The sequence below is a fragment of the Dendronephthya gigantea genome, unplaced genomic scaffold, assembly GCF_004324835.1.
Source record: "Dendronephthya gigantea isolate DGI-Jeju-01 unplaced genomic scaffold, DenGig_1.0 000064F, whole genome shotgun sequence".
Lineage (NCBI taxonomy): Eukaryota > Metazoa > Cnidaria > Anthozoa > Malacalcyonacea > Nephtheidae > Dendronephthya > Dendronephthya gigantea.
This window is the reverse complement of record NW_021163074.1, coordinates 567,445-697,600: the sequence shown is the minus strand read 5'-3', so window position 1 is coordinate 697,600 and position 130,156 is coordinate 567,445. Positions and strand designations below refer to the sequence as shown.

The window sequence follows — 130,156 nt, the reverse complement described above, 5'->3', positions numbered from 1 at the left end:
TCCTGCTCATGATTAAATCTGATGAAGCTAGTGATGTAAGGCATGTTGCGTACGCGGATGATCTTAGTGGTGCAGGTAAGCTAATGCAACTGCGTGCCTGGTGGGAGAAGATTGCCGTGCATGGTCCGAGTCTTGGTTACTACCCACGAGCTGATAAATCCTGGTTGATTGTGAAGCCACACCTGGAGCAGACTGCCATTGAAATCTTTGCTGGAACTAATGTACGAAATTACGAATTTCAAGTGAAGTGCATAGGTACCTTTGAGGATATCTTAGATCGGATGACGGAAAAGATAAGTATATTAGTTTTTTAGTTAGTAAATGGTGCCAGCAACTTCACGTTTTGAGTGAAATTGCCAAAGTCCAAACCCAAGCAGCATACACAGCGTCTGTCTCGTTTCGGCACAGATTTACTTATCACATTCGTACCGTTCCAGGTATCAAGACGGCGATGCAGCTTATTGACACCATCAACCTGAAGCTCCTTCCTGCGCTCCTCGATAACCGTAGTTTGTCCACCCATGAGCGACAATTGGTTTCGCTTCCAGCCCGTATGGGAGGTCTTGGTATTCCGATCTTCAACGACATCTGTTATGAAGAGCATTTGAACTCCACAACCATCTGTCATGTTCTCTCAAGTAGAATCATCCACCAGAATGGTACACCATCAGCAGAACATGAAGATTCCATCCACGATCTTTGCCGTGAGATCGCAAAACTTGAGATGGAGCATGAGTGAGAAGCAGATTCAAGCAAATGACCTCGCCGAGTTGAAAGGATCCTCAGCTTGGCTAACAGCTCTGCCACTTGCTGATGAGGGCTGTTACATCTTGACCAAGCGTGAGTTCTTTGATGCAACCTACATGCGTTATCGATGGCCTTTGAAACGCCTTCCATCTTTCTGCGCCTGTGGAAAATCGTTCACGGTGGATCATGCCCTGTCGTGCCTCAAAGGAGGCTTCATCCATCGAAGATATAATGAGATCCGTAATCTACTTGCTGCTGCTATCAATGACGTTGCTTACGATGTTTCAATTGAACCTACCCTTGCTCCTTTGACTGGCGAGGTTTTTCCATCCAGTGCTAATTCAGCCGATGACGCCAGAGTGGACATTGCTGCGAGAAGGTTTTGGCAGAGATGTGAAAAGGCATTTTTTGATTTAAGGGTGTGTAACCCATACGCCTCAACACATCGACGCCAGACATTGAGCAGCTCGTTTAAAGCTAACGAACGGGAAAAGAAACGACATTGCAACCAACGGATTGTTGAAATCGAGCATGGCTCCTTCACACCGGTCGTCTTCAGCGCCTTTGGCGGATGCGGAAGAGAGACCGAACATTCTCTCTCCTTCCTGGGTGCGCAGCTTGCTGACATGAAGAATCATTCTCCATCTATGGTGGTTAGCTTGTTACGAAGAAAGATCTCCTTTGCTTTGCTTAGAGCTCGTGTGGTGTGTGTTCCTGGCAGTCGAAGTTGGAGGACTGCGTCCATCACATCAACTAATGACATTACGTTGTCTGACATTAGCGAGTAGTCTAGTTAAGTAGTTTTTGTAAATAGTCTGAAGAACTGTTATACTTAGTTTTAATGCATGATCGATTATTGTAAATTTCCCTAGTTCTAATAAACGTATTTCCATATAAAAAAATTGCCTTGTGGCGTACACGTGCAGGATCAGGCAGCGTCCCGTCGGGCTCAGCGGTAAACAAATTAGATGGGAAGACTTTGCACCAGTCCGCATTTATTTTATCCGAAAGCTTATTTTTAAATAAATGAACTTGCTTTTAAATTATTATTTGAATCGGTGAAATATATTTCAAAGCTCTAAAATGGAAAACACTTAACAAATGCATTTTTGGTTATTGGAAAATCAAAATACCGTATCGCACTCGTAGCCATTTATTAACCCTTACGTAATTACGAAACATTACAATTTTCTGTTCTTTACAGAAAAAATGACAAAAATCATTTCAGCTGTGGGACGACCATTTGGCTTAGGGATGCTTTACGATCGTCGCTCTGAAAAGTTGATTCTTGGTATAACATTATGGTCTCCGGATAATTTGAAAGCCGCTATCAACACTAGACCCCAACCATTCACTAATTCTGAAGTTTTCACAGAAAACAAGGTTGAAGATAAGACGAGTGCTCTTGACATAGAAGCAAGCCTAAAGTTAAGTTTTCTGTTCGGGCTAGTGAACGTGGAAGGCGCCGCAAAGTATTTAAATGATACCAAAACATCAAAGAATCAATGTCGGGTTGTCTTGAAATATGAAACAACTACAGAACTCAAACATCTCACCATGGAACATTTAGGAACGGGGAAAATTCAATATCCCGAGGTGTTTGATACTGATGAGGCAACGGATGTTGTGGTTGGTATACTGTACGGAGCAAAGGCATTCATGGTATTTGACAAGGAAGTCTCTAAGGACGAAACGTTAAAAGAAGTACATGGAAACATGGAAGTTTTGGTGCAATCTTTGCCAGGATTATCTGTTGGTGGACACGGGACCGTTAGTATTACTGAGGAACAAAAGAAAAACGCTGAAAACATGCGTTGCCAGATGTATGGAGATTTCCGTACCAGCGAAAGTCCAACAAATTACGAAGATGCAGTAAAAATTTACAAACAGTTACCTTCATTGATTGGTGAGAACGGAGAAAAAGCAGTTCCAATTAAAGTATATTTGTGCCCATTGAGTTCAATCGACAGCAAATGCCAAAGATTAGTAAGAGAGATCAGCTCAAGTCTAATTAGAAAATCAGCTGAAATCCAAGAGCACCTCCAGTCTGTGATAGCAGAATGCAATGATCTGATGAGAGAAGATATATGCGTTCATTTTCCAAGAATAGGAAGACAACTTAAACATTATTTGAAAACGATTGAGTTGTACAAACTCTTTCTACAGAAGAAAATACTGGTAGTTCTTCCTCAAATTCGAGGTGGCGGAGTAGACGAAATTGAGCTTGCTCAAATCATTGAAAAAAAGGAAGTATCGCCGTTTTCTTGCGAAGCCCTCACACATTGGCTTGGATGCAAGAAACAAGAAATGAAGAGATTACATGGTTTAATTCGTCCACTTAAAGAAACTCAAGTCGTCATTCCAGAAGCTGTACAGGATGAAGTGTATAATCATGAAATTCAGTTTATAGTTTGTTGTACGTTCAAAATTGCCTGCGAAGAAGACGAACAGATATTGAAAATGGATGCCTATCTGATTGATGGCGACGGGTCAAGTGAAAGCGTTGCAAAAAATGCCCTCAAAGCTGACGAAAAATTGACATACAAGAAAATACGTAAAGCATTGGGGCATTTCACGACGCTAAAATCGGTCAATAAAGAAAACTGTTGTGTGGAATTTCTCGTGACTGATGAGCCGCTCCCCCATGACTACGAGGGTAAAACAGGGGCTTTTATTTACTTCTATGAAGACGGAGATATTGAGAACGAAGATCTGACCTCACAGCCCCCGCCTAACAACCTGAAATTAGAAAAAGCAGAGGAAAGTACGTTGCAAATTTCCTGGGATGGTCAATCTGAGAACACTGTAACGAATTACAAGGTTCAATACCAGGATGAAGCTGGCGGAGATACGTGGTCAAGTGTTGATGTTAAATCCAGCGGCGAAGTTCGGAATTTTGTCACTCTTACAGAACTTAAACTAGCAACGAAATACTTCATCCGAATCTGCGCGGTACGAAAAATCATTGTAAGTAAGTACAGTGAGGTATTTTCTGCCAGTACGAAGCCAGCCAGTCCTCCTGGTAAACCAGAACTACAAGAGGCTACATCTGAATCACTAACAATTGTTTTCAAAGAACCACAACGTCTCGGAAAGGATGTTCAGATCGTCAACTATAAAGTCGAGTGGAGCCAAGATGACTGGAAAACTCGAAAGATGGAACAGACCGACGATGCAACGCCAAGGTATACTCTAAAAAATCTTCATCCGTCAATGTCATTTGTCTTCAGAGTCACAGCTAACTGTGGGGACGCGGGAGAAAGCAACAACAGTCCTTCCAGCGACGTATTTTCGACCTTCGCGCGAAAGCCAACGTTTCAACCAGACAAAATCCTTGGTTTGTGTCAGCTTGTCCAGCCACCTCAGGACGGCGAACCTGCTGTCTACACTCTTCCTTTAACTTCAGTATTCGAAGATAGTGTTTTTCAATTACGTAAATACGAGATAAACCTCAACGACGGAGAAAACGATGCTCCGAGAACAAGTATACCAAATAAAGTTATAATGATGGTTGGATCAACTGGCTCAGGAAAAACTACCACAATAAATGCTATTGTCAATTATATTCTCGGAGTCGAGTGGAAAGATTCTTTCCGACTGAAAATGATTCATGAAGATTCTTCCAAGCAAGGATCAGAGAGTATGGGGGACCAGACACGCAACCGGACGCATTTTGTCACCTGTTACACCTTGCTGCATTCGAAAGGTTTCAAGGTAAGAGCGATTTTTCTTCTAACTTACAACAAGATTTAACTTTTGAGAAATGTAAATTTGCCAACAGCGAGACTTGTACTTCACGGACATATACACAGATTTCAAAAACTCTCCACTAACGCAGCTCCTTAGCTTTTGGCAAAATTTGCAAACATCACGAGTTTATCACCGTATAACCGTATAGTATGGTAGTACAGAATATGTACTCATCCGAATTGTACATTTTTTTGAAATGGAGAAAATTCTTGGAAAGTTTTAAAGGCTAAAATTGACGTGTCGTATTAACTTATAACAGCTATATAATCTTATTCGAATGGTATTAATGTCATTACTGTTGGCGTATATGCAGTCGGCCAAACTGCACTTTAAAATACAACATTGCAAAACTTGTACGCAGCACAGTTCACAGGACTATACATCGCAGTTATATATTGCTGTAAAACCTCCGTACATATGGAGTATACACCGCTATAAGATATTTTGTAAAAATCGACTTTTCGCATGCAGGTACCGTACAATCTTACTATTGTGGACACCCCTGGGTTTGGAGACACGAAAGGAATACAACAAGATAAAATGATAACGAATCAAATTCGCACGTTTTTCGAAACCAGTGGCGATGGAGGGATTGATCATATTGACGCCATCTGCTTTATAGCTCAAGCTGGGATACCAAGGCTCACACCCACCCAACGTTACGTATTTGACAGCATTCTGGCCATGTTTGGCAAGGATATTGAGAAGAACATAACAGTTCTATTCACCTTTTCCGATGGCGAGAAACCCCAAGCTTTAGCCTCTCTGCAAGAGGCCGGAGCCCTTGGTAAGGAGGATATGTACTTCACGTTGAATAACAGCGCACTCTTCGCTGACAACTCCCAAAGGCAAAGTAATTTTATATTTGGCTCAATGTTTTGGACGATGGGAATGAAAAATTTGGAAAAATTCTTTAAATGTCTTAATGAAATGGAAAGCAGAAGTCTTGTTCTGACAAAGGAAGTCTTGCAGGAAAGAGTGGAACTTGAAGTTCGAGTGTGTGGCTTGCAGAATAAAATAAACTGCGGACTAAACACACTTAGCCGCCTTCAGCAAGAAGAGAGAATATTCAAACAACATGCCACCGAGATTAACGACATCAAAAACTTTAAGTACACTGTAACTGAAGAAAGAAGAGTGAAAGTTCCACTGGACTCTGGTACGTACGTAACCAACTGTCCCACTTGCAATTATACCTGCCATTACCCTTGCAGTATCCCAAGGAGTGAAGATAAAGAACGCTGCGCAGCCATGAAAAAAGGACAATGCAGGGAATGCCCCAATCACTGTCACTGGTCAATTCATGTAAATGACACCTATCGAATGGAAACTGAAAACGTTGAAGTCGAAAAAAAATATGATGGCCAAGAAGGGAAAACCAAAGTCGAAGGAGAAATCGAACGTGTTCGGGCGGAATTCAACGACACTCAGGAAATTGTTCTTGCGTTTGTGGCAGAAATGCAACGTGGCTTAAAACGGCTTTCGGAAATCGCTCTGAAGAAAGATCCCCTTCAACAAGTCGATTATCTTGATCTTCTTATTCAATCAGAAGAAAAGCAAGGCAAACCTGGTTTCAAAGATCGTGTGAAGGCTCTTATAGAAACACAACGTATGGCTGAGCAGGTTAATAAAATGGCAAAACTTGGCTATGATCCATGGAAAAATTACCGGGAAAATGAAAACACACGAAAGTATCTTGAAAAAGAAAACGAAAATCAGAAGGACAATTTTGCGACTCGGGCTGTTAGGCTTGTTAGCGAAAAATTAATTTTACATTAATTAATTATTTATCACTCTATATAATAAAGTACAATATATACCATTTGACATGAATTATTTAAAATTTAGGCATTCGGATTGGCTTTGCCTAAAAAATGTAAACAAATATGTCGATTAGTTTAAAACGAAATTCCTCCTTGTTGATACCATAGAGATTATAAGTAACACTAGAGGAGGCATTGGCATCGGAAACAACAGTCGAAAATGGGAGCGCGTTGATGGGAGGCAAATTCAAGTCCCGGATGCTAAGCGAAGCGCCTATTGGCTACATCAATGTTTCTTCAGGAACCACGTTAGCAACAACTAAAATTTGTATAAAAAAAAATATTCTCGCTTCGTCACATCTCTGTTGATGACGCCATGAAAATTCTAGTGGAGCTTGGCCCTGGGGCCTTCATGGCCAAATGAGTGCGCGTACCGCAACATTTGCCATGCGTCCTGACGAGCGTTGGCATGCATTGGCGGGATAATTTCTTTGTTGACCTTGCTTTACCGTTTGGTCTTCGTTCCGCTCCCTTTATTTTCAACTCGGTCGCCGACTTGGTGAAATGGATCCTGAAGTTCAACTACTCCGTCCGATATCTCCTGTACTACCGTGACGATTATTTGATTTTGGCTCCTGCAAACTCGTCCGAATGTGCCCAAAGCGTTGCTGTTGCTAGAGCTTTATTCTCTCGGTTGGGTCTCCCGCTTCACCCCCTTCACCCGTCTACCACTTTAACCTTTCTGGGTATTGAGCTCGACTCCGTCTCTCGGATGGCTCGTTTACCTCACGATCAAGAAGTCGTGTTCGCCTAAGGAACTCGAACCCTTGGTTGGTTCTCTTCACCACGTAACTAAAGCCGTTCCCCCCGGTCGTTCGTTTCTTCGCCATATGATCGACATTCTATATGCGTTTCGGTCTCCGTCCCATCTAACCCGCCTAAATGTCGAGTTTCGTCGCGACCTGGTCTGGTGGTTGGAGTTCCTTCAGTCCTGGAATGGGGTAAGTTTTTTCCGGTTGCCATCCGTCTGTGCTTTCCCCGACCTGATCGTCGCAACGGATTCAGTCGGAGCCATTGGTTTGGGGTATTCACTGGCAGCGTCTTCAGGTGCAGTTCCTGTGTGACAAAGATGCTGTGGTTGTCGTTATCAATTCTGGGTCATCCAAGGATCGGTTAACGATGCATCTGCTACGGCGCCTTGTCTTAGTCGCCTGTCTGTTTCACTTCTCCATTTCGGCTCGTCACGTCCCTGGTCGTCAAAACTCTGCTGCTGATTCGTATTCTCGATCTCGTTTGCAGGAATTTCGTCATTTTCATCCAACGGCGGACTCGGACACTACTCCTATCTCCTCAGCGCTGGTGACGGATCTGCTCACGTTCTCGCTTGTTTCTCTCGGAGTTTCAACTGATAATGTTTGCATCGTGGTTGACTCAGTCCCTTGCTCCGCCACTATCGGCGTCTATTTGGCTGCGGTTCGGTCGTTCCACATCGATTGGGGTTTCGGCGATCCCACCGAAAATACGCCTCGCCTTCGCCGGGTCTTGCAAGGCATTCAGCACTCCCTCGGCTGTCGAAACCTCCTCGTCTTCCTGTTACCCGAGAAATCCTTGCTGCCATTCATCACACCATTTTCACCTGCGAGAGTGGTTTTGATTCTGCCATGTTTTGGACGGCGTGTTCGTTGACCTTTTTTGTTTTTTATGCGTTAGCGAGTTCACCTCCGCTGCTCTGTTTGACCCCTCCAGTCACTTGTCCCCGTTCGAGGTCGTATTTCCTCCTGGCGATCCTTCTCCAGAAGTTCTTGTCCACATCAAGCGATCAGAGACGGATCGCTACGATGTTGGTTGTTTTATCTACATCGGCGCATCTGGGAATTTCCTGTGTCCAGTCGCGGCTCTTCGTAATGATCTGTCTCTGCGGGGTGTTGCCGCTGGCCCCTTGTTCGTGTGGAGTGATGGTTTACCCCTCCTGGCCGCTCAAGTGAATACCTACCTTCGTGTGATATTGACTCGGTCTGGCTTCTCTGGTCAATTTTCTTCCCACAGTTTTGCGCATCAGTGTCTGCTGCTGCCGCGGGAGTTCCTGATCACCTGATTCAAACCTTAGGACGTTGGTCTAGTTCGGCTTATCGTAGATACATTCGTACTGCTCCGGACACGTTTGTAGCTGTTGCTTCGCTGCTGTACGGTTCGAGACAGTTTTTGGAGGGGTTACTAAACCGTTACCTTCTCTTAGGTTCCATATCTTGGTGGAGGTACGCATGATTGAAAATGACGGTAAAGAATATTTAATGGAGCTTAGCACGTTCGCATCGCCAACCTCGTTCGCTTCGCCAACCTCGTTCGCTTCGCCAACCTCGTTCGCTTCGCCGTGTTGCCGTCTCCATCCCTACCGATACGCAGCTGGCAAAACTAGCTAGGTTACTATAGTCACAGTATTTCACTGACCAGCTTTCACTGCTCAGCTTTGTTGGGCCAGTCTGAGAATATTAAATGTATTATAATTTATTGGTATAATAAAATAAGTTAATATCAAAGAGTTGGACCTCGCGTAGTTACTCAGGCGGGTATTTGGCACGGGGCATCTTCCCAGGGCGTCAGTATTTATATGACTTGCCTTGCTTTTTATCTGCGTATTATCGGTTCCTTCGCCCCGCTTTCCTCCCCTAGAATTGCATCGCGAAACCTGTGCCGTGAATATGTGCATGGTTTGTTGTCTGAACTACCAATGCCTTTATGATAATTTAATTAACACCAGCGAAGTTATTTCAAAGACAACAACGGTATGATAAAATAGTACACCATGCGACTAGCTTTCAACCATGTGACTATACATGACGCGTTATGATTGGGTTACATATTTATGAATACTTAAAGAGCATACGAGATGTTAAAATTTTGCCAAACACGATAGAGAGCACTGCACATAGCCTAACCTACGCAAGACAGAAACCCTTTCTGCAGAAAGAAGACTGAAAAAGTGTATTCATGTGTCAAATGGAGGAAAGATCTGGAGGGACACACCAACAGTTTCCTGTGGCTGTGAATGAACAAGATGAAAACTTTCCAGCACAATCATGAGAATGGAAGTGTACTAGCAGTGGCGCACGAGCTTGCGATGGCCGGCGATGAACTGACAAGAAGATTCTCTGTGAACGAAACAAAACAAGACACGATATGGGATAACGTGAAACGCTATACGCCATAATGTCAACGTTTCGTTTATTATTTGGCCTTGTATAAACTCAGAAACAACATACAGAACTCCAGATATACTTGTATATAATTTAACTTGTATAGAATGGATAGTCCATAGAATGTTTAACTTATAGAATGGTCGTCTGAGGGTTTTTGATGGACTCTCCCAGCCACCAGCGTTTTTCCAAAACTGGCTCTAACTTGTGACTTTGCTAAACGTAAACGACGGTCCTCTCGCGTATTTATTTTAGCCGAATGACGTAAGATGCATGCAGACGATACAGCAATATTTTGGGTTTTATTTCATGCATGCCTGTTAATATTGATAAAAAAACAAGACGAGGTTGTATAGGATAGTTTGATGAAGAACCCTTCACAAGAGTTACAAAACTGACTGACGATATTATACCTGGAGCCAAACACCCATCACCCATGCATGCACATATACCTCTTGTCCGACGTGTACAAATAGTTTTTCTTCTACAGATGACATTTTCTATTATATTCTATTCTAATATATTAAATAATATTTCAATCTTGCGATTTCTATCGACATCATTTAAAGTACAGCATCGGACTAAAAAACCATAAAAACCATAAAAACCATATATACTTCTATATTTACTTCTAAGCAGAATCTCATTATAACATGAAATAAACCATAATTCATTGCCCAGGCAAAGAGAGAAAGCTTGAATTCATCAGTTAGTGAAGTTTCACTCTTGTAAATATATCTCTTAGTCTTAGATGAATAAAAATTTCAAAACTCATCATATATGGCCATGATGTTGTACAATAGCTGGTGTCTAACTTCTGCTACTGTAGAAAGCATCACTTAATATATTTAATGCATTAACACATGAAAACTTGTAAATATCTCGAATGAAGTTTAGACGAAAAGTTTTGTCAGTTTATACTTCGAGAGATGTCCTCTGTTTAACATTTGATGCTATACTGACAAATAATGACCTATACAGGGTGTATCAAAAAAAATGTCTCAAATGTAAAATTTCCGTTTTTCAGGATATTTTGCAGAATTTGGCAAAATTTTGTGTTCCTAGAGATAGTTAAGACTTATCTGGTATACCTAGGCCAAGTTTGGTTTTTCATTAACAAAATTATGTTACCGGGGGGGTTGTTCCTTTCCACTGATATTGAGAGAGCTTGCGCGCGAAAATGTGAAGCTGAAATTGAGATATTATTTAGCTGTCAAAAAGTAGGAAAGCTTTTTAATAAACTGTCAAAGTTTCCGGAAAAATAATGCATACTGGGAGCAACGCGCGACCCTAAAAGTGACAAATATTTCATTGCGCGCAGTGGATCAGATGCATCGTTGATTTTAGCGTGACCGATCTCATACAAGGTGGGCAAATGAATAAATTAAAGCGAGAAACTGAACACAAATACAAAGCGATTTATTCGTGATGTTAATCCTCAGCATGTCCACCATTTCATTCTAAGCAAACTGCGGCTTGTCTGAGCATACTAAACACTGAACAGCGAACCATTTGTCTGTCCATTCGCCTAGATTTGCCGGTGGTAGCATAGGAGATTTGCAAGAAAGAATTTCGAACGAAATGGATAATTTGAGGCAGGACAGACAAATGTGGTTCGCCGTTCAGTGTTTACCATGCTCAGACGAGCCGCAGTTTGCTTAGAAAGAAATGGTGGGAATGTTCAGGATTAACATCAAGAATAAAAATCTTGTTATTAAATCGCTTCGTCTTCTTGTTTAGTTTCTCGCTTTAATTTATTCATTTGCCCAGCCTTGCATGAGATCGGTCACGCTAAAATCAACGATGCATTTAATCTACTGCGCGCAATGAAATATTTGTCACTTTTAGGGGTCGCGCGTTGCTCCCAGTTTGCATTATTTTTCCTGAAACTTTGACAGTTTATTAAAAAGCTTTCTTACTTTTAGACAGCTAAATAATATCTCAATTTCAGCTTCACATTTTCGCGCGCAAGCCCTCTCAATATCAGTGGAAAGGAACCACCCCCCCGGTAACATGATTTTGTTAATGAAAAACCAAACTTGGCCTAGGTATACCAGATAAGTCTTAACTATCTCTAGGAACACAAAAATTTACCAAATTCTGCAAAATATCCTGAAAAACGGAAATTTTACATTTGGGACATTTTTTTTGATACACCCTGTATAAACGTGCATGTATTGTTAGTCATCTTTTTAAAAGTTAACCATTACTCAACGTGATTAAAATTCGCAGAACCTTTGGGAGTAACAGAAGGTGCATGATTGTCATTCTATTTAGCAGAGTTGATATTTTGTAGTTTCCACAGCGTCATACCACTCTAAGTGCATGCAATTATGTCTTTATCCTTTGCCGAGTTGTGCCTCGATCGTAGCGCCAAAATTACGTTTCAGTGCATGTGGTAAATAGTTACAGTCGTATTGTAGAAATTCTAAAGAATCCTTATAAACGTAGCCTTTATTGTTCCATACCTGAGACAATTATATCAAAACTATTGTCATGCAGTAAAACACCATAAGCATATAAACATTATATATTTGTCTAACAACCGGCTATTTTAATTCAAGAAACTCTATCGAGGGTATTATTTTATAGGAATTATTTAATTCATCTTGAAGCGTGCATTTAAAAAGCCACAATCCCATTGCAATAACTTTGCCATATACTACCATACCATTTATATAAGACTCTCACAGACGTTCAAGTAATAAAAAATTTCATATTGCGACTTGTGTCTTCTATTTACAGGCTATTTTTAAATAGGAAATGACTGCACCGTCTTCTATATCCTATAAATGTGCAATTTCTGCATAGTCAAAAATAAGATCTCTATAGATATAGTAAATTCAAAGCTATATAATTATCCTTAATAAGAGTATCTTGTAACTAAAATAGCCTAATCTTTAAGAGAACAGTGTTCAGTGCATGTAATTGCGCATCTCTGAAAGCGAGGGCAAAGATATCAAGGAAGAGTCTAGAGCATGCATGTATGCACACTCTGTATCAAGAAGAAGAACGGTGTATAAATTTTAGCCTGTCTGCATGAAACCAAAGTGTGATAAGCCTTTTTGGGCAAGATTCTTCATTGTTTAACAGAGGTTTCAATACAATCACCAGTAAATATAGCAGTTAAAGCATTCAATGCTTCAAAAATAGTTCAAAGAAGAAATGAAACACGAAAGATTAGGCAGATTCTCAAAAAGGAAGCATAAAGACAAGCATTGTTTATGTTCATATAGAATATAAGTATATACAAGTTTCATTTCAGGTAAAACAGGCATCATGATATACAATCCGATGATCGTACCATAAAATTATGCTTTTGTTCAAGCCTGAAAATAAAAGCGAATTGTGCAAGCGTATAAACCATGCAAATCAAGCGTTATAGACCTTTACCGGCGAAGTAAGAAACGTGCATGTCATAACGAAATCTGTCTTGGGTGCATAATTGGATGTGTGCTTTTAGGAAGAGTGCCAAATATACACAGGTTTACAATAATATAGTCTGCAAGAAACGACTTACATTCAGAAGTTTATACTTACACTCTCACTTTACAGAAATCACGTGCACTAAATCGCGATCACAAAATTTTCCCACAATATATATTTGCAGAATTATGCTCTACTATAAAGTCTATATCTAAATCATTTTCTTGATCCAGCTTATATATGGGATATATATCTTCTTAGTTTATAATAATGTCCATAGATTGCTATGTAGTAAATACCGTCTCATTCAGTGTTTATACAAAAGTTTTTTATGTTCCTGTGCAAGTAGTTTATTTGCCTGCATGTCTAAGTCGTAAAAAGTTCCATATAGTAGATGACACAAGCACTTGTCTAATGCAAAACTGCCGTCTCATATATATTATTCAAGTATATATAATTTATAAAAACTGCAGGCATGTTACTACTATGTTACAGTTATTACACTATATATATTGTACTTTGAATCAACATTTAACAGTTCATGCATGCATGCCAACATTTTAAATATAGGACGAAATGGGCATATTCTTCCAAAATTATATAAATTTAAAGTTTTGGCTATATGTACAAGATGTGTGAATTAACATGCATAGCAGGCTAGCAGCAACATATAGTCACTGTTGTCATGCATTGGAAAATCAAGGAAAGATTAAATCAGGTAATATATACCAAGAGAAGATGTTATATACTTTGAAAGAAAGTAATGTATTGCATTGTAATATAACCTATATCGGTATCCGTAAAGTTTGAGTCCAATCCTGTATACCAAAATTAAGTGCCCTTTGACCTTTCTCTTCCAAAACTCTCTCTACGTAAAGTTTTAGAGCCGGAAACATAGCACTCTTCAGCAGAACATATTATACAACAAAACCAATATTGTATTAGTTCAATACATATCGTGCAGTTAGAGTGAATACTCATTGTTCTCTTATAACCAAAACTATAGATGAAATCTATATGACGCATCTAACACCCCCGCGAAAACAAAGAATTGTTCCATATTATTAAAACCAATACGGGAAAAATAAACCAAATGGAAAAAAATAAACCAAATGGGAGATATTGCATTGGAAAGACAATCATGTATTAAAATGCAACAACACATGAAGACACGTTGTTACCTAATGGCTTTAAATTCCGATGTTTAATAACCATTGTTTTTAGTTTTAGAAGGAGAATAAGTCTACAATAGCTACCTTCGCCCTTATAAACTTATCCTTGGCCTCATTATGCAATAAAAACAATATTTCAGCAGGTGCTACCCAGCGACGAATATAGGTTAAGATTATATGCAAAAAACGGTCATTTGCATTTCTCCCAGAGACACAACAGATTATACACTGAAATAGGACCTGGCTCATATAAATTATACGAATCTACATTTAGCAAAGTCAGAACGTCAAGAAGTAACTGGGCCGGGTAAAAAGCTTCTTGACCGCAGAACAATAGTGTGGTGAACTGCAAACAAACTATAATCAGTCTAAGTCAAGGCCATGCAAGGGCAAATTAAAGTTGAGTCGCAGAATAAATCTTCTATCCAAAGTCTTTAAACTTTAGAGTACAACCATGCATTTGCTAATGCGAATATAATTAATGTATGTCAGTTAAGTTTCAGGATTTCGGGAAACCGGCAAGCGGTGGAACTCCAGCTGTTGATGAACACGCATGCATGCATGCATTTTGCCCGAGGGTCTGCTTTATACTCTCGTGACTTGATTTCTGAAGGCATATATAAAAAGTTATCAGATTCTATTTCAAAGAAGAGGTTCTAAACATGAAACTTGCAATCAACCGTTCCCAAACGGAAGCCTAGAATCTGTGAGTATGACTATATATAGGCTACAACTACAAGATAGCTGTTGCCACGGCTGTTTTCGAAGTATTTTATGCAATATAAACATAAAAATGGCGCCTAAGATTCTATCTATATGTATCCATATGATGTTGGTAGATTATCCATAGCTTGTCCCTTCCCATAATAATTAACTTAAACCTAAATTAAACTACGGATGTCCAACTATGGATGTCAACGGATATACCATGCAGAACATTAAATGCCCTGATAGTGTTAAACCTGAACATATTATCAGCAAATATTCTTAGCTATCCTACCTTCACCTGAAGTTTTGTAGATTCCGCATCAAGTACAAACAATAACTTCCTACCAGAAACCCATCGAAGAAAACGCATTCCGCTTTGCCATGCACTTAAAGAATTGTCCGTGTGGACTCTGCCGGCGTGCTGACAAAGTGTTTGATCTTACTTTAGTAGCCAACTTATTTTTTGTTTCTCGTTCGCACAATAGTTGAAGCGAATAGATCAGATATGCCCGTATATACTAGGAGCAATCGCTCACCTATTTCTTCAACCGGACAGAAACGTTTTGCTCAAACAAAACGCCCACGGATGGGCCAGCAATCAAATGGACGGAAACTTATTATGAATGCAAAAAACATCAATGTTCTTGCTCTATTTCTTTAGATAATTTTATGCATAACCGGTGGAGCAGTGTAGTCTGACGATTTGGGGACTGTTTACAACTATAAAATGATGCGCTTGAAAGCATGAAAAAATTTATGATACCATTTTGTCTTCACGGTGACGGCCGAGATTCTTCAATATTTCTGTGAAATTAGCAAAACGGATAGAGAATTAATAAATAAAACAAGTTAAACTGATCTACAAACTTTACATTACTGATAAAAAATTACTACCCCCCGGAAAGTTTACACTATGACTGACTGACTTACTGACTAGTTTGAATTCACACACTTATCGCCCCTGCTCGCCACTTATCGCAATACTACAATGCACTGAAAAGTAAGTGGTCAATTTAAAATGGTTTGTGAAATCGACAGTATATAAAATTAGCCGAACTATACGTTGGCTTTCGTGGATTTTTTTTTCGCAGCGGTCGGTCGTATATAATTTTCTTACTACAAAGGAAGATTGCATTATAAAAATACGTCAATATTTGTAATACATATAGTTTTGCTTACCATTTTCTGTTCTTAAAGATGCGTCGTTTTTCGTCTGTTGAAAAAGCATAATTGAGAAACATTACGGTTTAGTTGAAGTTTGTTCGTATTTTGGACATCGGCTCGCATCTAACTCACGAGTAACTCAAAGTGAGTCAAACTTAGTCAAATAAAACTCCTCAGACTTTATTCAAAACAGTATAGATTTAACAAACAGCGTCAAAATAAAGGCCAAAGATCGATCTCGACATGGTATCGTATCCCGATGCCGCGTAATTCGCTATCCTGGTATGAAAGTTATTGTTAAATTTTGATGCACTAACACGGCTTTCTTGTCGCTTGGTAGGCGGTAGTAAAGTTGTAGTACTATAATCTCAAATCTATTTTTTACAGTGACCAAGTAATAGTTTCGTGGGAGCTAGAGCCTAGAATGTGTATACCAATTTTCATCATGACATTAATAAAGTAAAAGAAGTAAGCATGGTAAAATTTTGAGGAATAGATATTTATACCCCTATTTATTAAAGGTCAATCTATCAATGCACAATTGTGTTTGTGAGTAGGACTTGCTATTCTTGGGTTTCATGTGACGTCATAATTCCAGTGGGGTCATCTCGAAATCGAAACACAGAGTGAGTTAATTGTTCACTGTATGTGTTGCCTTTGTGTTTCGTAGCAACTATACGCAATTTAGTATATCATTTCCTCACCCCTGTTCAGCATAAGGGTCGAAGCAATGAAGGTTGACCCCCACGCAAATCACTATGAAAACAATACGTGAAAACCCACCAATATCGCTATACCAATAATACGGTGTGAGCGAGAATTCGCCAAAGGCGCCACAATGCTACGGATTTTTACGGTAAATTATGCATAATAAATGTTAATTGGTGAACGCATTACAAATCACAGTTAAAAAACACATTTTAGAATGAGAAAATTGTAATTTTGCTATCACAATTTATCGTGAATGTAGAAAGACTGATAAATTGCATTTCATTTTACATATAGGCAGTCAGTGAATTAGTTTTTTAAGCCCATCATAGGATAGGGTACAGTGTGGATGTATTGATAATGGTCATGCCATGAGGGTGTTCATGAGGATGCTTTTACTCATTTGAGATTTTACTGATTTTTACTGACCGAGTCACGAGATTATCATGCAGCGACTGAAACTGACCCGCGCTTGACACTGTTCCTTATGCCACATTTTAATATCCTCATTGAACAAATTTCTATCGAAAGACATTTCATTTACGCAACGTTAAGCAGAGAGCATGATTCACACAAATATTAATCGAAAGCTTTGCTGCAGGTGATTATGACTTAGCCTTAGATGGTAACCATTTGGAAAATAAATTCTAAGGAATTACTTCAATTCCCAGATTCTGCAATTCCTGGGTTTTCCATTTCTTGGATGTCATTTAGGTAACAACCATAAAAGGACATATTCATTTCATATTTCATATTCATTTTCACATTCGCTCTATAATTAGGTTGCTCGCACTAAAATGTAGAATTAGTCAGTTTCTTTTCATGTAAAAAGCTCCTCCATAAAAGAAATTCTTCTTGAATATATGGCGCAAAATCGAAAAATGTATTTTGGAGTTATTTCACCAAAACACTGAGTCCAGAAAATTCACTGGATAGTTTTGTGACTGTCATCAGTAATACTGTGCTTCAATTGCACTGTGATGTTAGCTAGGAAGACACTGTTCACACAAATATTCAGACAAATATTAATCGAAAACTTTTCTGCTGGTGATTATGATTTAGGATGCATATACTTGAAGTGGTAACTTTTTGGAAAATAAATTCCAAGGAATTATATTACTTCAATTCCCAGTTTCCGCAATTCCTGGGTTTTCCATTTTTTGGATCTCATTTAGGTAACAGCCATAAAAGGACATGAGCTGCACATCCGGCGTATATTTTTCAAGTATGTCTGCATGGACTGAACTGGAGTGTTATAGTTCATAAAAAATTTACTACGCTTCTCCAGAAGGGCATGATAAACTTTCTGAAAGTTATCTTGAATTTTTCCATTTCGGGATGTAAAAAAACCCAAACAAGAGGTGCAGTTACGGTAGCACTGAGCAGTGAACCTTTCTTTTACAGTATTTGACAACATGCTAAGTTGCCTAAAGAAGGCGAATTGAAATGTGACTATTGTTTACGTTCGACCGAGTCCCGAGATTATCATGCAGCGACTGAAACTGACCCGCGCTTGACACTGTTCCTTATGCCACATTTTAATATCATCATTGAACAAATTTCTATCGAAAGACATTTCATTTACGCAACGTTAAGCAGAGAGCATGATTCACACAAATATTAATCGAAAGCTTTGCTGCAGGTGATTATGACTTAGCCTTAGATGGTAACCATTTGGAAAATAAATTCCAAGGAATTACTTCAATTCCCAGATTCCGCAATTCCTGGGTTTTCCATTTCTTGGATGTCATTTAGGTAACAACCAAAAAAGGACATATTCATTTCATATTTCATATTCATTTTCACATTCGCTCTGTAATTAGGTTGCTCGCACTAAAATGTAGAATTACTCAGTTTCTTTTCATGTAAAAAGCTCCCCCATAAAAGTCATACTCTTGAATATATGGCGCAAAATCGAAAAATGTATTTTGGAGTTATATTACCGAAACACTGAGTCCAGAAAATTCACTGGATAGTTCTGTGACTGTCATCAGTAAGATTGTGCTTCAATTGCACTGTGATGTTAGCTAGGAAAACACTGTTCACACAAATATTCAGACTAATATTAATCGAAAACTTTTCTGCTGGTGATTATGACTTAGGATGCATATACTTGAAGTGGTAACTTTTTGGAAAATAAATTCCGAGGAATTATATTACTTCAATTCCCAGTTTCCGCAATTCCTGGGTTTTCCATTTCTTGGATTTCATATAGGTAACAACCATAAAAGGACATGAACTGCACATCCGGCGTATATTAAAAAAGGGCACCCAGCATCATAGTTAACGCAGTCGACGCATTAGCTCTTCGGCTGTTCATACGTTCGTCTTGCGCTGAAATTAATTAAAGTGATCAACGCGTGGTCGCCACTGAAATTGAAAGTACATTTAGAAAGGTAAGTCAAAGTTATCTTAATTCTCAAACCCTGGGACTTTATATCTTTGAAACCAGCTTTGTGTCTTTGAGGTTTCATAATCCTCGAAGTATATTGATCGACTATATAATTATATGCTTCTCAGCCGAGCACCGCCATGCACTGGCAAAACGCATGCGTTTGGATTCGTACTGGCCGCTAAAGTTTATAGAACTGAGTTATCCATTTCATGTACAGCTATTAGAGCCAGAATTCTTTCGATTAACGCGCTGAAATTAAACTTATCCTTCCTCGATCACCTCTGGTAGTCAGACACTGAAGTTTTTGAAAGTACTTCGGAAAGGTATATGGATGGCCTTATTAAAAACTTGGATTAAATAAAACATATTGTTTCATGCATATATACGCATATAAATGCCAGAACGCGTGCAGAAGCTCTCAAACCTTTGGACTAATTTTTCAAGGGACACGCAAGGGTCTTGTTGGCTAAAATGTAAATTTATGCAGCGTTGTACTGCGGTTTGGGATCAGCGAAATTCTTTTCGTTATTCGCTCTTAAAATACGAACTATATATCTTCTATACTGAATGTCATCCTTTATAATTACGGATATAATTTATTGTATTAATGAACTTTTGATTCGAAAGCGCTTGCAAATCACAGCCAATGAGAAACGGTTTTTCGCCTTTTGTCATTTCACTCGAACAACAACATCACACTTGCGAAACTAAATTAAGCCTCGCATGCACTGGCCACTCGTGCGCTAAGAGGACCTCTTATCCAAACTGTCTTTTCTCGACAGTTATCATAAATTGTTGTGATATATTTTATATATTCAAACAACTTTCGTTTTAGCTAGAAACTCGTTAAACACAACTAGCGCTTTTGTATGTGACAATTCGAAGTGCATGGGGATTGAAAATCACTAACAGTGCGATTTGTCCGAGTATGCATGAGCACAATTTGTTTCTGAATTTTTTCAAAGAGGCAACTTTTTTCGGAAATAAATTCCAAGGAATTACTTCAATTCCCAGATTCCGCAATTCCTGGGTTTTCCATTTCTTGGATCTAATTTAGGTAACAGCCATAAAAGGACACGAACTGCACATCCGCCGTATATTAAACAAGGGCACCCAGCATCATAGTTAACGCAGTCGACGCCTTAGCTCTTCGGCTGTTCGTCTTGTGCTGAAATTTAATTAAAGTGATCAACGACAACGCCGTGGTCGCCACTGAAATTGAAAGTACATTTATAGAAAGGTAAGTCAAAGTTATCTTAATTCTCAAATTCTGGTACTTAACATCTTTGAAACCAGTTTTGTGTCTTTGAGGTTTCATAATCCTCGAAGTATAATGATCGACTGTATGCTTCTCAGCCGAGCACCGCCATGCACTGGCAAAACGCACGTTTGCATTCGTACTGCATGGCCGCTGAAGTTTATAGAACCGAGTTATCCATTTCATGCACAGCTATTAGAGCTATATAGCCAGTATTCTTTCGATTAACGCGCTGAAATTAAACTGATCCTTCCAGTCGATCACCTCTGGCAATCAGACACTAAAGTTTTTGAAAGTATCTTTGCCTTTGGAAAGGTATATGCATGGCCTTCTTAAAAACTTGGATTAGATGAAAAAAAAAAAAAGAATATATATGTATATATATTATATATATATACATATTAAAATATATATATATATATATATATATATATATATATATATATATATATATATATATATATATATATATATATATATATATATACACCCGTTTGCAAAAACGTTGGCCGCAGATAGATATATAGATAGATACTCGAAATCTAATTAGAATTGCATATGTGGTGTAATATGATTGAAATCCCATGCAAATGTAATCATATGCAATTATAATAAGACCTCGAGTATCTATCTATCTATCTGTGGCCAACGTTTTTGCAAATGGGTGTATATATATATATATATATATATATATATATATATATAATATATATATAATATATATATATATATATATATTATATATATATGTATATAAATATATATATATATATATATATATATATAAATATATAACTGTGACGTAGTTAAATACGGTCACATACACTTTTCAAATACTAGTATATTTCGCGCCAAAACACACTTGCGACGACAAAAATTATAAAAAACAAAGCAAAACCGAAGCGAATTTTCAACTCCGTCGCTCACGCCGGAGTAATGAATCCATCAATAACGACAAAACGTGCTAAAAACATCCCATTGATGCTGTAAATCGACAAGCAATTACTTTTCTGGACATCCCCTAAGTTATGTCTCGTATACAAGTTTAGTTAACTCTCGTAGCTTAGTTAACCCTCGCGTTTAGGTGTGCTTATTAGTTACCGTTGAAACGTTTTTTTATTTAGAATATAAAAAAGTTTTATTTGAAAGAAGCAAGAAATGATGCGAAAGGTATTGTTTAGGAATGTGATATTTAACAAACGTCGTGAAATTGTAATACTTAGGATAATCATGCATTTCAGTAAAATGTTATTTGACCATCCGAAAACCTCTTCTATATTTGTACTGCTGCATGTATGTATATACCGTATAAAATCTCTCTGTCTCTCGAATTAGCTCGATTGTCAGTGATCATTAAAAATTTTCACTATTTCAGTTCTTCAAAAAAAAGTCAAAATTGGCGCCAGAACGTGCTGAAGGTACAGTCAATCAAACAATCAAAAACTTTATTTAACCACGGTAAATCTAGACTATAGTATTACTCTAAATATTCATCAAACATTTAAGTGACAAATCACATGCAATGATTACAAATTACTCAATTATTTGGATGTCAAATATACACGGGACAAGTGCATTAGACTACAAGATTTAAAATACTGCATGAGATTCATGCATATTCTGATTTCCAAGATTGAACATGATTACAGCCTTTTGCTTTTTCCGGCGTGTCGAAAGAATATCCAAAACTATTTTACTGAAAATGCATGTCGCTGGAACTTGCATCATATCGAGATTTGGTAATTATCCTCGCTGCTCTATCAGTTTGTAGTTTTTGCAATCTATCTTTTAAATGTAACGTGATATTCAAACCAACCCTGACTGAGCTACAATAATCAAAATACGGTTGAATTAAAGCTCCAATGAATTTTGAGGGCAGTGCTTGTTAGCTTGTATCTATGAACTAGCGTAACAAGCGTATCCTTTTAAGAGCTCCAACCGGTGGCTCCAACGGGCAACGATCGGCGCAATCCTTTTGGATGGAAATGCTTCCGCATATCGCGCCCTAGCCTCCTCCACAGGCCTCTCTAGCTTCCCCAAGGGCTTCTCTTGCTCGTTCCCGTCAGTTTCAATATTTATTTGTTTATTATTGTGTATCACGTAAACATAACAATGAAAGCTAAAGTATTGTATCTATTTTTTATTATTAATGATAATGGTAATATTCGATCTAAATTAAATGAAACAAGGCGCCTGTTCTGGCGTCAACTCCGGCGTGCCGCGCACGTGCCAGTCTTCAATATAAAGCTTCCTTGAGAACCTAAATTTTTTCGACATTCAGAAGCACACGTTCACCGATCGGACTACCCATGTTTGTGCGACGTTAGATCTGTTGATTTTAGAACCGCGATAAACGAGAATCAGCTTGAGCGAAAATACGGTAGCCCAGACGCGACAGCCTTAAAACACTTAGTGAATATATATATTCTATATGACGGCTTTATTTTTTAACTAAATAACACAATACCTGAATGACTTGCCATGACGTTCATAACAACGTTTTATAATAACATCATTTGGTTTCAATTTAACCAACCGTCTCTTAATTGTGTCTAGAATATCTAGGTTCGGAAATCCAATATCTTGAAATCCAATAAATTGCTTATCTATGAACACAGTTAAAGCAGAAACGAAATTACCTTGATCCATAAGCTCAGACGCCATATTGTCACCATAGTTTACATCTTATTTTATTTTCAAACTTTTATTTTCAAACTTTTATTTTCAAACTTTTGTTTTCAAACTTATCATTATTAAGCATTCATTTAATAAAAACAGATTTTTAAGGCGCTGTTCATTTGATCTCGGTTCGTTATAACGCACGCTCCGGTACAAAGTTTGATCTCGGTTCGTTATAACGCACGCTCCGGTACAAAGTTGGATCTCGGTTCGTTATAACGCACGCTCCGGTACAAAGTTTGATCTCGGTTCGTTATAACGCACGCTCCGGTACAAAGTTGGATCTCGGTTTGTTATAACGCACGCTCCGGTACAAAGTTTGATCTCGGTTCGTTATAACACACGCTCCGGTACAAAGTTTGATCTCGGTTAGTTATAACGCACGCTCGGCCGGAAAAGTTAACCCTGGAGACCGAGGAAAAGTTAACCCTGGAGACAAAGTTAGTGTTTACATGGATAAAAGTTGTTCCTACCACTAGAGTTACCCTCTTTCGTAAACAGAGTTTCCCTGTCCCAAATATTGGTGACCCTAACAGCGGAGGCGTGTTTAAAACTTCCAATGAAACTTGCGTTTCAGCTGCTACGATGATAAACATGAATTTACCCGTGAGATCATGTATAAGTAGTCCATCTTCCGAGTTGGCCCGGCAAAGCAGGCCGAGAAATGGTTTGACATTTGAATTTGTGTGGTTTGTTCTGTTAACGTTAATTTAATCCATGAACGCTCAAGTTCGGATAGACACAATGTTATAATCATTAAAGGACGAATCGAGACGCCAAACACGCCAACACCCAGCTTTTCCCGTTGGGCCATCCCGCAACACAGTATTGTCCTCCGCGAGGTTTTTTTGCATAATCCTGCGAGCTCGCCATATTTAACTTGGAGTGTATCGTTTTGCTCAGACTACCTAACAGACTAACTCCACGGTTCTTCTTATATGATTGCCGAGCAAGCAAGTTACAGTTTTCTCTGATTATACTTGCGTGGGAAATAACGACAGAATGCGTCAAGATCGATGCTGCGCTATTTCCCGAAAATTATTAATATTCAAGACCTTTATAAATCATTCCGATCTTCAAAGACATCTGTGATGAAGAGCATTTGACTCCACAACCATCTGTCATGTTCTCTCAAGTAGAATCATCCACCAGAATGGTACACTATCAGCCGAACATGGAGATTCCATCCACGATCTTCGCCGTGAGATCGCAAAACAACGTCAAGGTAGGAATTCGTTGCTGCTACAAAACTTGAGATCCAGCATGAGTGAGCAGCAGATTCAAGCAAATGACCTCGCCCAGTTGAAAGGATCCTCAGCTTGGCTAACAGCTCTGCCACTTGCTGATGAGGGCTACATCCTGACCAAGCGCGACTGCACGAGTTCTTTGATGCAATCTACATGCGTTATCGATGGTCTTTGAAACGCCTTCCATCTTTCTGCGCCTGTGGAAAATCGTTCACGGTGGATCATGCCTTGTCATGCCTGAAAAGAGGCTTCATCCATCGAAGACATGATGAGATCCGTGATCCACTTGCTCCCGCTATCAATGACGTTGCTTACGATGTTTCAATTGAACCTGCCCTTGCTCCTTTGACTGGCGAGGTTCTTCCATCCAGTGCTAATTCAGCCGATGACGCCAGAGTGGACCTTGCTGCGAGAAGTTTTTGGCAGAGATGTGAAAAAGCATTTTTTAATGTAAGGGTGTTTAAACCATACGCCTCAATACATCGACGCCAGACTTTGAGCAGCTTGTTTAAAGCCAAGGAACGGGAAGAAAAGAAACGACATTACAACCAACGGATTGTTAAAATCAAGCATGGCTCTTTCACTCCGGTCGTCTTCAGCGCCTTAGGCGGATGCGGAAGATAGACCCAACATTTTTTCTCCTTTCTGGGTGCGCAGCTAGCTGACAAATAGAATCATTCTCCATCAATGGTGATTAGCTGGTTACGACGAAACATCGCTTTTGCTTTGCTTAGAGCTCGTGTGGTGTGTGTTCGTGGCAGTCGAAGTTGGAGGACCGCGTCCATCACATCAACTAATGACATTACTTTGTCTCACATTAGGGAGTAGTCTAGTTAAGTAGTTTTTGTAAATAGTCTGCAGAACCTTTATACTTATTTTTAATGCTTGATCGATTATTGTAAATTTCCCTAGTACTAATAAACGTATTTCCATATAAAAAATTGCCTTGTGGCTTACACCTGCACGATCACGCAGCGTCCCGTCGGGCTCTGCGGTAAACAAATTAGACGGGAAGACTTGGCACCCGTCCGCAATTTTTTTATCCGAAAGCTTGTTTTTGAATAAATAAACTTGATTTTAAATTATTATTTGAATCAGGGAAACATATTTGAAAGCTCTAAAATGGAAAACACTGAACAAATGCATTTTTGGTTATTGGAAAATTAAAATGGAGCAAAGTTTGCAAAGAGTAAAATACGAGAGTAGTTTAAATTGCTTTAAGACCGCGCACACGGTAAAATCGCCACGCGCGTAGCAAAAATGATCAAACTAGATATTTGTCTTTCCTACAACGAATGACAAAAGTCGCCGGGAAGGTTGCGCGCACGCGAGAGCAACTAGCTTACCAATGACATGCACGCGTACGAATGACATTTTGCTACGCGCATAGCTCTCGTGTGCGCCGGCCTTTAAGTTGTCCTAGTAACCTCCACTGCATGCCAATTTTAAACCCCGTATCGCACTCGTAGCAATTTATTCACCCTTACGTAATTACGAAGCATTACAATTTTACTGTTCTTTGCAGAAAAAATGGCAAAAACCATTTCAGCTGTGGGACGACCATTTGCCTTAGGGATGCTTTACGATCGTCGCTCTGAAAAGTTGATTCTTGCTAAAACATTGTGGTCTCCGGATCATTTGAAAGCCGCTCTCGACACTCGACCCCAACCATTCACTAATTCTGAAGTTTTCACAGAAAACACGGTGGAAGATAAGACAAGTGCTCTTGACATAGAAGCAAGTCTGAAGTTAAGTTTTCTGTCTGGGCTAGTGAATGTAGAAGGCGCTGCAAAGTATCTAAATGATACCAAAACATCAAAGAATCAATGTCGGGTTGTCCTGAAATATGAAACCACTACAGAACTCAAACAACTCACCATGGAACATTTAGGAACGGGGAAAATTCAATATCGTGAGGTGTTTGATACTGATGAGGCAACCGATGTTGTGGTTGGTATACTGTACGGAGCAAAGGCATTTATGGTATTTGACAAGGAAGTCTCTAAGGACGAAACGGTAAAAGAAGTACATGGAAACATGGATGTTTTGGTTAAATCATTGCCAGGCATTACGGTTGATGGGCATGGATCTGTTAATATCAATGAAACACAAAAGAAGAACACCGAAAACATGCGATGCAAGATGTATGGAGATTTCCGTACCAGCGAAAGTCCAACAAATTACGAAGATGCGGTGAAAATTTACAAACAGTTACCTTCCCTGATTGGCGAGAACGGAGAAAAAGCAGTTCCAATTAAAGTATATTTGTGTCCATTGAGTTCAATCGACAGCAGATGCCAAAAGATGGTGAGGGAAATTAGTTTAAATATAGTTGGCAGGATTGCTGAAGTTCAAGAACATCTCCAGTCTGTGATGTCAGAATGTAATGACATGGTTAAAGAAGAAATTTGTTCCCGTTTCCCAAGATTAAGAAAACAACTTAGTAGTTTTTATAAAACTATCGAGCATTACAAGGTTTCTCTCGAAAAGAAAATACTAGTAGTTCTTCCCCAAATTCGAGGTGGTGGAGTAGAAGAAATTGAGCTGGCTCAAATCATTGAAGAAAACGAAGCATCGCCGTTTTCTTTCACGTGTATTGAAGGTTGGCTTAACGGTAAGAAACAAGAAATCGAGAGATTGCAGGGAATGATCCAATCGCTGGGAGAAACTCCTATCGTCAATCCAGAAAAGGTAAAAAATCATCTGTCAAATCCGGCAATCGAGTTTATAGTTTGTTGTACGTTCCGAATTGCTTGCGAAGAAGACGAACGAATTTTGAAAATGAAGGGTTATCTCAACGACGGCGCTGTATCAAATGAAAGTGTTGAAAGAAAATTTGAAGAAAATCCGACTTCCGGAACGGTGCGTGAAGCATTGAGGAATTTCATGATTTTAAAATCGGTGAATGAAGAAATAAGCTCGATTGAATTTCTCGCAACAGATGAGCCGCTGTCCCCTGACTACGATGGTAAAATGGGGGCTTTTCTTTGTTTCTACGCAGCAGGAAAAGTTGAGGACGAGAATCTGACCTCACAGCCACCGCCTAACAACCTGAAATTAGAAGAAGCAGAGGAAAGTGCGTTGCAAATTTCCTGGGATGGTCAATCTGGGAATACTGTTACGAGTTACAAGGTTCAATACAAGGACGAAGCTGGCGGAGACACGTGGTTAAGTGTTGATGTTAAATCCAGCGGCGAAGTTCGGAATTCAGTCACTCTTACAGAGCTTAAACTAGCAACGAAATACTTCATCCGAATCTGCGCAGTACGAAAAATCATTGTTAGTGAGTACAGTGAGATATTTTCTGCCAGTACGAAGCCGGCCAGTCCTCCTGGTAAACCAGAGCTAAAAGAAGCTACATCTGAATCACTAACAATTGTTTTCAAAGAACCACAACGTCTCGGAAAGGATGTTCAGATCGTCAACTATAAAGTCGAGTGGAGCCAAGATGACTGGAAAACTCGCAAGATGGAACAGACCCACGATGCAAGATATACTGTAAAAAATCTTCATCCGTCAATGTCATTTGTCTTCAGAGTCACAGCAGACTGTGGTGATGCTGGAGAAAGCAACAACAGTCCTTCAAGCGACGTATTTTCGACCTTCGCCCGAAAGCCAACGTTTCAACCTTACAAAATCCTTGGTTTGTGCCAGATTGTCCAGCCACTTCAGGACGGCGAACCTACTGTCTACACTCTTCCTTTAACTTCAGTATTCGAAGATAGTGGTCTTCAATTACGTAAATACGAGATAAACCTCAACGACGGAGGAAACGATGCTCTGAGAGCAAGTAAACTAAATAAAGTTATAATGATGGTTGGATCAACTGGATCAGGAAAAACTACCACAGTAAATGCTATGGTTAATTATATTCTCGGGGTCGAGTGGAAAGATTCTTTTCGACTGAAAATGATTCATGAAGATTCTTCCAACCAAGGATCAGAGAGTATCGGGGACCAGACACGCAGCCAGACGCATTTTGTCACCTGTTACAACTTGCTGCATTCGAAAGGTTTCAAGGTAAGATGATTATTCTGAACTTTGTCAGTTTGTCTATCTTACTTAAGGCCGTGTTACACGATGCGATTTTTCTTCTAACTTACAATCAGATTTAACTCTTGAGAAATGCAAATTTGCCAACAGCGAGACTTGTACTTCACGGACGTATACATATATAGGTTTCAAAAATTCTCCACTAATTTACATCGATGGTATTCGGCGGCTCCTTGGCTTTTAGCAAAATTTGCAAACATCACGAGTATACTATTACCGTATAACCGTATAACCGTAGTATTGTAGTACAGAATAATTATGTACTCACCCGAATTGTACTCGCCATTTTTTTTGAAACAGAGAAAAATTTTGGAAAGGTTGATAGGCTAAAATTGACGTGTAGTATTAACTTATAACAGCTATATAATCTTATTCGAGTGGTATTAATGTCATTACTGTTGGCGTATATGCAGTCGGCAAAACTGCACTACGACATTGCAAAACTTGTAAGCAGCACAGTTCACAGGACTATACATCGCAGTTATATATTGCTGTAAAACCTCCGTACATAATTATATTGAGTATAAACCGCTATAAGATATTTTGTAAAAATCGACTTTTCCTATGCAGGTACCGTACAATCTTACTATTGTGGACACCCCTGGGTTTGGAGACACGAAAGGAATACAACAAGATAAAGTGATAACGGATCAAATTCGCAAGTTTTTCGAAACCAGTGGAGATGGAGGGATTGATCATATTGACGCCATCTGTTTTATAGCTCAAGCTGGGATACCAAGGCTCACACCCACCCAACGTTACGTATTTGACAGCATTCTGGCCATGTTTGGCAAGGATATTGAGAAGAACATAACAGTTCTATTCACCTTTGCCGATGGCGATAAACCCCAAGCATTAGCCTCTCTTCAAAAGGCCGGAGTTCTTAGTAAGGAGGATATGTACTTCACGTTGAATAACAGCGCACTTTTCGCTGACAACTCCGAAAGTAATAATTTTGGCTCAATGTTTTGGACAATGGGAATGAAAAGTTTTGAAAACTTCTTTAATTGTCTTAATGGAATGGAAAGCAGAAGTCTTGTTCTGACAAAGGAAGTCTTGCAGGAAAGAGTGGAACTTGAACTTCGAGTGAGTGGCTTGCAGGATAAAATAAATTGCGGACTAAACACACTTAGCCGCCTTCAGCAGGAAGAGAGAATATTCAAACAACATGCCACCGAGATTAATGACAACAAAAACTTTAAGTACACTGTAACTGAAGAAACAAGAGTGAAAGTTAAACTGGACTCTGGTATGTACGTAACAAACTGTCCCACTTGCAATAATACCTGCCATTACCCTTGTGGTATCCCAAAGAGTGAAGATAAAGAAGGCTGCGCAGCCATGATCAATGGACAATGCGGGAAATGCCCCAAACAATGTCACTGGTCGATTCACGTAAATGACAACTATCGAATGGAAACTGAATTGGTAGAAGTTGAAAAGGAGTACGACGGCCAGAAGACGAAGTACCACGAAGCAGTGGAAGGGAAAACCAAAGTCGAAGCAGAAATCGAAAGTCTTGAAGCGGAATTCAAGGACACTCAAAACATTGTTCTTACGTTTGTGACAGAAATGCAACGTGGTTTACAACGGCTGACGAAAATCGCCCTGAAGAAAAATCCCCTCCAACAACTCGATTACCTTGATCTTCTTATCCAATCAGAAGAATTGCAAGGCAAACCTGGCTTCAAGGATCGTATAAAGGCTCTTAAAGATACTCGTAAACGAGCTGAGCAGATTAATAACATGGCCAATCCTGGCTTTGATCCATGGAAAGATTACCGCGAAAACGACGAAACACGAAGGTTCCTACAAAAAGAAAACGAAAACCAGAAGACAGGTACCTGGAAGCGTGTTGTTGGCGGAGTTATGAACGCAATTATTAAGGCTGTAAGTTAATTCAGTGATTATGGTTAATTTAACAATATTTCATAATTTCCGAATAATCATATATATTATTATTATTAATGGTTTAAAATACACACCTTGACAATTAATTGAATTACGGTGCGTTTACAAAAATTATGGAAGTAGCTATTATTTACAGTATATTTACACATAAAAAAGTCAAATCTAAGTTTAAAAACTTATTGCACTACTACAACGATACTCATATTAAAATATTACACCTGAAATTATTTACTGTTATTCAATAAAACAACTGTACTAGGAAAGAAACTACGGCGGTATCTTTCTGTTCGACATTTTATTGTTGTTAATGTGTTCGAGTTTCTAAGTTCATAATCATTTGTACAAGCCCTGGTCAATGGAACATATTTTGCCAAAGGTCCTCCTTTTTCTATACTTTTCATTGTATCAAGGCAAAGTTGCTAGGAAGCGGGTGCAGCGCGCCTCCCCCCAATAATAGAGAGCTTTAGATTTGACTACGGCTCCCGCTACGGCTACGAGACTGTGGCACGAAACAAACGGCTGTATGCGGTTGTATGCTGTATCCTGTCAAATATTTCGGAAATTTCACGCCTACTATTTCGAAAAATACACATTATCAAAGGACCACGGTCATGAAAAACAGTTCTCTCAAATTATTTTCTAGAAAAAAACGAGAAAATGTCAACTTTTATTGCTTTTTAAATCACGTAGTTAGGACAACGAAGTTTTCTTAAAATACCGCAGTCATGCAGATGAGCGACGGCTACGAGTCTCTGGCGTCAATACGAAGTATCACGTAGCCGTAGCGGGAGCCGTGGTCAAATCTAAAGCTCTCTAATTTATATGGGAGGTGGGCGATACCATTGAGCGATACCATACAAGGACCATTGGCTGAGGATGTGTCTGAAGATCAAGTACGAGCAGACACAACCAAAGACGCATTTGCCGAACTGATTCAAGTACTAGATGATCGAAGTCTCGCTTATTATCCGAGACGCAGTAATGTATGTGTGTATATAATTATTTTGTAGATAGTACTCGGGAAGGGAAGGATTTTTTCCCGAGTACCATCTACAAAATAATTAATCCACCTATTGAGCTGATAAGCTCTTGATATCGAAGAAATTAGTATTGTTTCGAAATATCAAAAACCCGTGTTGGCCATGTAGCTCAGTTAGCAGAGCATCGGACTAGTATACCGAAGGCCGTGGGTTCAAATCCTGCCGTGGTCAAGTAGAATTTTCTGCTTGCCATTGGCTGCCACTCGGTGTCATATCCTACTAAAATCCATGTATGTATGTATACGTCTTTATTAAAAATGTTGCAATGATGGAGTTGGAACAAACGTGCAACTTTGCATTGCATATAAATTACAAAACTAGATTATTTACATAATTTAAACATCATTATTATATATATATATATATTATTATATATATATATATATATATATATATATATATCAGTCTGTTGTGTTAAACTTTAATATCGCTAACCATTAACAAAACAGGAAGGGGTCAAGAACTGTCCCTACTCCTCTACTGATGCTAACGAAGTTGGCAACAATTCCATCTACGGCAACTCTCTGTCTCCTACACGATACGAAATTGATAAGCCAATTGATGATATATGGGTTAAGGTTTGTCGATTTAAGTTTCTGTGTTAAAATATCATGGGGAATGCTATCAAACGCTTTGCTGAAGTCGAAGGATATTACACGAACGAAATTAGCCTTGCCCTTATCGTCTAACCATTTTAGCCAATGATGCTTATGAGAGCTACAGTGGTGTTCGAATTTTCCTTATAAGCGTACTGGTGCCCATCAATAATTAGCTTTGAAGGATGACGAATCTCTTCTTCAAATATAAACCTTTTAAAAAAGTCGCATAATAATAGTAGTTAGCGATATCGGTCTTAATTGATTGCATACAATTAACGGAGATTCCTTTGGCAATGGAGCGTAAAATAGCCAATTTCCACAAGCTAGGTACACGTTGCTGTTTCAAAGAAGAATTCAATACATTAGTAATAACTGGTGCGAGATAGAAAGCAAAATCCCTCCAAAACCAGTATGGAATTCCATCCGTACAAGGTGATATTTGTTTTGGTCTCCTCATGAAATTTTCAACAGTTTTAATGTCGACAATTGGAACTCGAACTCCTCAGGAATTCTCAATGGGATCAGGTCTCACGTATTCATTATCAGTGTTTATATCTTGAAAATAAGAATTCATTTCTTCTGGATCGATGATATTACTAATATTTTCCGACCTCGATCCTCTTCCAGTAATTTGGTTGCCGGTTTTCCACCGTCTTCGAGAGCCTTGCCTGTAATTAGTTTATCATTTTGGATGGCTTTCACCTGATTTTCTCGGATGAGCTTATTTATCTTCTGTTGAAGGTCAGTATTAACGCCTCTCTTAAGTTCTCTGTTCCGTATATTACACAAATGCTTTACTAGAGGGGACATAAACGGTGGATCACGAGTTGACTTTTTGAGCAAGGGAAAGCACTCATTGAACATATTACAAAGAGTTTCAATTAGCAGCTCGACGCCTTCATAAACATCATCAATGTTTGCATCATAAATCCGGCTCCGGTCATGTACTACCAATTTATTCATGTACTACCAATTTACGATGGTACCTCACATCACGAAAATAGACAAAATTTCTCTCAGGCTTAGCAGGTTGCTGCGGGGTCACGACAACCGCAGAATGATCGGACCGTACCAAACATCGACAGACGATAGGAATTTTCCATATAATGTGGATTATTAGTCAAAAATATGTCCAATATCTGGGTACCTCCAGTAGGTTTCTTCACAATTTGATCTAGGTTGTGCTGAATGCAGAAGTCATGTATATGTATGCGTAATTGATTTACATCACCAGCGATAGCTTTTTTGCATTAGGTTGCAATAACAAACTTTTCTCGCAGTAATCAGATAGAAAATCAAGCAAGTCGGATTCATTGTAAGTTGGATCAGGTGGACGATACACTACAGCAAAGGAATACGAACTATTCATGGTCTGAATTTCACACTAGATATATTCAAAATGTTGTCAAGGTCGACGTTCATAATTTTCCAATCGTTTCTACATAAGATGGCGACCCCACCACCAGGCCGAAAATCGCGATCCTTGCGAACTATGGTGTAACCTCTTGGACAAATTAGCGAGGAAGGGATGTATTTATGAAGTCATGTTTCTGTAACCGAAGCAAACATCTATATTGTTATGAAGAAGTTCAGCAGTCAGTGCTGGTAAAGCGTCAGGTTTGACCAACGAACGGGTATTAATGACAATACATTTTGGAATTATCTTTGTTTGAGGGGAGTAGGCAACCCCCCCCCCATATAGCGGCAAATCACGTGATGCGTGGATCCCACGCGGGACGTCGGGAACTGTCGGTTTTTACCGAACGTATGCGCGGCCTCCACGCGAGATGTGTGCACAAGTGTGTTATTGAAACATAGCTTACACGTGGAATGACTTGCGTGGAAAGGCTGTACGCTCACGCTATACATAATTACAAACTAAGGATTTGCGAGAAAAATATTTTATTACTCAAATTACACATGTTACAACATCGAGAATATTTTTTTGAATACCATTGTTCATCTTAAAAGTTGATTTTTCAAATATTCTTTGTATTCTTTGTGATGACTGTTCTCGTGACTTGTAAACTGTTCTCTTGTCGTTTTAACCGTGTACTTAAGGGTGGACGGCGTGGTAAACAAGACAATAAAACCTGACTCGAGTGGGTCATTTTGGTATGAGTTTTCTTTCCAACGAGTTAGCGGGTTCAAGATACTTAGAACATATCATCATCGTCGTCGTCATCATCATCACTGCCTTTATTTTCCTTCACATCTTCAATCTTGTGGTCGTTTAAAAGCCTCTTGATAAGAAACTTTCTGTTATCAACGGCAGCTTCTATTGCTTCTTCTTGGTCAAAATCATCATTTGTAATAAACGCATCTTTTATGCGCATTATTTTCTTATGTACGGATCTTTCTTTAGTTGTCTCATCCACAAAAGGCGCTCTAAATGGATATTTTCTAATTCTTTTTGGAGTCTAGGCATAACATTGAAGTAAGCTTTCTCTTTAGCAGAGTGCCCATCGAAACCACTGTTTAAAAGCTTTCTTTCATTTCCTCGAAAGCTGTGTTACTTCTTTGTTTTGCTTCTTCTATTAACGGTATCCAGGGATCCATTTCTTCTTCACATTCTCATTCACGAGTCAGGTGTCGTCGAACTTCCAGATTGCTGAGTGGAAGTGGTCGAAACATCATCTTGGAAGTCCCTCTCTTGACTGTCCGAGTCTGTTTGAGACATGTTTCTTTCTTGTTCTCGTAGTGAACAATTCTCCCGTTCGTGTCTGCGCTGATTGTAACTGCGGTTAAAGTACCTTCCGCAAAATTGGCAGCTCATTCCCTTAGGGGACGTGTCGCTGTGCTCGGAGGCTTTCGTCTAATTGGATAATGCTTTTCTATGCTTTCTAAAGAAGAAAGCTACGCTACTGGTTGAAACAGAAATTTATTGTAAAGTTCAGCCAATGAAAATCATTCTTGCGAGGAACTGCGACCCTACCCTCCCTTAGGCCTTAGCACTAGAAGTGTGGAAACGCCTTGTAATCGAGCAGCAATGCAATTTTATGGGCAGATGAGCATCTGCTGATGAGCAGTTATGAGCATGTGCTCATCGGCTCATGGCACAAAAATTGTAACGACATCTTTTTAATCTTATCAATATTTATTATATGAGCAGTTTGGAACTGAAATATCTCATTGAGATGACGAGCGTCTGCTCATGAGCAATTATGAGGGCGATGTATCTTCGACCGCATTTATTGTTCTGTGAGTTTATACAGTTTATTTCATTATATTGTCAATGGTTCCAACTCGACAGTCGACACAACAAAAATATCATGCCGACCGTCTAAAGAAACATCAGCATGTTCCGTATCAGAATGCTGAGGCTCCAGCAAATTCTTTTCAGGTTAGTACTTTTAGTCAAACGGTTCCTGACGTTTATACAAAAATAAGGTAACTGTACAATAATACTGCGGAAGAACTAAACTGACTAGAGGATTGAAGCAATTGCGTATAGAATATGCCCATCCACTAAGATTACAAAGCTATACATCGAATAGAGTATCGTGAAATAACGTATCGCGTTAATGCATGTGCATTAGAAATTTCTGTAATGTGAACAACTAGAACTTAGTGCATATTCGGTTTGTGCTGTTCTTAAATTACTGCTGGTGGAGTAAATTCTTTGCAGCCCCGCCAACAGTCCAAAACACGACATTTTCCTTCTGATTTTCATTTTCTTTTTCAAGATACTTTCGTGCAAATTTTGCCAAAAGCTATAAGGAGCCGCCGAATACCATCGATGTAAATTAGTGGAGAGTTTTTGAAACCTGTGTATACTACGTCCATGAAGTACAAGTCTCGCAGATGGAAAAATTTTCATTTCTTAAAAGTTAAATCTGTTTGTAAGTTAGAAGAAAAATACCATGATGTAACACGGCCTTAAGTAAGATAGACAAACTGACAAAGTTCAGAATAAGCATCTTACCTTAAAACCTTTCAAATGCAGCAAGGTGTAAAAGGTGACAAACTGCGTCTGGCTGCGTGCCTGGTCCCTGATACGTAACCAACTGTCCCACTTGTAATAATACCTGACATTACTTTTGTGGTATCCCATAGTGAAGATAAAGAACGCTGCGTAGCCAAGAACGAAGGACAATGCGGAGAATGCCCCAATCACTGTTACTGGTCGATTCATGTAAATGACACCTATCGAATGGAAACTGAAGCGTTGAAGTCGAAAAAAAATATGATGGCCAAGAAGGGAAAACCAAAGTCGAAGCAGAAATCGAACGTCTTCAGGCGGAATTCAACGACACTCGGGAAATTGTCCTTGCGTTTGTGGCAGAAATGCAACGTGGCTTAAAACGGCTTTAGGAAATCGCTCTGAGGAAAGATCCTCTTCAAAAAGTCGATCATCGTGATCTTCTTATTCAATCAGAAGAAATGCAAGGCAAACCTGGTTTCAAAGATCATGATCATCATGTGAAGGCTCTTAAAGAAACACGACGTATATGGCTGAGCAGATTAATAAAAAGGCAAAACCTGCATGGCTATGAATGCTAAAAATTACCGGGTAAATAAAGAAACACGAAAGTATCTTGAAAAAGAAAATGAAAATCAGAAGGAAAATGTCGTGTTTTGGACTGTTGGCGGGGCTGCAAAGAATTTACTCCACCAGCAGTAATTTAAGAACAGCACAAACCGAATATGCACTAAGTTCTAGTTGTTCACATTATACATCACTCTATATAATAAGTATATAAATTATAATGATTTGCTGCGGCAAAGCGGCGTTTGAAATGCTACCGCGGCCGTGATGGTCCTAAACAACAAAGCGTATTTCGCCTGCGGGGTGCTGTTTTGTACCGATCAAGTTAAAATCTTTTTTTTAAAAAATTATAAAGTATGTACAACAATCTTCCTCCCCTGAAATGCAGACTAACTTGGTCCATTTAACATTGCCTTTAGTTTCTCATATAAAGTGATTTGTTTGTACATATCCCAGAAAAAAATATAGAATTACACTCAATTTTTTGCATGGAGAAGCAATTTACTGATAACTAAAAACATCTATATATCTAGTTCATCTGCATCCTAACTCACACTCACTGAGTTTGAAACATATAGGAATTTATATAATTATACTGACCAATGAAAGAGAACTTTTAAAAATACGCTGACAAAACCAGTCTGAGAATATCAAATGTATTTATTGATATAATAAGAAAGTTAATATCAAAGAGTTGGACCTCGCTTGGTTACTCAGCCGGGTATTTGGCACGGGGCATCTTCCCAGGGCGTCAGTATTTATATGACTTGCCTTGCTTTTTTATCTGCTTATTATCGGTTCGTTCGCCCCGCCGCCTTCGAATTCCTCCCCTAGAATTGCATCGCAACACCTTTGCCGTGAATATGTGCATGGTTTGTTGTCTGAACTACCAATGCCTTATGCGAAGTTATTCCAAAGACAACAACGGTATGATAAAATAGTTTATAAAATAGCATGTATATAACGCGTGTTCTGATTGGTTGAAGCCCGTGTTTGGATCAGGCCATCCAAACACGGAATTTTCACGGGAATTAAAAAAAAAATTTATTATGGTTTGTTATTTTATAAAACAATTACTTAATGGTTTCCGTGTTTGGATGATCTGATCCAAACACTTGGGAATGTTGCTCGAGTTAAGAAAAGCTCGCAAAACACTCGCCTTCGGCTCGTGTTTCGCGCGCTTTTCTTAACTCTCGAAACATTCCCGCGTGTTTGGATCAGGCCATCCAAACACGGAAACCATTAAGTAATTGTATAATACCATGCGACTAGCTTTCAACCATGTGACTATACATGACGCGTTATGATTGGGTTACATATTTATGAATACTTAAAGAGCATACGAGATGTTAAAATTTTGCCAAACACGATAGAGAGCACTCCACATACCCTATCCTACGCAAGACAGAAACCCTTTCTGCAGAAAGTGAAGTGTATTCATGTGTCGAATGGAGGAAAGATCTGGAGGGATACACCAACAGTTTCCTGTGGCTGTGAATGAACAAGATGGACACTTTCCAGCACATGAGAATGGAAGTGTACTAGCAGTGGCGCACCAGCTTGCGATGGCCGGCGATGAGCTGACAAGAAGATTTTCTGTGAACGAAACAAAACAAGACACGATATGGGATAACGTAAAACGCTATGCCATAATTGCAACGTTTCGTTTATTATTTGGCCTTGTATAAACCCAAGAACAACATACAGAACTCCAGATATTTGTATATAATTTAACTTGTATAGAATGGATAGTCTATAGAATATTTAACTTATAGAATGGTCGTCTGAGGTTTTGATGTACTCTCCCAGCCATCAGCGTTCCCAAAACTGGCTCTCACTTGTGACTTTGCTGAACGTAAACGACGGTCGTCTCGCGTATTTATTTTAGCCGAATGACGTAAGATGCATGCAGACGATACAGCAATATTTTGGGTTTTATTTCATGCATGCCTGTTAATGTTGATAAAAAAACAAGACGAGGTTGTATAGGATAGTTTGATGAAGAACCTCACAAAAGTTACAAAACTGACTCACGATATCATACCTGGAGCCAAACACCCATCACCCATGCATGCATATACAGTAGGAGGCAAAAGTTTGAGTCCAGTGACTGTATTTCATTGTTTTAGCAGCATATATTAATATCCTACAGAAAACCTTACCGATAAGTGAACTAGAAAAAAGTAAATAAGTAAACAGAAAAATACATGCTGTACAACAACTATGAGATGTTATGATATTCATTTTTACGTATTTTAATGTGCAAACATGCATTTACATGTCATTGCTTAGTTCCCTCTTTTTGCTCTTGAAATGACCTTTATTCTTGCTCGCATAGATTCCATAGGTTTTTTAATGTCACACGTTCAATACCTTGCCAGCATTCGTTGACCACTTGCCTCAAGTCAGCCTGGCTGGCGGGTCTGTGCCTCGCCCTCTTCCGGTTAAAACGGTTCTACAAGTGCTCCATAGGTTTTAGATCTGGAATATGAGGTGGAAAGCCATGACAACGAGATCACCAGAATGAGTTTGCTTCTAAAAGATTTCTGGCACATAGAAGATGTGCATGTGCTTAGGGTGATTATCATGTAGTTAGACGTGCGATCATCTTTGTACCAGATGAAATTCCATGTCCTTGAAGAATTGGATGATACTTTTCTTTAATTAGGATCCTATTATATCTTTCAATATTGCCAAACCGAGCATGACCAAAGCAGCTAAAAGTTTGCTTGAGTAGGATTTAGTTTCTTCGAACCGTCCAAGGTTAGTTGCATACAACCTTTTTAAATTCTCACTTTTTCTGCGACCTTACGAGGAAAGAATCCTTCAATACTTAATGCAACTATTTGTCCTTGTGCACCATCACTTTGCCCTTTTTCCCACCCATCTTGGGCAGTGTAAAGGAATGAGAACTTTATTTTGTTATAATTTAGATCATTAGGACCAAAACAGTGTGCAATTAATATAGTTTACAGTACTGAAACACTAGCACGCATGTCTTAACTCGAATACGCTGCCAGGATTTAATACTGGAATTCTACAACGACTGGACTCAAACTTTTGCCTCCTACTGTATATACCTCTTGTCCGAAGTGTACAAATAGTTTTCCTTCTACGGATGACATTTTTTTTATATTCTATTCTAATATATTAAATAATATTTCAATCTTGCGATTTATATCGACATCATCTACAGTACACTCAGCATCGCACTAAAAAAACATAAAAACCATGTATATGCGACTATGTCGTATTGCATGCGAATGATGTTTCTTGTCAAACAGTCAAAGTATGTATACATGTTACTTCTAAGCAGAATCTCATTATAACATGGAATAAACTATAATTCATTGCCCAGGCAAAGCGAGAAAGCTTGAATTCATCAGTTAGTGAAGCTTCACTCTTGTTAATATATCTCTTGGATGAATAGAAATTTCAAAACTCATCATACATGTATGGCTATGATGTTAATTGTAAAATAGCTGGTGTCTAACTTCTGCTACTGTAGTCGTAGAAAGCATCACTGAATTACTGAATATATTCAATGCATTAACACATTCAAATTGTAAATATCTCGAATGAAGTTTAGACGTAAAGTTTTGTCAGTTTATACTTCGAGGGATGTCCTCTGTTAAACATTAATTCTAACAAATAAGGACGTATATAAATGTGCATGTTTCGTTAGTCATCTTTTTAAAAGTTGACCATTACTCAACGTGATTAAAATTCGCAAAACCTTTGGGAATAACAGAAGGTGCATGATTGTCATTCTATTGAGCAGAGTTAATATTTTGTAGTTTCCACTGCGTCTTGCCACTCTAAGTGCAACTACGTATTTATCCTTCGTCGAGTTGTGCCTCGATCGTAGCGCCAAAATTACGTTTACTGAGGTATATATAGTTACGGTCGTAGCCGTAGAAATTCTGAAGGATCCTTATAAACGCAGCCTTTATTGTTCCATACCTGGGACAATTATATCAAAACTATTGTCAGTAAAACACCATAAGCATATAGACAACAACCGGCTATTTTAATTCAAGAACTCTCTATCGAGGGTATATTATTCTATAGGAATTATTTAATTCATCTCGAAGCGGCATTTAAAAAGCCACGATCCCATTGCAATAACTTTGCCATATACTACCATACCATTTATATAAGACTCTCACAGACGTTCAAGTAATAGAAAATTTCATGTTGCGACTTGTGTCTTCTATTTACAGGCTATTTTTAAATAGGAAATGACTTCACCGTCTTCTATCCTAAATGTGCAATTTCTGTCTAGTTAAAAATAAGATCTCTATCACTGAGCTATATAATAATTCCTGGAGGACCGGTTCGTCATTTTTCGGTAACTTCGCCGCCATCTTTTTGCACAAAAAAACATGGCGGATTTTGCCTTCTGCGCACTGCGCAGAAGTTTTGCTGACGCCATATGGTCCCCTTTGCCCAGGGTAATTACCACTGACCAGGCTCAAATCTGAGCCCGCTACGAGAGATGCTCCCCCCTGGTTTATCTAAACAACAGTATTTCCCCCCTGGTTTTTTATGAATATTTTTTTTGCCGTGAAACATGAATTGGAAACCTTGCTGTTTTGTATTTTTCGATTTATTTTTGTGCTACAAAGCGTTGCAATAAGGCGTTTATTTCAGTTCTATACAATCGTGGACGCTGTTTTGCGAATGCCAGAGAAAATATTAATATTAAAACGTAAAAAAAAATTGTGGACGAAGGATTTTTATATACGATTAGCTGACAGGTTATTTTATTTATTTATTTATTTTCATTATTCATACATTTCTGTATAAAATTTTTGAAAATACTTGAATATTTTTCGAGTCTTGTCAGAAATTTGGATTATCTTTCGGATATCAATCGCCGACTAAAGGTTACCGGCAGAAAATATGTTGTTATGTGATGTTTTCCTTAGAACATCATGCTTATGCATATCAGCCCATAACTCAAGGAAAAAAAGGCCAAACCTCATGCAAGATGCTGGGCAGCTGATTATCAGGGGCGCCGGAATATCGATAATAACGGGGGCAGATATTCATATATTCGTGTTCGCAGATCGTAAAAACAATTGATTTCAAAAGGAGTTAATAATGCAGAACACGAATATATGAATATCTGCCCCCGTTATTATCGATATTCCGGCGCCCCTGCTGATTATATAGTAATAGTACTTCAAGTCATTTGCATAGGATATTTTCATTCAGGTCATTATAGCTAGCCTAAGTTACCCCTATCTTACTGTATCCCAAGTAATGCATTTTCCAATCATAATCATATTCCAGATAATGCAAGGAAAGGCTATGGTAAATAACAAAAATTTTATTATAGTACCAACTACCAAGAAGAATATGGTACTAGTTGTGCTATTAAACAAATGTCTCATGAATTCATGAAAATGCAACTGAGCCTATTCATTCCTCCATTAGTCTATAATCTATTAACCTTCAATTCCTGATTAGCCCCATGATAAATTCTTTGAATGGTGGGGAGGTAAAACTGTCCAGAAGTTGCTGCAAATTGAAAAACAAACTGCTCATGCATGTATGTAAATTTATTTTCCATTTTTAACTATCTTAACTATGACTAACAAAGTCAACATGGTAACTTTTTTTTCCAGTAATTTGCAAAAAAGCCATCCCCAATTCAATAGCATCTTCATCCTAAAGAATCCAGAGTTTAACTGTACTCAATAAAGTACACCCAGAGACAGAGCCAGAGGGGAATAAAACCATTGCAAACTGATTAACAATCAAGCTTGTAGCTTGATCAACAAGGTGCAAGATGCCAAGAAGTCTATTAAGCCATGATTATTGACTTTGCATTGACAAGGCAAACAAGATACATACTAGACTTTTAACAACCACTGTTGAAATCTGACAGTAAAATATTTTGTATCAGCACTCACACAGTCATCATGTTTAATGTTTTAAATTCATCTAAAGGATCAATAGAGAGACATAGATTCACTGGGAGGATTGAATATTGATTCATCTTAATTGTTTGGCTGAAAATACTCATGAGTTGGCATTAAATATGAGTGAAAGCTCCAGTGCAAATGCCATAAGAGTTCTATTCAAAAGCCAAAACTGGCAAGACATAGCCAAAACTCAAAAGATCAGTTATTGATCCTTTTTCATAAAGTATAGTTTTTCATAGCGTAACTAAGTCATGTACCATTGATCAAAAAGGCTGCACTCTGCAGCATATTTGCCGTTTTTAACATTAATTTCAAAAGAAATAAACTGCAACAGACGCTTTGGTAGTTGTCTATACCAAAGGCGAAAAACGAAAATGTTGTGAAAACCGGCTTACCTGAGGTAAAAATTGATATCCCGATAGGTGAATTAGGCCATTCACAGCATCATATGTAGAGCGAAAAATCACTTCTCCATTTAACTTGTTGAACAGGGAAAAAGAGTCTTTTTAGATGAAACGCGGAGAAAATATATGCCGAAAACAATACCGAAAACCAAAAATATTTTCATAAAAATCGGGAGGGTGATGGACACGTTTTTGACTTTGTATCGCGGTATGTCAGTGGTAATTACCATGGGCAAAGGGGACCATGTGGCGTCAGCAAAGCTGAAAATCCGCCATCTTTTTCGTTACACTTTTTGGTGGCGAGCCGGTCCTCCAGGAATTATTATATAGCTCAGTGATCTCTATAGATATATAGTAAATTCAAACTAAGCTATATATCCTTAACAAGAGTATCTTGTAACTAAAATAGCCTAATCTTTAAGAGAACAGTGTTCAGTGCATGAAATTGCACATCTCTGAAAGCGAGGGCAAAGATATCAAGGAAGAGTCAGAGCATGCATGTATGCACACTGTGTATCAAGAAGAAGAAGTATATCAATTTTCGCCTGTCTTCATCAAACCAAAGACAAAGTGTGATAAGCCCTTTTGGGCAAGATTCTTCATTGTTTAACAGAGGTTTCAATACAATCACCAGTAAATGTAGTAGTTGAAAGCATTCAATGCTTTCAAAAATAGTTCAAAGAAGAAATGAAACACGAAAGATTAGGTAGCTTCTCAAAAAGAAAGCATGAAGACAAGCATTGTTTATGTTCATATATGGAATAAGTAATACGAGTTTCATTTCAGATAAAACAGGCATTATGATATGCAATCCGATGATCGTACCATAAAATTATGCTTTGGTTCAATATAGTCTGCATGCATGAAACGACTTATATTCAGTAGTTATACATACACTCTCACTTTACAGAAAGCACGTGCACAAAATCGCGATCACAAAATTTTCCCACAATATAAATATATTTGCAGAATTATGCTCTCCTATAAAGTCTATATCTAAATAATTTTCTTGATCCAGCTTATATATGGGATGTATATCTTCTTAGTTTATAATAATGTCCATATAGATTGTTATGTAGTAAATATACCGTCTCACTCAGAGTTTATAAGAAAGGTCTTTTATGTTCCATGTCTAAGTCGTAATAGTAAAGTAGTAGTAAAGTTCCATATAGTAGATGACACAAGCACTTGTCTAATGCAAAACTGCCGTCTCATATATATTAATCAAGTATATATAATTTATAAAAACTGCAGGCATGTTACTGCTATGTTACAGTTATTGCACTTTATATATTGTACTTTGAATCAACATTCAACAGTGCATGCATGCCAACATTTTAAATATAGGACGAAATGCATGGGCATGCATATTCTTGCAAAATTATATAAATTCAAAGTTTTGGCTACAAGATATGTGTGAATTAACATGTATAGCAGGCTAGCAGCAACATATAGTCACTGTTGTCATGCATTGGAAAATGAAGGAAAGATTAAATCAGGTAATATACCAAGAGAAGATGTTATGTACTTTGAAAGAAAGTAATGTATTGCATTGTAATATAACCTATATATATCGGTATCCGTAAAGTTGTGAGTCCAATCCTGTATACCAAAATCAAGTGTCCTTTGACCTTTCTCTTCCATGCAGATCTTTCTCTACGTATAGTTTAAGAGCCGGAAACATGGCACTCTTCAGCAAAACATATTATACAACAAAATCATGTGTTATATTAATTCAATACATATCGCGCAGTTAGAGTGAATCCTCATTGTTCTCTTATAACCAAAACCTATATATAGATGAAATCTATATGACGCATCTAACATCCCCGCAAAAACAAAGAATTGTTCCATATTATTAAAACCAATACGGGAAAAATAAACAAAATGGGAGATATTGCATTGGAAAGACATGTATTAAAATGCAACAACACATGAAGACACGTTGTTAGCTAATGGCTTTAAATTCCAATGTTTGATAACCATTATTTTTAATTTAGAAGTAGAATAAGTCTATCTTCGCCTTTATAAACTTATCCTTGGCCTCATTATGCAATAAAAACAATATTTTAGTAGGTGCTGCTACCCAGCGACGAATATAGGTTAAGATTATATGCAAAAGACGGTCATTTGCATTTCTCCCAGAGACACAACAGATTATACACTGAAATTGGACCTGGCTCATATAAATTATACGAATCTACATTTAGCAAAGTCAAAACGTCAAGAAGTAACTGGGCCGGGTAAAAAGCTTCTTGACCGCAGGAACAATTGTGTGGCGAACTGCAAACAAACTATAATCAGTCTAAGTCAAGGCCATGCAAGGGCAAATTAAAGTTGAGTCGCAGAATAAATCTTCTATCCAAAGTCTTTAAACTTTAGAGTACAACCATGCATTTGCTAATGCGAATATAATTAATGCATGTAATTAAGTTTCAGGACCTCGGGAAACAAGCGGTGGATGCACACACATGCATGCATGCATTTTGCCCGAGGGACTGCATGCTTTATACTCTCGAGACTTGATTTCTGAAGGCATATAAAAGTTATTGGATTCTATTTCAAAGAAGAGGTTTTAAACATGAAACTTGCTATCAACCGTTCCCAAACGGAAGCCTGTGAGTATGACTATATATATATAGGCTACAACTGCAAGATAGCTGTTCGGCCACGGCCGTTTTCGAAGTATTTTATGCAATATAAACATAAAAATGGCGCCTAAGATTCTATCTATATGCATCCATATGATGTTGGTAAATTACCATAGCTTGTCCCTTCCCATAATAACTTAAACCTAAATTAAACTACGGATGTCCAACTATGGATGTCAACGGATATACCATGCAGAACATTAAATGCCCTGATAGTGTTAAACCTGAACATATTATCAGCAAATATTCTTAGCTATCCTACCTTCACCTGAGGTTTTGTAGATTCCGCATCAAGTACAAACAATAACTTCCTACCAGAAATGCATCGAAGAAAACGCATTCCTCTTTCCCACTTAAAGAATTGTCCGTGTGGTTTCTGCCGGCGTGCTGACAAAGTGTTTGATCTTACTTTAGTTGCCAACTTATTTTTTGTTTCTCGTTCGCACAATAGTTGAAGCGAATAGATCAGATATGCCCGTATATACTAGGAGCAATCGTTCACCTATTTCTTCAACCGCGGACAGAAACGTTTTGCTCAAACAAAACGCCCACGGATGGGCCAGCAATCAAATGGACGGAAACTCATTATGAATGCAAAAAACATCAATTAATGTTCTTGCTCTACAGTATTTCTTTAGATAATTTTATGCATAACCAGTGGAGCAGTGTAGTCTGACGATTTGGGGACTGTTTACAACTATAAAATGATGCGCTTGAAAGCATGAAAAAAGTTTATGATACCATTTTGTCTTCACGGTGACGGCCGAGATTCTTCAATATATCTGTGAAATTAGCAAAACAGATAGAGAATTAATAAATAAAACAAGTTAAACTGATCTACAAACTTTACATTACTGATAAAAAATTACTACCCCCCGGAAAGTTTACACTATGACTGACTGACTTACTGACTAGTTTGAATTCACACACTTATCGCCCCTATTCGCCACTTATCGCAATACTACAATGCACTAAAAAGTAAGCGGTCAATTTAAAACGGTTTGTGAAATCGACAGTATATAAAATTAGCCGAACTATACGTGGCTTTCGTGGATTTTTTTTTCGCAGTGGTCGGTCGTATATAATTTTCTTACTACAAAGGAAGATTGCATTATAAAAATACGTCAATATTGTAATACATATAGTTTTGCTTACCATTTTCTGTTCTTAAAGATGCGTCGTTTTTTGTCTGTTGAAAAAGCATAGTTGAGAAACCGTTACGGTTTAGTTGAAGTTTGTTCGTATTTTGGACATCGGCTCGCATCTAACTCACGAGTAACTCAAAGTGAGTCAAACTTAGTCAAATAAAACTCCTCAGATTTTATTCAAAACAGTATAGATTTAACAAACGGCGATTTAACAAAATAAAGGCCAAAGATCGATCTCGACATGGTATCGCATCCCGATGCCGCGTAATTCGCTATCCTGGTATGGAAGTTATTGTTAAATTTTGATGCACTAACAGGGCATTCTTGTCGCTTGGTAGGCGGTAATAAAGTTGTAGTACTATAATCTCAAATCCATTTTCAACAGTGACCAAGTAATAGTTTCGTGCGAGCTAGAGCCTAGAATGTGTATACCAATTTTCATCATGACATTAATAAAGTAAAAGAAGTAAGCATGGTAAAATTTTGAGGAATAGATATTTATACCCCTATTTATTAAAGGTCAATCTATCAATGCACAATTGTGCTTGTGAGTAGGACTTGCTATTCTTGGGTTTCATGTGACGTCATAATTCCAGTGGGGTCATCTTTAAATCGAGACACAGTAAATTAGAGTGAGTTAATTGTTCACTATATGTGTTGCCTTTGTGTTTCGTAGCAACTATACGCAATTTAGTATATCATTTGCTCACCCCTGTTCAGCATAAGGGTCGAAGCAATGAAGGTTGACCCCCACGCAAATCACTATGAAAACAATAAGTGAAAACCCACCAACATCGCTATACCAATAATACGGTGTGAGCGAGAATTCGCCAAAGGCACAATGCTACGGATTTTTACGGTAAATTATGCATAATAAGTGTTAATTGGTGAACGCATTACAAATCACAGGTGAAAAACACATTTTAGAATGAGAAAATTGTAATTTTGCTATCACAATTTATCGTGAATGTAGAAAGACTGATAAATTGCATTTCATTTTACATATAAGCAGTCAGTGAATTAGTTTTTTAAGCCCATCACAGGATAGGGTACAGTGTGAATGTATTGATAATGGTCATGCCATGAGGGTGTTCATGAGAATGCTTTTACTGATTTGAGATTTTACTGATTTTTACTGACCGAGTCACGAGATTATCATGCAGCGACTGAAACTGACCCGCGCTTGACACTGTTCCTTATGCCACATTTTAATATCCTCATTGAACAAATTTCTATCGAAAGACATTTCATTTACGTTGCGTTAAGCAGAGAGCATGATTCACACAAATATTAATCGAAAGCTTTGCTGCAGGTGATTATGACTTACTAGCCTTAGATGGTAACCATTTGGAAAATAAATTCTAAGGAATTACTTCAATTCCCAGATTCCGCAATTCCTGGGTTTTCCATTTCTTGGATGTCATTTAGGTAACAACCATAAAAGGACATATTCATTTCATATTTCATATTCATTTTCACATTCGCTCTGTAATTAGGTTGCTCGCACTAAAATGTAGAATTAGTCAGTTTCTTTTCATGTAAAAAGCTCCCCATAAAAGACATTCTTCTTGAATATATGGCGCAAAATCGAAAAAATATATTTTGGAGTTATTTCACCAAAACACTGAGTCCAGAAAATTCACTGGATAGTTTTGTGACTGTCATCCGTAATATTGTGCTTCAATTGCACTGTGATGTTAGCTAGGAAGACACTGTTCACACAAATATTCAGACAAATATTAATCGAAAACTTTTCTGCTGGTGATTATGATTTAGGATGCATATACTTGAAGTGGTAACTTTTTGGAAAATAAATTCCAAAGAATTATATTACTTCAATTCCCAGTTTCCGCAAATCCTGGGTTTTCCATTTTTTGGATCTCATTTAGGTAACATGCAGCCATAAAAGGACATGAACTGCACATCCGGCGTATATTTTTCAAGTATGTCTGTATGGACTGAACTGGAGTGTTATAGTTCATAAAAGAATTAATACGCCTCTCCAGAAGGGCATGATAAACTTTCTGAAAGCTATCTTGAATTTTTCCATTTCGGGATGTAAAAAAAACCCAAACAAGAGGTGCAGTTACGGTAGCACTGAGCAGTGAACCTTTCTTTTACAGCATTAGACAACATGCTGAGTTGCCTAAAGAAGGCGAATTGAAATGTGATTATTGTTTACGTTCGATCGAGTCACGAGATTATCATGCAGCGACTGAAACTGACCCGCGCTTGACACTGTTCCTTATGCCACATTTTAATATCATCATTGAACAAATTTCTATCGAAAGACATTTCATTTACGCAACGTTAAGCAGAGAGCATGATTCACACAAATACTAACCGAAAACTTTGCTGCAGGTGATTATGACTTAGCCTTAGATGGTAACTATTTGGAAAATAAATTCCAAGGAACTACTTCAATTCCCAGATTCCTGGGTTTTCCATTTCTTGGATGTCATTTAGGTAACAACCATAAAAGGACATATTCATTTCATATTCGCTCTGTAATTAGGTTGCTCGCACTAAAATGTAGAATTACTCAGTTTCTTTTTATGTAAAAAGCTCCCCCATAAAAGACATTCTTTTTGAATATATGGCGCAAAATCGAAAAATGTATTTTGGAGTTATATTACCGAAACACTGAGTCCAGAAAATTCACTGGATAGTTCTGTGACTGTCATCCGTAATATTGTGCTTCAATTGCACTGTGATGTTAGGAAGACACTGTTCACACAAATATTCAGACAAATATTAATCGAAAACTTTTCTGCTGGTGATTATGACTTAGGATGCATATACTTGAAGTGGTAACTTTTTGGAAAATAAATTCCGAGGAATTATATTACTTCAATTCCCAGTTTCCGCAATTTCTGGGTATTCCATTTCTTGGATCTCATTTGGGTAACAACCTTAAAAGGACATGAACTGCAAATCCGGCGTATATCAATTTAAAAAGGGCACCCAGCACCATAGTTAACGCAGTCGACGCATTAGCTCTTCGGCTGTTCATATGTTCGTCTTGCGCCGAAATTTAATTAAAGTGACAACGCATGGTCGCCACTGAAATTGAAAGTACATTTAGAAAGGTAAGTCAAAGTTATCTTAATTCTTAAACCCTGGGACTTTATATCTTTGAAACCAGTTTTGTGTCTTTGAGGTTTCATAATCCTCGAAGTATTATGATACCGCCATGCACTGGCAAAACGCATGCGTTTACATTCGTACTGGCTGCGGAAGTTTATAGAACTGAGTTATCCATTTCATGTACAGCTATAAGAGCTATATATAGCCAGAATTCTTTCGATTAACGCGCTGAAATTAAACTTATCCTTCCTCGATCACCTCTGGTAGTCAGACACTGAGGTTTTTGACATACTTCGCAAAGGTATATGTATGGCCTTATTAAAACTTGGATTAAGTAAAACATATTGCTTTATGCATATATACGCATATAAATGCCAGAACGCGTGCATGCAGAAGTTCTCAAACCTTTGGACTAAATTTTCAAGGGACACGCAAGGGTCCTGTCGGCTAAAATGTAAATTCATGCAGCGTCGTATTGCGGTTTGTGATCAGCGAAATTCTTTTCGTTATTCGCTCTTGAAATACGAACTATATATCTTCTATACTGAATGTCATCCTTTATAATTACGGATATAATTAATTGTATTAATGAACTTTCGATTCGAAAGCGCTTGCAAATCGCAGTCAATAAGAAATGGCTTTTGTCATTTCAATCGAACAACAACATCACACTTGCGAAACTAAACGCTTCGCATGCACTGGCCACTCGTGCGCTAAAAGGACCTTTTATATCCAAACTGTATTTTCTCGACAGTTATCATAAATTGTTGTGATATATTTTATATATTCAAACAACTTTCGTTTTGGCTAGAAAATTCGCAAAACACAACTAGCGCTTTTGTATATGACAATTCGAAGTGTATGGGGATTGAAAATCACTAACAGTGCGATTTGTCCGAGTATGCATGAGCACAATTTTAATTTGTTTTTGAATTTTTTCAAAGAGGCAACTTTTTTGGGAAATAAATTCCAAGGAATTACTTCAATTCCCAGATTCCGCAATTCCTGGGTTTTCCATTTCTTGGATCTCATTTAGGTAACAGCCATAAAAGGACACGAACTGCACATCCGCCGTATATTAAACAAGGGCACCCAGCATCATAGTTAACGCAGTCGACGCCTTAGCTCTTCGGCTGTTCATATGTTCGTCTTGCGCTGAAATTTAATTAAAGTGATCAACGACAACGCCGTGGTCGCCACTGAAATTGAAAGTACATTTATAGAAAGGTAAGTCAAAGTTATCTTGATTCTCAAATTCTGGTACTTAATATCTTTGAAACCAGTTTTGTGTCTTTGAGGTTTCATAATCCTCGAAGTATAATGATCGACTATATATATGCTTCTCAGCCGAGCATCGCCATGCACTGGCAAAACGCACGTTTACATTCGTACTGGCTGCTGAAGTTTATAGAACCGAGTTATCCATTTCATGTACAGCTATTAGAGCTATATATAGCCAGTATTCTTTCGATTAACGCGCTGAAATTAAACTGATCCTTCCTCGATCACCTCTGGCAGTCAGACACTGAAGTTTTTGAAAGTATCTTCGGAAAGGTATATATGGCCTTATTAAAAACTTGGATTAAATAAAACATATTGCTTTATGCATATATACGCATATAAATGCCAGAACGCGTGCAGAAGTTCTTAAACCTTTGGACTAAATTTTCGAAGGACACGCGACGGTCTTGTTGCTGCTTGTTCAGGCAAATCCCATCACGGTGGTCCCCATACGTCGGATCTACGCCTACGGTTTTATATTTACTTTCACATTCAGATTCAGACGTGAATATGAAAATAGCCGGGTATCTGACGTACAAAATGTGGAATAATATTTTTCGCTGCAAATCAGTCTTGATCAATGCATTAGGCATTATTTGAAGATATTTTAAATTTATTTGACCCAATTGGATGCAAGCGCGAAGTCCAGAAAACTTACAGAAACTGCATGGCTAAAATGTAAATTTATGCAGCGTCGTATATTGCGGTTTGTGATCAGCGAAATTCTTTTCGTTATTCGCTCTTAACTTAAAATACGAACCATGTATCTTCCATACTGAATGTCATCCTTTATAATTACGGATATAATTAATTGTATTATTGAACTTTTGATTCGAAAGCGCTTGAAAATCACAGTCAATAAGGCTTTTGTCATTTGAATCGAACAACAACAGTACACTTGTGAAACTAAAGCCTCGCATGCACTGGCCACTCGTGCGCTAAGAGGACCTCTCATCCAAAGTCTTTTCTCGACAGTTATGATAAATTGTCGCGATATATTTTATATATTCAAACAACTTTCGTTTTGGCCAGAAAATTCACAACTAGCGCTTTTGCATGACAATTATACAAGTGTATGCATGGGGATTGAATATCACTAACAGTGCGATTTATCCGAGTATGAGCACAATTTTAATTTGTTTCTGAGTTTTCTTGCTTCTTTTGATGCAAAAAGCTCCTCCATAAAAGTAATTCTTCTTGAATATATTATGGCGCATTATTTGACCGAAACACCGAGTCTGGAAAATTCGAAGAAGCTGCATGACCATAATGTAAGTTCATGCAGCGATATTGGTGATCATTGCTGCCGAAGGCAGCTTCCTATTTTTGGCAGGGCAGGCTAACATTTCGCCAGAGTTCAATCGACCCAGTCTTTAGCGCGACGTATGTATTTGTGTATAAACTAGATCGACAACGACTGACTTAAAGATCCCTTTAGTCAAGACTGAGCAGGCTAAATCTAAGATATCTTATAGTGGTGCAAGTCTATTCAATTCTTTACCTTCTGAGTTAAAAATCGTTGAAAATTATTCACCTAACTCTTTTAAAAAAAAGCTTAAAACCTTTTTTCTTCAATTAAACAATGAAGTAGACCATGTTAATGAATTTAGCTGCACTGTATGCAAGCATATCATTCGTTGCCAATGTTTCTCGCGATGAAACCTTTCATATTACCTTTCGAGGGCCATTGGGAAGAATACCTTAAGGTAACAATGTGAACCCCTCATGAAATAAAGTTTTAATAATAATAATAATAATATGTAGTCAAAATCTCGATTTGTAAATGTCTGTCTGTCCGCGTAGATTTATGCGAAATTTATGCAAACGGAAGACAACGTCACATAACTCACATTTCTTCCCATTATTGCTCATTTCTTGCTCATTTATTGTATATTGAACATCACGGAACTCGTATGTATTTGTGTATGTAGTCTCTCCGCGTTTATGCGAAATTATTGCTATTGTATATTGATCATGAACTGACAAGTTCTTTTACGCGTAATGGGCGGCTGGACGAATAGACATGCATTAATCATTATAGTGAGGGAGAATAGATACACTCGGACAAATAACAGAATACCATGTAAGTGGATCGAAATATAGCATAACGTCCATAATATATATTTTAATTAACATTTAAATCAAAATATTTGTCACTTTTGTGTACATTGTAATGCTGTAGTTCTATTTTCATGTGTTCTGTGGCTATACCCTATGCCTGTGAGGCAGCACTTCACTTGCGATAGTAACTTCTAGTATCTTTCTTTCCGGGGGGTTGTAAACCATCTGTTTACGTAATTAACTATCTCATTCTTCTTTCTTTGGATATGACTTCTTCTCTATATACTTGTGCACAATTTATTGTTAACTCCTGGAAAAAAAATCAGAAAAAAATTAAGATTATGCTCATACTCGCCAGACGAATCGCACTTTTAGCGATTCAATTTCAACCCCCATACACTTGTATAATCGTTATGCAAATGCGCTAGTTGTGTTTTGCGAATTTTCGAGCAAAAAAGGAAAGTTGTTTGAATATATAAAATATATCACGACAAGTTATGTTAACTGTGGAGAAAAGACATTCGATGAGATATCCTCTTCGCGCACGAGTGGACAGTGCGAGTGATTTTATTTCGCAAGTGTGATATGAGGCAATGTAGCTTCTGTGCATCCTCTGGCCGGACTTCGTACTTGGATCAAATAAACTCAAAATATCCTCAAATAATGCCTAATGCAAAGAAACGAATGGCCTGCAGAAAAAAATCAATTGCGGGGTTAGATACCCGGCTATTTTCATATATTCACGTTTGAACCTGAATCTGAATGCGAATTTTGAGAATTTTGAGGCCCTATAAGCAAATTTCTCTTTGGGGTCCGAATTCCCCAGCAAAACAAAGGATTCGTCACGAACTTCGATTTTTTTGTTGCTATGAAAAGACTGACATTCTTTAAAACGAAATTTTAACATTTCTTGAGCCATTAATCTTAGATATAAGGACAAATAAAACTTGGAACTAGGGGTTACTATCGCAAGGAAATAGCTGCCTTGGAAAAACAACTATATTACAATAGCTTGAAAAAAACAACTTTATTTACAAGTGATATGAGTGATTAAGTCTGAATAGATAAACTTACAACACTTCAAAACTTACTACTTACACTTATTAGATGAAGTCTGAAATATTTACATCTTAATAGTAACAAGCAATTAATACTGATAATAACTTTTTAATAAGGCATTAATAGTGTGTACTATGTATGCAATACAGTGCCATACAAAAGTGTTTATTAGGAAAAACCATAACATCGGCTGAAGTGCGACTGGCGGCATGAGGGAAACTGGATTGATATTAAGAAATCAACCAGTCAGAAGCCTGATCCTCGACTAAACTGAATTATCATTTCCTTTATTTCATACGATTTCTGCACTTAAAAATCTTAAGAAATTCTATTTCTGTACAGAAACGCTTTTGTTTTACGATCAATTGTAATGATAATTTTATATGTTATTTACCAGATTGGAGGTCCGTATAGGGAAATATTTCCCAAGGTCTCAAAAACAGCCCAAGGCCGAAGGCTGAGGGACGTTTTTGAGACCGAGGGAAATATTTCCCTATACGGACCGACTAAACTGGTAAATAATAGATTTATTTTTCCTCTTGCCGTCCGAATTCATATTTTACCGTTGGCTCTGTGCTTTTTAATCTCGCGCGGTCCGTACAGCCTCATACGGACCGCTCGCATAGCCAATCAGATTGCAGGAAACGCGAAAAAAATAATACTTTTTAATTGTTCTTTGCAGCAAGAATTAGCATGACAACGTCAACGATTTCTGCTGTTGGTCGGCCATTCGGCTTAGGGATGCTTTACGATCGTCGTTCCGACAAGTTGATTCCTGCTAAAACATTGTGGTCTCACAATCACTTGAATGCCGCTGTCGATACTAGGCCCCAACCATTCACTAACTCCAAAGTATTCACAGAAAATACGGTTGAAGATAAGACAAGTGCTCTTGACATAGAAGCCAGCCTAAAGTTAAGTTTTCTTTCCGGGCTAGTAACAGTGGAAGGCGCTGCAAAGTATTTAAATGATACCAAAAAATCAAAGAATCAATGTCGGGTTGTTCTGAAATATGAAACAACTACAGAACTCAAACAACTCACCATGGAACATTTGGGAACAGGGAAAATTCAATTTCCCGAGGTGTTTGATACTGATACTGAGGCAACGGATGTTGTGGTTGGTATACTGTACGGAGCAAAGGCATTCATGGTATTTGACAAGGAAGTCTCTAAGGACGAAACGTTAAAGAAAGTACATGGAAGCATGGACATTTTGGTTAAATCATTGCCAAGCATGTCTGTTGATGGAGATGGGTTTGTCAAAATCGATGAAACACAAAAGAAGAACACCGAAAACATGCGTTGCCAGATGTATGGAGATTTCCGTACCAGCGAAAGTCCAACAAATTACGAAGATGCGGTGAAAATTTACAAACTGTTACCTTCACTGATTGGTGAGAACGGAGAAAAAGCTGTTCCAATTAAAGTATATTTGTCTCCATTGAGTTCAATTGACAGCAAATGCCAAAGAATAGTAAGGGAGATTAGTTTAAATCTAGTTAAAAAATCAGCTGAAATCCAAGAGCACCTCCAGTCTGCGATAACAGAATGCAATGATCTGATAAGAGAAGATATATGCGTTCATTTTCCAAGATTAGGAACACAACTTAGACATTATTCGAAAACGATTGAGTTGTACAAACTCTTTCTACAGAAGAAAATACTGGTAATTCTTCCCCAAATTCGAGGTGGTGGAGTAGACGAAATCGAGCTGGCTCAAATCATTGAAGAAAACGAAGCATCGCCGTTTTCTTTCACGTGTATTGAAGGTTGGCTTAACGGAAAGAAACAAGAAATCGAGAGATTGCAGGCAATGATCCAACCGCTAGGAGAAACTCCTGTCGTCAATCCAGAAAAGGTAAAAAATCATCTGTCAAATCCGGCAATCGAGTTTATAGTTTGTTGTACGTTCCGAATTGCTTGCGAAGAAGACGAACAAATTTTGAAAATGAAGGCTTATCTTAACGACGGCGCTGTATCGAATGAAAGTGTTGAAAGAAAATTTGACGAAAAACCGACTTCGAGAAAAGTGCGTGAAGCATTGAGGAATTTCATGATTTTAAAATCGGTGAATGAAGAAATAAGCTCGATTGAATTTCTGGCAACAGATGAGCCGCTGTCCCATGACTACGATGGTAAAATGGGGGCTTTTCTTTGTTTCTACGCAGAAGGAGATGTTGAGGACGAGGATCTGACTGCACAGCCCACGCCAAAGAACCTGAAATTAGAAGAAGCAGAGGAAAGTACGTTGCAAATTTCCTGGGATGATCAAGCTGGGAACACTGTTACGAGTTACAAGGTTCAATACCAGGATGATGCTGGCGGAGATACGTGGTCAAGTGTTGATGTTAAATCCAGCGGCGAAGTTCGGAATTTTGTCACTCTTACAGATCTTAAACTAGGAACGAAATACTTCATCCGAATCAACGCAGTACGAAAAATCATTGTTAGTGAGTACAGTGAGGTATTTTCTGCCAGTACGAAGCCAGCCAGTCCTCCTGGTAAACCAGAAGTACAAGAAGCTACATCTGAATCACTAACAATTGTTTTCAAAGAACCACAACGTCTCGCAAAGAATGTTCAGATCGTCAACTATAAAGTCGAGTGGAGCCAAGACGACTGGAAAAATCGCAAGATGAAACAGACGGACGATGCAACGCCAAAGTATACTCTAAAAAATCTTCATCCATCAATGTCATTTGTCTTCAGAGTCACAGCAAACTGTGGTGACGCGGGAGAAAGCAAGAACAGTCCTTCTAGCGATTCATTTTCTACCTCTTCCCAAAAACCAACGTTTCAGCCGGACAAAATCCTTGGTTTGTGCAAGCTTGTTAAGCCAGCTGAGGACGGCAAACCTGCTGTCTATGTTCTTCCTTCGACTTTAGTATTCGAAGATCGTGATCTCAAATCACGTAAATATCAGATTAACCTCGAAATCGGAGATAGTGATGCTCAGAGGGCAAGTATACGAAATAAAGTTATCATGATGGTTGGATCAATTGGCTCAGAAAAAACAACTGCAATAAATGCTATGATCAATTATATTCTTGGAGTGAATTGGGAAGATTCTTTCCGACTGAAAATGATCCATGATTCTTCCCAGTCGCCGTTTGTCACTTGCTACACGTTGCCGCATTTGAAAGGTTTTAAGGTAATTTTTCCTCTAATATTAACTCTAATGTTAGTTTCCATCTAGATTTGGGTTGCATATTTTTCGAATTGATAGATGATGAAAACAGATGATAAAACATTTCTTAATGTAGTAGCTATTGCCTGAGACAAACTTAAGAACTGTTGGGACAAACTTAAGAAAGATTTTGGAAATAAGCGTGATTAAAACCATAACTGATATTATTTCAAAATTTAGTTTATTTGAGGAATGGTCTATAGGATACTTGGTAAAAGTTACAAGGCACAACAGTTCTATACAGCAACGTGTCTCTGAACATACAACATGCATATCAGGCAGCTAAATAATTATAGCTAAATAAGTCGTTAATGCATGATTATTTACGCACTGGATTTATATTTGTCTTATGATGAATCTTTTTTCCAGGTGCCGTACAATTTAACTATTGTGGACATCCCCGGGTTTGAAGACATAAGACAGATGAAATACAATCAAAAGATAACTGATCAACTTCGCAAATTTTTCGAAACGAGTGGTGATGGAAGGATTGATCATATTGACGCCATCTGCTTTCTTTCTCAAGCTGGAGTACCAAAGCTCACACCTACCCAACGTTACATATTTGACAAAATTCTGTCCATATTTGGCAAGGATATCCAGAAGAACATAATCGTTCTATTCACCTTTTCCTATGGCGATCCCCAAGCAGTATCCACCCTGCATGAGGCTGAAGCCATTGATCAAGAAGATATACCTTTCCCGTTGAATAACAGCGCACCCTTCGCTGACAATTCCCAAAGTAATATCTTTAGCCCAATGTTTTGGTCAATCCGAATGAACAGTTGTGAGAAGTTTTTTGAATGTGTTAAGGGAATGGAAAGCAAAAGTGTTGTTTTGACAAAAGATATGTCACAGGAAATGGCGCAAGTGGAAGATCGAGTATGTGAATTGCAGGATAAAATGCACTTTGCAATAAACGAACTTTGCCGACGTGAGAAAGAACAGAAAATATTCGAAGAATTTGGCGATCAATTATACTACCGGGATTTTACGTACAGTTTAACAGAAGACGAACGAGTGGAGAAAGTCCCTCTGCAATCTGGAACGTACGTAACGAGATGTATCCCTTGCAATTATACCTGCCACCCCTTTTGTGACATCCTTAGGAATGAGGATAAAAAATACTGCGCAGCTATGAGCAATGGAAGATGCCAGCAATGTCCCAGTCGTTGTGACTGGTCGGTTCATGTAAATGTCCAGTATCGGATGGAGATTGAAAGAGTTGAAAGAGAACACATTGCCAGTAAAGAGAATTATAGCCAGATGAGCGATGTTGAAGATAAAATCAAGAGAATTAGAGAAGAGTACGACGAGATTCAGAAGATCGTTCTTGTGTTTGTAGCAGAAATACAACGTTGTTTACAACGGCTATCAGAAATCACTCAGAAAAAAGATCCTCTTACACATTTGGAATATCTTCGTGCTCTTATTCGTTCAGAAAAATTGCAAGGCGAACCTGGTTTCGAGGACCGTATAAAGACTCTGAAAGAAACACTAAATCGGGCTATAAAGATCAGTCGCAAGGCAAAACCTGGCTTTGATCCATGGGAAGAATACAAAGAAAACGAAGAAATGTGAAGATGACATGATGATGAGGAAAGTACGAAATGTTTTAAACAACGACCGCTAAACGTGTATTAAGTTTTAGTTATCATCATAATAACATATTTCTGAGAGTGAGAGAAGTTCGGGAAAACATAAAACCGAAGTTAAGTGGTATAAGTTACAGTTGTGTCTGATTGAACTTGATTACAACTTTGATTTAACTTGATTTGATTACGTAGTAGGACATAGGGGTTGACGTGTAGCCCCTTATACAGACGAGCTAGTTTTATATATGACATTTATATTTGTACTTTGACAATTTTTTCTATGCAAGTACACTTGTTCAAAATCAAGTATACTGTCATAAAAAAAAATTGTCAAAGTTGGGCGTGCAGAGAACAATTAAAACTTGTCACATAAAAACTTGCTCGTCTGTAAGAGGCTTTAACTTGATTTAGGCTTTAACTTGATTTAGGCTTTAACTTGATTTAAAGCGTGCAGAGAACAATTAAAACTTGTCTTATAAAAACTTGCTCGTCTGTAAGAGGCTTTAACTTGATTTGATTACGTATATAGAAAGACATAGGGGTTGACGTGTAATTTGATTCACAACATTTAAAATATTAGAACAAAGGCCAGCGGAGTGAGTTTTGTGTATTCAATTAAATCAAATGTTGTTTTTGGGCGTAAAGCTAGACTCACACATTAAATGCGTTAAGTTCCTTATTTTTTCAATCAATAACATAATCGATGTATCGTAATCATGCGCAATCATTTTAGAATGTCTTAGAAGTATATACTACAAAAATCTTTATGGTGTTTTACGTTGTTTTGTGCATTGGAATTATTTAAATATTTCACACGCCACTACATATATAGGCCATGCATTATTGCTACATAATATAATGCAGCACAAAGAAAATTGGTAGTTTTTGAATTTGAAGAGCGACTACATGGAAATTCCTGTGCTTAATTGAGTGGCCAATCAGCGTCCAGAATTAAGAAATGCTATATTAACGATGCATGTTTTAGAAAGAATTCCAAGAAAATGAAAAGACATTTCGTTATTTCATCAAAAACAAAAACCCTCCAAAAATTTAAATAAACGACATGCACCGTCTCACCTTCGTCAAGAATGTATTGGGTTTCCACTCGTATCTCTCTTTTTACTAAAAGGATTTGGAGAGCTAAAATTTTTGTCATGGTGATCAGACCGTGATCTCCTGTTTGTGGCAGAAATGCAACGCGGCTTTAACGACTTTCTGAAGTCATTTTGAAGAAAAATCCGCTTCAACAACTCGATTATCTTGATCCTCTTATTCAATCAGAAGAAATGCAAGGCGGACCTGGTTGGACAAGATAACAAAGTTGAACTGCCTATACCTGATTAACAAGGGAGCAGCGTGGCAGCGTCTTCAAACAACTTAGCATCAAATGTGGTATAACAGCTGCTTAAAATAGACAAAATACTTCTCGACGTTTCAACTTGACGACGTTTCATACTTATTATGAAAAAGGCTTTTTCTTATTAGCTATACCTGATTAGTTTCAGATTACTAGAATAACATACGGGGGGGGGGACATAGAATTGCATCGCACTACCTTTGCCGCGTGCTTGCATGGTTGGCTGTCTGAACAACCAATGCCTTTATGATAATTTAACAACAGCGTACATACCATTGTTATGTTTGGAATAACTTCGCTGGTATTAAATTATCATCTAAATTGTATACCATGCGACCAGGTTTCAACATGTGACTATACATGAGGCGTTATGATTGGGTTACATATTTATGAATACTTAATTAAAGAGCATATGCGATGTTAAAATTTTGCCAAACACGAAGAGCACTCCACATACCCTATCCTATGCAAGACAGAAACCCTTTCTGCAGAAAGACTAGAAAAGTGAAGTGTACTCATGTGTCGAATGGAGGAAAGATCTGGTCTACTAAAAGACGAAGTTGCACTTCATGATGGAATACATCAGCAGTTTCCTGTGAATGAACAAGATGGACACTTTCCTGCACAGAATGGAAGTGTACTAGCAGTGGCGCACGAGCTTGCGATGGCCGGCGATGAACTGACAAGAAGATTTTCTGTGAACGAAACAAAACAAGACACGATATGGGATGTATCGATATGGAAAGTAAAACGCTACGCCATAATTGCAACGTTTCGTTTATTATTTGGCCTTGTATAAACTCAAGAACAACATATAGAACTCCAGATATACTTGTATGTAATTTAACTTGTATAGAATGGATAGTCCATAGAATGTTTAACTTATATAGAATATAGTTGTCTGGGGGTTTTGATGGACTCTCCCAGCCACCAGCGTTTTTTCAAAACTGGCTCTCACTTGTGACTTTGCTAAACGTAAACGACGGTCGTCTCGCGTATTTATTTTAGACGAATGACTTAAGATGCATGCAGACGATACAACGTTATTTTGGTTTTTATTTAATGCATGCCTGTTAATGTTGATAAAAAAACAAGACGAGGTTGTATAGGATAGTTTGATGAAGAACCTCACAAGAGTTACAAAACTAACTCACGATATTATACCTAGAGCCAAACACCCATCTCCCATGCATGCATGCATATATACCTCTTGTCCGAAGTGTACAAATAGTTTTCCTTCTACAGATGACATTTTCTATTATATTCTATTCTAATATATTAAATAATATTTTAATCTTGCGATTTCTATCGACATCATTTAAAGTACAGCATCGGACTAAAAAACCATAAAAACCATATATATAGACTATATCGTATTGAATGCGAATGATGTTTCTTGTCAAACAGTCAAAGTATGTATACATGTTACTTCTAAGCAGAATCTCATTATAACATGGAATAAACCATAATTCATTGCCCAGGCAGGCAAAGCGAAAAAGCTTGAATTCATCAGTTAGTGAAGTTTCACTCTTGTAAATATATCTCTTGGATGAATAAAAATTTCAAAACTCATCATATGGCCATGATGTTAATTGTACAATAGCTGATGTGGTCGTATAGAAAGCATCACTGCATGAATATATTTAATGCATTAACACATTCAAACTTGTAAATATCTCGAATGAAGTTTAGACGTAAAGTTTTGTCAGTTTATACTTCGAGGGATGTCCTTTGTTAAACATTTGATGCTATACTGACAAATAAGGACCTATATATACGTGCATGTATTGTTAGTCATCTTTTTAGAAGTTAACCATTACTCAACGTGATTAAAATTCGCAAAACCTTTGGGGGTAACAGAAATGACTGCCATTCTATTGAGCAGAGTTAATATTTTGTAGTTTCCACTGCGTCATACCACTCTAAGTGCATGCAATTACGTATTTATCCTTTGTCGAGTTGTGGCTCGATCGTAGTGCCAAAATTACGTTAACTCCATGTGGTATAAATAGTTACAGTCGTAGTAGAAATTCTAAAGGATCCTTATATAAACGCAGCCTTTATTGTTCCATACCTGGGACAATTATATCAAAACTATTGTCAGTAAAACACCATGGATAAATCATATATAGACATCAAATATTTGTTATATCTTTATCTAACAACCGGCTATTTTAATTCAAGAAACTCTATCGAGGGTATTATTTTATATAGGAATTATTTAATTCATCTTGAAGCGTGCATTTAAAAAGCCACGATCCCATATTGCAATAACTTTGCCATATACTACCATACCATTTATATAAGACTCTCACAGACGTTTAAGTAATAGAAAATTTCATATTGCGACTTGCATGTGTCTTCTATTTATAGGCTATTTTTAAATAGGAAATTACTTCACCGTCTTCTATATCCTATAAATGTGCAATTTCTGCATAGTCAAAAATAAGATCTCTATAGATATAATAATTTCAAAGCTATATATCCTTAACAAGAGTATCTTGTAACTAAAATAGCCTAATCTTTAAGAGAACAGTGTTCAGTGCATGTAATACCACATCTCTGAAAGCGAGTGCAAAGATATCAAGGAAGAGTCAGAGCATGCATGTATGCACACTTTGTATCAAGAAGAAGAAGTATATAAATTTTAGCCTGTCTGCATCAAACCAAAGTGTGATAAGCCCTTTCGGCCTAGATTCTTCATTGTTTAACACAGGTTTCAATACAATCACCTGTAAATATAGTAGTTAAAGCATTCAATGCTTATGAAACACGAAAGATTATATATAGGTAAAAGGAAGCATGACAAGCATTGTTTATGTTCATATAGAATAATCAATACAAGTTTCAATTCAGGTAAAACAGGCATCATGATATACAATCCGATGATCGTACCATAAAATTATACTTTGGTTCAGGCCTAAAAATAAAAGCGAATTATGCAAGCGTATAAATCATGCAAATCAAGCGTTATAGACCTTTACCGGCGAAGTAAGAAACGTGCATGTCATAACGAAATCTGTCTTGGGTGCATGATTGCATGTGTACTTTTAGGCACAGTGGCAAATATACACAGGTTTACAATAATTATAGTCTGCAAGAAACGACTTATATTCAGAAGTTTATACATACACTCTCACTTTACACAAATCACGTGCACAAAATCGCCCGGGTCACAAAATTTTCCCATAATATATATTTGCAGAATTATGCTCTACTATAAAGTCTATATCTAAATCATTTTCTTGATCTAGCTTATATATAGGGGATATATAATATCTTCTTAGTTTATAATAATGTCCATAGATTGTTATGTAGTAAATACCGTCACATTCAGTGTTTATACGAAAGGTCGTTTTTGTTCCTGTGCAAATAGTTTATTTGCCTGCATGTCTAAGTCGTAAAAAGTTCCATATAGTAGATGACACAAGCACTTGTCTACTGGAAAACTGCCGTCTCATATATATTAATCAAGTATATATAATTTATAAAAACTTCAGGCATGTTACTGCTATGTTACAGTTATTGCACTATATATATTGTACTTTGAATCAACATTCAACAGTGCATGCATGCATGCCAACATTTTAAATATAGGACGAAGTGGGCATATTCTTGCAAAATTATATAAATTCAAAGTTTTGGCTATGTACAAAATATATATGTGTGAATTAACATGTATAGCAGGCTAGCAGCAACATATAGTCACTGTTGTAATGCATTGGAGGAAAGATTAAATCAGGTAATATACCAAGAGAAAATGTTATGTACTTTGAAAGAAAGTAATGTATTGCATTGTAATATAACCTATATCGGTATCCGTAAAGTTTGAGTCCAATCCTGTATACCAAAATCAAGTGTCCTTTGACCTTTTTCTTCCATGCAGATCTTTCTCTACGTATAGTTTTAGAGCCGGAAACATGGCACTCTTCAACAGAACATATTATACAACAAAATCATATATTATATTAGTTCAATACATATCGTGCAGTTAGAGTGAATCCTCATTGTTCTCTTATAACCAAAACCTATATACCTAGATGAAATCTATATGACGCATCTAACACCCCCGCGAAAACAAAAAATTGTTCCATATTATTAAAACCAATACGGGAAAAATAAACGAAATGGAAAAAAATAAACCAGATGGGAGATATTGCATTGGAAAGACATGTATTAAAATGAAACAACACATGAAGACACGTTGTTAGCTAATGGCTTTAAATTCCGATGTTTATATAACCATTAATTGTTTTTAGTTTTAGAGGGAGAATATAGGTCTACAATAGCTACGTTCGCCCTTATAAACGTATTCTTGGCCTCATTATGCAATAAAAACAATTATATTTTAGCAGGTGCTACCCAGCGACGAATATAGGTTAAGATTATATGCAAAAGACGGTCATTTGCATTTCTCCCAGAGACACAACAGATCATATACTGAAATTAGACCTGGCTCATTGCTCATATATACGAATCTACATTTAGCAAAGTCAAAACGTCAAGAAGTAACTCGGGCGGGTAAAAAGCTTCTTGATCGCATGCAGGAACAATAGTGTGGTGAACTGCAAACAAACTATAATCAGTCTAAGTCAAGGCCATGCAAGGGCAAATTAAAGTTGAGTCGCAGAATAAATCTTCTATCCAAAGTCTTTAAACTTTAGAGTACAACCATGCATTTACTAATGCGAATATAGTTAATGTAATTAAGTTTCAGGACTTCTGGAAACAAGCGGTGGAACTCTAGCTGTTGATGCACACATATGCATTTTGCCCGAGGGACTGCTTTATACTCTCGTGACTTGGTTTCTGAAGGCATATAAAAGTTATCAGATTCTATTTCAAAGAAGAGGTTTTAAACATGAAACTTGCTATCAACCGTTCCCAAACGGAAGCCTGTGAGTATGACTATATATAGGCTACAACTGCAAGATGGCTGTTGCCACAGCCGTTTTCGAAGTATTTTATGCAATATAAACATAAAAATGGCGCCTAAGATTCTATCTATATGCATCCATATGAAGTTGGTAAATTATCCATAGCTTGTCCCTTCCCATATTAACCTAAACTTAAATTAAACTACACATAGTTATGGATGTCAACGGATATACCATGCAGAACATTAAATGCCCTGACAGTGTTAAACCTGAACATATTATAAGCAAATATTCTTAGCTATCCTACCTTCACCTGAAGTTTTGTAGATTCCGCATCAAGTACAAACAATAACTTCCTACCAGAAACGCATCGAAGTCCGTGTGGACTCTGCCGGCGTGCTGCATGACCAAGTGTTTCATCTTACTTTAGTTGCCAAGATTAAGGGAAATTACGATCGACTAAATACTACCGACTTATTTTTTGTTGAAGCGAATGGATCAGATATGTCTGTATATACTAGGAGCAATCGTTCACCTATTTCTTTAACCGGACAAGAACGTTCAAACAAAACGCCCACGGATGGGCCTGCAATCAAATGGACGGAAACTCATTATGAATGCAAAAAGTAATATATAAATTTTAGCCTGTCTGCATCAAACCAAAGGCCAAGTGTGATAAGCCATTTTGGGCTTGATTTTTCATTGTTTAACAGAGGTTCTAATACAATCACCAGTAAATATAGTAGTCAAAGCATTCAATGCTTTCAAAAATAGTTCAAAGAAGAAATGAAACACGAAAGATTATATAGGTAGCTACATTTTCAAAAAGAAAGCATGAAGACAAGCATTGTTTATGTTCATATAGAATAAGTGATACAAGTTTCATTTCAGGTAAAACAGGCATCATGATATACAATCCGTGTGGACTCTGCCGGCGTGCTGTCCAAGTGTTTGATCTTACTTTAGTTGGCAAGATTAAGGGAAATTACGATCGACTAAATACTACCGACTTATTTTTTGTTGAAGCGAATGGATCAGATATGCCTGTATATACTAGGAGCAATCGTTCACCTATTTCTTCAACCGGACAAGAACGTTCAAACAAAACGCCCACGGATGGGCCTGCAATCAAATGGACGGAAACTCATTATGAATGCAAAATACATCAAAGTTCTTGCTCTGTATGAATGCAAAATACATCAAAGTTCTTGCTCTGTTTCTTTTGATAGTTTTATGCATAACCAGTGGAGCAGTGTAGTCTGACGACTTAGGGACTGTTTACAACTATAAAATGATGCCTTTGAAAGCATGAAAAAAGTTTATGATACAATTTTGTCTTCACGGTCGCGCCGACAAAAACAATAGACTGCCACTGGTCTTTGATCTAAGTTCAAAGATGGCGGCCAAGTATACATAGCCGTCAGTTATTGTCTCCAGAGAATCATTGAGTCATGCAGATAATAGCATGTTTGTTTTTTGTATTTCAATACCTCGAAATCTTCTTACCCCTCGTTGAATCTCATGCAAACAGCCCTAAGTTCCGTTTGGCCGGCGAACATTTTAGTGCTCAAAAATTGTATAGCGGGGATTAACTCGTCTGACTAGTAATCTATACCACCGGCCATAATTCTGTGCAACAATTACGTGATTTAAAGTCACTGAAATAATCACTAAATTAATTCGTGCCCTGGGAATGATATTGGCAGACAAGTCAGTTCAGCAATACACCGGTTGGAATCACAGGGTAAGGACTATAAGGAATATACAGTATACGTTTGTGTCCTTAGACATCGCATTGCGCATTTTCCGGAATTCCCGCAATCACTCTGGTCAGTCAACGACATTTTAAATCACTTTCTTGCCAATCAATTCGTTGGAATTGTTTTGTCACCGTTACTTCGGCAAGTGTATAAGGCCTGGGTCAAAGTCAAACGTCGCACTTCGCATGCACCGAACGCATTAAAAACAATAGATGAGACATTAAAGCTTATTACCTATATTGTTACTTACGCATTCAGCGCATGAAAAGGGCGAGTTTGACTTATGTCTAAAGCCGGTTTTCCACTAGCGATATTTTTCGCGCGAAGCGGCATTTTATTTTGTTTCAGAGCTCTCAACTGCAACCATCTGGAACAAATTGCTCAAATAACAAAGGAATAAAGTCTCTTCGCGCGAAAAATATCGCTAGTGGAAAACCGGCTTAACATAGCAAAAAATACCGTCGCGATATCAGTGTCCTGTTTCAGGAAATGGCAAGGGATGCTCTGCCTAAATTGAGTTCTGAGCCGGGTCAAAAAACATGCCCGCTAGCGTCAACTCTATTGTTACAATGGGACAAGTTATACAAAAATGTTCTAACATGTTAAGATTTCAGTTTAAATTACAACTATAACTTAATGACTATCTCACATTTATACACTACGTCCATTTAGTAGTGTTCTAACTATAATAAATACATACAAAAAAATAACCTTTGTAGGCAGTGGGGGTAAATTATATATAGAAAATTATCAGAATTTTGTGGGCAGGGGGGGGGACGCTGTCCTGGGCCATCTCTTAGTCATGCTAACCTTGATACATCATATATTAAACTAACCTATAGTTACAATTACAAATGCTGATTTCCCTCTAAACATTGGCGGTCTATTTTATCTGTATGAAAGTTTTACCATACAGACGATCAATTGAATTTTTATATACCTTACTTCACTATTAAAAAAATCCAAAATTCGACAGTAAAACCAGGTTTATCCTGCAAAAGATAATGAAATACGTGGATATAAACATACATCACAATGGTTCACAATCAGCAACGGGATTGGTAAACAGGGTATTTCAGTGATTGGCAACAAAAATGATGTTATAGCTAATCAAATGCTGCATGCGTTTACAATCTGCGCATGCTTGTTCACAGGAGCGATGTTACGGGCGAAACGGAAAGTGGTCAATTTTAAAACGTTTTGTGAAATCGACAGTGTAAAATTAGCTGACAGCGGTCGCATGCATATAATGCTACTAACAAAGATTGCTTTATAAAATATGTCTATATTTGTAATACATATAGTTTTGCTTACAAATTTCTGTTCTTGAAGATGCGTCGTTTTTCGTCTGTTGAAAAAACATAGTTGAGAAACATTACGGTTTAGTTGAAGTTGTTCGTCTTTTGGACATCGGCTCGCATCTAACCCACAAGTAACTCAAAGTGAGTCAAACTTAATAAAGTTCCTCATTGCATTTCATTGTTTTAATGCTTTAGACAGTTAAAAGCATTTGACAAACGGCGTCAAAATCATGCCCAAAACTGGACTGTCAAATTAAAGGAGCCAAAGTTCTCGAGATGGTTATCGTATCCCAATGCTGCGTAATTTGCTCTCCTACATTGTCTGAAAGTTATTGTTAAATTTTGATGCACTAACATGGCATTCTTGTCGCTTGGAAGGCGCTAATAAAGTTGCAGTACTATATGATCTCAAATCTATTTTCAACAGTGTCTAATAGTTTGGTGCGAGCTAGGATGTGTATACCAATTTTTATCATGGCATGCATTAATAACGTGAAAGAAGTGAGCAAGGAAATTTTGAGGGATACATAGATAGATATTGATATTAACTACCCCTATTTTAAAAGGTCAATCTTATCAATGCACAATTATGCTTGTGAGTAGGACTTGCTATTTTTGGGTTTCACGTGACGTCATAATTCCAGTGGGGCTCATCTCGAAATCGAGACACAGTAAATAGGAGCGAGTTAATTGTTCACTATATGTGTTGGCTTCGTGCTTCGTAGCAACTATACGCAATTTCGTATCATTTGCTCACTCCTGTTCAGTCAGCATTAGGGTCGAAGCAACGAAGGTTGACCCCCACTCAAACCACTATGAAAAATACGTGAAACCCACCAACATCGCTATACCAATAATAGTGTAAGCGAGAACTCACCAAAGGCACAATGCTACTCGTTTCAGTCATTCCCATTACGTCATCCTGAATATCTTCGCTATTTCCCACGTATGTTGGATTGTTTAAAACTGGCGCTTCTAGTTCGGTTGACGGATGCTAAGAAAGTATTAATAATGAGGAGTAAAATAGCAGGTTAATGCATACTTTGGAGTGAATTCTGATTCCTTAAAGCATTTATGTCCGACTCACGCAGCGACACAGAGCCGTACTACGAAGCCATAGAGGGCTAGGGCAAGAATGAAAACCACCTCAAAAATATACAGAAATTACTCTGGCGAGTTAGGGTTCTTCTTAACTTGTATACTATTACCAGAATTTTTACCGCCGCTCTTGGCTGTTCTTGAAAGAGCGGAAATAGTCTTATTTATACACAAAGAATTCACTTCCAATAATTTGCCGTGGAATAATTCTGAAATTCGATTCAAATTTCTATACCTGCAATATTTGATGTTCATACTCGTCATCACCAGCATGATCATCATCACGAATATCATCATCATCATCATCAATATTATCATCTTCAGTGTAAGCCTCGCTCTGGAGTAGTATGTTTTCGAAATTCTAAGTCAAGAAAAAGACTTTAGTTACAGTAATTCCTAAGAAAGAAAGATCTACTCTGCCGTTGCTTTGCCATGCAGAGACACTTTGAAATTCCAGAACGATGCAGTCAATACGAATTTTGAGAAAAACAAAGTGCCAGCAATAGCACAACTAAATATATACAACCTCACCAACTGTGGCAAGTTGACGAGCTTTGTACCAAAAATGAACTTTGTATACCGAATGACTGTCTATTTGCTAAACTTGTACTTAATTTATGGATTTCGAACATGCAACTGATGCATTTTTACGCCTTAATATCCTTTAATTCTCTTAAAGAAGCGTTCATTCGAACGGAACTATATATTAGTTTGTGCATTGTTAAATGAGAATTATAGGTTACCCTGTTATACTTGACATTGTAGGAATGACGTCGTTTCTTGACGAAGTAGATAACAACAATAATAATAATAGCGGCGACAATTACACCAACAGTGATGCCAATAATTTCAGCAACATTCTTTAAAGAGAAAATAAAATTATTCCAAACACGAAGGCACAAGCACAAATATGACTGGAAATAGTCGTCAATATCCGATGCAGCTTGCTTAATATCTCATGGAATGTATACTAACATTTTTTTCCTCTGTACTGACCCTCACCGAGCTTCCGTCGTGTGTAGGCTAAAAAATATATTTTAGGTTTATTTGACTGCAGCTCCGTTCAATCGTGATTATTATTAGTTATTATTATTATAAATTTCGAGGTGACTATCGATTTTCTAGCATTCTGATTGGTCAAGATTCACTGTCTCTGAAGTGATAGTCACTGGCGGTGACTATAGCCTTTTGTTGTGGTTTTTCAAATAAGAAATTTAAAGTAATTGTATTTTTTTATGAAATTATGTTGATTATTATTTGTAAACACCTCGAAATTTATACTAAAACAATTAGTCCCCTCAGGCTTGGTGATTGCAAGCCTATATTCACTTCGCCTTCGACTCAGTGAGTATTACTTGTAACCACCTCACCTTCGGCGACTAATTGTTAAAGGGAAGTTAAGAAGAGTTGTCTTGCAATCAGTATTCTCATCGCGTGGGAACGATTAGGAAATGTTTTCACAAAAATATTTCTGCTAACACACTCATCATCGCATCAATTTTCGCACTTAACTTACCCTTGTTGCTTTAGACGGAGGAATTGTTCGAGACGGAGGAATTGTTCGAGGTGGAGGATGAGGTGGAAGATGAGGTGGTTTCGTATACTAAAATAAATAAATTTAACAATTTCGTGTAGGTTATGAGATGGGTCTTTCAGTTGTTTACACAGTACACAGAAAAAAATCGGGCTGGAGGAGAGCTGAAGATCGTGTCATACTAACCAGAAGCACATGATCAATAACAACGACGATTCCATTTTTTGCATCGCGATCGTACAGAACATTTGCGATATTGTTCAATCTGATCTTGCCCTTGAAAAACAGAGAATATAATAAACAGAGTTTGGACATGCGCGTTTTATGATGACTTTTATACAGACCAAATATTTGGTTTTGTTTAAACAAGTGTCAGAATTAGCAGATCTGAAAAGTATATAATTCTGCAGTTAACAATAGAGTTGATGTTCGCGGGCATAAAATTAATGTGTTTTTGGCCCGACTCTGAACTCACACCGCAATGCCCGCCAAAGTTAATATAATGTTCAGTTTCTCCGACATTTAGCTAACTATACGTTCTTTGGTTCTTAATTCAGGAGAATTAAGAGCGACGTAATATAATTTGGATTCGGTATTCCCATGTGGTCCCATAGTGGAACAACTAGACTATAGGGAGAACAATTTAGAACTAATAGGTTAAGTTATATATTATAGGTTAAGTATGAAACACTAACTCTCCTGACGAAGGCCCTGAGGTCGAAACGTCGATAAGTGTTTTGTCTATTTTAGGCAGTTGTTATATACCACATTTGATGCTAAGTATGAAACAGCCTGGCACTTACATCTTGTGATACAACAATCGTGATATTATTCCTCGCCAAGTTGGGTACAATTTTTGTCGTTCCAGGTTTAAACGATTGACGACCTTCAACAATATGGTTCTTTAAATCATCTTTTGTCATACGCTAGAGTAACAGAAAATATCACACAATTTTTAATACAGTGCATTCATTTGCTCGTTATATTGCTTCTTCGCGCGCTTATATGCTGAGCATTCACCTGATTTTTCAGAAATCATAGCTAGGAAACAATATTTCCTACATTTCTTGGTTTTCTATTATTTACAGACGTAGAAACTTGCGACAATGTTTCCAGGTTAGTCTCCTTTAAGAAACTAAGAGTAAGAATAATGCTACCCTAGCAGCTTGCGTAATTATAGACGAAAAAAACACGCATGAATCTATAAAATGTTTCTAGCGTCACCATGTTTAAGAAACATGGCTAGCAATAGATAACTTAAACTGTATGGATAGGCGATTAACTTAAATTTAGATTAACTTAAACTGTATGGAAGGCGAACATTTTTTATAATGACGTCAAACGTGCATGGAAAGCCGGATGTTACAAGAAGTTGATTGGCTCGCTAGTTTTACCATACTAGGCAGTCCAGACTTTGACTTGCGCGTGTGATACTCGCGCGCGTGTATGATGTCATTATATACAATACACATTTCATCTGTATACAGTGTCATTACATATAGTAAGCGCGACACGCGAGCAAGTCGAAGTCAAGGCTGCCATATGGTTTTGCGGAGACAATAAAACATCGTGTGACATTCGCATCGCGCGTTTCATGTCATTACGAGAGAGATTAATACAGTGCATACCTTGAGAGTGAAACCATAATTTATCGGCGCAAATACAGTGAAGTCCTTTTCGCTCGACAAATATCGGGTAATATTGTTTCCCTTCACACCTAACTTTTTTATACCCTGTAAAGTTACGAGAAGTGTTTTTGAGCATAGCTACATATATAGTTTCGCCATTTTTCTCATGGCGAACGATATACGACGTATATTAACAAAATTAAATACGGTTATTTCCATTCTTTGTTGAAGACATTTTTCTCTCATGCACCGATAGACAGTGAAAGATTTTTGATTTGATTCACGATTTGCATATTGAGGTATACTTTTACAAGACATCACAAGTTTCCTTAGCACTATTAAACCATTTTAGGGCTGGTATAACTATCGCACTAACTATCAAAGTCTGTGATTATACGAATTTTAAAAGTAATTATAGAATATCACTATCAAATACCTTAGCAAACTCACTCAGATCTTCAGTATCATAAATCACCTGAAAGAAAACATATATGCAATTTAGGTATTTATTATATTCATTTTGAAATCAGTGGTGTTTCTTACAATCTGATTGGTTAAAAATAGTGTGATTAATTCCCAAATCGCACTATTTTTGAGCATTTTAAAATCACATCATTTATTAGCCAATAAGTTTGAAGCTCTGCACCACAATAACCAAACAGATTTTGTATTTCAGTGTAACTATCCAATCAAATTACAGGGGAATATGGAACAAAATTTTATTATTTTGAATTTTTAACTCACAATTTTGAATTATTATTTATTTTGAATTACTCACATTTTACACCGTTTTCGGTTCTTTCAGCCAGTAAATAGTTTTAAATTTGTTTAATTTTTTGTATGATTTCAAAATGAGTATAATAAAGTGGAAATTGCACTTTGTGCCGTGCAATTTTGGTGTGAAATCAAACTTTTGATTACAAACTTTTGATTACAAATCGCACTCTCGATTTTGTAATCACGCGTTTGATTTCAAACCAAATTGCACTCCATTCAGTGCAATTACCATTATATATACTGTACATAAATTCACAGAATACTTCAAATAATTCAAATAAGAAGTGAAGTGAGCTTTATCAGCTCTAAACCTTATCTATACACGTGATATGATTTGTCGTGATTGTCTCGATTTAACAAATCTAATCAATTTTACCTCCTTCGCGGACCCTGAACATGAAATTCCGTTACCGACAAAACCCTTCCGACAACGGCAAACATCGGTACCACTTGTTCCTATTGGCGGATAATTTTATTTCTGATTAATCTGCATCAACATGCATATTCATAACATTGAGTAAAAAAAGCGTATTTGCGATATAAAAGACCGCATTGTCATTCTTAAATGAATGCATGGCCTCGTTTCTAAAGGCTGTTGTGGCGTACCTCACATATGCGACGTGTATATATAAACCGGCGATATACATATACACGTATTATTCCGAACGAGATAGGGTGCTTAATATATAAACATACTTTTGATTGCTGTTACGAGAAAATGGTGTCAATTCAAATGCGGAGCGACTTTAAGAGGATTTTCAAACCATTTTGATTAAATCCCTTCTAATTCAAACAGAAATAGAAATTCTGACCAGACCACTCGGTAATCGAATGGAAGTTACTCTCGACTGCATGACATCTGCAGAGCAGAGCAAGGTAGATTATAATATCTAAGGGTTACTTTAGAACAATTCCACTGGCCTCATACGCTATACGTTTTGCCCCACAGATGCTTCTTTGCCTCACAAAAAAGTATTGTTGGGCGAACGGTTTTTTTTTGTCATGTGCAATATTTATGCAATGCTGATTTCTTCTCGAGGTTCCTAGTATGAAGTCATGTGCAAAGGGTCTATTGCAATTTCATATGGCATGCATATGCACATACCAGTTTCACTGCACGTAGCGTATATACTGCAGATATGTTGGAATATCCAGCATATATGTGATCTAGAGTGCGGTGTACATGTATAACCATTGCCAACATAGCCTGAACGACACTCGCACTGAGCTGTGTTCTATATAGGAAAATAACAAAGTTAGGAATAAAAACATTCTTCCTATATGAAAATCCTTGTGCATGAAAGACAGTGATGCATTTCGTTTAGTGTTACTGCCCAAGAACGGGTTGTATAAAACTCTTTAACTACATTTTGGATAGTTAAATTCTAGTTAGTTTAGAAATACACGACTCTGATTGGCCGATTCGGTCGTTAACTACATGCAGTTGAAAGTTAAGTAGTCTCTTATACAACTGGCCTCTGGTGTTACTACAGAAACACCCCAATTTAAACTGCATGGTGTTACACTAAAAGAAATTTTATTTTTGCCACATAGGTTTAAACTGTTTTCCCTGATAGTCGACAAGACCTTTAAGGAGAAAACTAAATTGATTTGTATTTATACTGGACAGCTTTTCAATTCTGATGGTGATGGTTGAAGTGTGATTTTACTTACTGGTCCTGTGTACTTGCAAATAGCATGTTTATTACATCCTCCATTCTTTGTCTGACATTTATCAATCTCCTGGCAATAATACCCATCTCCTTCATAACCATCAATACACCGACACATCTTTTCCCCTTTTTCATCGCATGTCGCAAATATTGAACATGGATTTCGTCGACTTCTGCAATCTTTTGAGATAATCGTAGCGTCTACAATAAAGAATTGCCCCAGAGAATAAATTATTCACTGAAACATTCTTATCAAGAAACTTTAACTAGGACGATCACCTACATAATAAAATATAGTTTATTCTAGCGAAATTTGAATTCTATAGCAAAAAGGTTTGAATGTTGCTTGTCGTTGCCTGCATGGAAACGTAAGGCTGAACGTTACTAAAAATTATTCATAATAATATTCTAGTATGTTTGCATGCATGGTGACAGTCATGCAATAGTAATTTAGCTTGTAGGTAAACCCCACGTAGGGCTAAGTATTTAATACTGCAAAGGTTTCGGTCCGTTAACCTGGGCATTCGTATTGCACTGATGAAGGTCCGGGTTAACGGACCGAAAGCTTTACAGCATTAAATACTTGAGTGGTGTACCTACAAGCTAAATTCATAAACGAACGTAAATATCGGACAACTCGACCTTTCTATTTGCAACGAGGGAAAGAAGAAATAGAAAAAGTAAGTGTTTATTTCCTAAGTTTCAGGTTGCATGCATGCATGTGCATTTAATTTCTTCAGGCAAAACTTAAGAATTTCAGGTTTTAAACCAAAAAACGTTTTAAAAACATGCATATAAAAAGTATTTTTCCCTTAAAAGAAGAGCAGTTTTATTACTATTAGGAAGGATTAGAACAAAAACTTCATAAATGACAGGGTTATAGGGTTGGCGTGTTACGGAGTCTGTATACATACATACATGAATGCATGAAGTACACAAAAACATAATCATCTAATAGTTGACGAAGGAGTTATTTAAACCACCATGCTTCAAACTTCACTCGCGGTTTCTTCATTAAAATATTTGTTCAGCATTAAAAAACATCATTGGGAATATTATATACAGGCAGCAACCAGTAGCGTAGCCAGCCTGAAGATTTGTCTCGAAGATTTTGCTAATATTTTGGTGTTCACGACTGTGAAAACAATAGATTTCTAAAGAGATGAATAATTATAATAACTGGAATTTACATAACGGGACAAAATCGTCAGGCTGGCTACGCCACTGGCAGCAGCAATACGTTTCTAACGGAATATTAAAGGCTAAACCAAAAAAAAATTAACAAACATACGGCAGTCAACACTGGCTTTGGTCTGCACACAAATCTCGCAATTCGATCCATTGAATGAGCGATCACAACTGCAGCTTCCACTGCCGGATATTCCTTCATCACACGTGCCATGACCACTGCAGGGATTAGATCCACCTGGACACGCTGCAAGAACAATCACATGCACTATCATTCAATAAAGCCTATATATAGTAGTAATATGCATATGTATCGATATGGCTCACGAGCCAATATAGGCTTCTGAAAATTAGTAATATGAATGAAAATAGTTAAGTTCAGTTAAATACCAAAACAATCTGCGCCATAGAAATTCTTGCAGCAATTTCTTGTCATATTGCGTTTGAGACAATGTGTTCGACATCCAGTGTGCGTATCCTTCCCCTGTACCATGGTACACGACGAATTTTTATCAACACTCTATACAAGGCGGAAAAAACCGTTATTCGATCAAACTATCCTCCTTGCTTGCCCCACTGATCCACATTTTTTGTTGGCAAAATAGTTTATTTTGCGGTTTTTGTTACATCAGAATAGAAATAACTTGGTTTGTAGATAACACATACTTTATGGCGCTATACTGAGGCGCTACTCATTTTATTACTTACACAAAAGCCTCTGCGGAGAATGCACTTTTGCAAGTTCATCGTGAAATTTCAGCATTATATATTTGAATTTCGCATAAAAACTTTCTAGTAAAGATGCCGTGATATTTACGACACATGCATGCATGTACAATGAAACAAAGTTAAACTTATATTATATAAAGTGTCCCTGTTATTCTACATATAAACTAATTATATTTGCATGGCACTATAGCTAAGGACATTATTTTAAGACGACGCACATCAGCAGGAATTATATATAATACATGCAAGGAAATTCTTGCACACCCTACCTGTAAAGTTGAACCAGGAGGACACATTCCTTGGTCGCCACATGCTTTGCAATAGCCCTATATATTAATAAAAAATTTGGATGTAGGATCTTCTGGACATAATATTTGACGCTTAATTGGGTGGATGTCCGCAAATTCATTTACACGCCGTAGGAACAGTTTTGCACAGAAATCAGTCGGCATGGTGCATATTCCCCCCAATTAAGCTTCTCCTACGGCCTTTAATATTTATTTATTAATTTATCTATCGTGTTTCCCTTCAAACATCATATACATTAATTGCATTAAAGGCAAATGCATAAAAATAAAAAAAGAAAAGAAGCTGCGAAACCACACTTATAGAAATGAAAATTTAAAGATCGGACAAAAACTTAATTCTCACCCAAGGAAAATAATTTAAACCGACAGGCGAATCACTCCATAAAAGGATTTTTCTTAGGTGTTTTTCAGGCGAGTTGTAGCTATATACGACATTCCTATACAAATTTAGTGCCGAACATTTTGCTAGAATTTGTTGCTCAACATTTTCTTCTCAAAACCTTGAAGGGTCTTGCGACTGACAATAACATTTCGCAACACAATTATTTCTATACAGGGTGTCCAAAAAAAACTCCCTTCTATTGAAATCAAGCCTTTGTTCGAAACTGATTGCCTTAATATTATGATAAACCCAATTGAAAGCAAGTCGCTTTATTTAAATGCCTCAACCTAATAACTATATGCATTCAAATTCCAATAAAAGCTTCACTTCAATAGTGGGGACTTTTTTGGGACACCCTGTATATGGAAGTAAATTATTCTGCCTCCAGCAATAAATTACAGAACAGTGCATGTTAATTTCCGAACTACAACAACCCCCCCCCCCGTATAGCGCTAAATATTATAGGGAAAATGCTATTTTACACTTGCACTCATCTCTAACCTCTATTGAGACATATTTAATCTCGTCACATCGTCCAGCTACGCCAGGAGGGAGCAAAACTTGAGAAACTCCGAAGGCAACGCCCTCCTGAAATTCGATATCACGTTCGACGATTTTGCTTCTGTCGTTGATGTACAAATCACCCTGATATAAAAATGACGTTTAAAGAATTGGAACGCATGGTAATACATACAGACATTGGTACATGAAACAATAACTTGAAACAAAACCTCTAGAATCTACACAAGTTGGTCCGCATGCAGTATTATGAGCAGAACCGATGCGCAAACCCGATGCGCAAACCCAAACCCGATGCGCAAACCTGATGCGCAAACCCGATATTATCTTTGAAGATGGCGGCTATAATATATGACCTTATCTCACAACAGCATCGTAGCAGAACACTCCAGGGCACACACGAATGATGTCGCTAGGCTTAGAATACCTGATGTCCTTTGCATGATATAAAGAGAGAAGATCCTTCACGAGTCCGTCTGTAGAGACCACCAGAGTAACCGAGAATGTCGTGTGTAGTTATCTGAAAAAAAAATAAAAGAAAGAATGAAATGGCCTACCGCCTGAGCGTAAAACAACATGAGATATATATGTACAGATATGTATTTTGATGATTCGCGCGATCAAGAGTTGACACGTCACGATGCCCGTTTTCAAATGCACCATTCGGCTTGTCAGTGGGCAAAAATTTGGCATACGATTTCCTTTTAGTGGGTGCTCTACTAATGTTTAGAGTTAAAAAACATTTATCTACCTTCGTTTTCTGAATTATATGATAATTAATGATATTCCTTGCATATTCCTTGTTTGACAACTGTCTTTTCAGATCATTTTCCAAGCGCGAAAACGCGTCGTCACTCGGCCAGAACATTGTGTATGGTTCCTGATAAGGATTTGCCACGACATCAAGCATATCAGCTCTCTGAATAAAATAAGCAGTGGCCAGTTATATAAAACTCCTTAACTACATTTTGGTAATGGTAATTTGGTAATACACAACTCTGATTACATGGCCAATGTATAGCTGGTATGTATGGGATCATCATTCATTATTGAAGGCACATCGGTTGTTTTAGTCTTTATTCAATACTTGTCTTGAACATGTCTCAAATTTCTGCGTATAACTTGTTTTCGTATATAGACGTAAAGTTGATGGAGCAACTTTTGCTTATACAGCAGTTTGTACGGGCAGAAAATATAGCTACGGCCTTTACATAATCTACGGAATTTACATAATCTTTAAACAAACAAACCAACATTCTTACGGTTAGAAGTTCAACAAATTTTCCATAGCCTCTACTCGTCGCTGCACTTTTTAGCGCCATCTGTATAGTTAAAAAGAAATCCGTTACAGCGAGAAGGATTATTGCGAAGAAAAGGATACAGTAATAGTAAAAATAATATAATTGTATTAACGTGATGATGATGATGATTTTGAGAATAAATTCAGCCTAAAACTAAAGACACTCGTCGTTACGAGGTCTCACGCTCACGATTTTGAATAAAATCGCCAAAATGGCGGCATATTTGTTCGTGATTGACTAGTTAATTGACTAGCTCACTAAATTCGCTAACATTTATATATTTTCTTACGTTTCTAACAGAAGGTTTAGTCGTAGGGACATCAAACAAACTATCGACAACCAAAATAGTGCTTTCCCCCACATTCTTCACAGATAACACCTTCGTTTTGCCATTTAAAATCATGGGAGACGTGATGTTCAACCGCGATCCAGCGACAGTTACAAAACTTGTATCAGTGGTATTGGCGTCACTCTCGCTTAGTGCAACACAGCTTATGATGTAATACTTGAGATCCGAGTCTGATAGTGTTTTAACACTACGACGCTGGAAAACCAAAGTACATGTACACATGATTAAACCTATATTATACAACATTGTGTATCTATACAATACTATATATATATATATATATATATATATATTTATATTTACATTTATATATATATAACCTACAATACTGTATATATCTCGTATTTGCATGAGGGCATTGTCTTATGATATAATACAACTTTTAAGGCGATTATTTGACAAGGTTATATATATACAGAAAACATCCTGCAGGATTTTCAGGAAATACATGCAGTTTGCAAATTTGTTTTTGTTCAGAAGTACCTTTCGCTTTGACGAGGAAAAGGCGTTGTTGTGAGGGGCAATTAGCGAAACATGATTTTCAGGAGAAAGAATCTCTTTGATAGACGATTTCTATAACGTAATGAAAAGCAAAATCCTATTAATATGGTTCGTTGGCTCAAAAAATACTCTATAGTTTAGAGTATACATGTCAGTCGCTTGGTCAGTACGTTTGGTCCTTTGTGGATGTTGCCGTATCAGACAACTCGGATTTTTGTGCGTGTCAATTGTTAGTCATACTCTTGATTGACTGTCTGGTTAAATTCTGTTAGCATAAAATAAATGGAATGCAAGATATTTTTGTAAATTTGCTGGATTAATAAAAATGGTTTTTCTTTTTTGCTTGGTACATAAATTTTACTGGATGCACATAGACTGGATGAACATAGACTGATATGGAAGTGAGTGCAGTGTGGGTGGAATCTTTACGAAGGTTCGATGACAATGGTGGTGGCAGGCTTTCGAAAATTCACTCGCCCGTCCAGCATCTTTTCAAATAGACAGCTCCTAGGTTCTAAACCCGACCATCAGTCCAAGATACTGTTATTTACTTATTCTACTACTAACCTTTATCCGGGAGTAAAATTCCGTCAAATTTTGGTCATTTTGTAACCTCTAAAAGAACAGCATGTTAATCAAGATTTCGCAACAACTATTATACAATTTAATTCACAATTTAACAATTTAAATTGAGCGAGCTATATCTGTTAATTAACCTGTACGGTAGAAACATTGCGCCATAACGTTCTTTGAACTTTTAAAAAGAATGTTCTTAATTGTTACATTAAGAAAAGGATATTTTCCAAAATTTTGTAGCCGATCGAAATGCAGAATTAAATAAATATACGTAAATAATATACATGCACTATATTATTTTTAATCAAATACCTCTAAAACATTTCCAACACAAATCTTCCCATCTCCAAAGTAACCCTCAGTACAGTTACATCTGGTATCGAACTTTTTCTCATCAAATGTACATATAGCATGGAAACTGCATCCACCATTGTCCTACGATGTATAAAGTACACATAAACCTGATGACAATTTAGTATAAAAGGGGACTGAGTGACATTAACGGGGCAGTTTATATAGGTCTGTCAATTTGGCATGCGCATCAACTGTCAGTTTTACATGTTTTTTGCAATCACGTTCACACGTATTTTTCCTGTGTGAGCCAATATAAACTTGATCATTCTTTTTGTCTCCCATGCTGGGTTATGAGGGGAGTTCGTCGTTTTGAGATGTCTTAACTGCTAACGAACGAACATTTTAAAAGTAATGTTTACAACACAAGCGGCCGTGTTGTATTAAATAATTATATAGGGAGTTGGAAAAAAAACGCAACCCTTATAGTAATCCCAAGAGGCCTACGATCTTTTGTTATTGAATAGAAGCAAGCATATATATGAATATTAAGGGTTGCAGTTTTTTTGATACGACTTGTATATATAGTGTTTGTAACTGATTGCATATCTATTCAAACTAATTTGTATGGGACAAGGTGCATGTGACCTTTTTCACAAAATTTGGTTGGGTAGTTATTCATGAATTTCACAACTATAATGAAAAGCCAACAAACTAAATAGTATTTTTATTGCAGTTCAGTTTCTTGTTGGCGTATAGGGCCTAATAAAAATACATTATGTTTTTCTCTTTCAAAAGTTCCCAAATTTGCCGAGATTGATGAAATTAATTTTTACGTTGACACAGAAATTTGGGATCCACTGGCACTGTGTTATTTGCCGACAGAACGATAGAAATGCAAATAAGGTTGTAACCGCGAAAATTGCTGTATTAAAGCATTAAATCGAACATATTTCAGAAAGAGTATGCTACCACTGAGGGTGTGTATTATGCAGTATATCAGTATATATTAGTTGATCATTACATGTAGCTATTTCTAGGGTATATGTGAATGGTCATATTTCTCTCAAGTATAAATGGTATGTATTATTATGACAATCCATGTATACCTGATGGGTAGATGTATACATCTATAAACCAGTAGGATAGAAGCACAAGATGTATATAAAATTGTTTGTTGTAATAAATTTTCTCATGCCTAACTAATCTGTGCTGATCGACAGTGCACACTTTTTTCACTCGTTGACATTGATATATACATAATTATATATAGACTAGTATCCAAAAAGATTATTGATCTAATAAATTAATGTTGTTTTTGGAATACAAGTATGCAGCGCAAGCAAGCCACCCTGCCGGTAGACACACAGACAGGGGCGTAACTAGAGCGAAAATTGGGGGGGTGGGGGGCGTGAATATTCATATATTCAGTTCTGCCCGACGGATTTCTATTGTAAGCCATTGCACTTACAAAAGAAATATATATATTCATATATGAATATTCACCCCCCCCAAAATTATCGTTCTAGTTATGCCACTGGACACAGAATGAAACCAGCTCGAATATACCGGACCGGCTCGTGCATCTTCACGTGCATCAGAACCTCGATTACGAACCTTGTGACAAGGGTTAATCAACACGCACTTCCCCTTTTCCCCGTTTCCTGAATAACCAGGCTTGCAACGGCAAATCATCTGAAATGAGGAATAAAAATATCATAAAATCTCCTTTCAAACATTTCACACAATTTGTTGCACCGAATTATTTTTGTTCTTTTTCGGTGCAATCAATATTAACTTGTGTATAATATCTTTCTTATTCACGCAGGCTGTTTATACTTTTTGAGACTTGATTGAGAGAAAAAAAAAACTTACCCGCGATGAAATAAACAAGCAATCTGCGTTGTTAGAGTCACATTTGTCACACGAGGTATTCATAACTGTCGAAATATTAGACTATAATTTAGGTTATGTAAAATCATTACGAACACTTAAGCCTCCTACGGTTACTATACTCAGCTAGGCTCAGCAGGAGGTTTCATTTTTCTTAAATAAGGTTTATGTACGTTACAAAATGACTGAATGATGACATTATAAGTTTTACAACTGTCACTCTAGGGTTTCAACAATCTAAAAAAATTCTTTGAAAAATCACACCACGGTGAAGGGGGAAAAAATAATGGCGTAAATTGTACACTCGTTTCAAAAGTTATTCGTTTCTCTCTTTTTTTATCCAATCTCTATGTGAGGACAGCCATATGCAAATGAATTAATTGTGGAAACCCTGTGTCACTCTGAAACATCTGGTAAATCTTGTCTATCAAAAACTTTCTAATATATTCGCATTGATACTACAGTTAGAAGAATATCAAGTGAAATGTTATTCAGCAGGCAGTGAAAGGAATAATGTAATATGTCTGTTTAGTTTGCTGTTTTGACTTTAGAGACTCTCCAATTCATGCATATAAATTATACCACTAGCTGGACCCTATACATTAAATTTCAGGCGACGCCGTAGCCATGCACGAACGTATTTGGTAAACTGCATGGTTTTTCCCGATTTTTATCAAAAAAATTTTTTACCAAACATGACGACATGTTATCTCTAGGAATATAAGGGTAATAATACAGTAAAAATAGGGTGTCAAAAGAAGTCGAATCGCTTTAATGTTCGTGGCATGTCTAATGAAAGGCGAGATTCTTTCGTAGAAAAAAACTGACTCGCAAATAGCTACTTACGATTTAAAATTTAGAGATAGTTGCATGCACTCCTTTGCACCAAATATACAGCTATTATGGTATACGTACCTTTACTGCAGTAGTATCCATCGCCAGTAAAACCCTTCTTGCAAGAACAGGATATGTTACGACCATCATACTCACACTGAGCATTGGGTGAGCAGTCGCTATTACCCCTACACAAGTCAGCTATTAAAGATAAAAATGAGATAAAAACTTATCCTAAGGAGGACGGGAGGGGGCAATTCTCCAATATAATACTGTATGTACCATTGAAAACTAGCAGGGGGTGCGTATATCTACTCCGAAAGATAAAAAAAAGCTTGTGCATGCACATAATGCTATTGTCGGAAATTTTTTAGCCGGCGTATCGTTGTTTAGACTAAGCCTTGATACAGTTTTTCAAAATCAATTTAAATTCCGACTCGGCCCTAGTCCTTTCTTCATTGTTATCAACTGGAGAAGAGCAATATCAGAAACCAAACGTCGTATCAAATTATTCTCAGTCTTAGACGTCTTTGAGGGATCTAAATTTGTGAAGAGTTTGCATGGGACTCATCCTAGCTGAACAAGATTGGAACTTACAACGACATTCTGTACCATTTCCAGAGAAACCATGATCACATTTGCACGTTGCCTTTTCCGTCCTATTGTATTGACAGCTGAAAGAGACAAGACCACTGACTGGTAAACAATCTGAATTGACTGCATTTTGCAATCAAACCCGCCTTTTGTTTTAAATAAAAAGAAAAATTAAAACAATAAACAGTGGGACTACTCTGCCTTATTACGTACCAGATCTATATATTTTGTACGCAATCGAATGGCGGGAATATTTGTGCGCTACAATATCGTTAAGACTGTTATCAAAAAATAGTCAAAATGTTTGCAGTCCAGAAGTTAATAGTAGTCAAAAGTTAACAATAGTCCAGACGTTAATGGCAGACATTAGTAGCCAAGAAATTGATATGGTAATCCAGAAGTTGATATTGTAGTCAGAAGTTAATAGTAGTCCAGAAGTTGATTGTAGTCCAGAAGTTAATTGTATTCCAGAAGTTGATAGCAGTCCAGAAGTTGATAGTAGTGCAGACGTTGATAGTAGTCCAGAAGTTGATAGTAGTCCAGAAATAAGTTAATAGTAGCCAGAAGTTAATAGTAGTCCAGAAGTTAATATATAGTAGTCCAGAAGTTAATATATAGTAGTCCAGAAGTTAATATATAGTCCAGAAGTTAATATATAGTAGTCCAGAAGTTAATATATAGTAGTCCAGAAGTTAATATATAGTAGTCCAGAAGTTAATATATAGTAGTCCAGAAGTTAATATATAGTAGTCCAGAAGTTAATATATAGTAGTCCAGAAGTTAACCAGAAGTTAATATATAGTAGTCCAGAAGTTAATATATAGTAGTCCAGAAGTTAATATATAGTAGTCCAGAAGTTAATATATAGTAGTCCAGAAGTTGATATATAGTAGTCCAGAAGTTAATATATAGTAGTCCAGAAGTTAATATATAGTAGTCCAGAAGTTAATATATAGTAGTCCAGAAGTTAATATATAGTAGTCAGAAGTAAGAATATAGTCCAGAAGTTAATATATAGTAGTCCAGAAGTTAATATATAGTATCCCAGAAGTTAATATATAGTAGTCCAGAAATAAGTTAATAGTGGTCAGAAGTTAACAGTATTCCAGACGTTAATTGCTGTCCAGACGTTAATTGTAGTCCAGAAGTTGACAGTAATCAGAAGTTAATAGTAGTCCAGAAGTTAATATATAGTAGTCCACAAGTTAATATATAGTACTCCAGAAGTTAATATATAGTAGCCCAGAAGTTAATAGTATTCCAGACGTTAATAGCAGTCCAGACGTTAATTGTAGTAGAAAAATTGGGTTTCAATGTTAAAAAAATTATGAATATACCTTGCATGCTGGGCGCATTTCACATACGGTCCATTATTACCACATTTTTCGTATAGGGCTAGAATTTCGAAATAAAAACGATCCAGTTTCTACGAATGATACGCGTACTGTGTTCATAGGCATAGCTGTGAAATTGAGAATCCTTTTTTAACACAGTGCGTACCTTTCTGATCGCATCTTAGACCTTTCTTGCTACGTGGGCAGTAACAGAAACCATTTTTTCCATCACATCTCGATCCATTAGCACAATCACACTCTAAATTAAAGTGGAAGTCATGTCCGTATGTAAAATGTAAAAAAACGGTTTATTTACATTTTGAACTTTCTATACTTTTTAAAATACAATGCATGTGATGTCTGAGTATCTACAATATTAAGCTTCCCTATGCTTCTAAATGAAGTTGAACCAGAACTTATTTCAGAAATTCAAAACATGCGATATTTGGACAATTATTCTTTACATCAAAGGGCCCTCCCATTGTTACAAAACCGGACTTTACTTGTACTTGAAAACGAAAGGATCAAACATGCGATATTAGTACACTTTCATACTGAAAATGTACAACTTCCCAGGCATCCGCATACAGGGACTACGTTTTTAGAAAAAAAATAATACGACTTTACACGATTTGAAAAATTTGAAAATAGCCGGACCAATATGGCAATAAAAGAATTTGACCCTAATGACATGCGTTGATCTAAACAGCATAAGTTTAGGAAGTCGATAATATTAATAAAGAAATGTTCGCTCAGTATCACCATGGTTTCTTTTCGTGGCTCTGACGTCTAAAATTTTTCTATTCGGGTCAATATTCTCTCGAAATGAAGCCGTCGCTCGGCTTCCCCAATCCAATTATTTCGCGCTACCGTTGGGGTAGTGCCTAAACACGCGCTTTCTTGATATATGAGCAACAGTTCTGCAGGGGAGATAAGCTGAGGTCTACTCCTATAATCCTTAACCTATAATAGATGTTCTACTACCATAGCCCGGAGAGATTATTGTTAATATTCTGGTTTGCTCAAATATTGAGAGCTATACCTAGGAAAGGAGAAAAAACACATACTTTTATTACAATTTGCGCCATAATATTGCCCGTTGCATCTCTCACACGCTAGTCCTGCAAAATGTCCGTTGCATTCACAATGGCCATTGCTAGTTTCGTTGCACACACCACGTCCAGAACAAGAAACACCGTTCTTACCAGGACAAGCTAAAATGCAAATACATGTATAAATTTGCGGTGATTTGTTTGTGAGGTGCAAAGAAACTTTGTAACCTGAACAGACATCATGCAATGCAATATTGCTCGTGAAAATGATTCCGATAATAAATTATTGTGGGAATATAACACATGAATACGGTTGATGATATGGATGTACGTTATATACTGATGATAAATATCGTCTAACAGTTCAGTTGGGTAATTAATATGACAAGTTGTCGCAAATGAAAAACTAACGCCTATTGGCAGTACCTCTACATTCTTTACCCCAAAATCCAGGGCAGCATTGGCGCACCTGTAATCAAAAAATTGAAAGCGATAGTGTGCAATAAACTAGTTAATGAAACCAGGAATAGCTGCTGCTTCAAATTATATCTTATTCTACAAAACAATATCACTTCATCGACGATTTATTAACTTGGGATCAACCCCTGTAAAATATCACGGTGTAACACAACTCGTACTGCACCTTTCCCGGTAAGACACACAGAGATCTACAGCCAATGAAATGCAAGCCAAAAGCTGTATAGAGACAGTCTTCCTTGCCCTATATCAGAATTGAATAAACTTGCAGATGTCACCTCTCGACAAACACATGTCTAACAAGTCCTATGGTTTGACGGTTTGTATATTTGAGCGTGCATGGGCCGTAAGCTTTTTGAGCGAAGTTTGCCAATGCTGACGAATTTAGACCAAAAACTTTTAGTAGTCGAGTCCCTACAGTCAGTACAATATCGTAACATTTAACTAATTAACAATCTATCATGTAACTTAGATGTACAATACAGAATGCTATTATACTTATGTTAAAATGAAAATAGTTAATCGGCTTACAGCGTGTCTGAAACCTGGACGACAACGCGTTATACTAAAGTGGCATGGACGACACTTCGACTAAACAAGAAAGGAAAACGTTTATTAATGAGCAGTGTGTGAATTAATTGGTCTGTTACAGCTCTATAAACAATTACTTTGACAACTGTATCGTTGTTCCGATAACACGTATTTAAAACCGGTCGCAAATCTTCTTCTATTGTGTAGATAATCCATGTAGAACTTGAATTATAATAAGTTGCTTCAAGACCATTAACTTTTATCTATAAAAGTAAAAAATGTAAAAAGTTGATACTTTGTAACACTCGGACGCCATCACATGCATCATTTCTCCACTTCAAAGTGTACGTTTGATTTGAATCACGCATTAATATTTAACAATTAGTCGCCTCAATCGCAGTGATTACAAGCCTATATTCACTTCGCCTGAGGCGACTAATTATTACTCCGCCTGCGTATGCGCAGCGGAGTCTTAAAATGCCATGGTCTTTTTTCCTTTTCGTCGTTTTGGGCGACAGAAGTTGGCATTTCTACAGGTAACCCAAAACATTTTGACCGAGAAGCCCTGGGTTTCACGGTCCACGGATGAATTAGGTACATAAGTTGGCATGCAGGCGGAGTGAACGCCTTGAGCAGGCGTCTTGTTTTTGTATAAATTTCGAGGTGTATACAAATAATAATCAACATAATTTCATAAAAAATTATAATTACTTCAAATATCTTAGTTGAAAAACGACAACAAAAAGCCATAGTCACCGACCAGTGACTATCACTTGCAGAGAGAGTAAATCTTGACCAATCAGAATGTAGGAAAATCAATAGTCGCCTCGAAATTAATACTAAGCGCTATATAAACATGCACAAGCGCTTTTCAACCAACCTTTTTTTTCTTGCCAGATTTTTCCAAAGAGAGTACGTAGAATTCTCCTGCCAGTGACTGGAACAGCTGCCCATCCATAACGTGGCTTGGCCATAGGTAATGGTTTGTCATATGGAACAATACGCTCTGTATGTATGATACAATATATTAAATAGGGGTATGGGCTAAAATATACACAATGATAGGTTTCATGCAGCAGGCTTTACAGGCCTGAGCCATAGTAGTGATCCCCAAAACCTTTTGCCCAACAAAAAACAAAATAAACATTCATAATTTGGGCTACTATACATGAAGCGATATTATAACTTAATCTTTAGTTCACATTTTGCTGAAACACATGCAGGAGTTACTTTTATCTTCTCTTGAAAAAACTTGAAATTGGAACCGCATTTAAACTACCCAAAGATTTAGGTTCAGTTTGCTGCGGATAAAATTAGTACACATGAAAAATTCAATTTAACCTCAAATTGTTATGGTTGTACTAGAGAATAACCTGCTCATGCAATTCTGTTGATGTTCAAATTGTATGACATACAAATATCACTGGTGGGACATGACATACTGATATCTTAATATACAAATCTCATGCAGTTGAGAAGTTTCTTACGGTGTTCTTTGAATGAGGAAAGGATGATTTCTTTTTAACGAAAATTGTGCAAATATCGCATCTTTTGTTTATCCACTCCACAAGCTTGAATTGCTGTAAGAAAAAAACATTTGAAACCATTTAGATGTACATTCAGTCTTTGTTTGACAGTCGTTATTGACAAAAAGGTTATCCATGCATGTATGTCAAAATATATACAAATATATAAATATCAATGACGTGACTATTAAACATGGCTTATTTTGTTCACTTTCCTCTTCTTTCTTTATTAATATCAATATTGTTCGCCTTACTATGATATTTAAAAAAATTACGACAGATTTACAACGATTTCCCATATAGGGTTCGTTGTACAGAATCGTGAAACATTAACATTGTTAAATCAATTATATGTTGTTCGACGATTTAAACCCCATTTTAGAAAAAATCCACTATATACAAAGCATCATTTAAGTCTGCAACAAAGCAGATGTTTAATTCAAAAAACCACATAGTTATAATATATAATATACGATATGAATCCTAACTACCCGCATACCTGGATATAATGACAGAAGTTTGAGAACTCAGTATTTTTATCGCACAGTCCCTTGTAGACATTTGGTTTTGCCTGAGGCTTTTTCAGAATCGTTGGCAAGTTAACCTAAAAAATAATTGCCAGTCGAAAATGTATGAACAATAAAAAATTTTCAACCCTCTTATATATACAGACATTAAAAAGACCACAAAATGCCCTCTTCATTTAAATTCTCTTTTATATATACTGTATGTGAAAGGTCAGTCCAGCGAAAAGTAGAGCTTTTTCATGTAGAAAGAGAATTTACGAGCGAGAAGGGGAGCTGGGTAATATGGCCCTGTATTTTAGTTCATATTTTGATGAGAGTGAGAATGTCTGCAGAAAAATATTAATATACTTTGTCAACAATGTGAAGAATGCCATTCGACGCTGTTATGTTTGCTTTGGTTATTCTTGCGATTCCACCAATGAGTGGCTGAAAAAGAATAGTTTAGACCAACACGTGCATGCAACGATAATTAGAGGGGAGGGGGGGAGGGTGGCGCGGGTTGTAGGGGGGGTGGATATCCATATGTTCCGTTCTGCCCGACGGATTTGTTTGCTATTACACTTGCAAAAGAAATCCGTCGGGTCTATTGCACTTCCTAAAGAAATCCGTCGGGCATGCAGAACTGGATATATCAATATTCACCCCCCAATTATCGTTATTTCCAGTTACGCCACTGCATGCAACCATAGTATACAAGTTAACCATTAAAGTCTAATGCACGACGGAAAGCAAGAGAACTAGAGAAGGAAGTTTTTGCTATATAATTAATATTTAGGAACGTTCAATATTTACTGTACCTCCCCATATTTGGTATGATTTATAGTTATGTTAACATTAGGAAGCCAGGATCGTATCATCGAAATATTTTTATCTTTTAGGTCCGTAGACATGTATAGCGAAGGAGAGATGTTCGAGCTAAATAAAAGAAATGTTGTAACGGGATATCAAAAGTTTTCGTTGTTCACCAAAAGAATGAGATATCAAAACGTTTAGTACCTATATGAACAAGCTTTGCTATTGGTTGATGATAACAATAAAACACAATGAGCTATAGAAATTGATTTCTCAAAGAACGAATCATAAATGCTCTTCACCATAAGTGACAAAAAGCCAATCACAAAACTTGTTCATATTAGGTAGATATACTTACTGTACTCTGCAGTGTCAAATTAACATGAATTTAGAATTCCCTATTCGCGTGCAAGCAAAGAAAATATCTCCTTTAATAAATGTTGCATGTCTTACCCTCCAAAATAGCGTAGATTCGCGGGAATATCCAACAGCTTTCTTTTATCAGCGTCCATGTTTGAAAATGCGGCGTTAGAGGGAAGGAACACGGTTAGATTAACACCAATAGCCAGATAGCGAACAAAATTGTATTTCTAGAAAAATGCATGAGGATGTCAGAGGGAAGATGATTAAAGCACATGCAGAGCTAGTTTGATCACCAGTATTATGTGCGGCGTTTTAGGTAAAATTAAGATCCGTGGGAAGTGGGTAAAAATGTAGGGCTTCAGATAATTCGCCAGTGATCCGCTGACAAACTGAGCACGCAGTATGGTCGGAGAAAATTTGACCAGCGTGATTATTAATATAAGCATCTCAAAATAATGCTTATCTTGAATTCTTAGCTTTTAATAGGAAAACTATATATTCATTTAAAAAGGGATATATGCCATGCAGTATAAAGATGTTACAACACAGGACTTACTACAATTAATGAGGATACGATTGTTAGTTCTTTTTGCCTTTTTACAACCTATAAAGACATACAATGTTAAATGGTAAATAAAGTACAGTATGCGAAAACATTGTACAGTATGAGATGTGAATTGTTCATCGAAAAAGCTTAATAGACTTGGTTTGGAATATCACTAGTAAGATGACAATATAGTATTTAATACCTCAGAAAGAGAAGCCAGACAAGTATAACCATCTCCAGCATAACCTACATTGCACTTGCATTTGTTTTGTCCTGCACCTGTCTTTATACATCGCGCCTTAAAATAAACAATGTTGTCATTATCATTCGCCTAACCCCCGATGTTGCCATGCACTGACCAAATTTGTATATAAAAATGGCTAATATGAAAAGAATTCAGATACTGTATTTGTTGAGTTCAGGAGCATTTAATCTTTCACATGTTTGAGAACGTCACATAAAGTTAATTTCATGCAGGTCAAAAACATTGTACAAGAAACAGTGCCGCTACTCGAATAAGCGCCGCTGTCAAACAAGCGCCGCACTTTTACTAAAAATAATTTAATAAGCGCCGCTGTTAAATAAGCGCCGCTTTGAATAAGCGCTTATTTAGGAATGTATAAATAAACGCCATGTATTCTTTTTTTGAGCGCGCTTACCGTTATGTTAACACCGGGACATTATATTAACAACCGTCATATAAAACACCCTGTTTATAGCGCCCTGATTAAGACGATGGAGAATTTGATTACAACTTTATTGTTGCATGTCTTTTATTTCATTGGACGTATATATAAACTGGACAACGTGCACATCAACACGTGGAGACTCTTACCAGAGGGGAACAGTTTCCATTGTTTTTCAAACAATTATTTATCTCCCGACAGGAAGTACCATCTCCTTCATAACCAATGTTACATTCGCAGCTGACCTAGATGAAAGAATTGTTTTGCTAATATTTGTGGGAAATATCGAAGCTCGGGCATAGTCAGAAGGCAGTATGCTAAAGTTTGATATACGCACGGCAATGTCTTTTATTAGAGTAGCTAATTGAACAGTATCTTCCTCTCTAGTCTATTATTTCAAAAGGTAGAAGCAAGGGGGTGCTAGTTTTTTTACCATGCTAACTCCTAAAGCAGAAAGCTGAATTTACGGGAAGGTGCATTTATATCTTTCTGGTATACTACCTTTGCTGGCCCCAAAGATGTACATTTCGCATTTCTATGGCAGTGAGATTGTAAAGTACAGTAATTGATAGGTATGCAGTAAATTCCATCCCCAGTCCACCCAGGCAAACAAGTGCATGTGCTTTGACCTGGTCCGATCATGTTACAATTTGCCTAAAAAAAGATCGCAGTTCGTATTGTTGAGACGTTGACTATATGATGATGAAAAACGCTTTTTTAGAAAAGGGTCTCCAACTTTTAACTGACACTTAACTATATACCATTGGATTACAACAAAGGACGTCAAAGGTTTTATATTACTTAAACCATGCAGCAGCAGGACAATCGTTTGCAAAAACCACGTTTGATATATTTAGCAAACGAAAAATTTTCCTAATGAATAGTGGTATTTCAGTCTTACATTTTTATGACAACCACCGCGGCCAGCCTTCAAACAAGGATCAATTTTAAGACAGCTCTCCCCCAATTTCTCGAAGCCAGCGTCACATTTACATCTACAATGTGCAGACATGTAAATAAAGTGGTAATGAAAGCAGTCAGGGTTGCGAAACGTCTTAAACGCTCCTTCAAGATGGACCCAAGCTGTGTGTTCAGCTTCTACAAAACTACATTACACCATGCTTTTGATATTTTTCGACATTTAAAGAATTGCTGCACGAGGGACTCAAAATTAATTTCTAATCATTTGTCTGGAGTTGCTACGATTTTGTGGCCCGATTATGTTTGCCGCTTATCAATATTTACTATTGAACGGATCCTCATTTTACATAAAGCTTTTCTTTAAATTTGCTACATTTTTTCTTGGTGGTACCTGATACCTGCAACTATTTCGCAATTCTGAGAAGGATCATCCTTTACTTTACTTACATTGCTCGAGAATTGTTCAAGTAACATTGTGCATGGACATGACAGCGTTTAGTGAGTGATCCGTGACCTTTACAGGGCTGAAGGCTCATGTCGCAATTGTCTCCAGTATAGTTTTGTTTGCATGTATTGGGGACACATAAACCGTTGCCAAGACGACCGTTATGGCAAGTACCATGGAAGCATTCACAGTCTGAAATAAAAAAGTTGGAAAATGGACGAAACTTTAGTAATTTAATACAACTAAATTAGTCTGGAAAAAATATTAAACTTACTTTTTTCACAATCCAAGCCAAACTTTTCAATATTGTTACAAAGTTCACAAGCCGTCCCTTTGAAATTTGCCTTACATTTACATAATCCATTTCCCTGCACACTGTCAGAACACTAAATTAAATTTTACATGTGATGATGGTCATAACAAAAGAAAAATCTTTGCGAAGAGTATTAATTACTATTGTCGGTGGCCATGCATGGGTAGGGATGCTAACCACACAATATTGCTAATTTCAAAAAGATCAGTCAATATAAGAATATACGGCTATCATTTCGGCGAAAACATGTGTTTTTAATACTGATTCATGATATGGCCTTGATGCAACAGATATTTAATGGTATTATACTTACACTATTATATAGAAGTTGTTACGAAAACCAGTGTTTTTAAACCTGTGTTTTTAAGAATGATTTACGATATAGCCTTAAACAGATATTTAATGGTATTATTTACACTATATATATAGGAGTTGTTACGAAAACATGTGTTTTTAATACTGATTCATGATATGGCCTTCATGCAACAGATATTTAATGGTATCATTTACACTATTATATAGAAGTTGTTACGAAAACCTGTGTTTTTAAGAATGATTTACGATATAGCCTTAAACAGATATTTAATGGTATTATTTACACTATATATAGGAGTTGTTACGAAAACCTGTGTTTTTAAGAATGATTCACGATATGGCCTTAAACAGATATCTAATTGTATCATTTACACTATATATAAATATATAGGAGTTGTTACGAAAAGGGAAATATATAATTCCTGTACTATATTTTTTTCTTACCTTCCCATTTCCAAAACATGGATGGCCAATTGGACCAGGACAAGGTAAACAATCGGTCCCGTAAAAACCGGAACAACAATGTTTAACCTACAAAAATTGAACATTCACTACAATCACAGCAAAAAAACATGCAACTGAACAGGAATTGAAAACTCACCTCCTTTTTACACTTGGACCTACAACCCACACTAGTTACTTTGCCTATAAGGATGTTTAATGTATAATGACATCGCTCCTTTTTACCCTAGAGTAAAATATAAGTCAATATGAATGTTACATATTTACATATCAGTTTAGAAATCTTTTTTAGCGATTTTAAACTATATGTATGCATAGTACAAAACACACCATTTTAACAGTTCCGTTAGGACAATTGCCATTGGCATAAATCAAGTTACACGGTCGGCACGGTGACTAAAAAAATTTATAACATTTTCTATCATAAATACATATTATAAACACGTACGATTGGTAGGATAAATATTAAAGCATAACATAGTGCTTTTAATTGAGCGATTCAAGTTAAGACGAAATGTCAATATCAAATATGTTTTTTTATTAAATTGTGGAACTTGTCTTATATGACTCTATTTATGTATGACTCACGCACATAAAAATACGTTTTCCACCCGACACATTTCTGGCAATGTTTACGTACAATTGACATCAATATTCAGGGCTTAGAGACTCTGTTCAGGACCTAAACAACCTAAACTATATAGATGCGGATGGTTTCGGATCGGCGGGGGGAGCATGCATATAGGTTTTCAAATGAGATATGAGTTTCACCCCCTCCCCCAATTATCGCGACAGTTTCGGCCCTGGCATTATTTTCAATTCACTATTAGAGGTTTCCTTGACAAAGAAGTGTAAAATTATGTACTCAGTAGGCGTTGGTAACATCACTAATCAGACATCACTCAGTCTATATGCGTAAAAATCAATCAACTTACATAAACAATCTTTGATGGATTCTGATTACAATATCGTTTGACAAGTGGCAAAACGAACGATGGAATAAGCACAGTGTCAGTGAGATGAAGAAATCCATTTGCTGAAGGAATGTCGTTATCTATCAGTTTTGATTTTCCCCCCAAGAGTACAGCACCCTATTTAATGAAAGTTCCACTTCTTTTAAGACATGCAACAAATGCAAATTTTTGTGTTCTTAAGGATAGTTGAAACTCTTGTGCGGCCGGTTGTATAAACGTACTCTTTAACTACATTTTGCATAGTCAAATCATAAGTTAAATCATAGTTAAATACATTACTCTGGTTGGCCAACTCTGTCCTTAACTACAGTTAAAAGTTAACTATAGCCCTTCTTTATACAACTGGCTTCTGGTAAACTGGACAATTTTTCATTACGTTACCTTGCTTCTGAACAACTGAGTTATACTAATGCCATTACAAAAGAAAAGCAAAGCTGCACTCTATCATTTCTAAATATATGTATTATAAATCATTTTGCTAAAGGTTTAATAGAATCGCTTTAAAAAAAAAGATCTCTAAATAGAAATATAAATTTGTGTTTTGAACTTTCTTATGAAAAATAAACGAAAAAACTTGCCTTGTCTGTGGTGTTCACGGTGATACGTTCCAGTGCTGATGACATAATTGAAAATTTGTCATTGGAGATCATATCGATGATACCAATCTATATAAAAATTTACTATATAAATGAACTGCACTTCGATTTGCCGAAGGCCTGTTTATATACGCGCTGTTTTTCTTGCATGCGATTTCAGGTGCGATTTTTTCTGCTGCACGCGGGTGAACTACTGTAGTCTGTAGCCATTAAGGATTCACATCTATTCTGCATGTATGCGGATATTTCTTACTTATCCATCGTGCAATAACATTATAACAAAGAGATAAGATGAAAAGTTGCCAGGCTCTCTATTCATAAATAATAAGCGGTCAAGGTTTGAGACTTAATCGACAGTTACACCGAATAGCGCGCCACCAATAATACTACACTGGAAGAAATATTAATTCGGACCGAATTCATGCAGTCAATTATTCATGCATATTTTGACAAACTTTCTAGTTCGTACCTTCGAATCAAAAATATGATGACGTATTATGGCTTGAAGCTTTGATTTACCCTGAGTTAAAAAAGCATATATATTTCGTTAAACATTCTTATAAATCTTGAAAGAAACATGGAAATAACGTGCAATGCGTATGTAAACACAGACTATATGAGCTTTGCGCTCAGGACGAGCCAAAGCCACCAACGAGACGGCTCCTGCAGTCCTACCTTGGATGATTTTAGGAATGCTATGTCCGTTTTATTTAACTTCAAGAACGACCCATTTACTGGAACAATAAGAGTTCGGCCATTTGTTGTTTTGAGTTCAGACTCCATATCTGCTGCCTGCAGTATAGATAGATTTCCATACGCTATTTTAATTTGCATGGTTTAGATTGCGACTTTACTTAAAGAGGCTAACGATTTGACATCAATATATACAAGAAAACCCGTCATTCCTCAGACTTATAGGGATAATTATATTAGCATGGTTGTAGTAGTTCTGCGGCTTCTGGCAAAAGCCTATGCCATATAAGCTCTTATGGCCGGAACTGAAAAATAAAACTAAAAATAGTTCTCGTGAAGGACACGAGAGTTTATCGTTTGAGAGAAAGTTTTGGGAGAAGGCCAACTCAAAACAGGACTGCCTTTGTAAGTGACAGAATATCCAACCTCAACGTTAAAGTCCTTGATGTCTTAAACGTGTCGAAACGTTACTGGTCTGGATTTTATAAGAAATTTTACATAAGTGGGTATTCGTGCTATTGAATAACGTGATCTTTAAACACGCTGGATGGTTGCACGACTAAAAAAAAGGCTCAATATTTTAAAGAACTCGGATAAGCTAAGGAATGAATTACCGTGTTTGAAAGTAATCCAAAAATTTTCAACCAATCAGCGCTCGCGAACAAAGGTTTTCATAATATATTATGAATAAATAATATATTATATCGTGTTAAATTATAGTGCATGGGTATCAAGACTGTACTAAAATGTATTAACGTTAGTTCTGACTAAATGTGAATACCTGTTTATAAGTTTTGATAAAATATAAAACATGGAAAAAGTTTTTATAAGATTTCATTTCTCATAAACCATACAAAAAAACATATAAAAAGATCCAAACCTGAACCAAAGATCGAAAAGTTTGCAGTTCAGGCCGTTCAGTGATAATTTGCCAGAACGTCTTCTAAATAAACAGAGAAAAATATAATTAACAATATACATACGGGGAAGAATGCCATGTTAGACTGCGTTGACGCAGATTTTACAATAACTTGGTTATGAAGTTAAAGTGGAGGTCAAGTCCGTTATTTTTGCGCATCGGCTCTGCTCTTAACAATGCGGGGTAAAGTAAAAAATTGCTCAAATTAAAAGTACCACCGAAGTGAAAATTGCTTAAAATAATTTGTAAAAATTTTGATTCATATTCATCTGTGCATAGTGTTTTCAGATAGTAATCGTATTTCAAACTGCATGATTAATTATTGATGTTTACATACGGACTTTATACTTCCACTTTGAAGTTTCCACGATTGTTGTTGATTTATTAATAGATGTTTCTCTTCCTGCATGATCAGGCCGGTAAAAATGTATTACACAGAAAGGTCGGTGCTAATCAAACATTAATTAATCAAGTAACCTCTGGCAAACAATTGGTCTTATAGCTGAAGCCCTCTGATTGAAGAAAAAAAAGCTGATAACCAGGTTTGCTCAGATTTTCTCTCAATACATACCAACTTTGACTTTGCCATATTCGTTAGGTCAGGGATCCAAGCTGTGCCGTTGATAACGTGAATAATTCCATTCCAAGCTGGCACATTCCGTTGTACAATCGGAGGCCTTTCTGGATGACCACTCAGTCCAAAAAAGTATTTCTCAGTATTCTGTAAGGCAAAAAACATTTACATTAAGGCCGGCGCACACTAGAGCTATGTGCTTAGCAAAAAGGCCATTGGCGTAAGCCAGTGCTCTCGTGTGCGGGTGACGTTTCAGGCGACTTTGGTCATTCGTGCCACTTACGGCAAATATCTAGCATGTTTGATAATTTCTGCCTCGCGTGCCGAAATCTTTCCGTGTGCGGCAAACTGAAAGCTATCTGCTAATGGATTGTCTTAACAGCGCATGCGTAATATACGAAAGTAAACATCCAAGATAGCAGTGCAAAGAAAGCAAAACGAATTGGTGGCTGAGGCCATATTGGAAGACAAAATGGTTGATCTTTGGTCAGAATACAGATGTTTATACGATGTGAATTCTACAGATTTTAGAAACAGAGAGAAACGGGAATGCGCTATTGCAGAAATAACTAGTAAGCTTTCTCAAACAGGTAATATAATTAATAGCACTTGGATAACGGTGTTTAGTCTAGTCTGACGCAACAGCAACAAAAATAACAACACCTCTTCGTCTTCACTTTCATCCATAATTTTGTTTTTGCAATCTGTACGCCATCTTAGATGTTTACTTTCTTATATTACGCATGCGCTGTTAAGACAATCCATAAGCAGATAGCTTTCAGTTTGACGCACACGGAAAGATTTCGGCACACGAGGCAGAAATTATTAAACATGCTAGATATTTGCCGTAAGTGGCACGAATGACCAAAGTCGCCGGAAAAGTCGCCCGCACGCGAGAGCAACTGGCTTATACGCCAATGGCCACGAATGACTTTTTGCTAAGCACATGGATAGCTCTAGTGTGCGCCGGCCTTTAGGGCCAGGCATGTATACAATACCAATGCCAGTTTTCATACTTTCAAACTCGTACAATACTATACGGCCTGAAAGAAGTGTTTGAATAAAGGCCGTCTGCTCGAAACCATCTAGATCGCATCTGACAGCATTATTTCCTTCATTTAATCCAGATTTATACTTCTTTAGTTTTCTGTTAGTATATAAAACTGCTAGAAATACTGACTTTACTACATATAGGTACATTCCACTACTTAAAGCTACAATATACCGGCTGGGAAACGAACTGGATTTAAATAATAATCGACAAAAAAAAGTCCGCTAGACGCTCTTGATCAACTTACATTGTCATTACTGGCATTAACATTACTGGCATTAACAATGGCATTCCATCCTTTCAATGTTGCAAAATCTCCAGTATCATTCACCGATGAAATAGGAAGAACCACGAAAGCAGAATGTGCCAATATTAAATGATTAACCACGTCTTTATCTTTTATTATATATGAAAGCTAGGACAAAAAACACGAATACTTATGTCATATACACATATCATGTGAATGAGAAAGGAAAAAAACTAGGCTTCACATAGGATAAAATATACATCGCCAGACTATACAGTACAGGGTGTATCAAAGCTAGCTTATTGTTGATACAATGTAGTGACACTAGAAAGAAGCAAGGTATGTAGTTCGAACTGCACCATTTTTTTTTATTTTACGTTGTGACTGTTGTGCGTGGACTTCTGTCATGGAATAGTGAGGTTTCATGTAGAAAATACAAAACATCTTTTTTCTACTTCTACAGTTACAGTTCTACTCCAAGTTATATACATAGTTGTTGCTTATAGTTCTGTTGAATTTACCTGGGAGCTATTTAACTTGCTTTCAATACCAGCATCAGTGGGAAGAAAGATTGTAAATGGTCCACGCTGAGCAAAGGCGAATGTCAAGTCACTGTGGTATTTTATGATATTCCTTACATGACGAAATGTAACTAATGTATCATTCTGTCCAGAACCATGTAAATCATCAATTCTCTGAAAATGGATTCAGGACAATAATAGTTATACAGTACATTTGTTGACAGAATAACGACCGGTTTACGTGAGACTGCATGCCTAGATGGTGTGTTTATGTAGAAAATTACAACTGCCAGGATGAAACTATTTCAATGCTCTTTAAAGAAAACGTAATATATGCATGCTCAAAAGGCTTATATATTACAAACTGATCTCCCTGGCTGGTATGGAGTGTTTCCATCGGGAATTTTGCAAAAACACAGCCCGTTTTCAAAATACAGTATGTCGCACACACCTGTAAAAGGTTTCCATAACACATCGATCCGTTACCAATGTATCCAGTCTTGCATCTACATCTTGAGGTGGAAGACAAATTCGTTAGAACAAAAGAAAGTTAACAATGTAATTTCAAAGTTGGTTTTCGAGAGTTCACAAGAAGAGTTGACATCATTTGGTGTTACGTTATAAAGAAACTTTAGAGATGAACATGTATTGCAAACTTAGAGTACCGCATGCAGTGAAGCAATAAAGAATGAATGTCTTAAATTGAATTATTTCATGCATGTTTGGTGCCTGACTGTTAAGAGCAACGTTTGCTGGGGCTCCACAGTAACATCACGCTTCAGCGTAAGTCTGTAGTTAACACATATTCTGTTATACTTCACAACACAATCAACTCTGGCTCCTCTCTATAGCCTTATTAGTATACACCCGACTATTGTCTATTACAAATCCCACATTCTGATTGGCTACTCAACCATTGTCTATTCGTGATGGTGCACGGTTGGGAAAATTTCGCTAGCGCGACCGTATAAAATTGAATTATTTTTCGGTGTAATTGCGGTGTATTGATTATTTTCTCGAAATTAATATATCTAGGTACAGGGCGTATACTAAAACAATTAGACAACTCGCCTTCGTTGTCTATGAGCGAATAGTCAACTCAGGCTTCGCCTTCGTTGACTATTCGCTCATAGACAACTCGGACTCGTTGTCTAATTGTTAATTAGAGCAGACTAATGAGGCTTAGCAAATGAGAAGAGCGAGGTTTGACCCAGGCCTTACTCTTTAACTTCAGGTGCAGTCATAACACACTCGGTGTTTAATGAAAGACAGTCTTTGTCTGGAATACAACGGTTGATGAGTGAGCAACCTCTGATGGCGCTATAGTTCCCATAACCAGGTAGACATGAACAATTATACTGTAAAAACAAAATTACAATCATTTCAGATATACATGGACGATATACATCCTATATATATATATATATATATATATATATATATATATATATATATATATATATATATATATATATATATATATATATATATATATATATATATATCCATAAACTATACCCAGTATAAAGTTACATCTATGGCGTGAAGCGCTGATAATTAAGATACATCACAATAAAAATACAGCACGCTATTGCAAAATGCCTGCACAAATCAGATTATAGAAGAGTGTTATCCATGCATAGAACCACTGACTGGGTGATTCTCTGGTTACACAGGTAACATTGCTGCTTCTTCATGCAGGCTTCATATTTTGCATGTAACAAAATAGAAAAGCATTGTCACGTGCGTGACCAGAGAATCACCCCACTGCAGATATCACGTTGATCAGATAATTTCTCTGTATGTGAACTTACCATTCCTGGTCCTACATAATTACATCGACTGTTACTCGGGCAAGTCTGATTATTCATTTGACAAGGATCAATTGCTAAACAATGAGAAATTGGATGCTGTAGTTATAATCACTGATATTTCTCATTAAAACATGGCCATGGGGTACCTTTAGGTTTAGTTACCAGGCCAGTTGTATAAAAGACTAGGATTTAAGGCAACCATCTGAAAATATCCTTGTTCAACAGTTAATTGTAATACAGTAGTACTCATTAGTATTCTAACCAATAGTTTCTAATCAAGTAAATCATTGTAAATGCCATATGGGGCATAAATATACTGTACCGTAGTGCAGGGTTAGATTTACGATTAAAAATTGACATGAACCACTACTGTTATAAGTGGGAGTTCGGTCATGTTTAAGGTTTAAACAATCATAATCATCCCACTTATGAGTTTATGTTGTTATTACCTGAACAAATTACTCCATCGCCTGTGTAACCTTGGCGACAAACACATTTATGAAATCCGGGCACAGTCTTCATGCAAACTGAGTTATTAACTTGACAGTGACCATTGCTCAAATCTTTGCATGGATCAATTTCTGAAAGATTCGGAATTAGTAGTATACAGTACAGTTAGCTTAATGTATGAATTTCCTTACGTTAAGCCTGTATTTCAAGTTGCAGGAAAAAGTTTGCACATTTGTTTTAAATAAATAAATTGTAACCAGTCGAGTTTAACTACAGTAAATTACTTGCGCAGTCAAATTATAAAAAAGTAAGAAAAGTGAGGAAATATTACCTTGACAAACAGTTCCATTGCCGGTGTATCCTGGGTTACACTTGCATATCTTATTATAACAATGAGAATGGTTGTGACAATTGTCACAGGCTGGTTCATCTACAGGTTTGAATAGATTTACATAATGAGTGATGCAATTTGTATCATGTACACATAATAATCTACACAAAGTCAAGGTACACCACAAAATTGAGGATAATGGGAATGAATCTTACATTGGTCACAGTTGTCTCCATAATAAGCAGTAGTGCAAGTGAATGGTATACATTTCCCATAGCCCAACGTTCCACTATCACATTTGCCATGTTTGCATGTACAATCTATCAAATTACAACCATGTAAAAGCAAATTTAATTTGTAGTCATATAGGGAGGGGAGGACTGCATCTCACGCTGCCTTTGCTTTCTGTTGTTATCAAGCCTCATACATACTGTCCGTGCAGGAAAAAAATTTAAAATATGAATACAAACATATAATGGGAGTATACAATACTGTGATTTGACCAAATTATATAAATATTATATTCCCTTGCACATGCTGTAGTCTGGACATTTTATTGCCTTTGTTGGCCTTAGTCTCAACACTGTCTTATCTGTACTTTACAGTCTTATCCATAGTAAGTTTAACTATAAACTTGTATTCAATACCTTGCTCACACTTGGTGCCAAACTTTGTTTTGTTAGAACACTGTTCACAAGCAAATCCCTCAAACCCAGTCTAAATTTACAAACAAATACAATATATTGTGACTTTAACTTGACTATATTATACCTACTATCCATATATTTTAAAAATTATAAATCTGAACTTTAATATTTAATTTTGTAATGAGTTGCCTATTAATGAGGCACTAACACTTACATTGCATTGACATGTCCCATTTCCAGCTTCTAAATCACTGCAATTCCCATTGCCAAAACAGCTTGCATACCCAGACCCTAGACCAGGACATGCTATTAAAAATGCAATGACATCGAACAATTAAGTGGAAGTACAGTATCAACATAAATATTGTTACAACTGAGAAAACTTTAACCTTAGATTTTTAACATTACTCTAAAGATGCCACAAAATTTGTTTATAGATACTCAAGATTATACTATAGATATATTCTAAAGATTGTTTACAGATAGATAGATAGGTAGGATATTAAAACTTGCAAGTACACAGTAATGGATGGTAAACCATTTTTGTTTTACAATTTTACCTATCAGCCCCTACCCCAAAAAGCAAAAGCAGCCTTTTTGCAGGTGACAAATACCCACATGATAGCAATTCACTAGATATGTAGTGGTAGCAATTCTAAAATGCACCTGCCTCCTCTCTAAACTGCATCTGCTAACACTTTAAAACGCACTATGGGCCTTCCAGGCTGAACAGGTTAATAACTGATTTGCCTATCTGATAATGTTAAGTGTTCAGCTCCCAGTTTAGCTAGTTCTACTGCAGCTAATGACAATGACACATGATAAAAAATTCAAAGAAAGTTTGCAATATAAATAAGGTTTGAACTTCGAAACGATATTTTAAAATCATATTTCATATATACCTAATTTACATTTGTGAGTTCAGTTGTTGACATATACAGTATTGTCAACAACTGAAATCACTGTATTCCTCAGTGTTGTGAAATAAAATATGATAAAAGAGTTTCAGTGAACATCAAAGCAGTTAAAACGCTTATCTTATAATGCTTACGTATCGAAGTGTAAAATTGTTATGCATATGCAGTGTGAATGCACTAACTTGTAAATAAAAAATTATTCATCCAAATATGCGTCTACTGTGTGACGATTGCAGTATTTGTGTGTATAGACTCGTAAATAATTTTGCCCAAGATGGCTTATACCCTCTCAAAACACACGATTATACAACTATTGGCATAGGGTACTGATAAATGAACACACAAAATTTACAGCACCTAAACTAAAGATCAAAATTGCAAACGGAAATTACTTACGGCGGCAATCAGGGCCCCAATAATTTTGACAAAACACACTTTTAACAATCGTCCTTCGGCATAAATGCACACAACCGTATAAGTTTCCTGCCAAAACGCATTTTCTTAGTCCCATACCAACGGTTATTTTCTGAGTTCCAAAAGGACACAGGCCCAAAAAAGCGTTCAAAGGACACAAAATACAACTTGGTGTCGCAAAAACTTGGAACGACGTTTTGCTACATTTATTCGTTAATTGATTCGAGTTCTGCCCGGCTGAATTGTTAGCCAGAACTTTAGCGGAGCAAAAGCAAAGGACGAGGAAATAATATGACAAATGAAATAGGTTCATTATCGATTTCTTTTTGCGTTCTTGGTCGACTATAAAAAGTATATAATGTTCATCGTATTCACGATCCAGTTAACCAGCATAATAAATCGGTTGGTAAGTCTATCCAGTGTATACTGGAGCGTTCCGCTCAGTGGTAAATTACACCACAGGCTACTTTAGGCTACTTTAGCCTACTTAGCGATAATACATAATTATTCCAAATTTTTGGTTCCAGAAATTGGGGCCGGTCTGTGTCGACCTTAAAGGCAGATTTTCATTCAGTGCAAATGTCGAGTGATCGACTTTTCGCGATCGCTTTGTTTTGAAATACAAACAGTCAAGCGGAACCAATCCATTAGATGAGCTTGAATGAACACATTTCAAAAGAAAGCAATCGCAAAAAATCGATCGTGCGACATTTTGCACTGAATGGCGGATTTCCACTTACAGCGAAATCGTTCGCTAGCAAAATATTTGCATATTTTCTTTTGAATTTTAACAGCATAAATAAATTAGTGCGATTCGACTGTTTTCAATTCAAAAGAAAATATGCAAATATTTCGCTAGCGAACGATTTCGCTGTAAGTGGAAATCCGCCTTCAAACTGTGCAGGGCAAGAGAGCGAGAAGTCGAGGACCACTGAGCTATATTACGAACTAAAGATCTTCCTCTGTGACGAAACCAACAGTATCATGAACGAGATCATGTGCTTTTTCATTTTTTGCAGAGTACCTCAACTTCAGATATCAAGATATAATTTTCTCAATTTACTCCGATTCACTGATCAAAATCATTTTCCGCTTCGTTTAATCTCGAGAGTCGGGTAACTGGGTTCATGTGAACAGTCTTTTTGTGATAATCCGGATAACAATTAAATGCATGACCGGTCATAATTGAATCCCCAAAATCTACTCGAAGTAGGCTTGTGGTAGTAGGCTTGTCGAAGTAGGCTTGAAAACAAGTTTCAGTTTAGTTCAGTGGTCTATCCTATGGTCTATCTTGTAAAAATATAGTCTGTCAGGCTGCACTGCATGCCAGCACACTGTCTTGACTGTTCTGAGTATCATGGCGCCACTCAACTTATGGCTAAGCTAGTCTACTCATATGTACTATATTCAAGTTGATTTATGGATTACGTAGTCCGGGCGGCCACAGCGCCTGAACCTCGCAAGCCAGGATCAAGGTTGATCTTCCATGTGTTGTTGCTGAATCAACACGCAGTACTACAAGAAAATCCGGCAGTCTTGATAGGTTCTTCCTGGAACTTCGAACGGCAGCACAGAGGTGAAAAAGTTCAGTACATCCTGTCATACCTGCCATAAAAATGTACTGAAGTGAGAAAGATTGGTCAGTCACCTCGCTCCACGGTGGAAGACTTACTAAAATACTAAGGACTAGGGTTATTCGCAAAAGAAGCCTGTGCGATAACGTACCTTATTGCCCAATAATGTGCTGATTCTAATTTGCATCTTTAGTCCACTACCAAACTCCTGCCGTTGTGGAAGAGAATTCGACAAAATAACTATCGTTGACTGCAAAATTAAATAATTCGACAACGCTGAACGCATCCCACAACCTCTCGCTAACTCCTTTGGTCCGCAAATACTGGCTAATCACATGTTAGCTAATCAGCATAACCGCAGATTAGATATGGAAACATTAAAATTAATGATGGTCGCACACGCATATCGTTCACAAGATTTGAAAGCAGATCAAAACTTCATGCGGATCAAATATATAGTCTAAGAAAAAAGTGAATTTCCAAAATAAAAGCAATTGTTTGATTTTGTTAAAACTACTTGGAATTGAGATCTTTGCGGCAGGATTATAGCTTATAATGCATGAGAGGGTGAATGAAAGACAACAACTCAGCGAGCAAATCAATGTAAACAAAGGCCAATACATAAGGCAGAAGTGCAGAACAGAATATGCAAACAGCAAGATATTCATCGACACGTCCGTTACGTCGCTCGCAGAGGCAAAGGAGAGGAAGTAACAAAGAACTTTCGTCTTCAAACTGTATTTTAACACTTCTGTATTACTTTCTACGCCTGCTTTTTAAAAGTTTTTCTAACAAGAATAGAAGATACTTGGAACCTGTTTCAATAATATTCTGCCTACCGGTTGTTTATTTATTACGAATAGTTAACACAGTTAAATGGAGACGCATCTTCAACCTAAGTAGATGGAAAAATAACCTACTACGAATGATCAACGCGTTAGCCTTTAGAACAATGAAAACAGTGAAAACGACTCAAATACATTTGGCAGAGAGTTGGACTGGTTATCGAAATTGGAAAATTGGGAGAACATTTTGGAAACAAGGTCAAGGATTTTATAGCCAAAGTTCATATAGATTAGAAATGAATATTGAGCATGTTTAATCAGCAGTGTTTGGTCTATTTTTCATTCGCCAAAACAAATTTACAATTCCTTCCCACCAATTATAATGTTGCGTACGGGCATATATCATGATCTCCGAAGGTGGACTGAACCATGCAACTATACGACATAGTGGAAATTACATTCATTTAAGCCAGAGAACTTCGAGTAAACCTCATTAAGTTGAGTTCGTCACTACTTCGCCACACCCTTTTGCAACAGAGAAATGTCATGGAATAAGGATAATTTTTAACAAAGACGTGATGTCGTTTAGCGTTAAATATCTAGTTTTGGTAGCATCAGAAAATATCTACCCTTACGAAAGTACAGTACATACTACAAATACAGTTGCTTTTCACAGAACCCGGATGTACTTACGAATTAGCCCGGCGGAGGACTGGATCGAAGGTGAAAAAACCTATTATTGCTATTGACTCCAGACAGTTATTCGTTGTTTAAAAATGCCGATATGGGCAATAAATTCATTATTTACGGGTTAGATTTTCAAAAAATTTCTGGACCAGTAAACTGATCTAGTAGACAATCGATGAGATGATTGAGGATTTCTGATAACGTGGGCGAACCGATCAATACAAAAATACTAAAACGCATGACTAAAACGCCTGTTTTTGGCACGCAAGGTACCCAGTCTCCGCTTTCTTTGCAACTCGAAATGGATTAGTGGTGTGAAAAATTGGATTCGACTTCTCTACTAATGAGAGGAAATGTGTGGGATGAAGTATAAATGAAAATATGTTTATAACAAACAAACATTAACGTGCGAATGACAGCAGAGTTGATGAAAATGAATGCATGTTGCTTCCCGATGCAATTAATCTTCACCTGCACGTTGTATGGACCTTTAAAGTCCACAAAGATATACACCGTTATGCGGACGTCTCTTAATCGTGGCGATTGTGATTATCGTCATAGCATAAACTTCAATCATAGCACTGTTATAGTATAATAGCATGGTATATAACTAGGATGCATCCACTAGGACGCGCATGCACCGTGTAACTTCCATCATTCATAAAGTGCGTGAAAATATAAGAATATTCTTAGCCTTAGGCCTAGAAAATTCCAAGCATGTTGAAACCTGCAGCTCGGTTTTCGTACAGAATGTGATTTTTTATTGTGCTATGTAGCCGAAAAAGGACTCATTGCAAGCGCTGAGTTTATATAGTATCAACGACATAATGAATGATATATAATGTTTTATGTAGCATCTTGTGTAGATTTTCCCCCCGGCCAAATGAACGTCATGCACACTCGTCATGCCCCTTCATCGTTCATCCGTCTCCAAAATATTAAATTTTTCAAATTAAAGTCAATTCATTACCCTATCATCCTACCCCAGAATAGTGAAATTGTAACGATTATACTTTATACTTCCGACAAAACTGATTAATATTAAAAACCAAAAACTTCATGTTTTAATATATCTGCATGATTTTTAAATCAACAAATATTAGAATGTTTCCAAAAAATTCATGTAGAAATAGTATTCTTCACCGCTTCGCCCTCGATATATATTCACAGATAAGATAGCAAAATTTCTTAACAGCTAACACATGGCATCACCTTTACTTTGAATTATTTTTATTTCGAAACACGGGCAGATGGCTCTCGTTGCAGCCGAGGCCATAAAAGATTCATGATATAATTTCGCGTTCAGCCCACACAAAAATTTTCTTCAACAGTATCCGCTTTAAAATGCTGTATATCTCGATCTAATGTGAAAATGGAGTCGACGGCTTTAACGTCGTCCAGGTTTCTTCCATAAGAGGAAGCGTCTAATTTGAAGTATTTCTATTTGGAAATGTCCCGGAAATAGACCATACAATTTCTGCATGTAAATCCCGTTTATGCAAAAACCGGCGAATAAAAAAATAGCTTCCCACGGATTGTAATATATACTGAAACACCAATGGAGGTAAAGTTTCAAATTTAAAGTGTTGATTGAAGAAGACAGACGTATCACGGTAGTGATAGTGCCTTTCTTTACCCGCACATTGTCGATGTTTCCCGTGATTGAACAGGTCAGGTAAAGTGAAAATTTTGTATAATATAACACACACAGGAATCTGGCGGTCGCGTATACAAAATTAATCCCGAGCTGACAGGCAATAAGAGATAATTACAAAGCCTATAAACGAAGGAATATAATAACTTACGGCAAATCGAAATCTGAAAGTTTCTATATATGATCAAAAACGTTTGGACCCTAACATACATATATATGGACGAGATCAGGTCTAAGCTGACAGCCATGAAGAGGAGATAATTGCAAAGCTTATAAATTAAAGAAGAAGTGTATCTAAGATTGTAAATGCAAGAGAGAAAGGAATAAATGAAAGAACATCTTAACCTATTCTGATGATCAGGTGAACGGAGATTTAACAATAAATAGCAAAGAATAGACATTTATACGTTGCATTTACGACACGAGTTTAAATAATGAAACATTAGATGGAAAATCACTTCTCTTGCAGTGCCATGTTTGCTTAAAGATTTTCACTGGCGATCAGAATTTGCAACACAAGTAACTTCATTGAAGATAGCTAGAGCCATCATTTCAAGAATACGATCTACGACGATTATACACTGACCGGGTAAAGATTGTCATGCAGAAAAACATAAATTAGGAAATCAAGATACACTTTCAGGAGCTTTGTTTACAATTGCAGAAAAAAAACAACAAACGTGAGGTAAAGATAAAGAGAAAACATATATACACATATCTACAAATTCAAACGATTTTGCTTTATATTAAAACATATTTTGAAAAGAAATTCTACACAAATAATTGTACGATTCATTTTATACATCAAACTAATAAAAGAACTTATAACCAAGATCACCTGACAACATTTCGAAAAGAAGCATATACGATTACGAACCCGTGCATAATGAGAAAATTTGATAAACGAAGCATCAGTGAATAACTCATATATTATAACATTGAAAAAATTTCAAGAAGAAATCAGCAGAAATAAATTGAACACTACATTGAAATAACACATTGAAGCATCAATTCTAAGAATGGTAACTTCAAGTGGAAAGATGTTACAAGAATTGTTTAAAGGCGAGGACAGGCCTAATATGTTTGTGAAAAGTCCAAAACGACAAAAGAGTCATTTTGACATGTTAAAACGATGTTTCTCCCAAGATTATAAAAGCGAGATGGAATTTCTAGGAGGGAAACTCGCAACACTATGCTACTGCGGAGCGTTCCTAAGTTTTGGAATATCAGAGGCGATAATTGGACCAACGTTATTGGAGCTAGGCTGTCTGACTGGACGCGGGGTGAATAGGATAGCATGGATCGTTTTCACTCAAGCATTTAGTGCATGGTTTGGATCGCTCACTGGAGGCTTGCTAGCTGAGAGGTGAGTGCGTTGGTTGATTAACTTATATACTGCACGTATAATTTAACTCCAAGTATACGATACACTAAAACTTGTAACACAAACTATACCTAGTAGCCCTACTGACATTGACTACATCATAATTGTTTCTTACTAAGCAATCCAATTACCTGGGGATTAATTAAATAATTTATCAGATCCCACGAGTGAGGATTAACAGCATCAATTAGGACTGCAGTCTAACAGTCTTCCCTTCTCAGCATTGTTTTCAGAAAGTTTTTTTCTTGACATATTTTCACAGATATAACTGCAATCGAGTGCTCGTCACGAATGTCTTGGCAATCAGTATATGTCTGGCCTTTATACCAGTGTGGTCAAACTATTATGGAATGTTAATCACGGTTGGCTTATTGGGAATTAATATGGGGATGATAGACACAGTTGCAAATGTAAATCTCATCAAAATACATGGAAGAGAGGTTGGAAATTAAGATAGATGTTTCCAATATATATCGTATCATGTCCATGCAAGTGGCAAAAGCATGCAATATATATACATATATATCAAGTATACGGTTATGGGGTGCTATTGTTTTCACCACGAAACATAAATCAATATCTTTTCGCGCTGAATACTTTAAATTTATAGTGACAGTGAAAAACGTTCAAAAAAGCATAACAATCAATAGCGTTTTAATCTTTATAACTGTAAGGTAATTGTGCGGAACGAAATGTTTAATGAATGCCCCAGTATATCTCTAACTCTTAATCTGCTGTGTTTTGCCCATCACAGTTTTTAATATCCTTGATATTTTAATATTAACACCAACAAAATTAAGTATGCAGAAGCCTTTTGAAAGTTGTAAACATAATTTTCCATCCATGCACGGGTGTTTTAGGTTTAAAAAAACACCACTATATTAATTATCATATATTAGAATAGGGTTACATATCATTATATTATTATATGCATGCATTCTCCTTATTCGAAGCTCCCGTGTTTCGAGCTGAATGAATCTGAATATTCTATACTTTTGTAGGTTGCGCCAAGATTACAGGTAAGCGGAGAAGCCGGTAATAACACTTTATATACTTGAAGACATGCTCAGTTGACAACACTTGACTGTTGAATACCACTTTCAGTCTAATCTAACTCTCCTCAAATACTTGTCGCTCGTACGTATATCTATGTTTTTTGTCATCGTATAACTTGAAAGTCGGACGTATACTACACAATCCTTAACAAAACAAACTTCCAAAAAACTTTCAATACAATCCTAGGCCCTTCACTTTTGCTACGGTATGGGCGCACTTCTAAGCCCTATGATTGTTCGTCCGTTTCTACGGGACAAATGCGATGGAACAGTGGTGATTCAGAACTCGACGAATTCTACGACAGAAAGAAATATAACAATGTTTAATCTAACAACGACGATTTCAAAAGAGCCAGTCACAGTGCAGTTTGGTTATTGGATTATCGCATCGATACAAGTAAGTAAATGAGGGTAAAACCTATATTTTAATAATTAATAAATGATATCTGAGCTAAGCAGAGACTTCGTCTATAGCTCGATGTTAAATCGTCGAGTTCATAAAAAGCATAAAAAGGTTTAAAAAAAATTTCTGTGAAGCCAAAATAACGTTTTTTTAAATAGAAAAAATCGCCCATCACAGGATTTGTTTAGGACGTTTTTATAGATAAAGGATCTATATATATATAGCGTAAAGGTTTGATGTAAAAAAATGGGAGTAACTGAACTCGTTTGCGATATAAACACGATTAAACCCAGTGAACTCAAACAAGACTGGAACGCTAGCTCTCTGACTTTCACTCTGATTAATGATTGAAGCCAAGATGGCGGAACATGAAGCCTTTCTTGTAGTTGTAGGTGTGATCCAGGCCCCTGGCACAGATATTTCACGTCTTGGCTTCAAATTTTTCGCAGAGCTAGCGTTCCAGTCTCATTTCAGTTCACTGATTAAACCCTCAACCCTGTTTGGCGGCCATTTTGAAACGTTTATGTTGCCATGGTAACGGGTGCCAGACCAACCTCGTACCCAGGGCACAAGGTTGGTGCCAGACTCAAGCACAAGTTCTGAACAGATTTCCGCTCAAGTTTTTTTTCTGTAAAGTACGTTAATTTTTAGCCTTCTAGCGAAACATTTAGATGCTTTAAAACATGCATAAAAAATTTTAGGAAACTGTAAGCCACCTTAGATAGCTCGAAAATACCTTCGATAACTCAAACGAAAACTCATCTTGTATGCGATGATCGAGTGCGACCTCGGTCCTCGACATGAGAAGTAATTGCATATCACATAACAGCACGAAGAACTGCATTACTTTGAGGTTTGCCAGAGAGCGATATCAATTCCTCCTTTTTGCTTTATTCTCATGCACTCCAGATTCCAATCATTCTTGGCCTGGCATTCCTTGTTTTCAAGCAGAAGCGACTCCGTGAGACATTTCCTGTTCAAAATGAAGGGGAGATCATTTCATTAGCAGGCAATAATTCAGAAAACACGAGCGGGGAAATGAAAGGTATTATCCGGCATATTTCATATATTTAATAAACGTGTGCAACAAAGGGGAACATGAGTTGCTGCTACATTTTTTTGGGGGGACCACGATATGAAAATAATATTTTTGAGATTTCATTTGCTCTCATAACTTTGCAACGATACTTTCATTTAAGAATTCTGTGACAAATTTACAATACGTTACACGTATTTTATCATGTATTATATATCAATTTACTTTAATCTCTCTTTCTAGATCTTAGTCAGATTTTTAAGCCGGTCAGTTTACTACCGGCTAAAAGACCCTGGATTACAATCTCCGTACGGGTTTTACTCATCACATTTCTATCTTCTAGTTTGCTCTTCTTATGCGAAGGTCTAAAGGTACAGTAGTATTACGCGCTAATGTGCTTGTGTTTATGACTAGTACGATTTCCGAGAAATTTTCTAAACACCCAGTTCTTTACTATGTTTATTTACGATGTTTTTAAATCCACTTGAAAATAACATGGCGCATGATCAAGTTTTGTCTGTGTTTGCAGGGTAGCTTTGCTGGTTATCTTTATACGTTTGCTTTGAAAAGTGAAGTCCATTTTACAAGTCGTCAAGGAGCTTTCCTAAGCGCTCTGTTTTGGGTACCTTCTTTGGCTTTAAACATTTCATTTACTTTTGAACTTATTATACAAACGTCTACTACAACACGATTACGTTAATTTTGATCGTCACCCATTTTCATTGACTGTATATATGCACTGCAGCTGGAAAATGACAAATCTCATTTTTTTGGATTTATAGGGCCATTTTGCAGTTGGTCGTTTTATATCTATTCCTGTAGCAATCTTTATTAAACCAGATAGAATGGTTTGCATAAATTTGGTAATTAATCTTAATTTTTTTGTTATTTCACTATTCACAATTCCTGTCATTCCAATCTATTGTATTCTTTCTTTTCCTTGCATTTCATGTCATCCTTCTTGACTCGTTACTCCATTCCATTCTTTAATATTCCAACTTTTTTCATTCTAATATTTGTTCCACGTACTCCATTCTATACTATTTTATCTCATTCTACTCTCTTTTGCTGCTTTTCATTTTATTGCATTATATTCCATCTATTCATTTCCTTTTACTAATACGGCGATTAAGCCTTTGATGTGATGCGCTTTTTACCTCGCCTAGGCGGGATAACTCGCTCCATGCGAGTACTCGCTCCATAATTAACGCGCTAAGATGAAATATTCTATGCTATTGTGTTAAGGTTGGATGCTTAATGTCAATGTCAGTTGTATTGTATTTTCACGACAAAGCACTTGCCATATACATTGGGACAAGTCTGTTTGGACTGTTTATAAGCAGCGTGTTTCCTTCAACCTTAGCTTTGGCAGAATTATATATCAATGTAACAGGTGAGTTTTACATGTTTACTAAGCTCCCTCCAAAATTGGGACAAAATTGTATATTTTTAAAAAGAAATATAAGCGTAACAAATTTCTTTACACTATAATTTCCTTACACACATATATAGGTCCTGTGACAAGCGTGATTGTCATTGGCTCTGCAACTGGAGAGATGGTGATTCCAATGATTGTTGGAAAGGTTTGCATTGCATTTAGCAGTATTAAAGAGGCTAGGCGATCTGACACTTTTAAGAACTTTATAGGATACTCAACCCAGTTAATTCGTATTATCGACCCAGGACCTCTTAGTGGGGGAGAAGGGGAAGGATAATATATATAATAAGGGAATATTTGCCCCGGAACACGTGCCTAAATGAGGGAGAGCAAGCTGATGATTTAACAGAACGAAGGGAACAAAAAACTGTCCATGACAAAAATCTCCATGTATAAGCATGGCGGAAGATAACAACTTCGCCATTTACGTTTTTTTTTCACAAATTTCCTTCGCTCCTGACGAATGTTCACAATTTTAAATTTTATATGTTTTAGCTTTTCATCAAAGATGGTCCAATTTATTTCCTGGTAGTTGGTTTGATTACGTGTATCCTAGCCCTGATGATGTACGTTGCTCTAAAGTGGTCATCAAATGTTGCACCAGACGTCTCAGGTATAATAACGGACCTTATAAAGCTTCACAAAACATCGGCAATGAATTATGAGTTGTGTGAACGAGGTTCTTATATCTTCTTATGTCTATTATACAGCTACATCACTTCTGCGAAACATTTACAACACGTTATGTCAGTGCAGGAATCTCGCACGCAGAACAAGCGATGCGAAATATGAATATATAAAACTACTCCCTACATTAGTAGAGATGTCCAGTGCTTCAACTTCCATGGATTCGACCGAACAGGGAACGGAGGATAGCACCAGCACTTTGGTAGCTAAATCAAACAGTCTGACATCTGTCGCATCGATTGAATAAAAACATAGGAGCAGCTGCATTTCAAAAGAGATTGTCCTAAATGAACTGTTTATCTGATCTTTTATCAATTCTTGGTAAAATATTAGTGGTACATGCTGATTATTATTTTAAAATTTGAGGCAATCTGTAGTACATTTGCATTGTACAAACTTATACGAATATGTTTTCATACCCAAAGGATTGTATATTTGGTGTTTGTTGGCACAGATATAAAATGTTCACAAATAAAATAGCCATTATTGTATGTTCACTTGATGTCAATCTATATTTTGTGGGGAAGACTGTAATACATTTAATGAGGTATGGCAATGAAATTATTCAGTCTTGTCGAAAAGAAACATTTCTTACAAAATTTTTTTATACTTTTCTTATAGCTTCAAAGATAAGGTTAGGATTATAGAAATATCTTTCCGAAAAGTACATCCTTTAGCAATATGCCTAATGTTAGGGCTCAAATACATTTGAAAAAGAAAACAGAGAACATTTACGTTAGTACAGTTCGTCCCTTAGTCATATTTTTTTATGGTCCGGTGATTTTCTACCCCAAAAAACAATAGTTTGCGTTTTCCTGTTTCGTCAATTTCGTGTCCCGAATATTAACTCGAAAATTAGCGAGTCTAGTTAAGTTGTTTTTGTAAATAGTCTGTAGAACTGTTATACTTAGTTTCAATGCATGATCGATTATTGTAAAATTTGAAAACAGGGGGATCGCGGGCTCAGTGAGTTATTGTAATTATTCATTTCTTAAGAAATTAATCGTTTACATAGTAAATAAACACCAAAAATTAGCATAGCGGGACAAAATCGTCAGGTTGGCTACGCTACTGCGCCGTCTTGGGGAACAAGATTGCTGTTTGTCCTCAGTGGTTTCGTGACATACATATCAGCAACCTCGTACCCAGGGTGTTTCAGCGGAGGTTGGCGTGTCAGTTGCATCGATAAGTTAAACCACAGCGCGTTCATTATGTTTCTAAAAATAGCGAATTTTAAAACATCCAGATCAGACAAATCTAGTTTGGTTACACTATATCGTATGGAAGAGTAATATTTGATCATGCAGAATAAATTGTTGGAATTTAGTCCTGGGGCTGTTCGAAAAAAACCAAACTTTCATCTGACTATATATAGTTAATGACAGAATTGGCCAATCAGAAACATCTATTTTTGAGTTAACGACAATTCAATCGCCAAATATATAATATTGGATTTATAGCGAGGCCAAAATAAAAAAAATTATATCAGTCGCTGCATTTTAGTACTCCACATTTCTTAGAAGTCTCTAATTTTTAAATAGTTAAACATTTGCCACCGTCTGGTACTGTTGGAGAGCTTTCCCCGTGTGACTAGTGGTATATACGAGAATAAATACGAGATTATTAAATCATGTCAAAGCTGAACTTACCTCTTATTATTCCTAATACAATTCCCAATATCAATCGGTTAGATTGCCACTTTAACTAATCATATACTGCCAGTCAGCGTTACGAAGCTATTACGATCATTAACTTATTCCTACGCTTTGACGTATGCTTCATCGCGTGGGTATTAATTACAATTGTACCGAAAAATCAAAACAGCCATCTGAGAAAAAACATTGTGTCTTCTTCATACATATATATGACTACAATATATGTCGGTTGATAATCTACTGGAAAAGACAATCTCACCCAAACGACTAGGGTCTACTCGACGATATTTAAAACTAAACTGCAGTGAAATTGATTTAGTGTCGCGAAATTTTTGCACTTTTGTAGCTCAGCCAATGGAACCCTGACTGCAACAGATAACAGATATCTTAATTTAACTTGAACTGCATGGCGGGCACTCCCTGTTCAAGCAGCGTTTAAATATGAAAAAAATGCTCCAAATATATAATATTGAAAAGAAGCGTTTAGACACCCCCAATTAAAGTGAAGAGGTAAAAAAGAATTTCCTTCTGCATTATTTAAAGGTTGAAACGCGTGATTTATAAGTATAATGGGTATAGAGACCGAGACGAAAATATTAAACAAGGTCTCCAGACGAGCATGGCAATTTTACGTCGAATAAAGTCCAGCTTTTCAAAGGTTAACAACAACCAAGCTGAATCTCTTATGAAATAATGAGTTGGAAAAGGAAGCCAACTGCGGGTTTTGTTCATGCAATATATCTATACATATATATATACATAAAATCGTGCGCCAGGACAGATTTTTAACGTACATGCATGCATGTGGGATGTTCTAAACTCTTTTTATTAATAATAAATGACTACGACAGAAAAAATTATGATCGTAATCGTTCAACGGCAGGCTAATGCTGTATTCATGGGGGCAGACATATTGCTACTCAGCATCGATAAGATTTTAAATCGATATTCATGAAGTGTGCATGCAAGTTTCTTGTGCGAAATCAGAAGAGTAGAGACTAGAGTGTAGAGCCGAGAATTGAAACCATGCATCATGCATGCATGCATGGAAAATTTTTGCTCAAGTGGAAGAGGATCGTGCTGTGTCATCAATGCAGAAACTTATATAGTCCATAAGTACCACGTCTGTGTGGCTATTAAAGAAAATGGAAAGAACGCTGTGAAACCACAGAGAAAGTTTTAATAACCAACTGCTTTTGAAACACTCTAACTAGCCACCAAGGGGCCAATGTTTTTCATAAAATATGATATTTAGACTGTCAGGGTGTTTAAATTAGTGGAAAATTAACCATTGAATCTGAACAAATTTCAAGAAATAAATTCTCAATTCACATCGATACACAAGTTATTTTCCAAATCATATTGCATATATGTCAGATATATAGCTCAAGAACCTCATCTGCATGTTCTTGGTTTTATTTTATGTATTTACATAATGACAGTTCGCTTAAAAAATTGAAAATCTATTATCCATATTTATGTATATTCAATTCTACTGCACGAGCACGCCAGCCAGTGCAACTTATTGAGTCGAGATGTCGAATTACGCGAGGAAGACTGGGACACAGACGATAGCTAGCTGTATTAAATAATCTCACATATATATGCATACTTGGCCCAAATTAACAACATGGAGTATCAACATTTAAAAAACAAGAGTCAATAGCCAACATTGAGAATATACTTCGTGTTTTTCTCTTGAATTGACGAATAAAGCTAAGGCACTCAACGCATAGAAAAAATAGAATTTCTTTGTAGATTGGAGTATATTTATAGTTCAACATGACCGCACGATATTATTCGTGCGAATCAAGCCATACGTCGCCTTATAAATTGGAAATAAATTCGATCATACTCTTCCGTCATTTCTAAACGGTTTTACTGGCAAACGGCAGGCCTAAAACTTTACATATACATATACCGTAAAAATTCAAAATACCGTCTTCACCGCTGTATCAAAGCCGACAGTTAAGTATGCTTTCGAATCGGATCTTTAAAAAAGTTAAAATATTTATTAACGTCTTTAAGAGTCATATCCCCATATAATTAATGCCGAATTGCTGCTGCAATAGAGAATTCTAAATCAGCTGCATCTTGTTTGAAGTACTTGAAAAAAAAAGCTCAGAGCTATACATAGGGCTCGGCATAATTATATACGGAGGAGCGCGAGAATTCATTCCAAGCTTTTGTAATATAGTCTATAAACACAAGCTATTATTTCTATTCATAGAATACATTCAATATACTGCACGCTGCATTCATGGCCGCGTAGATTTTAAAGATAAATGCTATAACTGGCTTTTGAGATATCACTTATTCCACCGCAACTTAGCTACGGACGTTGTACACTGTTTCGAATTCTAAAACTTCGGTATTTTCACAATTCAGCTTTCCCACTTATCTTTCATTATTTATGCAAAATTTCAATACGTTAGGACAAAATAAAAGAGTAATCCTGGCAGGTGTTCTGTGCAAAAAAAATAAATGACACAACTTTCCTGTATCTATTCTTAAAAAATTGCTTAACCAAAAATATACGTATATATATGAAAAGATAAGAAAACTATCAAATTTCTCACGATTTTTTTTTAAAGGACAAGTAAATGAAGCACAGAACATGCAGTATATCACAAGTAAATCAAATATAATATTTATAACACTTTAACCTCTAATGGACTAAGACGAATCTTAAAACAAAAGCGGAATATTAAAATTTTGATTAAATAAAATGATCGAGAGCTGCCATTTTGAGCGTTAATTGAATGAAATACGAAAGAACATCGAAGCTTGACCGTGATTGGTTCATCACAGCCAGTAATGTCGCTTTTCTCTAGTACCTCATCTATCATTGGTTGGTTTGCGTTTTTCCATTCTGCTTGCGTTAAATAGGGTCAGACAGTTTTGAAAATGCTCCAGAGTTGACGAGAGAAGAAATAACAAAAGTATGTCATGAAATACAGCGTAAAGCAAAATTAATAAAGCCATTCTGTGCAATTAAACGAATCACTCATAGCTTTCTTGTCTTGAATGAAAAGTTTTAAAATGAACAAGATGGGTTATGAACAAATTTGAGTTATGACAATCCAATTTCATGACGTGATTTGTTAGCTTAGCAAAACATCGCGTATGTAAAAAGCAAAGCATAAAAAAGATGAACAAGGGGCCGGACGAAGATATAGCTTATCACAAGGATACCGCCACTAACGGGGCGTTACGAAAGACAGACGCAAACAATACGAATTCCAGCGATAACCCAGCGTGTGCCCTGACAACAGCTTTTCAAAACGCGACAGCGAACGGGGATAAAATGGTGTCGGATGGGAGACAACAGGAGTTTCTTCTAGAAGAAGAAAATAACTATAATCTGACGTCTTTTCACGACGATAAAATCAAAGAACATCTTCTTAACGCCGTGCGGCGTGGGTCATATGAAGTCGTAGTCACGTTATTTGAAAGTCTTGATCTTGGGGCAGAGGCTGAACTGATTTCAGGAGAACATGGTGGATATGAGTGGACACAAAGCAATTTTCCACCTCTCATAGTAGCTGCACAGTTAGGCCAATACGATATCATAAAATATTTCCTCTCAAAAGGCTTCAGAATCGAGCCACCTCACGAGATACAATGCGGATGTGAAAATTGTCATGTAGATTATTTGCGCACTTCCCAAGAGAGATTAAGCCTGTATAAAGCTTTAGCTAATCCTATATGGATTACACTTACAACCGATGATCCGATACTGACAGCCTTCACGATGAGTACAAAAATGAAATCCTTAGCGAGTCAAGAGGATGAATTCGAGAACGAATACACCGAACTGTACAAAAGTTGTAAACAACTGGCAGTTGGATTATTAAGCGAATGCTACGACTCGAAAGAACAAGAAGCGATATTGAATTATTCGCATGAAGACAATAAGCAGGCAAATAGCGGGGACAAGCGATTAGATTTACTTAAAATGGCCATTTCTATGGAGCAAAAGGAGGTATGCCTTTTGAATATTTTATAAAATTGAATACACTAGAGTATAGTGGACTTATTAAGTAGTATATGGAACGCGAAACTTAGTGTCTGTCATTATTAAATTTTTTCATCTTAGTTTAAAGTAGGTCGTGTCTGTAAATAAATAACGCGCCGTAATTTGTCTCCGACGAATCTAAAATAAGGGCCAAGATGAAATAATCTCGCACGTCTGTTTTGGAGGTTAATCAGGCATGTGACAAAGTGTTTTCGCTTGAGACAGCCGGAAGTAACTTTTTACACATGCATGCATGTTTCAGGATTTTCGCGGAAGATAGCGTGTGCGATATGGAATATATACAAAACCTCAACTGCATTGATTACCACCGCGTTGCAAACGTTTATTAGTGGTTTTGTAGAGTGCAATCCACACTAGAGCACCGCGACGTTTGTGTTGCGAATATAATTTTCCGTTAATGCAATGCTAAAGATAAAAACGTCCTACGCCGTCGCCGGAGTGAAATGAGTTCCAAACTCATGTTTAGGACACAGCCGCTGGAGATACGTATAGAGTAAATGTTCAAAATGTTTATTCCAATGAATAAATTTATTCGGCCATATAGATAATAGGCGACAACCTTTGGGAGGAATAATTTTTCCGGCGGTATATGGGCATTAATTACTGTTGTCTCAAAAAATCAATAAGACCTTTGTACGCACTAACAACTGTTATCTAAAATCAAAAACCTTGGGTTTATTTTGGTAAAAGGTTCAGTAAGAGTAGTAGAATGTTCATGCATCTTTTAATAGAAAATATATAACCGCCGAAACCGCGAATACTTTAGCTTAATGAACGATCTAAGCCATTCGGCCGAGTCAAAAATTAGGAAGCAAATTAGCGACTATAATTATATATAGTCAGAGCCAGAGGGAACATTTTTTCCACACATATTTTTCTAGCCCTAAATGGTTTCGAGTTCAGCCATTTTCAGTTTCAGTTTTGGAATATTAGATTGTGTTTATTTTGTGGCTTTAGCTTGGCACTATATATTTAAAGGCACGTCGCTTACGATAGTAATATTAATATTACAAGTAATCATTAAGAGCGATGTGAAATGCAAACACAGTATACATATGCAAATCATGATAGTTTATTCGTGTTTCGTCCGTTCATAATGGTATAATTTTTGCATATCACTGATGTCAATATCAAATCTAAATGCCTATTTATATATACGTGATAAAAATTACTATTTCATGGGCATTCTGCATTTGTGTACAAAATTTTTAGCTCCCGTTTATATTAACACATAATATAACATTCATTGCATCGCGAAACAATGATAGCGTTTTGGAAATAACGGCCATTTTTAATTTGAAAAAAGAAACTTACCCAACCGAGTTGAAATTGTACTGTGCAACATCTCATGCATCTAATTCATTGAAGAAGCCGAAATTGACAAAGTAAAAAAACACACTAAAATGCAAAACAAATTATTATATACTGGATGATCTCGCAGGATTATACTTTGATTGCGTCATAAAATTCGATAAAACAAGCCTTTTATAATCTGTAAACATTTTTATTCTCCCCATCATCTCTTTTTCCAACTAACATATGCAGATGAACCCGTCCGATACATGAAATGCTGCATGTTTATCTACATCCTATTCCGCTCTATTGAAATTATTTATACTCCTGTGTTGTCTTTCAGCTCGAGGCGAAAGATTAATTAAGACACCCACTTTTACTCGCTTTGTCATCGGGAGCGCATGCATGTAGATTACGAATACTGCATGAAAAATACTGATGTGAAAACACCAAACCAAACTATAAGACGGGGCAATAGGGGGCATCTCCATCATGCATGCCCGCGCCGAATTGCGCTTTACCTACGGGATTCAGCAACAGGAAATTTCTCTTGTTCCCGCATGCATGAATAAATATAACATTATACTCAAAGCCTACATAAAGGCGGATTTCCACTTACAGCGAAATCGTTCGCTAGCGAAATATTTGCATTTTTTCTTTTCAATTGAGAACAGTCAAGTCGAACTAATTTACTTATGCTGTTAAAATTCAAAAGAAAATATGCAAATATTTCGCTAGCGAACGATTTCGCTGTAAGTGGAAATCCGCCTTAACGCTAATACGTATCACGCTGAAAAAGCACGACCCAGTGCTAATTGAATTGCAGAAACAAGCAGAATTGCAGAAACATGCAGGATTGCACTCAAAGGCATCTAACTTTGAAGTAAACTTTCGCATGCACTTTTATAGGATTTTAACGAATACAAAATATTTTTCAGGTTTTGTCATGCATGGGAAACGTTCGACGAGACGCTGGTGCATGCAGTAGCTTAGAAATAATCAAATTTCCGCTTTATTATATCTTCCTAGGGCCAGTCGTGTAAAAGTCCTAACTACATTTTAAGTATCGGTATAAATCGTGGTTAACTCGAAAATGCACGATTCTATAATTAGCCAATTCTGCCACAAACTACGACTAAAAAGTCATCAACAACGTGGACCCAGCGTGTCTCTCGCTTATCTACACACGAGCCATACACACATTAGGTTTAAGAGGATATCGACCACAGAATTCTTAGCCACAGCATAATGTAGCTATATATGGCTTTATATTTAAGCAAAAAGTGCATGAGTGGAGGAAAGCCAAAAAGTTTGGCTATTGTTTAGGCATAACAAATCCTCAAAGCGATGCTATCGTATATGAACATACATAGAGCCTATTATAGTAATAACATATGAATAATGTATACAAGGTTTTATATTGGTGGTTGATCTTGCTAGATTTGATTCTCAGAATAGACTAATTGCATGTCTAGGACTAAACGAAATTTATTTATACTATCAATAAATAATATTAAAACCACAAGAGGCGAGAAATTTGTTCGTTGTTTTATTAATGGTCAAAGTTCAAAATATCGCACAATTTACAAAAGCTGCACCTTTTATCTTTTTCCCACTCATGATATCAACGCTTATTAATTAATGTAATATTTACCTAATTTGCATGTTGTTTTTTCTCCCAGAGGTGATGTGTATTTAACATTAAAGCTTTAATACAATTAGAGCTTTGTTAATGAAACACGGTTTCCTTTGGAATTTTGGGTAATTGGAGCACATAAAGTTAATTAACTGGAAAATTTGTGATGTTTAATTTGAACGTTCGTTATGCCGCGGCTACACCGGCCATTTTCATCTACGATTTTGTCTTTCTAGCGTATGTTATTGTGTGAATTGTATACGCAGTTGTATATAAGCTGGGCGAAGTAAAGTAACCAACTCTGTTAAATTTACTTAATAGCATACACTAGGAAAAGAAAATCGACGTCAAAAATCGCCCGTGTAGCCCGGGCTTTAAACAAATCAATTTCTCGATCTAAACTCAATAATTGTTAAAAAAACCCTTTATACTTCTAGCTAGAAAATTCATTCGAACAATTTTATTCCACACTTTAGATATTTATAGATTAGACATTTTTAAATTAAACTATATGCATATAACAGGCTGGTTGAAGTTTCTGTAAAATTGGATAAGAAACCCTTTAACCGTGTTGACGACCTAATTTAAAGTTAAAAATCTATTCTAGTAGTTAGGTATTTCAGTTCTAAGCTGGGATTGTTTCTGAACTTGGTTTATTTCTCTTTAGTTTGTGGCTCATACGTTCAGCCAACACCTGTTAATGTCTCTTATATTCAAGTGTGCAAAAGGATGGCGCAATAACAACCTAGCGTATAAAATCCTTTTCGTTGCAAGTCGAGTTATCATATTTCCTCTGATGGCGACTGCCTACATCGTGTTTCCTTGTTGGAGCTTCTCCTGCACTATGAAAGAACCTTTAATAAAGTTTATCAACCATACAACTGCCTTTGTGATATTCTTGATGCTTCTGGCAATTTCCTCGACTCAACCTCTGAATATTCGTAAAGGCGAAACCCTCAGTGCCATAGAATTCTTAGTGATATTCTATGTCCTTGGTCTTATGTGGTCTGAGTGCAAGCAACTATGGACTGAAGGACTTTTTAGATATTTGTCAAGTGGTTGGAATTGGATGGATCTATCGATGCTCTTGATGTTATGTGGTGCTTTCCTTATATGGGCAACGACGGCAGTAATCGCCTCGTTCTCGTCGACGAACTATAGCGAGAGTTTACGGATGACGGTCAGCGTTGCCGACGGTCTGTTCGCGACTGGAATTGTAATGAGCTTTTTCCGGTTAATCTACTTGTGTCAAATTAGTCGGTACCTAGGCCTGCTTCAACTTTGTCTCAGTCGGATGGTCCGTGTTATAATGCAGTTTGCTTTCATAAGTTGTGTGGTGCTATGGTCGTTCTCAATTGGTATGCATATGTTGTATAACTCGTCTAAACACTTTCCTGGAAAGAACAGGACCGGCATTCCTCAAGGGCATGGACCAGAAAAGGCTGACGATGGTGGTTTCTTGGAGTTGTCTTGGCATGGTGATTTTAAATCGTAAGTAGCCTACTGTAGCTTGTGAAGAAGCTCGATCGGTTTAAAGATGCGACAATTATTGGAATATTAGTCTAATGATGAGGGGTTTGCGTACTTTCTATTTTCCTAGTGAAAATGAACAGACCATTTGAAGGATAAATTCTGCCTAAAATTAAAGACACCAGTCGTTACGAGGTCTCACGCTCACGATTTTGAAAAAAGGTGCCCCCAAAATGACGGCATATTCGTCATTGTGAAAAAGGCTAGAATTATTTATCCCCGGATAGTTGTTGAATAAAAGCAACTGTATATAGCAATAGGTTGATAAATTAATTTATAAAATTAGTTATTAGTTATTTTGCAGATTACTCGATTGGTTAAACGTTGAGGTTACAATATAGTGTTTGAGTTGAGGTCAATATAATGGTTCAATTAATGCAACTTGGATTTGACAAGCTTTGACACTTCTTTTCCATTTATATAATTGATATCTTAATCTGGACTCATAGACAGAGATAAATATTAGGTCGAACTGATTGATAAAAAAAAGGGGGACAATAACTTTTAAAAAGTATAAAGTGGATAAAACAAGCATCATCGACTACGTTTCTTCAAAAAATGAAAAATGTCCGGCCTAAATAATTGTACTAATAATTGTTCAAAAATCAATTTGATTAATTTATTGGCACTTTTAAACATGTATGATGTTATTATTAGTCTTCGAAAGAAAACCTTTATACGCAAACAAATTATGATACAAAGTGAAGTAATCCTTTTTCTTTATTTTAGTCTAATGAATAGCGTTGTTACGATGTCCTGGGCAAGTTTTAACATGATCGAACTGACAAGCCTCGCAGTGTTTGACAACACAAACATGATACAGTTTTGGAGTGCCGCGTTATTCACGGTTTACCATGCCTCAACAATGATCGTTTTACTTAATATGCTCATTGCTATGATGGCGAACTCGTATCAACAAATAGAGGTATAGTAAAGCAAAAACCGCTTTTGTCGCTTATTTTCTGAGGGGGGGGAGGTCTAGTGCGCGTTCATATATTCGCCCGAGAGATGAAGCTTATAAAAGCGTTGTTTTTACGGTAGCTATATGGATCAACGTGCATAGTTCTAGCACTTCTAGCGACGGTACAGTTTAGGCGAGTTAAGGATACTACAACTAGCAAAACAATGTATTCTCATTTCTGTCCAGTATTAGTTCTTCCAATAAAAATCTCAGTATATGACAATGTTTTCTCCAATGAACAAAGTCATCGAAAAAATTTGAAGGAAACGAAGCTGACTGACCTCTTGGCCCTCTTTTTATCTTATGCATTAACAGTGGTTTTAGACTTAATCAAATAAAACGCAGTAGCTAGGTACTAGAGAGATATTGTGATAAACGATGTGAATTTTTCCCTCTCGAAGCAGGGCTCCAAGTATATTTTACGGTGATTATCATCAATGAGATTATCATCAATGATACACAACTGCTGTGTGAAGGAACTAAGATTTAGACCTCGCTAAGAATTGTCCAGAGATTTCAAAATACCTAAACGTTTTATTAAATCTAGGACAACATTGAGATTGAATACAAATTCGCCCGTGCTCAAATGTGGGTGGAATTTTTTGATGATGTCGCAACGCTACCGGCTCCGTTTAACATCATCCCAACGCCAAAGACGATATCAAGAATATTTTCGCTGTGCGTGGAAAAGATTTGTGGGAAATCTTGTAGTATCTCGTATCATGGCAAGGTGAGCTTTTAACAATGAAAACAATTATATTGTCATTATTATGAGGAAAAGGTGGAATGTTCCGGAAAGGTAGAATCTTAGTTATAGTCAACCCGATAAGAGGATATTTCAAGAAAATCGATAGATCCCAAAAGAAGGCTTTTGGACAGCGTGTGTTCATAGGCGTAATTTTCCCCCCGGGAATTCTTTCCCGACCAGTGTTCCCGACTCCCGGGCATTCAACGAATCTCCCCTGGCATTCCCGGGTGTTCATTAGTAGGACCCGATTGTTTGTCGCCATTAGAAATGATCCGTTACGTAACTATACTTTAGGGACGTTTGAATATGCGTCTTCATTACTCTTTATTAAATTCGGATAGGTAAATTTTTAGTTGTAACAAAAGTTGACAAGAAATCGCAATTTTGTAATAATGAAAATGTTGATGAAAATTAATATATATATTAAAAATATTAAACACTATTTATAACGCGCTTTTTATAGAGAAGTTTCTCCTTACATCGTTCAGGAACTTTTAATAGCAGCAGACGGAAAAAAGAGTATTTGGTAAGAAAAACTGTGTACCTCACGAAGCTTAACACTTAAAACCTGTAGAACATTGCAAAGGGCCTTCCTTACCAGCAAACACCACCTGCCTATATATATATAAATATAAATATATATATATATATATATATATATATATATATATATATATATATATATCCTACTTGCTAGACTGCATCAATCACCGCTCTCTTAAAGCGCACCCTAGCCTCCCCCCCCAGGAATTTTTAGGCCAGTACTGTGTCTATACTAAGAAATATAAATTCTTCTCCTGACCTACCAAACATACAATTTTTTCCTCCAGGAACTCTGCGAGCAGCTGGTGAAACGGTACCTTGCAAAGAAAGAATTGAATGAGATGAAAAAGGATGCAGATACAAGCATGCTGCATGCAATTGAATCAAGTAGACTTGAAATAAAACAGACTTTGGAAGACATTAAACAATTTATGAGTCTTCAGGGAAAAGTTTAATTGTTTGTTAAAGGAAGGAAAATTCTATTAATGTATAAAATTTAACTAAGGGTGACAGATGTGCATGTGTGAAGCAGAGAGGAAGTTTGAAAAGAGAAGATAGGAAAAAAGAAAAGGTAGTGGTACATAGGGTCTGTTCCCCTGCAAGTAATAGACTAGGAAAGTGCATTTTTTGCATGCTGTCCACAAGGAGCGTAAGAATTAACAAAGTGACTTTCTGTGCCACCAGTGTCTCACTACTTACAGTTCAGTACAATGGAAAATGTCATCTAGCAACATCAAAGAACGAAAATATAGTTGGCATTATCTTCCAAAAATTATATTTTATTCTCCCATGTACATTTAACTTATATTTAACATTACTAATTTATATGAGTTACAGTACTGGTATGGAAGAAAAGTTACTATATAAAGACATGACTTATGACAGAACTCAGTCAGAACTCAGATGGTCTGCATGGTCAGACTGTCATGGTCATATCATGTCTAGAACTTCAAGATTGTGAACTACTTGTATATGTATCACGAAATTCGAATAAAAACTGAAAGAAATTCCCAGTAAAATCTTCATTTATCAAATTTCGTGAGATTTATATTCATTATTCTGATTCAGCTAGATCTGACAACATCAACTCAAGAATACAAGTATTTACTATTTAGTATTAAATAATATTTTTTTACGCTTATTACCAGCAGCACATCAGGAAAGCTAATTATTTGCTTTTCACCAATGATTTCAAATCGTTTAAGTCTCTGCCGCCTTTGTCATATGAGATATAAATATTGCCCTTCTCTGGCTTTGTCTCTATAAAAATGATCCGAATTCAAATATTCCGCCATTTTGTATTTTGATCGTTTCGTGCCGTACTTCAAGTTACAAAATTTTTATGTGTACGAGGTTGTAAAGGTTGCTAGTTGCGGTGTAGGAGCAATTAAAAATAGTTTCATTTTCGGATTACTGAGTTTCAATCAAGTTGCCACTCAATGAATAATGCAATATATGCATGTCGCAACTGCCAAAAATATTAAGGGTATATGACCCCCAAACAACAAGAACTCCTTAACGGGGTATGTTAATTACTTTTTATTTAATTCCGTGTAGACCATATTTAGACCACGAGATAAATGTCAAATGTTGTATAATAAAATTTATACTATATTAATTCGATTATGTACCTAAAATCCACGCGAAACTCTCCCTTTGCAAACGCTCATTAACAAATCAAACCCTAGTTATACATTTTTATTATAGCTCTAATATATTTCATTCTAGCTTTTTAAACACAATACCTATTTGATCAAGATGTTTAATTGAACATAAACTCATCAAGCAGTTTTTGTCATCCTGTTTGAAAACTCTTCCCATATTTTTCTCATGAAAGGAAGAGGCAATATTTTTATAGTCCAGACTGAAGTAGTTAAACAAAACATCTCAAGTATGCAAGGGCATCAACAACCCACTCAAACACTTTGTTTAATTATATATTTACATTCAACACATGACTATCGCGGCTGCAAAACATCATATGAATTATTGATACCCTGCATGAGTCTCCATTTACCTTAAATCCGCTTCCTGTTTTTGTAAATCAAGTTACATTTTTCTAGCAATTTTGGCGCTATGACCCGATTTGATGACTTTTGTTTCAAACAACAAATTTCAGATAGTCAAGCACCGGTTTCTGCCAAATCTACAGTGCTCGAGTCCAGACCTGACAAAATTTTGATATCCCAGATCTCGCGATCATACTTGGACTCGAATTCGGCGACTTTGGGCAAGTTCTGAGCAAGCCCATCAATTCACGATCGTGCTTTATATGCACGAGTTCCTCTCAAATTGCATAGGCTGACAAGCCTAGTACACTGGGAATACGCATGTCGGAAAAAAGAATATATATGTTGAAATAATATGCCTATAATTTTATAACTAATTTGGGACAATAAGTTTGTTTTAATTTACACTAAGATCTCTC

General features: G+C 36.9%; 6 protein-coding genes and 1 long non-coding RNA gene across 9 annotated transcripts in view; 5 read left to right on the top strand and 2 right to left on the bottom strand.

Annotated features, from left to right (window-relative positions):
• LOC114530544 overlaps positions 1–6,276 on the top strand; it is a 6,894-nt gene extending 618 nt beyond the window's left edge. The window contains exons 2-4 of the mRNA XM_028552112.1: positions 1–75; positions 1,952–4,461; positions 4,969–6,276. The exon at positions 1–75 is cut by the window's left edge and continues 84 nt beyond it. Of these exons, the coding sequence (XP_028407913.1) occupies positions 1–75; positions 1,952–4,461; positions 4,969–6,276 (3,893 nt within the window). The remainder of the gene's footprint in view (positions 76–1,951; positions 4,462–4,968) is intronic.
• Positions 6,277–21,386: 15,110 nt separating this feature from the next.
• Positions 21,387–30,445, top strand: LOC114530661. Its single transcript, XM_028552260.1, has 4 exons — positions 21,387–21,455; positions 21,661–21,703; positions 25,737–28,231; positions 28,835–30,445. The coding sequence occupies exons 1-4, from the start codon at positions 21,444–21,446 to the stop codon at positions 30,161–30,163; spliced, it is 3,879 nt and encodes a 1,292-aa protein (XP_028408061.1). The 5' UTR covers positions 21,387–21,443; the 3' UTR covers positions 30,164–30,445.
• An 18,964-nt stretch (positions 30,446–49,409) lies between these two features.
• LOC114530563 lies at positions 49,410–59,041 on the top strand. Its single transcript, XM_028552134.1, has 4 exons — positions 49,410–49,528; positions 50,563–50,753; positions 54,610–57,080; positions 57,486–59,041. The coding sequence occupies exons 3-4, from the start codon at positions 54,621–54,623 to the stop codon at positions 58,695–58,697; spliced, it is 3,672 nt and encodes a 1,223-aa protein (XP_028407935.1). The 5' UTR covers positions 49,410–49,528; positions 50,563–50,753; positions 54,610–54,620; the 3' UTR covers positions 58,698–59,041.
• An 8,268-nt stretch (positions 59,042–67,309) lies between these two features.
• LOC114530574 (stabilin-2-like) lies at positions 67,310–105,070 on the bottom strand. 3 transcript variants are annotated; one of them, XM_028552147.1, is made up of 69 exons: positions 104,603–105,069; positions 103,504–103,595; positions 103,290–103,359; positions 102,858–102,962; positions 102,643–102,741; positions 102,311–102,442; positions 101,862–101,935; positions 101,269–101,405; positions 100,499–100,559; positions 100,048–100,221; positions 99,527–99,694; positions 98,226–98,375; positions 97,616–97,678; positions 96,718–96,834; positions 96,512–96,562; positions 96,025–96,111; positions 95,408–95,563; positions 94,803–94,868; positions 94,612–94,698; positions 94,455–94,541; positions 93,657–93,768; positions 93,385–93,574; positions 92,918–93,011; positions 92,518–92,670; positions 92,166–92,261; positions 91,533–91,628; positions 91,340–91,387; positions 90,874–91,010; positions 90,426–90,543; positions 89,977–90,054; positions 89,601–89,705; positions 89,063–89,155; positions 88,456–88,581; positions 87,713–87,838; positions 87,576–87,635; positions 87,211–87,288; positions 86,994–87,036; positions 86,583–86,729; positions 85,682–85,774; positions 85,519–85,576; positions 84,185–84,261; positions 83,669–83,788; positions 82,736–82,800; positions 82,478–82,555; positions 80,882–81,004; positions 80,561–80,608; positions 79,976–80,065; positions 79,433–79,687; positions 79,105–79,164; positions 78,594–78,761; positions 78,270–78,362; positions 77,825–77,968; positions 76,903–76,959; positions 76,295–76,424; positions 76,008–76,151; positions 74,718–74,917; positions 74,149–74,278; positions 73,420–73,499; positions 72,703–72,741; positions 72,267–72,371; positions 71,442–71,564; positions 70,825–70,914; positions 70,621–70,707; positions 70,080–70,127; positions 69,848–69,964; positions 69,340–69,465; positions 68,884–69,000; positions 68,020–68,053; positions 67,310–67,697 (listed from the first exon to the last, which is right to left on the bottom strand). In XM_028552147.1, coding segments are annotated over exons 1-69 (7,308 nt in total). In that variant the 5' UTR covers positions 104,934–105,069; the 3' UTR covers positions 67,310–67,695. The 3 variants fall into 3 exon arrangements, with proteins under 3 accessions (XP_028407948.1, XP_028407949.1, XP_028407950.1); XM_028552148.1 differs by having other exon boundaries at positions 70,621–70,702; positions 70,826–70,914; XM_028552149.1 differs by lacking the exons at positions 67,310–67,697; positions 68,020–68,053; positions 68,884–69,000; ... (4 more) ...; positions 70,825–70,914; positions 71,442–71,564 and adding an exon at positions 71,672–71,773 and having other exon boundaries at positions 104,603–105,070.
• Positions 105,071–108,885: 3,815 nt separating this feature from the next.
• On the top strand, positions 108,886–115,806 carry LOC114530570 (major facilitator superfamily domain-containing protein 4A-like). Its single transcript, XM_028552141.1, has 13 exons — positions 108,886–109,681; positions 109,790–110,686; positions 110,967–111,144; positions 111,706–111,723; positions 111,947–112,156; positions 113,072–113,207; positions 113,442–113,569; positions 113,728–113,820; positions 113,981–114,061; positions 114,444–114,591; positions 114,711–114,781; positions 115,132–115,249; positions 115,347–115,806. The coding sequence occupies exons 2-13, from the start codon at positions 110,340–110,342 to the stop codon at positions 115,568–115,570; spliced, it is 1,752 nt and encodes a 583-aa protein (XP_028407942.1). The 5' UTR covers positions 108,886–109,681; positions 109,790–110,339; the 3' UTR covers positions 115,571–115,806.
• On the bottom strand, positions 111,985–128,083 carry LOC114530571. The gene is made up of 3 exons (XR_003687772.1): positions 127,992–128,083; positions 113,010–113,135; positions 111,985–112,055 (listed from the first exon to the last, which is right to left on the bottom strand). It is a non-coding gene; the product is annotated as an uncharacterized LOC114530571 (long non-coding RNA).
• On the top strand, positions 119,895–128,736 carry LOC114530569 (short transient receptor potential channel 4-like). The gene is made up of 6 exons (XM_028552139.1): positions 119,895–120,963; positions 124,614–125,437; positions 126,206–126,401; positions 126,985–127,167; positions 127,649–127,711; positions 128,016–128,736. The coding sequence occupies exons 1-6, from the start codon at positions 120,130–120,132 to the stop codon at positions 128,181–128,183; spliced, it is 2,268 nt and encodes a 755-aa protein (XP_028407940.1). The 5' UTR covers positions 119,895–120,129; the 3' UTR covers positions 128,184–128,736.
• The last annotated feature ends 1,420 nt before the right edge of the window (positions 128,737–130,156 follow it).

What these genes read in the sequence shown, in the direction of transcription:
- LOC114530661 (XM_028552260.1), top strand. An exon ending in GGCGCCAGAACGTGCTGAAG is followed by an intron (nt 21,704 to 25,736) that starts GTACAGTCAATC and finishes TGTTCTTTGCAG; the next exon opens with AAAAAATGGCAAAAACCATT. An exon ending in TGCATTCGAAAGGTTTCAAG is followed by an intron (nt 28,232 to 28,834) that starts GTAAGATGATTA and finishes TTTCCTATGCAG; the next exon opens with GTACCGTACAATCTTACTAT.
- LOC114530570 (XM_028552141.1), top strand. Translation starts at nt 110,340, where the DNA reads ATGGTAACTTCAAGTGGAAAGATGTTACAAGAATTGTTTAAAGGCGAG. An exon ending in GAATGGTTTGCATAAATTTG is followed by an intron (nt 114,062 to 114,443) that starts GTAATTAATCTT and finishes TATTGTGTTAAG; the next exon opens with GTTGGATGCTTAATGTCAAT. An exon ending in TGTTGCACCAGACGTCTCAG is followed by an intron (nt 115,250 to 115,346) that starts GTATAATAACGG and finishes TCTATTATACAG; the next exon opens with CTACATCACTTCTGCGAAAC.
- LOC114530574 (XM_028552147.1), bottom strand. Translation starts at nt 104,933, where the DNA reads ATGAACCTATTTCATTTGTCATATTATTTCCTCGTCCTTTGCTTTTGC. An exon ending in ATGGGACATGTCAATGCAAT is followed by an intron (nt 103,360 to 103,503) that starts GTAAGTGTTAGT and finishes TTGTAAATTTAG; the next exon opens with ACTGGGTTTGAGGGATTTGC. An exon ending in TGGCTTGGATTGTGAAAAAA is followed by an intron (nt 93,575 to 93,656) that starts GTAAGTTTAATA and finishes TTTTTATTTCAG; the next exon opens with ACTGTGAATGCTTCCATGGT.
- LOC114530563 (XM_028552134.1), top strand. Translation starts at nt 54,621, where the DNA reads ATGACAACGTCAACGATTTCTGCTGTTGGTCGGCCATTCGGCTTAGGG. An exon ending in CGCATTTGAAAGGTTTTAAG is followed by an intron (nt 57,081 to 57,485) that starts GTAATTTTTCCT and finishes TCTTTTTTCCAG; the next exon opens with GTGCCGTACAATTTAACTAT.
- LOC114530569 (XM_028552139.1), top strand. Translation starts at nt 120,130, where the DNA reads ATGAACAAGGGGCCGGACGAAGATATAGCTTATCACAAGGATACCGCC. An exon ending in TGGCATGGTGATTTTAAATC is followed by an intron (nt 125,438 to 126,205) that starts GTAAGTAGCCTA and finishes TCTTTATTTTAG; the next exon opens with TCTAATGAATAGCGTTGTTA. An exon ending in GACGGAAAAAAGAGTATTTG is followed by an intron (nt 127,712 to 128,015) that starts GTAAGAAAAACT and finishes TTTTTCCTCCAG; the next exon opens with GAACTCTGCGAGCAGCTGGT.